The sequence below is a fragment of the Coffea eugenioides genome, chromosome 3 (genome assembly GCF_003713205.1).
Source record: "Coffea eugenioides isolate CCC68of chromosome 3, Ceug_1.0, whole genome shotgun sequence".
Classification (NCBI taxonomy): Eukaryota; Viridiplantae; Streptophyta; class Magnoliopsida; order Gentianales; family Rubiaceae; genus Coffea; species Coffea eugenioides.
Window position 1 is genome coordinate 20,009,431 of NC_040037.1, and position 127,417 is coordinate 20,136,847.

General features: G+C 35.5%; 6 protein-coding genes across 10 annotated transcripts; 2 read left to right on the forward strand and 4 right to left on the reverse strand.

Annotated features, from left to right (window-relative positions):
• Window positions 1-20,035: 20,035 nt before the first annotated feature.
• LOC113766276 (cell division control protein 48 homolog B-like) lies at window positions 20,036-31,324 on the forward strand. Its single transcript, XM_027310485.1, has 8 exons — window positions 20,036-20,107; window positions 26,892-27,005; window positions 27,161-27,445; window positions 27,522-27,691; window positions 28,423-28,551; window positions 29,606-29,693; window positions 29,776-29,853; window positions 30,340-31,324. The coding sequence occupies exons 1-8, from the start codon at window positions 20,036-20,038 to the stop codon at window positions 30,811-30,813; spliced, it is 1,410 nt and encodes a 469-aa protein (XP_027166286.1). The 3' UTR covers window positions 30,814-31,324.
• A 14,028-nt stretch (window positions 31,325-45,352) lies between these two features.
• LOC113766277 (ATP-dependent DNA helicase PIF1-like) lies at window positions 45,353-46,882 on the reverse strand. The gene has a single exon (XM_027310486.1). The coding sequence runs from the start codon at window positions 46,880-46,882 to the stop codon at window positions 45,353-45,355; it is 1,530 nt and encodes a 509-aa protein (XP_027166287.1).
• Window positions 46,883-46,942: 60 nt separating this feature from the next.
• Window positions 46,943-47,836, reverse strand: LOC113766278. The gene has a single exon (XM_027310487.1). It carries the CDS (start codon window positions 47,834-47,836, stop codon window positions 46,943-46,945), a length of 894 nt encoding a protein of 297 aa, XP_027166288.1.
• Window positions 47,837-53,132: 5,296 nt separating this feature from the next.
• LOC113764848 (pre-mRNA-splicing factor ATP-dependent RNA helicase DEAH10-like) lies at window positions 53,133-68,559 on the forward strand. 5 transcript variants are annotated; one of them, XM_027308868.1, is made up of 15 exons: window positions 53,133-53,440; window positions 53,562-53,608; window positions 54,236-54,316; window positions 55,747-55,963; window positions 56,186-56,582; window positions 56,943-57,146; window positions 62,800-62,960; window positions 63,518-63,593; window positions 63,821-64,038; window positions 64,607-64,838; window positions 65,871-66,070; window positions 66,373-66,507; window positions 66,634-66,835; window positions 67,667-67,935; window positions 68,233-68,559. In XM_027308868.1, exons 1-13 carry the CDS (start codon window positions 53,340-53,342, stop codon window positions 66,812-66,814), a joined length of 2,250 nt encoding a protein of 749 aa, XP_027164669.1. In that variant the 5' UTR covers window positions 53,133-53,339; the 3' UTR covers window positions 66,815-66,835; window positions 67,667-67,935; window positions 68,233-68,559. The 5 variants fall into 5 exon arrangements, with proteins under 5 accessions (XP_027164669.1, XP_027164671.1, XP_027164672.1 ...); XM_027308870.1 differs by having other exon boundaries at window positions 66,760-66,835; XM_027308871.1 differs by having other exon boundaries at window positions 66,765-66,835.
• A 2,161-nt stretch (window positions 68,560-70,720) lies between these two features.
• On the reverse strand, window positions 70,721-81,771 carry LOC113765694 (actin-related protein 2/3 complex subunit 4). The gene is made up of 8 exons (XM_027309933.1): window positions 81,672-81,771; window positions 77,692-77,757; window positions 77,249-77,301; window positions 76,294-76,321; window positions 75,249-75,323; window positions 74,145-74,249; window positions 72,184-72,273; window positions 70,721-71,098 (listed from the first exon to the last, which is right to left on the reverse strand). The coding sequence occupies exons 1-8, from the start codon at window positions 81,675-81,677 to the stop codon at window positions 71,009-71,011; spliced, it is 513 nt and encodes a 170-aa protein (XP_027165734.1). The 5' UTR covers window positions 81,678-81,771; the 3' UTR covers window positions 70,721-71,008.
• Window positions 81,772-87,531: 5,760 nt separating this feature from the next.
• Window positions 87,532-89,367, reverse strand: LOC113766279. Its single transcript, XM_027310488.1, has 5 exons — window positions 89,364-89,367; window positions 88,808-88,917; window positions 88,094-88,624; window positions 87,943-87,948; window positions 87,532-87,879 (listed from the first exon to the last, which is right to left on the reverse strand). Exons 1-5 carry the CDS (start codon window positions 89,365-89,367, stop codon window positions 87,532-87,534), a joined length of 999 nt encoding a protein of 332 aa, XP_027166289.1.
• Between the last annotated feature and the right edge of the window lie 38,050 nt (window positions 89,368-127,417).

The following is a 127,417-nucleotide window of genomic DNA, read 5'->3' on the forward strand; positions in this document are numbered from 1 at the left end:
GTACCATTTCACAACGAATAATAATCAATGAAACAAAACTTTGATCCACACTAGGTGGTGTTTTCAACGCAGGAAACTGATTTCTTGATATTGAGAGAAGAAGCCTTTGCCTTTTTATCTCTGAAGAGCCGGGATTACATGCTCTTATACAATGGAAAGAGCAAATTTAATCTGCATGGAAATGAAGCTGCTGAAAAAGATCGGACATATCATACATTGTACTTTCCATTATGCAACAAGAGCGCCCCATGAATCCTTTGACATATGGGACAAAATCGTAGATTATATGGAGCTGGCAAACACACTACACAACATTTGCCGCATTCATGAGCTTAGATTTGAGTATCCTGTTCCATGGCTAGGGAAGCCGCTTAAGTAACATCAGGTAATATACTATTTATGCTAAGGTAGACTACGAAGCCAAGACAATACCGACAGAAATGTTAAACCATCCTTGTCACCTCCGGGCGAATGACAGTTGTTTTGCTCCTGGTCCAGGATAGGCATTCATTTAGACATCCATCCTACGACTTGTGATCTCACCTCTTGCAACTTCTGCACCCATTATCTGATTTCATAGGCCAGAGAATGTGAACAAAATACCGACTTAAATACAAATTCACTTCGTCTTTTGCTTGGTTGAGTAGAATTTGGAATTTGACTAGTGTACCTTGTTAACGTCATCTAGTCCTTGATACACATTTTTCATACAACAGATGTATTGCCATTAATGTTACAACCATGATAATATCAATTAAATGCAAAACCAAATACTATAAGAATAAGAACAGTAAATTGTATAGGTGCTTTTGACAGGAACTGTAGTTTTTACTTGATGTTGGGACAGCATTCGGGTGAAGAAGGAAGAGAAAGTTCTGGTATGTTGTCCTCAGTCTTTGACTCTGCTTCCTAACATAACTTTGCAACTCAAGCTGTAACATCATTCTAAATCCGAGGAGTACGTGATTGAAATGAATTCAAAGAGTGAATTTCTTTGTGTGCTTGTATATGATCTGCTGAATAATTGGTAATCCGAAACCATTTTTGTCTGGAATATAGTGCTTAGATTGGTTGCTTCGAGCATTCAAGAAAGGTTTTGCCCCTGCCAGGTTTCATAATGTATATATGAGTAAGTTCATTAGCTTTGATGTTGCACTACAATGGCTCCACAAGTTCAAGGTCGTCTTCATCTGGGGTCCCCATGAATTTTGTTACAATAGTTGTCATTTCAAGAGGAATTGCTAAGATATATTAGGCGACAGGGAAAGTAAGAAGGTGAATGGGGATAAGTCTCATCAATATTTTGAATGTGGATCTTGTGTACACAGCAATACTAGTAAATCATTATATATGTCTTAATGGTAAGACGTCTCATGCAGGTTCAATATAGATTTTTTTATCTATGATCAACCTTTGTTTAGTCAATTTAAAACAGTTGTAGATTTTGAAGATTCAAAAGCAATGGTCACACTGAAACTTCTTGGAAGAACTTCCATCTGGCATTTATAGTATATATTCGTGGCTACTCAAGGATGGATGGATGCCTGTCGGGGAATTTAAAAAACACTACGGGACTCGCTCCAATCTTGAAGGACTTATTCTGAGGGAAGGAGCTTTTATACTGTTAAGATATAAGCAATGAGTGGCATCTGGCTCAAGTTAGTCAAAAGCACGACATTGCTCTTACTGTTTGCTGCAATAGTTTTTACTGTTAAGATATGCTATTGACTATTGCTGCTACTTTGTCTCTGATATTTTATTTGATTTGACTAATGAAGAATGTCTGGTCCCTGTAATCTTGATGATAAAAAATCTCCTTTAACTGAACTTGATCTTGACTGTTGTTGAATCCTTAGATGCAGCACCTTTAGAGCCATCACATAAGGTCCTGGCTGCTTTGAGGGAGGCTGTTACTCGTACTGAGGAAAGTAGTTTGATCATCTGCCTGTGACAAAATCCAGCCAACGTGATACCACTAGATATTCGTATTAGCATGTATTATTGAAAGGAGCTAGGATATGGCCACCAAGATTGAGTCCCGGGACTAACGTGTTTGAGAGGAATGGGTCTTTCCTTTCGAGTCGCAGGAGATTAGTCGGGCCAAAGGGCCGGATACTCCTGTGTTGAAAAAAAAAATGTATTATTGAAAAGAGCATCATCATATGTTCTAGCCGATTTATTGGTTAACACTTTTATTAGGTAGCAATTTCTGTTAATTTCCTTCAAAATTTTGTACCATGTTGAAATTTGTCATTTACTCACTACTCAATATTGGAAAAGTTTAATACTTGAAACTATAGACTTTTGCCATTCTTTCTCTGTATGGCAAATAAAAAGGAATTTATAAACTTAACTCATACTACTTCCAAACATTTTTTTGTTTGTAATTAATTTTATCAATTTTGTCCCAATAACAATCTTGTAATTTGAATTTCGGAATGTCATAAGACGTTAAGTAAGGTAAAAACAATACAGTGTTAAGACAAAAAAGTTCCATAATTTCCAATTTCCAATAAGTTCTTTCACAATCAGGGTAGAGGACAATAGGTACTGCTATATTTATATAGAGGTATAAACAAGTCTAATCAAATCGAACATTCTAGTGTTCAAATTTGAATTTTAGTCTTGAATCTAGTTTGAACGAGTTTCTTATTGAACTTGAAAGCTATCGAACACAAACACAATAACATGTTTAAGTTTGGTTTAATTAATTAGCGAACCAAGCTCGAAAGTTATCTAATACAAACACAAAAACCTGTTCAAATTTGGTTTTGACTAATTAGCAAAAGTTATTAAGTACAAACCCAAAATCTTGTTCAAGTTTAACTTGGCTAATTAGTGAATCAAACTCGAATGAGCTCTTATCAAGTTGAATCGAGTAGGTTAACCAATGAATTGAATCGAGTGTCGAGCAGGTTAGCTCATCTCTCAACTCTATATCTACATCGAGTAGGTTAGTTGATCTCTCACTCTATATCTATATCGAAAAATGCAGTTGGCCCTATCTCTAACGTTGTCGTTTTACAAGCTAATTTGTGAGTTGAGGATAGAAAAGAAAAGAAGAGAAAGGTTAAGTTATGAGAGAAAAGAAAAGATAAGAAGAGAAGAGAAGAGATTTTAATGTTGTTTGGGAGTTTATGAAAGAAAAGAAGTGATTTTGGATACATAGGTAAATAAATATTTTATTCAATAGCTTTTTAGGGATAGAATGGGCAATTTAAAAAAAATTTGCAGCCTTTCCGCGCTTTCCTTTGCTTTCTGGCCGAATTGGGACGGAAAATTTTTTTAAACTGTAACTGTTTCTTCTTCCTTCCAATTCCTTCGATTTCTTTTCCTTTCATTTTCACTTTAAAACTTCCAAACGTGGGAGATGCAGCCTTTCTCTTCTATTCCTTTTTATTCTGCTCTAATCTCATCTCCCAAACTAGGCATTATTGACTACAATTTGACCAGGACTCTTCAATTTTCTTCTTTAATGTAAACCAGAAACTGTTCCAACAGAAAAAGCGCAAGGAGAGACATGGAAACCAGTAGCGACAGCACCCTCACCAACGGCGACAGCGGCGGCCAGTGGAGAGCGGAGGAAGCGGTCGCTGGTAATTGGGAAGCTCTACGAGCTCTGAGAGAACTGATAACCTACCCTCTCGTCTACTCTCGCGAGTCTCGGAAACTCGGCCTTAAAGTCAAATTGCTGCACTCCAATTTTCCCTTTGATATTTTCTTTCTCATCCTTTTTATCAGTCTTACTGAATTTCTATATCCTTATCCTTCAAAAAATGGAATTTACATTTATTGCTTTAGTGGCCTCGGGGTTTGCTGCTCTACAGCCCTCCAGGCACTGGAAAGGTACTCTCAACTATTTTGTACTTAAATTTCTTCGAAATAAAAGAGAAAAGATTTCTTTTTTATTAAAATTTTTGTCCAAAAAATTTGTTTCTCTTAAGTTATCTAACTACTTGTTGATTGTGTCGGAATGATTGTAGACAAGCTTGGTTCGAGCAGTAGTTCATGAATGTGGTACCCATTTGATAGTTCTTAGTACTCAAGTATCTTGTCTATGGTTTTAAATAGCTTATAGTCTCTCTTTTCTTTTGTGTTTTTGTAGATCAGTATCTTCTTTAAATAGTAAAAAGGATTGTTTTTGTAATATGAAGCTTTAAGTGTGCCGTGTTTAAGGTAAGCTGTTGATGCAGTTACTAAAATTCAGTTGGAGGATTGGGTTGATACGTTGTTTTTGGTTTTATGTTGTATGGTGGTATGAAATATTTTTTGACGTCTCCGGACAGAGTACCGAAAGTTTTAGCCTTTACATGATGGATGGGTCGCATTTCACTTTAATTGCATCAAAGATGATTTCACTATATGGTCTCTTATGCTAAGCAATATAATATTGAACATGCTGGAGACTACAGCCGATTGTGCTTGCTGTTCTCAAGCAACTGCCATTGTTTGGAGTTCGGTGGACCTGACTTTTGTATGAAGACTGTTGAAGAGCTAGAATTTGATTACGAGGCTTAAACCAGGGAGTTGGTATCCATCGTCTCATCTCCTATCCCCAGCTCCCCAGTCTTGTCTTCAGTTTGCAATGATGCACAGTCAATGTTAAGGGCACTTTTGTCAGCAGGAAACCCAAAGGATGCATTTGAAGCGGATTCGTAACATATACCAGAGTTGAAATTATATTACTGCAAATTCTTTTGATCAGACTGATGAATGTTGTAGTTTTCTTTCCTTTAGTTCCCTTCCAAAGATGGTTAGTTTACTCATTATTATTATTATTATTATTATTTGGGTTAAAAACAAAAAAGTTCCATGTGGTATATCTAATATACAGAAAAACTATTTGTGATTTCTGTGAGGACTCGTAAAAACTATTATTTTTGAGCCTAATTAGTGGCTTAATAAATTATTTAATTGGATATTTGCCTCGAGGAATATTTTCTAGTCTTATTAGACCTAAATGCATGGTAATATAACTTCGTTATGTTTTTAAAGTAACTCATTTCACGAATTAATTTCCTGGAGCGCGTTTAGTAAAAATAGTGAATAGTGCTTGGAGATTTTATCCGCTTGAGAGTACAATAAGTTTGGAATATTGGAGACATGTACAATGGACCTAAATTCGGTATTTTAATGTTTAAATACTCAAGTGATAGTTATTAGTACTATCGTTATAAGAATTTCTCGGAAGTTTCGCGTTATCGCGCTTAAATTGGAGATACGCGTTTTCACACGCGCGATTTAAATTCAGGAACTTTAGACCCTTATTTTGGGACGATTGAGAGTGAATAATATTTATATGAATATAAGTGCATTAGAGGTTTAGTGCACCAGTGAAACAAATTCGAGAGGAATCGAACACGAAACGCGCGGGAAAAAGAGTTAACCTTTGAATCAATGAGAGCCACACATTTTAGTTTCACATGGGTGCATCACACCAGATCAAAACCCTCCACTTTATCACCTCAAACAGCCGTGCAACTCTTCTTTTCCTTCTTCATTCCAGCCGTGCAACTCCAAGGAAAAACAAGACCAAGTTCTTCATTTTTCCTTCATCAAATCTTCATCAAACCTCTTCCAATTCACTCCAAATTCGAACTACACTTAACTAAACATTTAGAGATCCCATTGAGCTAAGAAAAGGAGCTGCTATCCATGGTTTTCTTGAGCATCAAAGGGGCCGAAATTTCTGCCTTCATCCTCTAATCAAGTAGGTGTTAATCCAACGCTTAAATCTTGCTTTATGAAGATCATCTTACATGTATAAGGTAGTATTTGCATTTGGGTAGCTTGTTTATGGTGTAAAATGAAATGGGTGGGCTCTATGAACTCCCACCTTTGTCTTGAGGACTGATCTCATGCTTGATGATGGATTTAATGGTGGTTTAGTGCTTAAATTAGTGGATTAATGTTGTATTGTTGGTAGAAAATCATAGGAGGTGCTTGGAGCAAAAGTGACCGTTTTACCCCTGCCTTGTCCGACCATTTTTGTGCACAATTTTGAGGTTCTAATGACTTGATTATATTGTTTACATGTTATTGTGAGTGTGTACAAAATTTCATTGAAAAATAACATGATTTGGTTGGTTAAATGAGTTGATTTCCAAAGTTAGCAAAACTGGAAAATGAATCCCGTATTGCCCAGGCAGTCATCTTGTATCGGCTACTTGCTTACTTGATTATCTGCTTACGTAATCACCAACTTACTTGATCACTTGATTATCATGAATCGCATGTTATATGAAGTTGTCCATCATTGTTAGGCGAGTGTGTACTTTACCTCACTCGACCTACTCAAATGATGAATTTTACCTTTTGCCGAATTACTTGATTACTTGTGCATGTTGTAAGCTCTAAGCTGAATTGGGCCCTGCTCATCGTTACTAACCTACTCGAGCCAGGACTGGGCTTGGTCGGGTAGGTTGGAACCTTGGGACACCGTTTCGGTATACTCGAGTATTACCACTGGAGGGATAAGGTGATGGCCAGTCAAACCGAGGGGATCCGGAAGTCATAAGGTGCAGATGACCGACAGAGTTCCACTGGAACACCGTATCCTACAGTATATGTTTACCTGGTATCATGATGATTGTTTCGTGCTAAAATGCCAACATGAAATCCTGAGCTATGCCTGTAATAAGCTCCAATCACTCGTGAACTATACATGCTAATGTCTCATACCATGATAAATGTCTCAAATTACCCGTACAATGATTATCACCTCATGATAACATGCCATTGTGTAACCTTGAACCATGCATATGATATGCCCAACTTACTTGATTTATTTGAACTGTTAGAGTGTCTTGGAATCTCACTGGGCTGTGTAGCTCATACCACGTTGTGGATTTCTTTTACAGGGTTCGAGACCAAGGGTGCTCGTGAGTAGTACTAGATTGTTTTCTTTTGAAAACTTTAAGTTATATTATAACGGATGGCTATTGTACCCTTTTCCGTTGGGTTGTATTTAAGCTTGAAAGCTACATAATTATAAGTGTGAGATATTTGATGTACTTTAATTATGCATTGAAGTTACTTAAAGTATTTCGAGCTTTTGAATGATGGATTGTAGTGAGTCCTGGCGAGAGCTGGGCAGGCGTTCTGCGGATACCCTTTGGTTCGCCTTAGGGAGAAGTGGGGGCGTCACAATTTCAAAACATATAAAATGATACATTATATTTTAAACTAAATTATAAACTAACAGAATTCGTTAAATTTAATGAAAATGACGGTTTTGGCTGTTAAATTTATCGGATTTCATTAAGTTTATCGGATTTCGTTAAATTTTTCGAATTCCGTTAAGTTTAACGAATTTTGTTATTTTATAATTTAGTTCAAAGCAAAGCATGAGATGTCGTTTTATATGTTTTAAAGCTATATGGGATTTTTCTGTATATTAGGTATATCACATAGGGCTGTTTTTGTTTTTAACCCATATTATTTTGGTGAAAACGGTAACCTGTATTTCTAATGCTGATCAGTACATTAACAATTCTGCGGAGCAAATGCCCATAGATCCATACAACTTATTATTCTTCACAGTGAGATTGAATCTCTCCGTTCTACATCCAGAGATTTATCCAATGCATGTTTTGCAATATTTAGACTGCTATCAATGTTGTTGTCGTTTATCAAGCTCTATCAGTGCATTTCTCTACTCTAATTAGCAATGTATTCATAGGGTGCAAAGGAGAATTGGCGTTTCCTACTGTAGACTTAGCTGTTTTCTTGAGAATTCGAGTGCAGAAAGATGCTAGGAAAAGTATTTTTAACCAATTCTGGAATCAATCACAGCAGGCATGAAATCATTCAGATTCTTACTCAAAAATCAGTTTAAGTTTCAGAATTCAAATAAGACCATGAAATGGTTATATGCATATATGAGAGTGCCCGAACATCCTGCACTTGTCACATTCATCTTTAATTTGGTTCCAACAATCAAAGAAATTTTTTTAATATATGCAAGTATCATGTTTGTGAAATTACCATATATCTTGAATATTACACGGCTATACCTCAATTAGTCGAAATCTCAAAATACATAAAAAAATTATAGAAAAATGAAATTGTAAAATAGCAAACAAACTTCTTTTTTAATGAACAAAACCGTACAAAAAAAAAAGGACTGCAAATTAATTCGAAAATTCCTAAAAGAGAGAAATTGGGAAGTCATTTTTTGCTTTCTTTTAATTTGTTGGGTTGGATGGTAGGGAGAGAGAGATTGTGAATAGAAGTTTTTGGACTCAAAACCTCTCACTTGCCAAAAAAAAAAGAGGGAAATATATATATATATCATTTAATTTGTTTATTATTTAGTATTTTCCTTTTCCTTTTCTTTTTTCATAAAAAAGGGTAAAAATTCAAAAGTACGACGCCGATCAATAATTCCAATCCAATTTTGGCCCAGTTGCCGCATCTTCCACTTCAAAACCCAGAACCCAAAACCCGAAACCCAAAAGCCCTTCAACCTGCTTGAGCTAAAACATCCCTCAAAATCCACCATAGCTCGCCTCCTCCTGTTATTGCCACTGAAAAGGGGTATGATGGTCGGGAGGTTATATCTGCTTTTATTTATCTTGTGACATTCCACTCGAGGGATTTTTTGGTTAATTCTTCAGGATATTTTTTCTTTTCTGGGGAAAAGTTTCCCTTTTTAACCGTGCTACTTGGACGGGGATTGTTTTTTGGCACCAGGGTTTTTTTTATTCATTTGTGGTCAAGAGAGCGTCTTATATTGCTTCAATTCATGAAGGAAGTGCAAATTCCATTTGCTTTCTGATTGAAGGTTTCCTGTTAAAATTGCTTATGGAGTTCTAGTTAACATGCGTGTAACCTTTTAGTGAGATGTCTCAGAATCTTATTAGCTTGGCAGTCAGATTTTCAGGCAGCATTGAATAGTCCAGTGCTTTTAGGGACTTATGATGTCAATTTATTTATATTTGCTTAAAGTGATTATAATCATGAATGCTCATTTGCTTTGATTTTGGAAAATTAGTTCTTGCTGACATACAAATTCTTTCTTATTGGTTTTCTAGTTGAAAAGCTACTTGTGGAGGAGGTCCGGAATAATAACACACTCATTGTTGTTGGTGAAATTGGGAGTGGCAAGACTACACGTAAGCTTGTCATAGATGTAGACACCAAAATTTTAGTGTAATTTCATTTACTATTTATTTTTTTTAGTTTATTTGTCGTGTTAGTTTTATTCACTTTTTAGTTTTTATTTTTAAGTTTTTAGTTTTTATTTTTAAGTTTTTTTAGCATAGAATTTCTCGAAAAGAAAAGAAAAAGCATTCAAAAAATATGCTTTAGTTGTTTTGATTTAAATTCAATGTTTTCTTGGAAAATGGAAAAATGAAGAAAAGAAAAGAAAAATGAAAATCGCAACTTTGTTGTTTATTATTTCTAGCTTGTTTATTTTTATCCGATGTTAATTAAATTGTTGTTTTTATTTAATTTTATTATCAATTTTGTTAAATTACTTTAAAAAAAAAACGCAGAAACAGCGGCACGCAACAAACAAAAATGCAGCTCCATTTTTTCCAGTTGGTTTTCCAGGCATTTTTGGCCCATTTTTCTACTCCATCGGATTGGCAATGCATGGGCATCTGGCCTTCATCCGGAAACTCAAGGACGAGAAAACAAAAAACCATCCACTGGCTTGGAATTGAGCAAAAGAGAAACGCAGCAGGAGAACCATAGATGCTAGGTTTTATGAGACATTTCGGGGGGCTGCATAAAAAAAAGGAGAGAGACTGAGAGAGAAAGAAGAAATGACGGCTGAATGAAGAGAGAACTAGGGAGGAGCGGCGGAAAAGGAAAAAGAAAAGGGAAAGATACAGAAAGACGGGCTGTGAAAATCCAGGGGAGAGGAGAGCTTCGAGAAAAAAAAGGAAAAAAAATCTGAAGAAAGAAGACTTGTTCGACGGGGCAGCAACTTCTGCAGCAAAAGATCCCGATCACATTCCTAGGAGCCTGTACACGTTTCCGGGCAGATCTCAAGGTCGCTCAACCGTGCTAGCATTTCTCAGGTAAAAATGCTTCTTATTGGGTGGATTTCAACATGTTTTTACAGAAAATAAAGCCATCAGATGTAAATCTTTTTGTTTGCTATTGGGTCAAGTTTTCGCTGGTTCCATGATTCTCCCATTTTGCTCATTTACTAAGATTTGATTCAGTGAGAACCTACGAGACGAGTCTGATTAAGAGCATGGGATTTAGGGGTTTCTGTAATGTCACTTGATGAATCCATGAGTTCTTTGTTCGATGTTTCTTGTCAGTCTTTTGTATGCTTGAATAAGCAAGCCCAGAAAAGTGGCGTCAAGTTGTGGTCAAGTTTGTTTTTTTTTTATGTTTCTTTAGTTGCTGCTTCTCCATTTCTTGTTTGTTTGGGTAATGTTTGATATCAGGTTTCAGTGTTAAATAAAGTAAATGGTGATTTTGGTTGTTGGCTTGAAGGTTAATCCATCGGACCCGAACGTTTGACAATAAAAATGGTAGAAAGCCTTTTGAATGCACCTGGTTTGCTGGTAGTTTGGTACTTGGGTTATGTTAACAAGGGTGACTTGGAGATTTATGAGAATTCTAGCTCACAAAACAAGATAAATTTCGTTGTTTCCTTTTCATATAATGTCGGCGTGGGTCAAGCTGCAATGTTGCAGCAGTAAGTTGCGGCAAAAGGAAACTCAAATGTTGCAGATGTTTTTTTTGTTAATTGTACGCCCACATTCTTGTCCTTGTTCTCCTTGCTTGTGATGATTTAATTCTGTCCCTTGTGCCTCAAAGTCTCCTCCTTTGTTGCATGAAACTATGAATCCCTTGTTAGCTGGAGCGTTTCTTTTATTGCTATACTACGGTTTTGCCGCTCATGAAGTTAACAGCTATGCCTCTAAAGCTGTTACATAACAATCCATTCGCATGACAGCTTCCGTTAGCTTTGCATTCGGTGTGATTTTGTATGCATGATGGATTACTTGGAATTATAATTTGGGTAGGAATTTGAGGTTGGGTTAGGTTTGAAACGTTTGTCGACATTTTGAGTGCATGAAAGACTGCTGCAACAGGTCTTAAGTTTTTTTTTTTTTGCTGATTCTATGTTCAACTTCCTTGTTGTTTTCAGTGAAGTAAACAATGGTTTTTGGTTGCTTAATGTAGGATTTTGATTTCTGGTGAAGATGTTTAGATTAAAGTCATGCATTCGGACCATAAATATGCGTTTGTAAAAGAAAAGGCATCAAGCTTTCAATTGCAGAAGCATAAGCTTCGTACCTTTGCATGAGTTTGCATGGAATAACTTCTGAAAATCACACTTTAACCCCTCAAGTTTCCCCTTATGCCTCTATGACCCAGGAAATTGGGAAAACTAATCAATTTGATCCCCTTGGTTTTTGGTTAATGCTACAAAGACTCAATTACATTCCAATCTCTTGCAATTAAGTCCTAAGTTGATTGCAATTTGAACTGTTATTTGGCATTTCCTTTACTTGGGGACCTTTGAGTTCTTCAATGTTTCAATTGGATTCGAATGATTGAGTAATGTTTGCAATTGGGTTCTTAGTCATTTTTCTATTTTAGAAATTTGATCAATGATTCACTTTGCTTGGAAATTATGCATTATTTGATCATTTTTAAGTTGCAATTGAAGAAGGATTCGATGATTTTGTGGATTCAAATTGGCTTATTTACATTTTACCACTAAATTGGTGCATTAATTCTTTGTTTTGATGGTTTTTAGCCCAAGTTATCTCTTTATTTGGTGACTATAGCCCAAGTTTAAGTCTCGTTCACTTTATTATCATCACAAACGGGGAAGGTATAACTTCTTTTATCCCTTTTTGTCTCTCCTATGTGATCCAACGTGCTAAGTGAGAATTGCATGTCTACTTTGCTTTCCTTGCCTTTCCTTAATTCCTTTCATTTATTTCATTTATTTTTGCTTTTATTACCTTATTCTTTATGGGGTATGTGTACACCTCTTGGCTTGTAATAGATAGGGTTTGGAGAGCATTTTTGTCCAATTTTTCGCTTCCCCTTTTTGTTTTAGTTAGCGAATGTAATAGGTTCATTAGCTTGATTGCTTGTCTATGTGCTATATGTTACCGCTTTATTAGGCTCTTGCATTTAGTCAAGCATGCTAAGTGTTATGTGCTACGTGTTTATAGGTGATTGGCATGTCTACTTGCTTTCTATAGTCATAGATGAATGTGATGGATGAATGTACGTCACCACACTAGTCCAACGCTAGTTGTGGCTCATTGTCCGTTTCCACTAGTCCAACGCTAGTAGGAATTCATAGAAAGGGCTAGTCCAATGCTAGACCCAATAGGCCGTCCATTCTCGTTAGTACATACTTGCATGTTTCACTACATTTCATGCATTTTTCTTAGTTTTCTATCATTTGGCATGCCCCTTCAATCCTTTCCCCTTCATTTTAGAATTTTGCATCCTCATGCTAGTTATAGGGTACATTTGCTTGAGAGTCCCCTTTCGATAAGGGAAACGAGCGAGTGTGGCTACAAAATAGCCTTAGCACGCTAGTTCTTCCTTCCAATCCAAGGGAAAATCAAAATCGTGAAGTTAGGAGTCATTCCCGTGCCCGACTTGATGCATTCCTTTAGGGTCATACACTTTCATTTTTATCATATCACCTCCTCACTCTTTTATCCACATTTTCTCACTACTTATACTTTTCTCAATCCACACTTTCTCACCACTTTCTTCCTATCACTTATTTATTTTCTACCTCACAAATTGCACCCAATTGCACTTATATGTATCTACTATCATATTTTCATCCATTTGCACACAAACACCTTTCTTTTCTCAAGTGGCACACTTGCACTTTTCTTACATTCGCACACTTGCACTTTTCTTACATTTGCACACTTACACTCATACTTGAGTCTTCATTTGCATTGTTCATGACCTCTATGAGGGCTTTCCTTATTAGCCATCACAACTCATGTGGTTGGGACCAAAAAGTCTCATAAGAGACATTTTAGATTTAGGATTGCATTTTTCTTTCCTTTTCATATCCATTAGTCACATTCAACATGCAACGCATATTTTGGGTAGAAGAATTAGGAAAAGTGGGGCTAAGTCACGCAACTATCTTTGGCTAGGGTAAGGGAGTGCCTTAGGTCTTGCCTTTGCCTTCTTCCTTATCAAATGTGACCCCCGATCCCTTTCTTTGGTTACGAAGACCTAAAAGTTCTTTAAAAGGGGTTTGTTTACTTTTTCGTTCAAAAACAAAAATTGCTTTTTGGGTGATTTGGTACACCCTAACTCTATACCAAGTGGCGACTCCATGTTTTCAATTTAAAAAACCCTTTTTGAACTTTATTTGGCCAAACCGTCGCATTTCACAATCCCACAGCCTTTTATTTTCACTTTCACACACGTTCACATACATATCTCACACACCACTTTCACACCATTTCAAAAAGTGGGGCGCGACAGCTTGGTGACTCCACTGGGGAATTCCTAAGTGGGTCCAAGCATTTGACTTAGCCATCCTTTTCCTTTTTCTACCCTTTTTATGCATTGCATTTGGCTATTAGGGTTGCATTTTCCCTTTTTAGGACCCTTTGCCTCACTCGCGTCTCAAACTACTCCCTCGCTCACGAATGTATGATTGGTTGATTGGATGTATGTTGTACTTGTTTTATCTCGCGCTTTGCATTGCATTTGGGGGAGGGTGTGTGTCACCTTTAGAGCCTCGCGTTGGTTCTCAACCCCTTCCCTCAAAATAGGGAACACTTCATACGTGCACGTTTACTTAATGTTATCCCATTTTATTTTATTTTCGTGGGCTCTTTCCCACACCGCCTTGTAGGACTAGGAATGGTTTCTCTAGGTATGTGGATGGTGTGCTCTGCGCCCATAGCAATACCTAGGGGATCGCTCGAGCCACCGACCGAGGGTTTTGGGATTGATGACCCATTCCCTTAGGTCTGAAGGTTTGGGGACCTTTTAAACCTTATCGAGTCTAGTTGCATTAGTGAACCCCAGCCTCATGCATCCATGTTAGAATTTTCCTAGGTTAGAGTCAGCCTCACCCTTTTTTAGGCACATTAGGCACGAGGGAAGGGGTTCCACCCCTTTTAGGTGTTTTTATTGTATTTCTTTTCTTAATTGCTCCCAATATGTTATGTGTACTATCAATTGCACTAACCATTCTTTTGTTTTCTTGGCTTGCATTCATGTGCCTTAGCAATAAGAGGCCTCTTTGGCACTCTTTTAGTGACTTGCCCACTAGATAACTCACATGTTTAAATTTCAGTCATTACACTTAATTTTCAATAAGTGCATTTCATTTTTAGACCTTTTTTCCCCGATGCATTATTTATGTCCTTTAAGCCTTTTTTGTCACATATTTACATCGCTTTAATAAATGGCATCATGCATTAAACCCTAAAAAGGGAATGCCATTTAGGGGATCCCGTGTTAGGAATAAGCCACATTGTGTCTCGGATACTTAATCCAAGAAGACTTGCACGTTTACATTTTGTCCATTCAAAGGGGTAGTGCACAAGGTAAGGTAGGATCCGATCATCTTCGTAAGAACGATTTTTGGAATATGAGCATCTAATAATCATTTTTTGGCCATTTTATAAAAAATTGGTAAAAATCCCTTGCGTAAAGGACATTAATTTGAAGAAATTCACAAATAATTCCTTACTATTGAGACAATAAGTGAATTGAGGCCAAAATTTGATTTTAGAAGGTCATAGACTAATGTATCTCAATAATTTTGAAATAACCAATGGCTGGACAATTCAATCGATCCATTTTGCCAATTCATTCACTTTAAGGCAATTCGAGCAATTTTGAATAAATCATCAATTTCATTCAATTCTTTTGACTAATTTGCCTTTTTTTTAGGGCAATCAAGTCATTCTTTTAATAAATCATCGATTTCATTCAAATCATTTGGCCAGCTTACCCTTTTTAGGGTGATCTAGTCAATTTCGAATAAATTATCAAATTTCCATTCAATGTGTTTGACCAGTTTACCCTTTTTTAGGGCGATCCGGTCGATTTTGAATAAAATTCTCAATCTCATTCAATTCATTTGATCAAGTTCCTTTTTTAGGATGATCCGGTCAATTTTGAGTAAGTTATTAAATTTCACTCAATTCATTTGACCCGTTTCCCTTTTTAGGGTAATCCGGTCGATTTTAAATAAATGGTCAATTTCATTCAACCCATTTGACCAATCAGGGTTTCAGTGTCGAATTTCAAATTGAGAAACCTAGTCGATTTTGAGAAAACCATCCATTACATCCAGCCATTTGATCAGTTGGGGTTTTGACCCGTGCTTCACTGAGAAAATTTGGTCAACAAATTCCAATCTCTTCGATAGGAAGTTCGTTGAGGTCAAACCCGTGCGTTTTTGCAAATTCTTGTATCGATCAAAAGTGATCAATCCATTCGGACGTTGACCTCATTTTGACAAGTGTCTCTCGTCACTCCAATTGACCAAATTTTTCAAAAATTATTTTTCACTCAATGAGTTGATCAGATCCATCAGGTATGGCATAGTGCCTACCTCAGAGGATTGCATCCTCATTCTAGGCCTACCCTTGGCACAAAAAGGGCTCCTCCATAGGACATGCATCCGAATTTTTTGGATATTTACTAACTCTTGTCTTTTTCTTTTCCTTTTCTTTATTTTATTGGAATAACTAAGCGAGGGTTAAATCTAAAGGCAATCTTTCAAAAATTCTCAGGCAATATTTAAACATAGATTCTCGTCGAAACCCCATCATAACTCGATCCCGTAGTAAAGCCCAAAGGAATCGTGTAGACATGAGTACTCGGCCAGAATCGTCTGATAAGACCGCTGCAACTACCCAACCGGAAGCCACAAGTCCCGGGGTTCAGTTGACTGAATTACTCACCAAATTTGGGGAAATGGCATCTGAAATGGCCGCCCAAAAGAAGTTGATCGACGAGCTCGTTAGTAGCGGAGTGCAGCCCGAGCTTGCGCCCATCAAACAACCGGAATCCGAACCATTTGTCATTCCTCCAATTCAAACCACTTTTGATGGAGTTTTCAACCCACAGTATACTTATACTCAAAATCCTCCGTTCTATCCTCCCTATAGGCAAGGATTTCAGCCTCAAGGTGGTCTAAACATGCCTCTGAATCCACAAGCTTTTTACCAGACTACTGCAGAGCCTTTCCTACCAGACCACACTGTCCAAGTTAAACCAGAAGTAGGAGAATCTTTTGCTCCCGTTGATATGAAGTTGCTCAAGCGCCTCGATCGTTTTGACGAATTCATAAGGAAAAGTCAGGGTTTAACTAAGTAAGGAGTGCTGGACTATGATGAGCTTTGCCTTTTTCCTGATGTACAGCTACCTGAGGGGTTCAAAACCCCGAAATTCAACAAGTATGATGGGACGGGCAATCCCAAGACACACCTCCGATTGTTCGCCAACAAGTTGGGTAGGCCAACAGATGATGAAAATCTGCCTTTGAGGCTATTCCCAGAAAGTCTGGAGGGGGATGCACTCGACTGGTATTCCAATCTGAAACCCGAAGAAGCAAAGACCTGGCTTGACTTGTCCAACGCTTTTGTAAGGCAGTACGAGTATAATTGCGAGTTAGCTCCAATACGAACCACGTTGGAAGGGACAAAGAGAAAGCCATCTGAAGATCATAAAACCTATGCTAAGAGGTGGAGGAAAATAGCTGCAAAAGTTGAGCCACCGATGACTGAGGATGAAATCATACGCACTTTCATTAAGGCACATGATCCGCCGTAGTTTGAAGAAATTTTCCGCATGACTGGATGCTCGTTTGCCGCTATTGTCAATAAGCTTGAAGAATATGATGATTTCGTGAAGGCTGGAAAGATTGTTAATGTGTCTGCCCTGAAAACTCAAGTGGAAGCTTTGCAAGGCCAAAGTAATAGTGGAAAGAAGCAACAACTTCAAAAGAAAGAGGGGGAAATCGCTTTTGTCTGGGATCGAAACCATATCCCAAGACCCAGACCTCGACAATACCCTACCTACTCAAACCCTTATCCTTACTATTCAAACCCTCATCCTGTTTATCACACCAATACCACTCATCCTCGACCTCGCCCTAATTACACCAACCTGCCTACAGTCCCTTTCCAAATATCTCAACCTAACCTCCAATAAGTTCAACCCCGACCTCCTTACAATCAACAATTTCCTCCACCAAATAGACCCACCTATAATTACCCTCAACCCATTGAACCCTAAAATCGAAATCGTTCTCGCACTTTTACTAACCTTGGCAGGCCTCTGGACCAATTGTATGAACAATTAAAAGCCGCTGGTAGAATCGGCGTAATTCCTCCTCCAGCTTACCCTCATGGCGTTCCTGCCGAATACAATCCACAGTCCACTTGTGCCTATCATTCAGGAACACCTGGCCACCCAACCACCGACTGCAGAGCACTTAAGAACAAAGTTCAAGACATGATTGAGGCAGGGGAAATAGTGTTAAGGGAAAAAGATGAACAAGGACCAAGTATAAGTACAAACCCCTTTCCCAAACACAAGGACACCTTTGAGGCATCCACCTCCAATGACGAAATTTGAAAATCCTGAAGGAGCTCTGCACAATTTGGAAGGCTGACTATCCTCCCTCTCGAAGGGAATTTCGATAAATCTAGGGGTTGTCATTCACTAAAGTTCACGAAAACTTTTTCTTGCATATATGAATAGCTTAATGAAAGCATCTTTTGCAATTGAGTTTTGTCTTGTTTCCGCTTTGATTTGGAGTTTCATGAAATGCACAATTTGTTTTATTTGTTTATTTGATTATTGTCCTGAATTTTTTTAATTCTTTGAGATGGCCAAAGATGAAATTATTTGACCCTTTGAATATCACTGTTCTGGAATTTGATGAATTCTTTCATTAAAAATCCCTTCGTTGAAAATCCCTTCCTTGAGAAAGTTTTCATTGAGAAAGCCATTGAAAACCCCTTCATTAAAAATCCCTTCATTGAGAAATCTCTTCTTTTAGAGACCCTTTCATGAAGAAAGCCTTCCTTGAGAAGTCCTTCATTGAGGAAACCCTCCTTTGTGAAAGCCTTCATTGAGAAAACCCTTCATTGAGAAATTCCTTCATTGAGAAAATCCATTTCCTGCCAGGTTGGAAGCTGATTGGTTAAAGCAGCGTCATCAACGATTGATTCTGATTGATGTAAAGCAGTGGAATGCTATGTGCCATGGCCAATGTTGCCAAAACGCATGGCCTGTGTTCATAACAAAAAGGTCCGCCACCGATCCTTTGAAAAAGGGAACAAAGTGCTAAAGTGATTTTGCTAATGAAAGATGAAGTCAAAGGCGAGTTTGTTTCAAATTGGCAAGGGCCATTCATTGTTCAAAGGTATTGCCTGGCGGAGCACACATTTTGGCAGAGATGGATGGACAGACATTCCCTCAACCTATCAACTCAGACATGTGTAAGAAGTTCTTTATTTGATTATGCAAATTTCTTCTAAAAAATCACGCAAGAGATGAGGCAAGAGTCAGGCCATCTTCCTTTCCAATCAAAACATTTCATCCCTAGTCATCCCCTTTGAGCTATCAGAACAATAATTTTCGTTTGACAGCCCCTGAGAATTGCAAACCCCACACTGGGGCAAATTCATTTTGAAAAGAGATGATCAGAAAGAAAAGAAAAACCCCACACTGGGGCAAATTTATTTTGAAAGAGAGATGAAAAAAAAATAGAAAACCCCACACTGGGGCAATTTTAGTTTTAAAGAAAAATGCAAAAGTGAGAAAAATGCAATGAAAATACAAAGAGAGAAAAATCCAATCGAACTGGGGCAAATTTTCCTCGGTTTCGTTCAAAATTGGAGATAATTTCAAAATGATGCAATTTCAGGTTATTTCACACCTCTCATCAAAATTTGCTTTCAAGCCTCAACTTTTCTTGAAAAACACCCCACCTGACCTCATTACAAAAGCCCAAAGTCCTGACTTTCGTCACTTGCTATATTTCTATTGGGAAGTTTGCTAATCAACTGACAAGGGAATGTCCATGATGCCTTCGCTTAAGTTTATAAGGGAAGCGCATTTTACTGAAATCAGCAATTTTCAACTTACATTTCTAAGGCGATTATGGTTGAGCTCTTCCATTGCTTCCTTAGGTGAAAACCCGAAAGGGCACCTCAAAAGAAAAGGAGAAAAAGAAGAAAAGAAAAAAAACAAAACAAAACAAAACAAAACAAAAAAGAAAAAAAGGGGGTGGGGGCAACCTTGGTGAAAACCCGAAAGGGCGCCAAGGTAGGGTTTTCCAGTGAGCGAGCACGAGGAGGAACAGCTGGTGACTTGGTTCATTTGGATTTCTCCTCATTTTTGTCATACTTCTGCCAATATTGAATTTCGGAACAAAGATGTCCAGGGATTCGAATATGACATCCGTTGGCCAAAACTGTGTCGGTTTGTAAAAAATATTCTTTTGCAAAAATATTCCTATGAAACTCATTTTTCCTCAATTGCTTGTATTCATGGCGTTTTGTAGGATTAAGCACAGCTGTTTGTGTTTTGCATTCTTTTGCATATTCATTCCTGCATGACATGTGAAGTTACCTTGCATACATTATTTTTGGGTCATTGAATTTTGGTAAATGACAATCCCCGTGGTTTATTCGAAGCATACTTGGGTTCAGTCATCTTTTGAAAAGGATTAAGGTTCAGCAAAACCAGTTATGCAGGCTTCACAATATGACAAAATGCATACCCGGTCAGTCTGGGAAAAGCAGAAATGCTTGGAAGTGACAAATCCAACTAAGTCAGATGTCGCAGCAAAAGTTGGCGAAAGCATAAAAAAGACTCATGTTTACACGATTCTCAAAGGAAAACGGATCAAATGGTGGTGGCAATGTCTTTGTTTTTTCTCTTTTTGCAGAAAAATTTCGCGCATGGATGAAAACAATCACACCTCGCACTGGAGCCAGTATCGGAAAGAGTTCTCCAGCGAACGAAAGCGAATCGAAGAATATTGCAAGCAAGTTTGATCAAAAGGGGCAACAATATGGCAATGGCGAATCAACTATTAGCTCAGAGGCAAAAACTTAACCTCTACTGGGGCAAAATTCTGGACTATTTTCAGGTAAGTATACTGGAATTTCCCGTTTTAAATTTCATTTTGCATCGCCACTAGCCGTTGGGTCAGTCCCACTAGTGCGCATTCCTTTTATTCTGCCGCTAGCTGTTGGGTCAGTCCCACTAGTGCGCATTCCTTTTATTTTGCCGCTAGCCGTTGGGTCAGTCCCACTAGCGCGCATTTCATTTACATCACCACTAGCCGTTGGGTCAGTCCCACTAGTGAGTCTTTCATTTACTTTGCCGCTAGCCGTGGGTCAGTCCCACTAGTGAGCATTTCATTTACATCACCACTAGCCGTTGGGTCAGTCCCACTAGTGAGCATTTTGTTTTGCACCGCCACTAGCCGTGGGTCAGTCCCACTAGTGAGCATTTCATTTTACCTTGCCACTAGCCGTGGGTCAGTCCCACTAGTGAGCATTTCATTTTGCGTCGCCACTAGACGTGGGTTAGTCCCACTAGTGAAGCATTTCATCTTTATTGCCACTAGCCGTGGGTCAGTCCCACCAGTGAGTATTTTATTTTCATTACCGCTAAACGTGGATCAGTCCCACTAGCGTGCATTTCATTTCATTTCACTTCATGATTTTAAATTTCTTGTTGGGGTCAGTCCCTTCGGGTCAGTCCCGTTTTAAAATTTCTGTTTAGGGTCAGTCCCTTTTAATTTTCCATTCGGGTCAGTCTCGATTTAAATTCTTGTTGGAAGTCAGTCCCCTTTTAAATTGCTTGTTCAGGTCAGTCCCATTTTAAATTCTTGGTTTGGGTCAGTCCCATTTTACAATTTTGGTTAAAAGAGGTCAGTCCTCATTTCCAAAAACGGCAGTCGTTCGAATTATAGCTGCAGCCGAATAACTCAGGTAAGTATTTGGTATCTATTTTTTTGTCTCAAGTTTTTCCAAAACTCAGACAAAGAAGGGCAAACTGTAGACACCAAAATTTTAGTGTAATTTCATTTACTATTTATTTTTTTTAGTTTATTTGTCGTGTTAGTTTTATTCACTTTTTAGTTTTTAGTTTTTAGTTTTTTTTTTTTATTTTTTTAGTTTAAGTTTTTAGCATAGAATTTCTCGAAAAGAAAAGAAAAAGCATTCAAAAAATATGTTTTAGTTGTTTTGATTTAAATTCAATGTTTTCTTGGAAAAATGGAAAAATGAAGAAAAGAAAAGAAAAATGAAAATCGCAACTTTGTTGTTTATTATTTCTAGCTTGTTTATTTTTATCCGATGTTAATTAAATTGTTGTTTTTATTTAATTTTATTATCAATTTTGTTAAATTACTTAAAAAAAAAAGGAGTCTAAATGCTCGTGTTTACACTTCTCTTGAAAAGGGGTTGATCGAATGGAGGCGGTATTATCTATCATTGTTTCTTTTCTTGCAGGTCTGACAGTTCAATAAGCATAACACTGGGGCAGTTTAGAGGAAGTTGTTTGCTTCCCTCCTCAAATTCTACGAAGGTTTTGTACAAATCGACCAAATGAAGAACTTCGGCAGGCTCGGGTTTTATCCCACTGACCGCTTTTATTCTCGGCAGGCTCGGGTTTTATCCCACTGACCCGCATTTTATTCTCGGCAGGCTCGGATTTTATCCCACTAACCGTTTTTATTTTCGTTGGGCATGGTTTTATCCCTCCGACTCGGCAGGCTCGGGTTTTATCCCACTGACCGCTTTTATTTTCGACAGGCTCGGATTTTATCCCACTGACCGTTTTTATTGGGCATGGGTTTTATCCCTCCTATCTCGACAGGCTCGAGTTTTATCCCACTGACCGTTTTTATTTTCGTTGGGCATGGGTTTTATCCCTCCGACCTCAGCAGGCTCGGGTTTTATCCCACTGGCCATTTTTATTTTCTTTGGGCATGGGTTTTATCCCTCCGACCTCGGCAGGCTCGGGTTTTATCCCACTGACCGCTTTTATTTTCGACGGGCTCGGGTTTTATCCCACTGACCGTTTTTATTGGCATGGGTTTTATCCCTCCGATCTCAGCAGGCTCGGATTTTATCCCACTGACCGTTTTCTTGACCATTTGCTTGATCATTGGATTGATGGTTGTGTTTGTCATTCATTTTGTATTTCATGTTTAGAAGTTCTGAGAGTTTTGACTTCTTCTACTTTGCAAAGATCAAATATAGTCAATGCATTTGTTTCAGTATGGTTCATTTGTATTCGAACTACGTTCGACCTGATTCCCGTGGTGGGATACGTAGGCAACTCGACATGAGTTCGGTCACCTTTTCTGCAATGTTATTACATCATTTTGTCCAATAATTTCAGCCAAGTATTGACTTGTTCAGAAACAGCTAGAAGAGACAGGTAAGTATTTGGTGTCTACGTCTTTGTCTCAAGTTTCTTTGAAACTCAGACAAAGAGGGGCAAACTGTAGACACCAAATTTTTGATTTTTTAAACTTTATTTGTTTAATTAATTTGATCTTAGCTTTATTTGTTTCAATTTTAGGGTTTTTTATTTTTATTTTTATGTTTATTTTATTTTCATTTTTATTATTTATTTTATTTTGGGTCTCTTATTTATTTTTTTATTCAAGATTAAAAGCATTTTTATAAGTTTCAAAAAAAAAAAAAGGAAAAGTAAAAAAAATGAATAACAAATGGAGGGTGCATGCATGGGACAAGTGTCCCTCTTGTATTTTTTACAACAAGGCATTTAAGGGGGTGAGGTGTTAGGGACATTTTGGGGAAATGTAAGGGGGGCCGGAATAAAGAAAAAAAAATGAAAAAAGAGAGGGTGAAAAGGAGAAAGAGGGGAGAGCCGACAGAGAGGGGGTGGAGTAGAAAACAGAAGGGAGAATAACGGCGAGGATTTTTGGGGGAGAGAGCAAGAAACCAGGAGGCTGGTCGGCGACTGAAGGAACTAAGAAAATGAACAGAGAGTTTAGAAAAGGGAGAGGGAAACGAACGGTAAAAAATAGAAGAAAGCTTCGGAAGAGTAGAAAGGTCAAGCTTTTAGGCTGAGAAGGAAGAGATTGGGGCAAGGAATTGAAAGGAAAAGCTGGTGGGGAGCCTCAGGAACGAAGGAGGAAGAAAACGATTTCGGGTAAAAATGAAGCAAACAAGGGTTTCGCAGGGATCCGTTGCATAAGGATTTGGATCTGGTTTTGACTCTTAAAAGGCCAGAGGTAGTTTTTCCATCCTCTATGTTCATAAGTTACGGGGTTTACATCCTAAGTTTCAAAATTTCTGCTGCTACGACCGTTACTGCGTTCTTTCATTTTCTTCCTTCCTTGTACTTGCTATTCGTGCATCTGATAAAAGGGGGAGAGGCTTTGATTCATGTTTGTGCATTAAGTAACGTGTAAAATATAACAATCCGAGGCTTTCCCTCTGTGACGGTTTGTTTTCTTCTTTTCCTGTTTCGTTTTCCCGCACAAGGCTATAGTTTTGTATTTAGTTGCTGAAGTTTTGTGTCAAGAATGGAATCTGTAATCCTATTTAGGCCAAAAGCTATCGATTTTCATGTTTCCTTTCCTCCGTGAAGCTGAATAGGTATGACCCGTAGGTTTGGTCTGGTTTTTTTTTTGGGACGGAAGTTTGGGGATTTTTTCTATAGCTGATGGGTTCGTGAGGGTTCATGGCTATTTCTTTTGGTTGTCCTTATGCACAATCTGGGTTGAAGAGTTCTGGGAAATGCATAATTTATGGCTGGGTTTGATGATAGGACGTATAAAGTCTTATTTTGGTTCGAAGAGATTGCTGTTTTCTTGAATCTTGTTGGCCGCGTATGTCCTAAATGCCATAGTTGGAAGTTACAGTTTTTTTTTTACTTTTACTTCCAAGATTTGCATGTTTTTCTTGAGTCTTTGTGTTGAAAATGAATAGTAAGCCTGGTGTTTCGATATTTTGATTCCAGTCTTTCTTTTGTTTTGGTTGAAATGCTAAGTGGTGCCTGACTGAAAGGAAGATCGCATCTCATAAGATTTCAATGATGCAGAAATGTTTGTAAACTTTGCATGGAGTCACTTGAACTGTTCAGATTTTGCATGCCTGTTGTCCGACCATTGGTGTCTAAATCTGCAAGTTTTCATGATGCGAAGTGAGAGGATTGTATGGTAGTTGTGTTTGGATTTGGTTGTGCTTGAAGGCTGGTTTTGTAAAGTGCCAAACTTCAGAAAGCCTTGCTGCACTTTTCCTTCTTCCTTCTTTTGCTGTTAGTTTTCTCCCCTTAATGGTCAGCTCCAATTTTTGTTTCAATCCTGCAATGAAGTTACATGTTTAATCGATGACGGATAGGTAGAAACCTGCTATTTGATAAACCTGTTGCATGATAAAACGAATAGAGTAGCGGCTGGAAAATTGCCGCAAGCTTGGAAACAAAAAGGCAGCAGGTTTCATTTGTTAGTGGCAGAAGCTAAGTTTTCTACGTAGTTGCATGCATGATCAAGAAGGAAAAATTATACTTTGCTCCCTCTAGTCTCTAGTAATGCTACAAAGGCCCAATTACATTCCAATTTTTTGCAATTAAGTCTTACGTTGATTGCAATTGAAACCGTTATTTGGCTTTTTATTATTTTTGGGACCTTTGAAGTTCTTAAATGTTTCGATTGAATTCGAATGGTTGATTAATGTTTGCAATTGGGTCCTTGGTGGGTCCCTTTCTTGAAACTTATGCATTATTTGATTTCATTTAGGTTGCAACTAGGAGGGATTTTGTGATTTTGTTTATATTTTACCATTAAATTGGTGCATTAATCCTTTGTTTTGATGGTTTTAGCCCAAGTTATCTCTTTCTTTTGGTGACGCTAGCCCAGGTTGAGTCTTGTTTACTTTATTAACATCATAAATGGGGAGGTATAATTTCTTTTATCCCTTTTTGTCTTTCTCCTATGTGATCCAACGTGCTAAGTGAAAATGGCATGTCTACTTTGCTTACCTTGCCTTTCCTTGATTCCTTTCATTTATTTCATTTACTTTTGCTTTTTATTAAATTATTCTTTATGGGGTATGTGTACACCTCTTGGCTTGTAATAGATAGGGCTTGGAGAGCAATTTTGTCCACTTTCCCCCTTTCCCTTTTGTTTTAGTTAGCAAATGTAATAGGTTCATTAGTTTGATTGCTTGTTTTTGTTGCTACGTGTTAATTTGCTTTATTAGGCTCTTGCATTTAGTCGAGCATGCTAAGTGTTATGTGCTACGTGTTTATAGGTGATTGGCATATCTACTTGCTTTCTATAGCCATGGATGAATGTGATGGATGAATGTACGTCACCACACTAGTCCAACGCTAGTTGTGGCTCGTTGTCCGTTTCCACTAGTCCAACGCTAGTAGGAATTCATAGAAAGGGCTAGTCCATTGCTAGACCCAATAGGCCGTCCCCTTTCGTTAGTGCATACTTGCATATTCACTACATTTCATGCATTTCTCTTAGTTTTTATCATTTGGCATGCTCCTCCAATCCTTTCCCCTTCATTCTAGGCTTTTGCATCTTCATGCTAGTTATAGGGTACATTTGTTTGAGAGTCCCCTTTCGATAAGGGAAACGAGCGAGTGTGGTTACAAAATAGCCTTAGCACGCTAGTTCTTCCTTCTAATCCAAGGGAAAATCAAAGTCATGAAATTAGGAGTCATTCCCGTGCCCGACTTGATGCATGCCTCTGGGTTCATACGCTTTCATTTTTATCATATCACCTCCTCACTCTTTTATCCACATTTTCTCACTACTTACACTTTTCTCAATCCACACTTTCTCACCACTTTCTTCCTATCACTTATATGTATCTACTATCATATTTTCATCCACTTGCACACATACACCTTTATTTTTCTCAATTTGCACACATGCACTTTTCTTACATTTGCACACATGCACGTTTCTTACATTTTCACACACGCACTCATATTTGAGTCTTCATTTGCACTACCCGTGACCTCTATGAGGACTTTCCTTATTGGCCACCACAACTCATGTGGTTGGGACCAAAAAGCCTCATAAGAGACATTTTAGATTTGGGATTGCATTTTTCTTTCCTTTTCGCATCCATTAGTCATATCCAACATACTATACATACTTTGGGTAGAATAATTAGGAAAAGTGGGACTAAGTCACGCAACTAGCTCTTGCTAGGGTAAGGGAGTGCCTTAGGCTTTGCCTTTGCCTTCTCCCTTATCAAATGTGACCCCCGATCCCTTTCTTTGGTTACGTAGACCCAAAAGTTTTTTTAAAAGGGGTTTGTTCACTTTTTCGTTCAAAAAACAAAAATCATTTTGGGTGACTTGGTACACCCTAACTCTATACCAAGTGGCGACTCCATTTTCTATTCAAAAACCCTTTTTGAACTTTGTTTGGCCAAACCGTCGCATTTCACAATCCCACGGCCTTTATTTTCACTTTCACACGTTCACATACATATCTCACACACTACATTCACACCATATCAAAAAGTGGGGCGCGACAAATGTTACATAGATCAGAAATGCTATGCTATGCTATGCTATGTGACCTTTTGTCTTACCTTACCCACATTAAGATTATATATGAATCCTTAACAACAAATTTAAAAGGACATAATTGGAATAGCAAAAACTAAGATCAAAATACTGCTTACACTCGCACTCCAAAGTAGACTCATGGTACTATTTATACAGTAATGATAATGATAATGATTGTTTTAGAGTGTGTTAAGGCAGAAAATGAGGATTAATTTTTACTTAAGCGAGAAAGGATTATTCAAAGTTAGTAACTTCAAAGATTTTCTTTATCTCTGGTCTATCTGAGACCTGCCTACTTTCCTTTTTTTTCTGTACTGAGTACAAAACTGTTCCTAAGTATTTGACAGTCCTCTTTATTCAAAGTGGATGCAATTGATCCCGCGCTTAGAAGGTCTGGGCGTTTTGACACAGAGATTGAAGTCATAACACCTAGTGAAGCTGAACGCTTTCAAATTCTCAAGGTCAGCTCAGGATTTTCGTATACTATCTTTTAAATGGCCTTTGTCGGGGCCACTCACATGTGGGAGCGTTGGAATATGGGCTAATAGCTTAGATGTTTACCTTGTGCATCTCTAAAGGATTACACTTCATCTCTCTCTCTCTGTCTCTCTCTCAGCTCTACATAAAGAGGCTTTCTTTGGATCCCGATGTCAACTTGCAATCCTTGGCTGCTGCGTGCAATGGTTATGTTGGAGCAGATTTAGAAGCTTTGTGTCGTGAGGCTGCTCTTTCTGCACTTAGAAAATCTTCAGATGGAGATCTTGGAGGCAAAATATGTAACATAACAGTGGATGATTTTAAACATGCTAGGTCAATTGTTGGGCCGAGTATAACAAGAGGTGTTACAGTTGAAATCCCAAAGGTTTCTTGGGAAGACATTGGGGGTCAATATGAGTTAAAGGTCTGTTGCTGTTGCACTACTTTTCAAGTTTACAACCATAAGTGTAAGTATCTTACAAGTCTACTGCATAAAACAGAAAAAGCTTCAGCAAGCTGTTGAGTGGCCCTTGAAACACTCTTCAACTTTTTCACGGCTCGGGGTGTCCCCTATTCAAGGAATCCTTCTTCATGGACCTCCAGGCTGTTCGAAAACAACACTTGCTAAAGCTGCTGGTCATGCAGCCCAAGCATCTTTCTTTTCATTGAGGTTAGTCCATCATTAATTTTCTATACCACTTCCCGAAAAAAAAATTGAGATCAAATGATAGTTGAGGAAAAGTGTATATTCTTAGATGTACCCAGCTCTTTTTCCACTAGTTTTCTTTATTTCTTTTTTTTGTATATTTTGCTTTAATTTTTTATATTCCAAAGAGGCTGGATGAACTCCTGCTATGATAATGTTACCATTCTGAACTCAGCAGTGCATGTTGCTTTCATGATTTGCAAGTGAAAACTATCTGTTTCATGAAGCATTATTGCATCCGTAAGATCCTGCATTCGTGGGATGAGTAAGCTGGAAGAACTTCTACTTGGTTGTCTACCACTAGATGCATACAGGCGTTAAAACTGACTTCTATTAATATTTCTTCTCACCAATCATGCCACTGTTGTTTGTCTTTTGTGTGTGTGTGTGTGTGTTCACTTCCTTATTTAATCAGAATTTATCAATTATAATCCAAAAGTGAGTAAGTTAGCAATAGTGGTGTTCTAGTAGGCCTTTGGTATGTTGAGAATGGCTCCATTTCATCCTTATTGGAAAAAGAGAAAGGCAGTATATATTGATTTTCAATCTAATAGATACCGCGTCTTAAGTGTACTCATTGTTTAAGCTTAACAACCAATATAGAAGAGTGAGCTTACTATGATCATTCTTGATATCTGAATGTCAGCAACATAATTGCAATTGCACTGGTGTGGAAATTTACATTAGTTTTTCAGTGGTGCAGAACTCTTTTCTATGTATGTTGGTGAAGGCGAAGCTTTGTTGCGTAATACATTTCGGAGGGCTCGTCTTGCAGCTCCTAGTATAATTTTTTTCGACGAGGCTGATGTTGTTGCTGCAAGACGGTAAATATTGTTTTTATTTTCCGCTTTTTCTTTTTGCAACAAACTTTTTTGTATCAGGGACACAGATCACATGTGCTAGCTTATACTCAATTCTTTAGCATTTTATCATACTTCAACCAGGTGTAAGCTGTTACCATATGTTATGGTTTTCTTGAGTTTGAACTAGTGCTTGTTGAAGTTGCATGCCTGAACAGTGTATTCAAACTTGCATGTATAGCAACTGATGCTTCTGATGCCTGCACAGTTTGATCATTGGTCTCTTAAATGGTTTTTTGCACCTTCTGACAAATAACACTTCTCTTGCTTTATGGTTCTTGAAAGAAATCTGTCAATCTCTTTAACACCTTTTTTTATTGTGTTCAAACATATGGTTTTAAGTCAAGAAGGCCAGTAAGTAGTTATTTGAAGCTTGAAGATACCGTGTCCTGATATAAATTAACCCTTCCTCTATCAAGACATAAAAGCATCATTTGGGAGTTCTTCAAGTTCTTTCAGAGTTGGTTTCAAATACAAATGATTTGCTGACCTGGTCCACCATTGAGAAATTTCTTCCAATTTTCATTGCGTAATAGTTAGAAGTGTTTGCTTGTATGCTTTTGGATTTAGTCTGCTTAAGTTTCCTCTTGGAATCCTTTTCTTGTTTGGCATTCTACCTTATACTGTTTAGCTTGTGTAATGACTCAAAATGGGCAACTATATAAATCTAATTGTTTAATGTCCCTTTCCATGCAATGATATTGTGGATTGGCAGTCAGTCAATTGTATGCTAGGCATTTAGGTGATAGATATAGGTCACGTGTATGACATTTAGTATATGGTATGCTACTATATGTAGTTTCACTTGGACATTTAGACAGATGGAGAAAGTTTTTTTAATGTTCTTATTGTTGTAGTTAGCTCTTCCTTTCTGAGACTATAGTTCCTTTTCCTTTTCGGGAGATATCATTAGAGTTGGGGTGAGACACCACTAAAGTTGGAGTCATACACATGCATTCACACTGTTAACTTTTGGAGTCCATTTTGATTTCTGGTACCATTTTTCCTTTAATTACAGAGGAGGAAGTTCAAGTGGCAGCACTACAGTGGGTGAGAGACTTTTATCTACTCTACTAACAGAAATGGATGGTTTAGAGGAGGCAAAAGTGAGCACAACAATTATTACTCTTCAGCTTTAGAGTTGAGGTGTTAATATTTTCTGGCGTGACTGCTAATTTCTTTTCTCAGGGCATTCTTGTTTGGGCTGCTACAAACCGTCCTCATGCAATTGATGCTGCACTTATGCGACCTGGACGCTTTGATCTAGTAAGGTTTCTTAATAGAAATGAGCTATTACTGTGTTTTTATTATCCAAAAGGTGGAAAAACATGCACATTTTCTAAAGCTTTATATTTTGCTTTGGCTGTTGCATATTCTCTATGTTGTTCTTTGTGCCTCTCCTTATCCTTCAGAGAAGAGTAAGATAGCTTTACTTCTAGCTGCTAAAGAGTCTGTTATCATAGCATGAGTTAGGGGTAGAAATTGTCTTTTTCTTTGTGTTACTGAGATAGAATAGGAGGAACCGGGCGTTGTTTGAAAGACTCGTGTCCAAGTGGAAAGTTGCTGTTTTCATTCAGCACGTATCTGTCTTGATTTGTAAATTTTCATAATTACTATGGAGTACTTGTGCTGATGGTGTATAAACATCAGTATGAATGGTCTGATGTTACATAACGCAGGGACTCAAGTAACTTGTTGATAGGAGTAATGCTGATGAGTGGCTAATTTGGATAATTGTTGTAATTGTTGTAGGTGCTTTATGTCCCACCACCTGATCTGGAAGCTCGATATGAAATTCTTCGAGTTCATACACGTGGTATGAAAGTGGATCCTGATGTTGATTTGAGACAGATAGCAGCAGATACGAAGCTCTTCACTGGGGCTGAACTGGAGGGGCTCTGCAAAGAGGCTGGAATTGTAGCTTTGAGGGAAGATATATCGGCCACTCTTGTTTGTAGTCAGCATTTCCAAACAGTCAGGAATTCCCTAAAACTAGCTCTTACAAGAGAGGATATCAATTTTTATTCCTCATTCATGAAAAATCCGTTGTTGAGGTCTTCTGCTCCATCTAAACCCAGGTCCAACCATAGAGTCAAGGAGACCAAGAAACTTTTCATTTTGACGATACCCATTACGCTTGGTGTCATTGGTTTTATGTTGTATGGTGGGATTAAATATTTTTTGACATCTCCAGACAGAGTACCGAAAGTTTTAGCCAGTACATGATGGATGAGTCACATTTCACTATAATTGCATCAAAGATGATTGTACTTGCTGGTCTCTTATGCTGAGCAATATAGTATTGAACACTCTGGAGACTAAAGACGATTGTACTGGCTAGTCTCGAGCACTTGCCATTTTTTGGAGTTGGGGGGGCCTGACTTTTGTATGAAGACTGTTGAAGAACTAGAATCTGATTACCAGGCTTAAACCAAGGAGTTTGTATCCGTTGTCTCATCTCCTGTCCCCAGCTCCCAAGTCTTGTCTTCTGCTTTTAGTTTGCAATGATGCACAGTTAATGTTAAGGGCACTTTGTCAGCAGGAAACGCTTGGGCTGCCAAAGGATGCATTTGAAGCGGATTCGTAACATGTATGAGAGTTGAAATTATATTACAGCAAATTCTTTTAATCAGACTGATGAATGTTGTAGTTTTCTTTCCTTTTAGTTCCCTTCCAAAGATTGTTAGCTTACTCATTATTATTATTACTATTATTTTGGTCAAAACGGCAACCTGTATTTCTAATGATGATCCGTGCATTAACAATTGTGCTGAGCAAATGGCCAGAGATCTGTACAGCTTGTTATTCTTCACAGTGGGATTGAATCTCTCCATTCTCCATCCAGAGTTTTATCCAATGCATGTTTTGTGATATTTAGACTGCTATCAATGTTGTTGTCGTTTATCAATGATGCGGACGAGACCCATGGTGTTCAAGTAGACCCTGTAAAGGTGCCCCAAGGCCCAATGACACGAGCACGATCCAAGAGATTCAAGGAGTCGCTTCAAGCCTTGGTTTATGCCGTCCAAACCCAAGAGAAACCGCCCATTGAAGGGATTGAGTTAGAAGATCCTGGCGAGACTACTAAAGTATTGCTTTCGGTTGAAAATGCAAGTGGTCAAGGTCCGAACAGCGGATTGGGCCGCAGTTAAGTGACTACGCTGAGCTGTACGGGGGTCTCGCTAAGAGTTGTTGGGCCATAGGTTGTTGGGCTAATATTCGGCCAAGTAAAGGATGTGCGCTGGCCGAATTTCTTTTGTATTTTCCAAGCTTTATTAAGGTTGAGTCAAGGCTATAAATAGCCTTAAGACATGTTTTACATTCAGTTTTTGCGATATTATTAATAAATTTCAGAATTTCGTCTTGCATTAAGGCAAATTCCTTTAGCTTGTGAAAGCTAAGTTGAACATCCTAGCGTGGCTCCTAGGTTGTTTATTGACTTATCAATCAAGCGATCACACTTGATTGTGGCGTCCTCCACCGTTGAATTCGTTCTTGAGTGGTCCAAGTTGGGTTCAACTCCGTCTATCCGCAACGTGTACTCTAAGATCCAATCTTTCTTCCGCGTCTCACATCAATCAAGCTCTATTAGTGCATTTTTGTACTCTAATTAGCAATGTATTCATGGGGTGCAAAGGAGAATTGGCGTTTCCTACTGTATATTTGGCTATTTTCTTGAGAATTTGAGTGCAGAAAGATGCTAGGAAAAGTATTTTTAACCAATTCTGGAATCAATCACAGCAGGCATGAAATCATTCAGATTCTTACTCAAAAATCAGTTTAAGTTTCAGAATTCAAATAAGACCATGAAATGGTTATATGCATATATGAGAGTGCCCGAACATCCTGCACTTGTCACATTCATCTTTAATTTGGTTCCAACAGTCAAAGAAATTTTTTAATAAATGCAAGTATCATGTTTGTGAAATTACCATATATCTTGAATATTACACGGCTATACCTCAATTAGTCGAAATCTCAAAATACATAAAAAAAATTATAGAAAAATGAAATTGTAAAATAGCAAACAAACTTCTTTTTTAATGAACAAAACCGTACCAAAAAAAAAGGACTGCAAATTAATTCGAAAATTCCTAAAAGAGAGAAATTGGGAAGTCATTTTTTGCTTTCTTTTAATTTGTTGGGTTGGATGGTAGGGAGAGAGAGATTGTAAATAGAAGTTTTTGGACTCAAAACCTCTCACTTGCCAAAAAAAAAAAAGAGGGAAATATATATATATCGTTTAATTTGTTTATTATTTAGTATTTTCCTTTTCCTTTTCTTTTTTCATAAAAAAAGTATAAAAATTCAAAAGTACGGCGCCGATCAATAATTCCAATCCAATTTTGGCCCAGTTGCCGCATCTTCCACTTCAAAACCCAAAACCCAAAACCCGAAACCCAAAAGCCCTTCAACCTGCTTGAGCTAAAACATTCCTCAAAATCCACCATAGCTCGCCTCCTCCTGTTATTGCCACTGAAAAGGGGTATGATGGTCGGGAGGTTATATCTGCTTTTATTTATCTTGTGACATTCCACTCGAGGGGATTTTTGGTTAATTCTTCAGGATATTTTTTCTTTTCTGGGGAAAAGTTTCCCTTTTTAACCGTGCTACTTGGACGGGGATTGTTTTTTGGCACCAGGGTTTTTTTTATTCATTTGTGGTCAAGAGAGCGTCTTATATTGCTTCAATTCATGAAGGAAGTGCAAATTCCATTTGCTTTCTGATTGAAGGTTTCCTGTTAAAATTGCTTATGGAGTTCTAGTTAACATGCGTGTAACCTTTTAGTGAGATGTCTCAGAATCTTATTAGCTTGGCAGTCAGATTTTCAGGCAGCTTTGAATAGTCCAGTGCTTTTAGGGACTTATGATGGCAATTTATTTATATTTGCTTAAAGTGATTATAATCATGAATGCTCATTTGCTTTGATTTTGGAAAATTAGTTCTTGCTGACATACAAATTCTTTCTTATTGGTTTTCTAGTTGAAAAGCTACTTGTGGAGGAGGTCCGGAATAATAACACACTCATTGTTGTTGGTGAAATTGGGAGTGGCAAGACTACACGTAAGCTTGTCATAGATTTTCTCTTCTGTCGATCTAGGATGTTTAAAATGTGTGACGTTACCTGTTTAGGCATTTGTCATGTAGTCTATTAAATCTACTATATTCAGCTGAAATTCGTGATTTCATCTTTTCGATTTTTTTTTATTAATGCTCAGTAATTCATTGCTAACTTTTGCAACAGTTTTTCTGCTTTGTTACATAGATTCTGTATCTGTGTCTTTGAAGCTCTGTTTGGTGTATGTGAATAGACAAACTTGCATAAATATATTTCTATATAGGCTTCTGTTTTTTGTTACAAGTAATTCTTGACATGTGGTGTGCAACTTCTTTGCCAAGCTTGGCAGTTGCACTTATGATCTTTACATGGAACTCTCCATCAGTGAAAGACGGGTACTCTTTCTGTCCATCATTTGCTGATACAAAGTTGGTTTACTTGCTTGTCTAATTATAATGGAATGATTAAGCTTTTGAAACGCCACTGTTTAGTTTCTGTAATTTAACTTTATAAATTAAACAATTGATTTGGGGTCTGCTTGGATGGTGTGTTTGTTAGGAGTTTGTTTAAAATTTTATTGTGATTTACTGTACTTGTCTTAGGAAGACTTTGTTATTTATGCAAAACGCCCCCTTCACCCACCAACAGCAGCAGCACCTCTGCAACCCAGCACCAGCTGCCACCCCCACCCATCCCCTCTCTTCTCTCCTGCCCTTTCTCCCTCTTCTAACACCGGCACCCCCTCTTCCCCTTGACTTACTGTGCAACCCCTTCCTCTTCTCTCCCACCCACTGCCTTCTCCTCTCTACCCCCTTACCCACGGCCCGCCTCCATCGCCTGCCCAATCTAGAAAGAGGGGGGAGGAAAGGAGAAGGGGGGAAAAGGCAGGAGGAGGGAGAGGAAGGGGGGAGACAACGAGCAGGATGAGGGGGAGGGAGGGAGGAGAAGGGGAAAAACAAGGAGGAGGGAGAGGTGGCAGTGGTAGGTAGGGAGGCAGTGTTGGCGGAATGGTGGTGGGTGTTTTCTAGTGTATTTTTTTTTGTTGGTATTTTTCTTAAACTTGTGGTTGTTTTAGAGGTTACTAAATATGGAGTTGTAGAAAAAAAATTTGCCTTTCTAAAACACCCCTTAAACAGGGATGCCAAACATATTCTTGAATTGGAGGAAAAGTATGAACTAGTTAATTTCTTTTTATCATTCATGTCTAAACAATGTATCCTTGAGATAATATGTTATAGAGATTTTCTGGTCTTCTATTTGTGCTAAAAATTTTGAAACTTTCAAGTATTGCAATTTTAGTACCTGTGACCTTTTTTTTCGTTTTATTGTCAGTGGGAGATCTCGAACTTGTCACTTACACTCTCTTCTTCTATACCATCCAATCCATTCCAGAACTCTGTACAGAGGCCTAATACTTGTGACCTATTTCCTGTTTGGGAAATAAAAAATTAAGGGCTAAACTCGCACCCTCCATCCTAATTCCATCTTATACAAGCTTTAACACTAATGGTCCACGTTAATATGTTTTCAAAATTTATGAGTTATCAATATGTTGGGGGTGTGGTCATGGGATGCATAGAGCGTGGATTTAGTCCGTTCTAGGGGCAAGAAATTATGAAAAATGATGTATTGATTTCTGAGTTTCTTTCTCCTATTAGTATTACTTTTGTCAATTTTGTCAAAATAAAATCTTATAAGTTGGATTTCAAAAATGTCGGATAAAACTTTTCTGAAACCAAATATTCTTTTAAATTCCGAGCTCTGACAAAAATTTCCTTAGGAATCATAAGCACTTTCCTAGCACATCAAGGGTACTCCTGCCCTCTTGCTTGTTACACATTCATAAATCTTCGCATCATTAGCATATGCTACACTGTGAATTCTGTTGCATCAGGCATGGCACTCAAAGGTCCTAATTAGCTGAAGAATCCCACGAAAATGTTGATTTCTTCTTCATATTTCAATGGCAACGTGGGTATATGCAGTTAGAAACTCTGCTATGATCACTGCAGAAAAAGGTGCAAATATGACTGTTAAACAAACCACGTAAAGAAACAGGTTCCTAATGTGATTTTGTCATGGCAACAACTCCTTTTTCTAGCACTAAGGGGTACTTCAGGACCATTTCACAATGAATAATAATCAATGAAACAAAACTTTGATCCACACTAGGTGGTGTTTTCAACGCAGGAAACTGATTTCTTGATATTGAGAGAAGAAGCCTTTGCGTTTTTCTCTGAAGAGCTGGGATTACATGCTGTTGTACAATGGAAAGAGCAAATTTATTGTGCATGGAAATGAAGCTGCTGAAAAAGATTCTGCATATCGTACATTGTACTTTCCATTATGCAACAAGTGTACCCCATGAATCGTTTGACATATGAGACAAAATCGTATATTATATAGAGCTGGCAAACACACTGCACGACATTTGCTGCATTCATGAGGTTAAGATTTGAGTCTCCTGTTCCATGGCTAGGGAAGCCGCTTAAGTAACATCAGGTAATATACTATTTATGCTAAGGTAGACTACGAAGCCAAGACAATACCGACAGAAATGCTAAACCATCCTTGTCTCCTCCAGGCGAATGACAGACAATTGTTTTGCTCCTGGTCCAGGATAGGCATTCATTTGGACATCCATCCTACGACTTGTGATCTCATCTCTTGCAACTTCTGCACTCATTATCTGATTTCATAGGCCAGAGAATGTGAACAAAATACCAACTTAAATACAAATTCACTTCGTCTTTTGCTTGGTTGAGTAAAATTTGGAATTTGACTAGTGTACCTTGTTAACGTCATCGAGCCCTTAATACACATTTTTAATACAATAGATGTATTGCCATTAAAGTTACAACCATGATAATATCAATTAAATGCATAACCAAATACTATAAGAATAAGAGCAGTAAATTATATAGTTGCTTGTGATAGGAACTGTAGTTTTTACTTGATGTTGGGACAACATTCAGGTGAAGAAGGAAGAGAAAGTTTTGGTATGTTGTCCTCAGTTTTTGACTCTACTTCCTAACATAATTTTGCAATTCAAGCTGTAACATCATTCTAAATCCGAGGAGTACGTGATTGAAATGAATTCAAAGAGTGAATTTCTTTGTGTGCTTGTACATGATCGGCTGAGTAATTGGTAATCTGAAACCATTTTTTGTCTGGAATATGGTGCTTAGATTGGTTGCTTTGAGCATTCAAAAAATGTTTTGCCCCAACCAGGTTTCATAATGTATATATGAGTAAGTTCATTAGCTTTGATATTTCACTACAATGGCTCCACAAGTTCTGGGTCGTCTTCATCTAGGGTCCCCGTGGATTTTGTCACAATAGTTGTCATCCCAAGAGGAATTGCTAAGATATATTAGGATGCAGGGAAAGTGAGAAGGTGAATGGGGATAAGTCTTATCCATATTTTGAATGTGGATCTCGTGTACACTGCAATATTAGTCGATCATTATAGAGGTCTTAACGCTAAGACCTCTTATGCAGGTTCGATATAGATTTTTTCATCTATGATCAGCCTTTGTTTAGTCAATTAAAATAGCTGTAGATTTTGAAGATTCAAAAGCAATGGTCACACTGAAACTTCTTGGAAGAACTTCCATCTGGCATTTATAGTATACTAGTGATATCGTACGTGCGTTGCACGTGGTTGGGTGACATGTAGTTTTATCATTTGGTCTTGTTTTTATAATGAGTTGACCTTTGTAATGTAGGGTTGGGAATAGATGCAAGGGTAGGAATTGCATGTTACAAAAGTTTGTAAAGTAAGAAATGCAAAGCAATCTTATTGAATGTAAGATGAAGAAAAAGAGAAGATATTAAGCGTGAAACAGTAATCATTAGTGCTTTAATCTTTCTCGACTTTTATCTTCTTTTTCAATTGAGTTGTGAGTTTGGATGCAGTAGTTCTTGCTCTGTCTTTTTTGGTTTTGAAGGACTGTAGTGGAGCATCATCTTCAATTTCAATCACCTTTGAATTCTTGTCTTTTATGATGCTTTGCCGAGCATGTTGTTTAGATGCAATAGATGGAGTGGCATCTTCTTGTTTGTTTGTATTTGGTAGTTGCTCGAATGCTATTGCCACCATTGATAGATGTCCATGAGAGGAGTGGCCGATTCTATTAAGCTTGATAAGGAACTTGAACTCCTTTTGCTTTGCGGCAATCATTTTGTTATACAACTTTGATTGCTCCATGTCCTGTTAGATTTTCAGTATTTGTAAATCATTTAAATTGAATGCTTAACTACTAAGAGTTGAAGTGTTTATTATTTTAATAATTTTTAAGAACTTACCTTGAAAGATGTAGTGCTATCTATATATTCTTGCACTGGGCATCCAATAAAAGTAGTTGCCAAGTCGTCAAATAATATTATTGTTGCTACATCTTGTCCATCGACGACTTCCATCCTTATATTGTACCTATTTTGGAAATGGTATTAAGTTGTTAACCGTGCTTTTCAAGTTTGCCTTGTTGAAGTCTAGCTTTCATGTCATGTATTTAAGTGAGTGACTTACCTTGGTGTAAAATCTTTTGTTGGATAATTGCATTTGGGGCATTCTGCATCTTCTTCGAAGTTGATAATTTTTGTGCTACATCATTTGCAAGCATTGTAGTATGGTTGGACTTTGTTCTCTATATCATTAACAATTGCATTGAAAGTGTAGAAAGCATGCTGCAAAAGCAGTTATTTGTTATTGTTTCTATGATGTTTGGTTTCCTTTTGAAAGGATTTTCTAAAGTGAAGATTTATGCGGCGATAAATTTACCTCTTTCAATGAATGTTGTTGATGAATAATATGTTTGAGTTGGATGTGCTCGGCCAAGTCCATCTTGTTCTTCAAAATTGCAGCTTCAATATTTTCACTTTTCTTTGTAGTAATCCTATATAAATTTTCAGTAGTGTAATTCAAGGCATTCAATTTGTATTAAAAAAAAGACTGGAAAAAATTGTATTCATACCACTTTTGAAGTTTCAAAGCTCCTTTGCAATTTGGATTGACTTGTAGAGTTGACATGAATGTTGTTGACAGTTGAAACTCTCCTAGAATATTTTAAAATGTTAAGTAATAATTATACTATTATTTTATTTTTACTATTGATATTTTTACCTTGGTATTCAGACATTTGGAACTGCATTGCTGCAATTGCCGGTTTTTGAGATGCAGCTTCTTGTAAAAATTGGCCTTCATTAATTGCCATATCTCCCCATAAGATGATTTTCATAGTGGCAAACCTACAGTGTGGGGATGGGGATATTTTTGATATTTTAATATAAAAATGTGAGGCGTGAAGTAATGATTGCGAAGTTATGAAATAGGGAAAGTGGTATGATATTTTAATATAAAAATGTGAGGCGTGAAGTAATGATTGCAAAGTTATGAAATAGGGAAAGTATTAGGTGGCCAAATTATGAACACTCTACATATAAAGGAGGAAGTGATGCTGGAAGTAGGTTTTTTTTTTTATACTTGGTGCTTCAAACATTTATATCGTAAGATAGCAAGCTAAAAAGTAATCTTACTTTTTGTTTATTATGGTGATTTCTCTCTTTTGAGTGTATCCACCTTGTCTTTTTGGAAGCACCAATATTGGAGCCACACTTGTAACCACACCTATGACATCTGTAGAAAATGAGTGTATTTTGAATGTAAACAAGTGCAACGATTCAACCTAATAGTGTAGAAAATTGTTAGAAGTTTTGCGGAAGGAAGTGGGTTGATTTTGGAAGAAAACATTACCTATTCGTTTGTTGATGAAGTCTGGTTTGTTTGCCTCTTCAAACTCGATAGGTGCATAGATAATGTTTCTTGTTGGCACATGAGAATGGTCTTCGTTGATGTGAGTGTAATTTTGTAGGACCAATTCAATCTCGTTGTTGACATTTGCATACGAAGTGTTTGTTTTATTCACACTTCCATTTGAAAGTAAGTACAACTTATTGTATTGAAAATTGTTTCTAAATCTTGTGATGATATCATCAAACATAATAGCTTGAATTTTTGTTCCCTGTAAATTTATTGAAATGTAAATAAGGAATGGTAATAATTTGCAAAATATAAATAAAAATTAACAGATGAACATGAAAGTATATATTTTCTCACTTCATCGGGGACCAAAATTAAATTTTGCAAAGTTGAAGAAGTGGAAAAAGAAATAAATATAGTGGTGATTTGATTATTGGGCGCCATAGTAAATAGAAAGAATATTAGAGTTTTTTTTGTATTTTTTTTTAAAAAAAAGGAGTAAGGTTTGACATGTTCACTTTATTTAAAAAATTCTTTTGTAGTCAATCATTTAATTTTAAAATTTGAAAAACCTAATACAAAAGCAAAAAAAAGAAATAATAGTAACTTGGTCCGGGAAATGGGAATAAATTACAAAATATGAATATAAATTAAGAGATGAACATAAAAAAAAATATATCTTCTCACCTCATCATCAACAAAAATCAATTTCTGCAAAGTTTCAGATTTCTGTTTTCCAACATAATGCTCGATATTAAATTTTCGTAATAGTAAAACTCGAATTGTCTACATCTTTTCATCTGGCTTCAGGGAGCTGATAAAACGGTTCTCTTGTATTGACATGATACCTAAAAATATGAGGGGGGAAAAACTCAGAATAGGTAGATTAGTAAAATGGAATGTGAAAATACAAGTATAGTAAAGGTTTTAAGTATAAATATAATACGTAAAAGGGTAATTGAGAAAGTAAACTAATGGTAATAAAAAAACAAAAGAAGGAAAAAAAACAAGAATAGCAGGTCGCAGATGTGGCAATATGTTTTCCTAATATCTACACAGAAAATCGGAGAATTTCTGCTTTCCTTTCCACCTCCTCCCTCTCCTACCCAATTCCCCTCTAATAGTCTCTCTCTCTCTCGGTGGGGTTTTTTTTTGGGGCAAATCGTACTATACTATTTGTGTATGCTGATGGATGAATTTATATTGCTTGGTTGTATTGGAGGAAATGTAAAGAGGTTTCACCAAGTTTGAGAGAAGTATCTGTATTGCAGGTACCTATAATACCTCTGTTGCTCTTCTTCTGTTTATTTTCTCTCTTTTCTGTGTCTAAGGGTGTTGGAAATTGGGTGTAGAACTTAGTAAAAATGCGATATTTATACAGATGTAATGTTGTCTTCTATGTCATGTGTATTAAAATTTTCAGTTTTTGTGATTAATTCGTTGTTTGCCTTCCTACGATTTTAAGATTGTATTTTAAGTTTTGGTTGGGGTTTTCGGTTTTGGCTTTGTAGCTGTTAATGATTGGTGTAAATGATTCGTAGTGGTATTTCAGTTGGTGTTAATGATTAATAGTTATTTCAGTTTTAGATTTTGTGTAAGCTGGCCGTTCAGTTGTTAATTTTCATTATGAGTGTAAGGGTTGTATGATTACAAGCCATAATTCTGGAAACTGGAAAGGTTGAGCCCGCATCAGGTTAGGAGCAGTACAAAATAGGAAAATGGGTAGCCCACGACATTTAAGGTAACTCTTCAAGCAATCGCAGCTTTTTCTCTAGGATGATGAAACTTGCACGTGGCCCCCAAACTTGCAAGTGAAAGTAACCGTTATGTTTTTCTTCAATGCGTGGATGTTTTTTCTCATGAAGTAACGGCACAAATCTCATCCTTAATGCTTGAAAACATAGAAGGATCATTTATTGATTCATGACAATAGTAATAACACATCTGAGTGTATAATGACCAAGGCTTCAATAGGATTATATGAATATCAAGATATTGGGTTTTTTACAAGTAATAATCATATTTGGGTAAAATCTGATTGTTACACAGGGATAATTCATATATTACACATCACATAGGCCCAAAATTTTCTGAAAGCAATGGATTTTTTGGTGAGAAATTTACTGATATGAAATAAATATTAGAAATTAGGAGACTGCATAGCTTGAAAACATTTGAATGATTATAGATTGGAATTAATAGTTAAAAGAATTGGACAATGCGAATTATTATTATTTTACGAAAGCATAAATAGTTGCAAAAGGTGAGAAGGAAACCATTAAGTGTTGAGGGCTTCAAGGTCATATTGGTATTTAGGGTATGGATATAGGATGATAGGGTGTATATTGAGTCCTCCCTATCAATTTACTCCAAACTCCTGTTATTCTATTTTTCTCATATTTTGAAACAGCTTTGAAATCCTTTGGATTTGACTAAATTGGCTGCTTTTGCCACGTATATCCTATGTGCGTGTCCTTATTTGAAGCCCACCTTAGTATTAACTGCAAGCTTCACAGAAGCAAATGAGATGTGGAAGTGTAGTCCCTTGAAAATGGTCCTCAATCTGTCTGTTGAATTTTTGGTGTTGCATGGAATTTCAGTTTGAGCTCACAATTTGTAAATTTTGTTGGTTTTTGGCTGGAACTATTCTTGTTTTTTTTATTTGCTTACTTTAAAAGGGGAATTGAAGCTGTAAGGGTACCATGTGATGGTTCACGAAATATACTATTTCGTTTTCTGTTTCCATGGCAATTTCATGTTTAAATTGGAAAAGATCTTGCAGGATATTGTGTTTGGTGTGGGTCAGTTTTCTGCCCAGAGTGCTTGTGACTTGCTTAAGCACGTATGCCATTTTCCCACTTTAATTTAACCAATGGATCCTTCTCTGCTTGCCTCGCCTTGGGGACCTTTCCACCCTCATGTTACCTGTAGTTTCATTTTAATTCCAATACAACCACAACAATAAACACATATGAGTGCATAATATGTCCACAAACATAATCTGAGCAATAAAGCAACTTTAAATAGCCAAAAGGCACCTGACAACCAACCAAGAAATTATAGAAGGGCTACATGTCTAATAAGGATCGAGCTGTTTCAAGCACATGAAGAGCATAGAAACACAAAATTTCTTGTTGGAGGGTCTTAAGCCAACTTTGTCCCTTCTGTTTCCACTAATCCTTTTCTTAATTTGATTTATTAGTTAAGAACAATTACCGAGTAAAACCAAATAAATGTTTATGTTGATTTGATCCGGAGATGCATCGGTAAATTTACTTTGATCTGATTTAAATAAGAGTAAAACCAATGAACTTCTGTCATTCCAAAGTACTTGAAAGAAATAAAAAATAGTTACCAATTGCCATTTGCTTATTGACTTGAAATATACTGCTCCAGTAGGCTTGGGTTTTTTCACAGCCGCAAGCATTATGATTTATTAATAGTGTTAATGCTAAGTTATCTATTACATCTGGTCAAGAAATTTCTTGAATAAAGCAAAAGTAGATTGCGTTGGTTAAATCTCTCTGTACTTTAGTAATACATTAAGAATCTCTGTCCCATCTAAACATAATGACTACATTATTTAACATCACATGGCTGACTTACACTAAGGAAATTAGAGACAAAATTAGTATGCAAAAAGTAACCAGCAGCAGTTGAGGTGATAATGCCCTTATTAACTGTGGCTTAGGCGCTTTATGCTATTGTTGTTGACTGTTTTATCTCCAATATTTCATGATGTTTTCAATCTGATATGGTATGCAGTTACATGCATTATTGGGCTACTTGCCTCTCGATAAGCCTTTCAAAGGTATTTGTTAAGCTGGATGGTTCCTTGGAAGGCATTCAAATGATATTTATTGCCCAGTGCATGAGTTACAGCTCACACTTGCCATATTTAAGCCAATTTTAATCCTTTTAGTTGTTAGATATAAAGATTGTGAATTTGGTACATAGTTATAGCTGGTAACCTAATATTTTTTTGACGTTAATAATGGTTGTTTGATAATTAGGTGTTGCAGATTGACCTGCGAGCATGCTCAGTTTTTTGAATGTTCTTGCGTTCAAAAGTGAGGTGCCAAAATTAAACCCTCCCTTAGATTGACTCTAGACATGGAAACTTGAGTTATGAAGGTGTGGGGAGTTGAGGTAAGCTCAGCTTTATGAAAAGGAAATTTCACTTGACTAATCCTTGGAAGCCTGCAATCGGCAAACATATTATATTTGGGGATTTCGATTCATGAATAAATGCCTGAAGTGATGATCAGACAAGTTTACTTTTATTTGGTTAACTGAAAGCTCAATACTTAGTGATAGAAATTGGGCTGGACTATTGCTTCATTTGTTTATACCTGTAACTGTTTGCATTCTTTTGGCTGCAAAATCTTTTTGTGTTTGTTGTTTGGGAAGATTTGTAATAGGATGGCAGGGCTTTGTTAATTCATAAACAGGCTGTAAGCTTTACTAAATTCGCGACAATGGCAATTAGAAATCATTTTACAGTCACTAATATATTATCCTAAAATATGTTGAATTTGAAACCCCAACAACAACTAATTGGAACTTTCCTTTTTGTTTTAGAATGAGGATTGTGATTGTTGTTTTCATATCACAATTTTATTAGTGTTTAGTACATAACAGGGTTGAGTTATTAACTACAGAATTTGGAATAAAATATTGGGAGACCCTACTTTATGAGATGGGAGCGTCTAATATTGGGGCCCATGAGTTTTTTTTCCCTTCAACCTTGCTTTTCTTTTTTCCTGCAATTGTCTAGGTTGGCTTAATATTAGTGGTATACAATTTTATGTTTATGTGGTTTAGCTTTTCATGCATTATTAAGGCACACAAGTTAAGACTGAACAGAACAGCAAGAAAGTGCAGTGTATGGTTTAAATTTGACCAGTTGCATATCAGCTCCCTTGTTTTCCTAGTTATCAGTACTATTTCGAACATTCCCTTTAAATCCATTAGGCCCCATATTAGATCACGACTCACTCTTATCATGTGTTTTGATGTGACATAAATGGCTTCCAAGATAAATGTGTCTTAAAAAGTCCAAAGTCGAAGATAAGAGCACTTGTACCTTGGGACAGAGTCTCTGAGAGTGCATGCTCTTTGTCTATATATATGTCAAAAGGCTATGATTTTACTGTCAGATAACCAAATATGCAAAGAATCTTGAATAATGTAGTCTGGAGTTTAGGTTTGGAAAAGTTGACTGGGCAAGGAAACCATGATGAAACAGTTTTGTGTATAAAATCAAATTGAAAAATGAATGCCAGTCTGGGTATTTGTTCATTCTTTTAAACGTTGGTGGCTTTCTGATGGATGGATATTGGCCATTGTCTAGTCATTGCTGTTGCAGTTATAGGCTATTAGTGTATCAAATATCATAGGATCTGAAAGCATTCTTTGTAATCCTAAACCAGATGTTGTAGTATTTAGTTAAGAAATCAACACATCTGGTAAAAATGCAATGGACTTCATAAATGAAAGATGTTCGATAAATGGGCAACCGAAATTCTGCCATCTTTTGTACTTTTACTATAGTGATGGATAGTATTTGAGGTGGTTGGTCGTGAGTGTGGAAATACATAAGCTGATTCTGCAAGAAGACTACTTGGTACATCCAGGATTTCGCCTTGTAGAAATGGTAATCCTGCTCAAGTGGAAATCATCATATTAGAAGTGTTGCTGTATAACAACAATTCATTAAGATGTAAGGAATTATATCAGAATGAGAAATATGAATACTAAACATTAGCATTATCAAGTATATTTGAGTATGGAATTATATTCTTGTTCTGCGTACCTGTTCTCTCCTACATTTGTATGCGTCTGCAAAACAAATCATAGGTTTGCATAAAAGTCATAGTTTATTGAGTAGTTCAAAAAGATATGAAGCAAAGGATACGAAAGTCCAAGATAATAGTATATTCATTTTACCTCTGATATTGGAGTACTTCTTTGTAGACAATATTTTTGGTAAAGGTAGCACATGTCTGTGTGGGACAAGCTGGCGTCACCAAAATCTTTGTGTTTGCCATTGACGTTCCTCTTGATAGAGCCACGTACAATTGACCATGTGAAAAAATGGGTTGTGGCAAATAAATGCCGACATGGGGAATGGTCTGGCCTTGTGATTTGTTGATGCTCATTGCAAAGCATAGTCGTATATGATATTGTTTCCTCTTGAACTTGAATGGATAGCCTTCATTCTCTGCTGGAGAAAGAGGTATGCGGGGCAAAAGAACATGAACCCCTTTATGTTGGCCTGCTGTAATCTCTGCATGGATGACATTATGTTGAAAATGTCTGCATATCATTCTTGTCCCGTTGCATAAACCATTTGATGGATCTAGATTTCTTAAGAGCATAATTGGTGCATTTTCCTTCAATTCTAACTTATGTGGTGGCAAACCATTCGGGTTCGAAGAATTGAGAAATTCCTCTTGATAGTAATTTTTGGTATCATCCTCAGCTGCATCAAAACTAAGAAAAGTGTGTTTCGTACCTGGAAACTGATCAATTAACTTGTTATTCAACATGTCTACCGTATCATTCTTTGCTGCCAATATCGCTCTTTCTGCAATGTACTGAACGGAATGTGCATTTTCTTGTAGACATGGAAAGATTTTATTGATCAAGCATTGTTCTGGTATGTCTTCTTTGTCATACTTGAGCAATAATTGACCTGGGATTCGTATCATGTCATCCTTGCTGGTGTGTTCATCTCCATTTCCAACCTGTAGGAGAAAGTCAGAAAAATAAGGATCCCCTTCAGCTCGCATGTTTCTTGTCAGCGTCAATATTTCCATTTTTTTCCACAATTCTGACTTCACAAGGCTGGCTTCTATAGTCTCTTCTTTAGTTGCTTTTGGTACAACTGGTAGGACTTGTTGAAAGTCTCCCCCAAAAACAACCACTTTTCCTCCAAAATCCAGATTGGTTTCCATTACGTCCTGCATTGTTCTGTTTAGAGTTTCTTTTGCAGAACGCTTTGCCATTGGGGCCTCATCCCAAATAATTAAATCTGCTTTACGCAACAACTTTGCTGTACCACTTTGCACTGTTACATTGCAAAAGCTAGCTTCATTTACATTAATTGGAATCTTGAATCGCGAATGTGCAGTCCTTCCTCCAGGCAATAATGCTGCAGCTACGCCTGAGGTTGCTGTTGCTAGTGCAATCATTTTTCTCCCTCTTAAGTGTGCTAATAGAGCACGATAGAGAAATGTCTTCCCTGTTCCTCCAGGGCCATCCACAAAGAACATGCCACTTTCTTTTGAATTTATTTTCTGCAATATTTTTGAAAAAGCTACCTGTTGCTCAGGATTTAGCTTTGACTCTAACATGTGATCCTCAAATGGGGTTTGAATAGACATTTCATCTTCAATTTCTCTTGCACGTACCTTATTCGCAGAATCAGTTGGTAGTGCTGGAAGCTCATATTGTTTAATACTTTTTCCCATGCTCTCTAGGAAACAATTTATACTTGTTAATGTGCTGAAAAGGATGGAATCATTGGAAGTCTAACCATTCCTTCTATAATCTTCAGCCATTGGTTGAAAGTAATTATCCCACAATTTTCTCACATTTGTTGGTTGACAATATACCAAAAGAGTAGCAAACAATCGGCGAAGTGCATGTGGCATCTTAAAAGCAACAGCTTCATTCATGCAATCAAAAATGCTATTGTCTGATTCCAAAATGCCTCTTTTTTGAGCAGATTCTTTAAAAGTTGAACACCGTACTCCATCCACTGTTAGCAGGTCCCCATATGATTGCGGTCCTCTTACATGGTTCAGTAATAACCTTAAGTAGTACCTCTCTCCTTCTGCTGGATTTGCTCCATTTATTCTACCAATGACCTCACCTTTTTTCCTTTTGTTCCAACATCGGTCCTTTTTGTCCCAAACATAATGCTCTGGGAATTCTTTATACAAATAACGCTTGTTTTCTTGGTTCCTTCGATTGAAATTAAAGAATTCAGTGAGCATTGTCTTCGACACGTGGTCCCATTGGAGAAGGTTTTTCAGATTTTGATTCTTCCAATAAGTCACACATTGCTTCCCAGGGAGATGCACTTGCAAATTGATGACTGCTGGGGACATCTCATTAAGATTGAATTCGAAAATTCTCCAGATAGCTTCTTGAGCTGAAACCCATCTTGCATCTTGAAAGAGTTGAATTTCATCTACCATAGCCTCACCATCAGGGTGTGCTATGTACACGGCAACTTTGTAAAGGTATTTAACTGCTTTTATACCAGAACATATTTCCACATTGATATGGCAATTGTACCTTGTCAAAAGATATGGGTTGTAAGGAACCACCCATCTATTATCCAATGTAGCCTTCCGAACATGTACTTTTTGATGGTCAAACCTCCTCCTATAAAGTGGATATCCATCTTCAGCACACATAGTCTTCCCAGTTCCTACAATATGATCTAGGATAGCGATACTTGCATTTTCCATTCACCATACAAGCATTGTTCTTCTTTAAAGCTCCACATGGGCCATGAATCATATGTTGTACCACCAATTCATATAAATGGGGGTATCTGTCTTTGTCAGGCAGTTCTGCACATACAAACTTGTCAAATTGATCAGGGCTAGGGATTTTGTAATCCGGTTTTAATATAATCAACATGTGTGCATGTGGCAATCCTCTCTTTTGGAATTCAATTACGTGAACTTGGGCAGCTGCCTTTCCGAATATCTCTTTCTTGAACAGTTGATCTTTTAGATCTTGCAATTTTGCTCGAAATACTCTAGCAACCAAATCAGGACGATCTTGTGTAGTTTGGCCTTCAAATAAATTTTCCTGGATTTCTTGCCACTCGGGATTGCAAGTCATAGTAATGAAAAGATCCGATTTTCCAAATCTTTCAACTAATGCCATTGCATCTAAATACCTTCGGATCATGTCTCTTGGACCACCAATGAATGATATTGGGAGAACGATTCGTTGGCCAACTTGGTTGCCGCTAGTTTATCCAGCCATGACTGAATCAACTATTCCTTGATACAACTCGGCCCTTATTTCACCTTGTTTTCTTCTATAGAAGTCCAAGCGAGTTGTTTCAAGTTTAATGTACATCTCAACTGCATATTGTTGTAGTAGCCGTCGAGCAAGCAGTAGAATTGATTGTTTAGGCTGTCTGACTTGCAATTTGTAGCAATAGTATTGTCGGCAAGAAACTTTACCAACAGTGTCATCACTAAGTTCTGCATCATAAAACTCTCATTAGTAGCATAGCATTAAAATGTTATATGGTATTGGATAATAAGCGGGAAAAATCAAATTGCAATTCATCTAACCTTCTTGCTCTTGATTGAAAATATCCTCGAGGGAGCTAAAATTTGGATTAATCTCATTTGGGTCAGTATCTTGACGAACAGTTCCCTTGACCACATCATTTGTCTTCTTTATGTTTTGGTGCCAACCTATCTCTCCACCTGGGAAGAGAATAGGGTATTGTAATGGGTCATAGCATCCATAGTAGTGCTTTACACGATATGGAGCACCGGAATGGGCATGGACTATGATGTCTCTTTGAACATTTTCGCTAGGATCATTGCCTTCTATCCATATAGCAGCAACTTGGTCAGCTGTAGGGGAGTTATAAACTCTTTGATGCAAGCTGACATCCTTCTTTATGCATACTTGAAGGTTATCCAAGGAAGGATAGTCTTTTAACTTTCTTAGAAAACGTGCAAATGGATTTCCTTCAAGAATTTTCATCAATTTCTTGACAATTCTTTCATTCAAATTCACATCTTTTAAGATATTGAGTCTGTTGTTCAGCTCGTTCTCTGTGTCATAAAAGTACAATTGTAAGTACCGTGGGGCATTCGCCTCTGGAATCAAGGCAGGCAAATGATGGTAGATTTGTCCTTGAACTCTGAATGTGTAGACCCCTTGCTTAGATGATGCCAACTCTTTGTCCAATCTTGCCCCAAAAGAAGTGAATGAAAAAATACTATTGTATGCACGTATATGCTTGCGAAATTCTTCCGCTGCTTTTGAATTGGATGTGTACAATTCATACAATTCTTCTGGAAGCTCAACATTTCTCAACCTGATTTTCCCCTTTTGGCAACAGAATGAGGGTGGCTCGAATTCAAGCCTCATTGCTCCACAATGCTTGCAAGAAGGTTTAGCCTGTAACACTTGGAGTTCAGAGCAGACTGGAACATAAGATAGCTCCCCTTAAAAGATTAAATAAGTAAACTTGTTAGTTTGTCTATATTTGTGTGTTTTGTATATAGAAAATTTAGTTAGGCAAACATTTCCTCCTACCATTATTTTCTGATGGCTCTTGCAATGCTTTGAGTAGCCAAGGTTTTTTCTGTGCTTTCCTTTCTTGAATGGAACCCTGATTGTATGCATGCTGCCTTTTCTTCTGCAAGGAGCCATACCAGTCCTTTTTTGCTTTTGTTTGTGTACCTTGACTTGCATCTAGGACACATTATCAAACATAACTTTATAAGAAATATGGTATTTTACAAATTACACTATCTTCAACATGTAAAATTGTTACTACCTTGGGATATAGCTTCTTTAATAGCAGTATGGTTTTGAATTCTTTTAGCCCGCCTTGATTTAACACGCCATTGGTTGTGCACTTTCTTTTCTTCTTCGGATAGCGAAGCATACCAACTCCTTTTCTGACCTCCTTCATTAGCTTGGAGCTCTCCTGAAATAGGTTAATCATGTTTAATTCTCCATTTTATGTTTCAGAATTGGGTTTTTTTTTTTGGGTTCTTAGGGGAAAAAGGGAAAGGTAATTTTTGTACTATCTGCAATATGTGAAATTATTAATACCTTCTTTTCTAAACTGCCTTGCCTTAGCACGTCGTTTGTTGAACAATTTTTTTCCTTCTTCGGGCAATGAAGCATACCAACTTCTTTTCCGACCTTCAAAACAGAGGAATAATATTTGGTTCACCATTGTGTGTATTAGAATTTTTTTGGGGAAAAATAAAGAGGAGAAGTTAATACTTATACTATATAATTGGCTGCATAATTTTCCATCAAACAATAGTTGTAGAGAAAAGTTGACAACCTTGTGATTTGGATGTTGTTGCTGGATTCATAGAGGTAGCTTTTCGTGCCTTATTTGTTTGAGCGCATCTTTTGTTGTACTGCTTCCGTTGTTCATCACTCAATGAAGCATACCAATTGCTGCTTTGGCCTCTTTTATCATCATGCAATCTTTGCTCTTCTTTCTTTTCACCAATAAAGGGGTTTTTGTCTCTAAATACAAAGAAAGAGGGGGTTATTATAATGTAGTATTCTTTTGTGTCGGCCCTTCTATTTGAGTTGGCTTTCTAGTTTATTTCAATATCTTGAGTAAGAAGCAAAAGCTGTCAAGTCACAATATTGCTTATGTTTTTTGTTTGAGTCGGCGAACGCGAATTAAAGAAATAATCAAAATTTGGCTACAGAAGTTGTCGCTATCTACTTCTTGATAGATGAAGGCTGACTATGTCTGATGTTGTGCTAAGACTACTTCAAGGCTTGTGAAACAATATTAATATATTCATAGACTTGAATGTGTACATGGACTATTGGCTGTAGAATACAAGTAGATTCTTTTTCTGTTCGAATTGCAACAAAATGCATATTCATACAAAATTTTGCAGGCACCAACAATAATAGTGCATATCTTAGATGCTGAAATAAGCATAATTTGAGTAAAATTAGTTTCTATGCACAAGATAGGATAGGTAGCTAACAAATTAGAGTATTATACATGCTAACCTTTTCTTTTTCTCCTTTTCTTCGCCCATTTGAGGTGGCTTTTGCAGAGCTTGTTGGATAGGCTTGGTTTGCTGACAACAATACAAATGAATCACTACTCTATGGCTGTCCTTAAACCGTGTTGTTCCACTACAGTCTTATGGAATGTTATTATCATCTCCTTGGGTCATTGGCGATTAACTTTATGTGATTTTATGAATATTTTTCAGTTTTCCTTGTTTTGAGTTCTAGTCACTTGTGACCTTTTGTCTTACCTTGGCTGCAATAATTAAACTTTAACCCACAATTAAGATTATGTGGAGCCTTAACAACAAATTTAAAAGGGCATAATTGGAATAACAGAAACTAAGTTCATGGCACTTTTTATGTTTTTAGTTTTGGAGTTCTAGTCACTTGTGACCTTTTGTCTTACCTTACCCACATTAAGATTATATATGAAGCCTTAACAACAAATTTAAAAGGACATAATTGGAATAGCAAAAACTAAGATCAAAATGCTGCTTACACTCGCACTCCAAAGTAGACTCATGGTACTTTTAATTCGTGGGCTATTCAAGGATCGATGGATGCCTTGTCGGGGAATTATTCTGAGGGAAGGTATTTGGTATAAGCAATGAGTGGCATCTGGCTCCAGTTAGTCAAAAGCACAACATTGCACTTACTGTTTGCTGCAATACTTTGTACTGTTAAGATATGCTATTGGCTATTGCTGCTATTTTCTCTCTCTGATAAATGTTTCCTATTTTATTTGACTACTGAAGCATGTCTAGTCCCTGCAATCTTGATGATCAAAAATCTCCTTTTAACTGAACTTGATCTTGACTGTTTGCTGAAAACGGTAACCTGTATTTCTAATGCTGATCAGTACATTAACAATTGTACGGAGCAAATGCCCATAGATCCATACAGCTTGTTATTCTTCACAGTGACATTGAATCTCTCCGTTTTACATCCAGAGATTTATTCAATGCATGTTTTGCAATATTTAGACTGCTATCAATGTTGTTGTCGTTTATCAAGCTCTATCAGTGCATTTCTCTACTCTAATTAGCAATGTATTCATAGGGTGCAAAGGAGAATTGGCGTTTCCTACTGTAGACTTAGCTGTTTTCTTGAGAATTCGAGTGCAGAAAGATGCTAAGAAAAGTATTTTTAACCAATTCTGGAATCAATCACAGCAGGCATGAAATTATTCAGATTCGTACTCAAAAATCAGTTTAAGTTTCAGAATTCAAATAAGACCATGAAATGGTTATATGCATATATGAGAGTGCCCGAGCATCCTGAACTTGTCACATTCATCTTTAATTTGGTTCTAACAGTCAAAGAAATTTTAATCCAAATTCCGAACTTATCATGACTTGAAATTTTTAATATATGCAAGTATCATGTTTGTGAAATTACCATAAATCTTGAATACTACACGGCTATGCCCTTTTTTTTTTTCTTTAATAGCAACAATAACTGTTTATAAAACCTATTTTAGTCTAATCTAAAGAGAGGGAGACTGAGAAGCCATAAATAATGACTGGTGGGAGGTAAGGTTTGAACTCTTGACCTTCTACCTTGACTTAAAAATGTCTTGGTGACTAACAATTTAAGAGGCTGAATCTCAAAATACAGAAAAAAAAGAAACTAGGAAAATTGATTAAAAAAAATGAAATCGTAAAATAGCAAACAAACTTCTTTTTTAATGAACAAAACCATTCCAAAAACAAAACAAAAGGACTGCAAATTAATTCGGAAATTCCTAAAATAGAGAAATTGGGAAGTCATTTTTTGCTTTCTTTTAATTTGTTGGATTGGATGGTAAAGAGAGAGAGATTGTAAATAGAAAGTTTTGGATTAAAAAACTTTCACTTACCAAAAAAAAAAAGGGAGAAAAATATACATATCATTTAATTTGTTTATTATTTAGTATTTTCCTTTTTCTTTTCTTTTTTCAGAAAAAAGGTAAAAATTCAAAAGTACGGCGCCGATCAATAATCCCAATCCACTTTGTTCCCAGTTGCCGCATCTTCCACTTCAAAACCCAGAACCCAAACCCAAAACCCAAAAGCTCTTCAACCTGCTTGAGCTAAAACATCCCTCAAGATCCACCGTAGCTCGCCTCCTCCTGTTATTGCCACGGAAAAGTTGGTCTGCTTTGTGGAAGAGATGCCTTCAATGGCTGCAAATAATCTCCCACGCAAGAATGATACTTGTAATAATAACCATACTCAGAGCATTGAAGCTGCAAAAGGGGACTTCGTTACCAGGTCAGTTCAGCTCAAAACGCCGACCAACACACATTTATTATGTTGTCTTTTCGATACGTATATGCTCGTGTTGAAATATTAACTTTGTGTCTTTTGGGGATTTTGATGAATATATTTGCAGGAGGCAGAGGATTCAACAGCAGAGAAAATCTCTCCCAATAGCTTCAGGCAATTACTTTTTTTAAAAAAAAAATTTTTATTGGGGTGTTAAAGTTTTGATTTTTTTTGGACGATGCTTTAGTATCTAATTTGTAACCCACAAGTTCAATTCACTTTTCTCTCTTTTAATTTTCTCCCTAGTAGTGGTATGATGGTCGGGAGGTTATATCAGCTTTTATTTAGTCTTGTGACATTCCATTCGAGGGACTTTTTTCCGGATATTTTTTCTTTTCTGGGGAAAAGTTTCCCTTTTTTAACCGTGCAACTTGGATGGGGATTGTTTTTTGGCTCCAGGGTTTTATTTTATTCATTTGTAGTCAAGAGAGCGTCTTATATTGCTTCAATGCATGTAGGAAGTGCAAATTCTATTTGCTTTCTGATTGAAGGTTTCCTGTTAAAATTGCTTATGGAGTTCTGGTTCACATGCGTGTAATCTTTTAGTGAGATGCCTCAGAATCTTATTAGCTTGGCAGTCAGATTTTCAGGCAGCTTTGAATAGTCCAGTGCTTTTACGGACTTATGATGTCAATTTACTTATATATGCTGAAAGTTATTATAGTCATGAATGTTCATTTGCTTTGATTTTGGAAAATTAGTTCTTGCTGACATACAAATTCTTTCTTATTGGTTTTCTAGTTGAAAACCTACTTGTGGAGGAGGTCCGGAATAATAACACACTCATTGTTGTTGGTGAAACGGGGAGTGGCAAGACTACACGTAAGTTGTCATAGATTTTCTCTTCTGTAGATCTGGGATGTTGAAAATGTGTGACATTACCTGTTTAGGCATTTGTCATGTAATCTATTAAATCTGCTATATATTCAGCTGAACGTCGTGATTTCATCTTTTCGATGTTTTTTTTAAATGCTTAATGCTCAGTAATTCATTGCTACGAGATGCCACTGTATATAGCTTGAACTTTTGCGACAGTTTCTGCTTTGTTACATGAGATTCTGTATCTCTGCCTTTGAAGCTCTGTTTGATGTATGTGAATAGACAAACTTGCATAAATACATTGTTATACAGGCTTCTGTTTTTTTGTTACAAGTAATTCTTGACATGTGGTGTGCAACTTCTTTGCCAAGCTTGGCAGTTGCACTTATGATCTTTACATGGAACTCTCCATCAGTGAAAGACGGGTACTCTTTCTGTCCATCATTTGCTGATACAAAGTTGGTTTACTAGCTTGTCTAATTATAATGGAATGATTAAGCTTTTGAAACGCCACTGTTTAGTTTCTGTAATTTAACTTTATAAATTAAACAATTGATTTGGGGTCTGCTTGGATGGTGTGCTTTTTAGGAGTTTGTCTAAAATTTTACTGTGGTTTAATGTACTTGTCTTAGGAAAACTTTGTTATTTATGCAGAACACCCCCTTCACCCACCAACAGCAGCAGCACCTCTGCAACCCACCACCAGCAGCCACCCCCACCCATCCCTTCTCTCCTCTCCTGCCCTTTCTCCCTCTTCTAACACCGGCACCCCCTCTTCCCCTCGACTCACTGTGCCACCCCTTCCTCTTCTCTCCCGCCCACTGCCCGCTCCTCCCTTCCCCCTTACCCACGGCCTGGCTTCCATCGCCTGCCCAATCTAGAAAGAGGGTGGAGGAAAGGAGAAGGGGGGAAAAGGCAGGAGGAGGGAAAGGAAGGGAGGAGAAAAGGAGCAGGAGGAAGGGGAAAAACAAGGAGGCGGGAGAGGTGGCAGTGGTAGGCAGGGAGGCAGTGTTGGTGGAATGGTGGTGGGTGTTTTCTAGTGTATTTTTTTTTGTTGGTATTTTTCTTAAACTTGTGGTTGTTTTAGAGGTTACTAAAGATGGAGTTGCAGAAAAAAAAATTGTATTTCTAAAACATCCCTAAAACAGGGATGCCAAACATATTCTTGAATTGGAGGAAAAGTATGAACTAGTTAACTTCTTTTTATCATTCATGTCTAAACAATGTATCCTGGAGATAATATGTTATTCATAGAGATTTTCTGGTCTTCTATTTGCGCTAAAAATTTTGAAACTTTCAAGTATCGCAATTCATTTTCTTTTTCCTCCTTTTCTTCTCCCAGCATTCACCTCTTTTTCTTCATGAAAATATTTGCCAAGTATTCTTCCTAAAATGCTGTTTTTTGGGTGTGACATCATTTATTTTGCAATCAGAGTTGCCTCAGTATCTTTTCTATGGGGGATTTTGCCGTGATGGGGGTGTCATTGGCATAACTCAACCTAGACGAGTTGCGGCTGTATCAGTCGCAAAACGGGTTGCTGAGGAATGTGGTGTGGCTCTGGGCCAAAAGGTTGGATATGCTATTAGGTTTGATGATATGACCTCAGCCTCAACAAGAATCAAGTACATGACTGATGGATTGCTATTGAGGTACATTGTATAGCTGGTAATTTAGTTATATTTTTATATATCTGTGTTTTTGCAGTTTAAGATAGTTCAGGATTTACCTAACCTTTTGGGGATTAAGCCTATTGATAAATATCTAGAAGTTTGGTAATATCTTGATCTAAAAGACACTGTTTGTAGCAAGTAAGAATCAATTTTTACTGCTGATTGCTACTTTCAAAATGTGAATACAATTGTGGATAACAGGGAAGCATTATTGGACCCGTGTCTCTCGAAGTATTCAGTTATTATTGTAGATGAGGCTCATGAGAGAACAGTTCACACTGATGTGTTGCTTGGTCTACTGAAGAGTGTGCAGAAAACAAGGTCCAGTGTCAGTAAAGTAATGAATGGTCATGCCCAGAATGGGTTGCTAATGGGAGCAGAAAATGATAAGAGTTTCTTGATGCCATGCCATGGCAAGAAATTATCACCACTAAAGTTAATTATCATGTCTGCTAGTTTGGATGCACGGGTTTTTTCTGAGTACTTTGGTAGTGCAAGAGCTGTTCATGTCCAGGGCCGACAGTATCCAGTTGATATACTATATACGCATCAGCCTGAGTCAGATTATCTAGATGCAGCATTGATAACCATATTTCAGGTGGTTTGTCGATCTTTCTTTGGTTTCTTTGTATCTATCCACAGTTTTTGTAGATCATCGTGTGATACTTACTGGTTATTTTCTTAGATCCATATTGTTACAATGTTCAGAGGTAGTACACTAGTTTATTTGTGCATTTCCTTTTCTTCTACAAAATATCATTGATACTTGGTTATTTAGCTGCATATTTCTGTTGTACTAGGCCTGAGCAATGAATAATGCATTCTTATTCTTTTCGGCCAAAGTAATATACCGATAACAGCTACTAATTTATTTTTATGTTGACATATGGCCTTCCCTGGAATTTTTGCTGAAGGTTGCATTTTTTCTTCTTTCCTTTCCCCCTTCTCCTCTGCCTAGATACATTTGGAGGAGAGTCATGGTGATATACTTGTCTTCCTGACTGGGCAAGAAGAGATTGAATCTGTTGAGAGGCTTGTCCATGAGCGCCTGCGACAACTACCTGAAGGCAACCAGAAGCTTTTAACTTTTCCAATATTTTCATCTCTTCCCTCAGAGAAACAGATGAAAGTTTTTATGCCTGCACCTCCTGGATTTCGGAAGGTAAGTCTTGATTGTACAGTTTGAGCTGATTAAGTAGGTTGATTGGATGCTTTTGGTTTGTATAGATAGATACAGATGTTTGTACTGTTGGTCGTGTTATAAATAACTGATTTGCTTCATTCCTGTCATCCTTCAAAGGAAGCAAAAATAGTGTATTATCACTTATGCAAATTCCTCAAAATTTACTTTGCATTGAACTGTGTTGAGATCTAGAATATCTTTTTCTATGTATATCCCATGATTTCTGCTATATCCCATGATTTCTGCTCTATTTTAGGATAGAATAATTTACTCCTAATGTATTTTAGGATAGAATAAATTAGCTCCTAATTTTTAGGAAATTACAGATTTCATGGAATTGACAAAAGTCAAATTCCACTTGTATAAATGTTGTACAGAGTCTGGAACAAAAGATATGACAGAACAATTCAGTTCTTCTTTTTGTTCATGGTATCAGAGCTTTTGCTCTTGGGACCTCTTCTTGTCAGCCTTCATTGCTGAGAACTTTCCTTTTTTTTCAAGTCTTATTGCCAAGTGCAATTTCCAGCCTTCATTGCTGATTTTTTCCATTAGGCCTTCATTGCCAATTTTTCTTTGAAACCTCCACCATGTCTGAAACTGAAACATCAGAAATCCACTCCAATACCAAATCAGAGGAGACCTCAAATATTCCACAAACAGGGGATTTGCAGAGTATCCAGGCAGCCTACAGGCTCAACGGGAAAAACTATTTGAAGTGGTCACAATTTGTTCAAACATTTCTCAAAGGAAAGGGCAAAATCAGCCACTTGCTTGGAACTAGACCGAAAAAGGGAGATCCTAAATTCGCTGCTTGGGATGAAGAGGATTCTATGGTCATGTCATGGCTGTGGAATTCCATGTTACCTGAAATAAGCGATACTTGCATGTTCCTACCAACAGCTCAAGATATATGGACTACTATTCGACAGACCTATTCAAAGGCAGGAGATGCTGCCCTAATCTATGAGATCAAAACAAAGATCTCAACCACTAAACAGGGCAACCTTTCTGTTACTCAATATGCCAACCTTCTGCAAAATCTATGGCAGGAACTGGACCAATATCGGTGTGTTCAGATGGTGTGTAGTGAAGATGCAGCCACCTTGAAAAGCTTTATCGAAAAGGATAGAGTTTATGACTTCCTTGCAGGTCTGAATGTGGAATTTGATCAGGTCAGAATCCAGATATTGGGGAAGGAAAGATTATCATCTCTGAATGAGACAATATCATTGATTCGAGCTGAAGAGAACAGGCGAGAAGTCATGTTAGAGCCTAAAACATTAGAAGGCTCTGCAATGATTTCTACAAAGTCAAATAAAGACACAATTTGGTGCACGTACTGCAAAAAATCAAGCCATACGCGAGATGATTGCTTCAAACTCCATGGGAAGGAACAAGTCCTTAGTCGTAAAGGAGGATTCAAAGGGCGAAAAGCCCACTTAACTGCTGGAGAAGACCAAACACAAGAAAAATCCAACCAGGCTGGTATGGGAGAATTCAAGAAAGAAGAAATCGAAAAGCTAAGAAACCTCCTAAATTCCCTTGAAAAGTCCTCTAGTACGTGTTCATTGGCTCAATCAGGTAAGTACCTTAACTCTTATGCTTTAAGTGCCTCAAGCATGTCTTCTCTAGGCTCTTGGGTCATCGACTCAGGAGCTACTGATCATATGACTCACAGCCCAATCAGATTTAGAACATACAACCCATGTCCTGGAAATAGAAAAATTACTGTTGCGGATGGATCTCCTATAACTGTTGCTGGCCAAGGGACAGTAAATCTATCAAATTCTTTGTCCCTAAATAATGTGTTGCATGTCCCAAAATTGTCCTCCAATCTCATATCCATCCATCAAATTACCAAAGATCTGAACTGTAGAGTAATTTTCTATACTACTCACTGTGTTTTTCAGGATTTGGTTACGGGGAGGACGATTGGACTTGCTAAGGTGAATGATGGGCTTTATTACCTTGAGGAGATGAGTGGCAACAAGAAGAACAAAAATCAGTTATCCCTCACCTGCTCCTCAAATAATAAATCTGAAATTTGGCTTCATCATTTCCGTCTTGGTCATCCATCTTTTATTCTACTTAAAAGCATGTTTCCTTCACTTTTCAAGAATGAAGATGTTAGTAGTTTTCATTGTGATACATGTGAAATTGCTAAACATCATAGACTATCATTTCCATTGAGTAATACAAGATCTACGAGACCTTTCTCTTTGATACATACTGATATTTGGGGGCCTTGTAGAATTTCTAGTATTTCTGGAGCAAAATGGTTTGTCACATTCATTGATGATTGTACTAGAACTACTTGGTTATTTCTTATGAAAGAAAAATCAGAAGTAAGCAGTATTTTTCCAATGTTTCATAAAATGATTTGTACACAATTTGGAAGTCTGATTAAAAGAGTAAGATCTGATAATGCAAGAGACTATTTTAATCAAATTCTCTCATCTTTTTTCCAAAAAGAGGGTATAATACATGAGTCATCTTGTGTAGATACACCCCAACAAAATGGGATTGCTGAACGAAAAAATAGACATTTACTCAATGTGACTCGAGCAATTTTGTTTCAACATAAAGTTCCAAAAACTTTTTGGGGGGAGGCTGTTTTAACTGCTGCACATTTGATAAATAGAGTACCTTCAAAAGTACTAAATAATCAAAGTCCCATTGCTGCTCTTTCTGTTTTTTACCCTGATTTTAATGTCTCTTGCACATTGTCACCAAAAGTGTTTGGTTGTATTGCTTTTGTACATGTTCATGCACACCAAAGAGGGAAACTTGATCCAAGAGCTTTAAAATGTATTTTTGTGGGATACTCAAACACAAAGAAAGGATATAAGTGTTATCATCCTCCTTCAAAAAAATTTTTTACCTCCATGGATGTCACATTTGTTGAAAATGAACCTTATTCTCAAAGTAACAATCCTCATCCCCAGGGGGAGAGTTCTTGGGAAGATAAGGAATTTCTCCTTGATCTTCAAAGTCCTACACTAAACTTAAAGTCTTTCAAGCCTGACCATACACCAAATTCTAAAGGAGAACATACTAGCAGTGAACCTGAACCTGAATTTGAAGTTGAACATGCCAGTAAAGAAATTGAACCTGATCTTGCAGCTGAGGGAAAATCTGGTTTAAATCCAACTACACCACTCAAGGTCTACTCAAGGAAGAAAGTTCATATTTCTGAACCTGTGCAAATCCAAGAATCTGAACCACAATCAGGTACTGAAAATTCTGTTCCTTTGTGTGTTCAATCTGACTCTGCTCCTTGTGAATTTATTGATTTAGACCTGCCTATTGCTGTTCGAAAAGGAACACGAGAATGCACTAAGCACCCAATCTCAAATTTCGTGTCTTTCCATAGACTCTCTCCACAACATAAATCTTTCCTTACCACCATCAACTCCATTTCAATCCCACAAACACTACAAGAGGCACTTAGAAATAAGAACTGGTTACATGCTATGAAAGAGGAAATGAATGCCCTAGAGAGAAATAAGACTTGGGAAATTGTAAACCTGCCCAAAGGAAAGAAAACAGTGGGGTGTAAATGGGTGTTTACTTTGAAATATAGAGCTGATGGTTCATTAGAAAGGCATAAAGCTCGGTTGGTTGCAAAAGGATATACACAGACATATGGGATAGATTACCAAGAGACCTTTGCACCCGTTGCAAAAATGAATACTGTGCGTGTTCTTTTGTCTTTAGCCGCTAACTTTGGTTGGTGTTTACAGCAATTTGATGTTAAGAATGCATTCTTACATGGGGATTTAGAAGAAGAGGTGTACATGGAACCCCCACCGGGTTTCAATGAAATGTTTTTTAAAAAGAAAGTGTGCAGGTTAAAGAAAGCATTATATGGATTAAAACAATCGCCAAGGGCTTGGTTCGGAAGATTTACTAAAGTGATGCTAGCAATGCAATACAAACAAAGTCAAGGAGATCATACTTTGTTCATAAAATATTCAAAAGGAGGTGTTACAGCTCTACTTGTATATGTAGATGACATCATCATTACCGGGGATGATCCAATTGAAAGAGAAACACTCAAAAAGTGCTTAGCAAAGGAGTTTGAAATTAAAGAACTAGGGAGGCTGAAGTATTTTTTAGGCATTGAGGTGGCATACTCAAGTAAAGGCATCTTTGTTTCCCAACAAAAGTATGTCTTAGACTTGCTTAAAGAAACAGGCAATCTTGGATGCAAGGCAGCAAGTACACCCATTGAGCCTAACTTGAGATTGAATGAAGAGAAGGATGATAGCACAGTAGATAAGGGAAGATATCAGCGGTTGGTTGGGAAACTGATATACTTGTCCCATACAAGGCCGGACATAGCATTTGCTGTAAGTGTAGTAAGCCAATTTATGCATGATCCAAGAGAGAAACACTTGCAGGCTGTCAATAGAATTCTATCCTACCTCAAAGGGACACCAGGTAGAGGAATTTTGTTCAAGAAAAATGAAGGATTGCTCATAGAGGCATATACTGATGCTGATTATGCAGGTTCTGTTGTAGATCGTAGATCAACTTCAGGATATTGTACATTTCTTGGTGGGAACCTAGTGACATGGCGGAGTAAGAAGCAATCGGTTGTTGCAAGATCAAGTGCGGAAGCAGAGTTTAGAGCTATGGCTCATGGAGTTTGTGAATTGCTATGGCTCAAAATAATACTTGATGATCTTAAAATCAAGTGGGAAGGACCTATGAAACTCTATTGCGACAACAAGTCTGCCATCAACATTGCACACAATCCAGTGCAACATGATCGCACAAAGCACATCGAAGTTGATAGACATTTTATTAAAGAAAAGCTGGACAGTGGCATGATTTGCACTCCATATGTAGCATCAAATAATCAATTGGCAGATGTCTTAACTAAGGGAATGCCAACTTCCAACTTTGAAGACATTACATGCAAGATGGGAATGGAAAATATCTATTCACCATCTTGAGGGGGAGTGTTGAGATCTAGAATATCTTTTTCTATGTATATCCCATGATTTCTGCTATATCCCATGATTTCTGCTCTATTTTAGGATAGAATAATTTACTCCTAATGTATTTTAGGATAGAATAAATTAGCTCCTAATTTTTAGGAAATTACAGATTTCATGGAATTGACAAAAGTCAAATTCCACTTGTATAAATGTTGTACAGAGTCTGGAACAAAAGATATGACAGAACAATTCAGTTCTTCTTTTTGTTCAAACTGTTATTTGCAAATCCTTTCTGGCCATTAGCTTTGCTGGAGATCGATTTTATACTTATCATTGTCCCAATTCTATGACTCAGTAGTTGAAGAGTTGTACAATTGGATTTTCTTTTTTTGCCAGAGTTGCCATTTTTTATCTCTAGTAAAGAATTCCTTGATACTTGATTGCCAATCATGCCTAGATGGTACAGATTCCTAATTATCATACTTGACTTCCAATTGGATATCCTAACTTTCCTGTTACTCAGAATTTGATTTAATTTCCCTGTCAGACAAGTCTACTAATATTTGTGACTGAAATTTGTTTATTTGTGACAAGAATTTGTTTAATTTGTGACAGAAATTTGTTTAATTTCCCTGTCAGACAAGAATTTGTTTATTTGTAACTGAAATCGTTTCTTGGATGTTTAGGTAATATTGGCCACTAATATTGCTGAGACATCGGTGACAATACCTGGGATCAGATATGTTATTGATCCTGGTGTGGTCAAGGCCCGAATCTATGACGCTGATGCAGGAATAGAATCTTTGGATATTGTGAAAACCTCAAAAGCACAGGCTCTTCAAAGGAGGTTGGCTGTTAAAGAATTTATTTGGGCCTATATGGATGTGTATATATATATATGCTTTGCATTTTGAGGGTGTGTGTGTGCATTTTTTTTTTAATTTCTGCCACAAAAGGCATTTCTTGAGGGATGGGGAATTGTTTGAGAACTTCATTTTAGTTTTTCCTTTTGTTAGCTGCCAGCAAAGATCTCTATGTCTCTCTCCAATCTGTTTCTCGAGGTAGGGCATAGGGGGTTAGAAAATGAATGTTAGAAAGACAAATCCATTGTGGATTAGTACAACGGAATATGGTTGTGGCCAAAAATTATGGTTTCATCAACAAGCAAAAGTTGTTATTGGAAGAACACTACAATTGGCAAAGGTAAATGTGCTAAAAATGTTAACTGGATGGGATGCTGAAATAGTAATATAAAGATCTTTTAACTACTATAGTTCCTTATCCTACTGTCATTCAAACTTTCATCCTCTGTTCTTGCAACTGTAGTACTTGATTGAGCAGTCTCAGATTCTCAGAACTTGAGTTCTCCGTTCTTTTTCTCCCACCGTTACTATCTGTTCCCAGGTTCAGTTCCTGCCATCTTTTCTTGCTTTCTCATCAATATTGCAAATGGGCAACAGATTTGTATTTACAGGCCCAGGTGACCTTCCTCCATTTATTGGTGAATTTTTTATTTTTTATTTTTAAAATCAATGCGGTTGGGAGCAGTCCTCCATATTGTTACCCACTGGAGCTCTGGTGAAACTGTTTGGTGTGCTCATCTGATTCTCTTTGAAAGGACTCCAGAGTGATGACCTGTGTTATGCATTGTGATTATCGTCTTTCGTGTGTCAATGATTATAGCTCTATGGTTTTACCGATTAATAGGGGATTTTGACATCTAAGAAGCTATACTGCAGTGGACGTGCAGGCCGTGAAGGACCTGGGAAATGCTACCGTCTCTATCCAGAGTCTGAATTTGATAAATTTGAAGATTCTACGACACCAGAAATCAAAAGATGTGACCTCTCAAATGTTATTTTGCAGCTCAAGGCTTTGGGAATTGATGATATTGCAGGGTTTGACTTCATTGACAAACCAAACAGGTAATTGTCAGATTAAAGGATAATATGGCAGTTTGCTCTAGTAGATAATTGGTTTACAAGGAGCTAGAATGCTACAACGTACTAAAAGTTTCCCTGAGAAGCAGCAATCCTTTATTTTATGCATCTCTGAGTTTTTGAATTATTCATCATTGTAAGTAGGTATCTGTATTGCACTGATTGGATTATTAGCTCCATCATTTTGGCTTCACAAAGATACTGCTTATTAGCAGCATGACATTAATTAGGTCTCTACTGGTCAAGGTATAGCTAGCTAACTAAATGTTTCAAGAACATATCAAAGAAGTCTGTGGCTTTCTTATTTACATTGTTCTTATGCTTGTAGGTGTGTTTGTTCAGCACATGATTTACCAGATTCACTTTGTTTCACATTCTGTCTGAAATTTCTTTGAGGGTTTCTAGTTCTAAAATGTTGATTTGTGGAATGATTATGCTCCGCAATGAGTTTGGTCGGCATGTTATTTGTTTATGAGTAAGAAAGAAAAAAGAAATCTGTATTACGTTTAAGGACTTTTCAATAGATTTCCATGATGATTTTTTTTTTTTACAGGACTGCAATAATTAGATCCCTGGAGTCATTATTCTTATTAGGTGCTTTAACGGAAGAAAGTAAACTCACTGATATAGTTGGACACCAAATGGCGAGGCTGCCGCTAGAACCTGTGTATTCTAAGGCTCTCATTCTTTCAAGTCAGCTCAATTGCTTGGAAGAAATGTTGATTGTTGTTGCAATGCTTTCTGTGGAATCTATATTTTATGCTCCTCGTGAAAAGTTGGAAGAGGTACATTTCTGTTCCTTTACATTTGTGTAATCTAACTGTTGAACCAGCACCCTACGAAAAGGGTATTTTCTAGGTCCAATTTGCTTGGATGTAAAAAACTGACAACAGGCAACAGGATAAAAAGTATTTTTGTCTGGTCTATTTGCATTAGCAAACAGAACAGGTAAGAATTATGCATGCTGTGCAACAAAATAGTTCATAATAATTTGAAATTGCTTAATCAAAATGGTAAGGCAAGGCACCTTTGAGTTTGTAATGGCTTTGTCAAGTACCAGAATATGTAGATGATTTTATCAAAATTTATTTTCGTCTTCTGGGACTAAAGAAAATGATATTTCTTTTTCAAAAGAGATGCACAAAAAATAAAAGGATTTTGGATTCTTTTGATTTCATATATTGGTTAAACTGGCTGTACTAAGGTTTTGTTGACATCTATGTCCCTTTTTGTTCATTGGCCATTATAATTTGCTCATGATCTGTTTATGCTTTGATGAGGATAGCTATATAATTTTCTGCAAAGAATTTGGTGATGCTGTCTTTGTTGCAAAATTTAGAGGAATGTATGTATGGCTTCCGCCACCTTTGTGGCATTTAGATTTCATCTACTCTTCCATAAATATGTAGAGTTCTAGGACTTCACTGATTTACTTAAGTCCCTGCATTATGTTACATTTGATGACAGTTTTAAATTTGTCGTCAGCAAATGTTGCATCATCTTGTAAGACTTGAAATTGACTGAACTACGGAAAAAAATCTACTTTCTCTGTATGGCTTCTGTACTAAATTGTCTATGGTGGCACAAAATCGGAAGCCACCAGTGAACGCCTCAAGGTATCACAGTCAACAGATTGAAGAGTTACATGATTATCCTGCAGCCAAATTAAGGGCTTGCAGTTTGCAGTACTTTTGCTTACAAGCTATTTTCACTTTTAGGTCTTCCTGACGATTGCATCTTCTGCGTATTTCATTGTTCGATTTTGCCTCCATTTGCAAATATAATAACCTGAATTGATCCTTCTTTCTCTTGTGTAGTCACGAGCTGCATTGAGGTGCTTCTCAAGTCCAGAGGGGGATCATTTAACTTTGTTAAATGTCTTTCATGCTTCTAATGAATTCGTGGTAAAGAACAAGTTGACCCACAGTAAAGAAAAAGCTGAGAAGAACCTAAGGAAATGGTGCAAGGATAATTTCATTAACAGCCGGTCCTTGAGGCATGCTCGGGATGTTCACAGGTTAGTACATGTCTCTTTTCCGATGCTGGAAGGAAAATTAAGTACCTTCAATGTACTCCTGGTTCAAATTTACTTATCTTTTGTATTGAAGGAGTTGCTTCAGTAGACTAATTTACCTAGCATAGAAACCTTTGTTGCTTTTCTTCTTGACAAGTAAACAAGCTTTTCATTTTCTTGGTCTACTATTATGTATATTAATATTCTTGCTGCCATCTTCTTGTTTGCTGTTATCTAGATTTATTTGCCACTTTCCGCTTTACATGTAAATATTCTTGCATGTCCTTAATGATTTCCATTTGCAGTCAAATACAGAGAAATGTTGAACAAATGGGGCTTCGCATCACTTCATGTGGAGATGACATGCTTGTATTCCGCAGATGTCTAGCTGCTTCCTTTTTTCTTAATGCAGCTTTAAAGCAGCCAGATGGTATGTACAGGTAGGGGATTAAATATTGGCTCACAGATCAACCAGTAATAAAATCCTAGTATCCTTTTCATGTTTCTGTTGAATATCTAGTCAATCTTTTTCCCTAATGCCTCTCTTATCCTATATTAATGCATAGGATTTTGTCAAGCGGTCTGATGGTCCAAATTCACCCTTCTTCTATCTTATTCCGGAGTAAACCAGAGTGTATCATTTTCGATAAATTAGTGCGAACCAATAATAATTACATTCGCAACATCTGTAGGATAGATTACTTGTGGTTACCTGAGTTGGCTCCACAATGCTATGGCTTGCAGTAATAGAGCTTTTGATACCCTAAGGTAAAATTATATCTTTTATCATACTCTGTTGCTCATACAACTACTGCTTGAGCATTATTACACTTGTTACCATGAAATTGTGAATGCTTATATCTTGGGTTCAATGTTGACACAATGAAGTTGTTTGTTGCTGATAAGTGAGCTGGAAGATTTGGTTCTATGGTTATTTGTGGCTTCATTTTGTGTTCGTTAAGCATAAAGGTTTGTGTTACTGGAAATATTACTACCATCTATTTAATCCTAATGGGATGTTAAATTGTCTCCTGAAATGACTAACGGTTGCACCAAAGAGTGAGGCATGTTGCTTTCTAAACTGTTAATTGAGGGGTGCTGGATCTGGATTTATGTGGTTGTTTAGATAGAGGTCTGCTTTGTGTGAAAGAGGCACTAGAGAGAGAGAGAGAGGTTTTGGTTCAAGACTTTTTGGTTATTCCATATGTTTGACATACACATGCATGTATTTGTACGTGTCTTCATACTTATATCTGTATTGTCCTTTTGCGTGTACTTGTATATAGTCCTTACACATCATCATGTGCACCTCCCTTTGTATAGGGTTGTGTTTTTGGTCTCTTCACCGTCCCTACGCTTCTATATCAGTTATTTTTTCATGTATTACATTATATCTCATCTTATGCATGACCTTTATATTTAATTGTGCATTGATAGACCTACTGCCTATTCTTTCATTTCATACCAAATAGATATCTTGGCACCTATGACGTGTCCTCAACAAAAGTAAAGGGAAAACTACTGGCTAATATGAGGACTTCTCTGTTGGTGTCACTTTAATTACACAACTGATGTACCTTTTTGATCCATTTACTCCAGGATGTTGCATGGGTCTCAACTTTGAATGTAGCCAAACTACCATTTCGTGACCTAAGGGTTCTCTGTCTCTAAAGCAAACTATACGCTCTAGTATAGTCCTCAAGTACAACAAGAACGTAAACGTGTTTCTCTGCAAATCATGCTGCCAGTCTTTGGCAGATCGAGGTCTCCTAGCATGAATCGTCTAGTGTGAAGGTTTGAGATATTTACAAGTTTCTGATGGCCTGGAGCCCTAGACTAGAATTTTGTGGACACTATATTCTCCCATGGTAAGTTCCTACTTACTTGGAAGCTCGAGTTAAAATGATTGAAAATGCCCTAAGCTGTGTAGAAATTCTCTTTTGGGCTTTAATGCTTCCTGCCATCATCAAATTACTTTGATGTATGCAAATTTCGACTCAGATGATCTACTCTTTTTGTAGAATTTTATGGGCAAGGAAATATATTGGTTATAGACATTATCTAGTTTCTCTTTCCTGCATTGTCTGCAGTTCTGCATACTGGAGTCTCGCGCTAATTTCTTATCAGCTATCTGCCTGTTTTATCATTCACATTTCATTTTGTAGGTTCTGGATGGAAGGAGTACAAAAAACTCGAGGCCTCTCCTACCTGCAAGATCTCAAGTGCAGTAACTTTACCAAGACCTGAATGTGGTTTTTTAAATGGACTTGCATACTGCCCCCCTTGGCTTCAGACCTGTCACAGTGGCATCATATTTGTTCACAATTTGTGGAGACAATAATGCTATTAATGTATCATACTCTGAGGAACTACATGAAACCACGAGGTTCTTGAACTTGGCAATTCAGAACTCGTTTGCACCATCTTAACATTTTCCATGTATACTACTCTCTTCTAAACATTAATTGATCATGAATTTCACATTAACTGAACACTAATATTACCTGATCCCATAATCGGATTTGTGCCTATTGTAAATCCTTTTTAAATTCAACCACTTCCCATACTATCTAATTATGCCTGTTGCTAAGTAAGTTATTGAATTAGTTAATTATCATATTAGCATCTGGTATAAAAATAACATTTTTCTTTGACAAAGATGTACAATACTATCTAGTCAATTAATAATGATAGAAGTAATGCGTATACTACATTGTACAACTTCATTGATAGCAGAGTTACAATTTTACTAGGTTGTGAGTACTAGATATATGTTAACAATAGTTAATGCATAGTTGACGTAGAATTAGTGTCCTAAGGCTTACTTCAAATTTCTTAAAAATCTAATTATAACTACGAAATATTAATTGGGTTGGTATTGAGTATTGGTTAGATTAGTGATATTAGGGATCTTATGAGTAAATTGATTATATATACTTCCTCCGTCCCACTTTAATAGTCCTGTTTCTTTTTTCACACAGTTTAAGAAAAAGTACTTAACTTTGTTGGAAAAGTAAATTTAGATTGCTATTTTCCTAAAATACCCTCACATTAAATATGGTACAACTTTATGGGAACTTGAATTGATGGTAAAAAAAGAATCAACTCTCATTAATGGGGTAGGTTTATAGTAATAACTACTTACATTGAATAAGGGTATTTTAGGAAAATTAAAATACAACTACATTCTTCAATTGGAAAGTGGATTACAATTTGGGACAGATGAAAAAGGAATACAGGACTATCAAAGTGGGACGGAGGGAGTAATAATTAAGCACTATTAGTGCTAAAAAGATTAGATATATTGTCGATTTGTGGTAGCAGGCGGACAGTTAGGTGGAAGAACATCATAGATCGCCAAATCAGGCTAGAGAGTCTTTACCAATTTGTGTACTGGAAATTTTATAATGACAACAGCCTTTAAAGTAGTGAAAATGAGATCTAGTGGCAACTCAGAATTATTGGTAAAACGAAAATCTGCAGGCAAGTCTAGCTGATCAAGTAGCACAGGTTCAACACAACACAATGAGAGTACTTGGGCATGATTTGCTTGGATATGGAACTAACTCAAAGTGAAAGTTGTACAATAAAAGTAAATGTAGAATCCTCTTTCTCTAAGTTTCTTAATTAGCTAGCTCTAGGAATGGAGATGTGTGACCCGGAGGATATCAATGGAAACATCACAATCCTTGGAGAACTGAGTACAACTTCTTGTTCTTTGGACATGGATGTTGTCTCCATTCCTTCTTTTTTTGTGTATGTGATGAAATAAGTCTGTTTGGTGTTTCTTTATATAGACAAAAGGCGTGGGTATAATTGGATAGTGGTTTTTATGTAACAACAAATAAGGGCATTAGACTTGTGAATTTTTTGTTAGAAACGACTATCAAACAGTGATTGTACTCTAATATGACTAAGGAAAATATGAAGATGACAAACACTGCAATTCTGTGATTCTAAGAGTTGTAGACACTTTTCAAGTACTAATTTTTTAAGTATATTAGTATTATTTTATCTCTTTATCCCTATTTTTGAGAAATTTACATTACTAATTTGTAGATACATTCCCCATTATTTAAAATCCCAGACCATACACGTAATAATTGGTTCCGTTTGGCAAGTGAGTTTTTTAAATATTTGTTTAAAACTTTATTATAACTTTCTGTAGAAGTTGTAGAAAAAATTTTGTAGTGTGTAAATTTTTGAATATTTTGAAGTATATAGTTTAAAAACTTTGAGAAGTTTTTTGAAATTATTGTAGTTAAAGTTGTTAAAAAACTTGTAACAGACAAATTTGACCAAAGCCTTGCTTGCCAAACAAGGCCATAATGTTGGAAGGAGTTTTATATATGTGGGTAAACTTTCAAAGTTACAGAAGTATATGTGTCTGTCATCTAACTATTATTTTGTACCTAAACTATCTTATTAATCTCCCAACTGAACGTTATTCACATCTGTATCCTTAAACACAATCTCACCCATTACCCGTGTTTTAAGATCTCATGGACTAGAGTTATATGATTTTCTTTTTCAGAATCACATTGTGATGCTATTATAATTATACTTATTTGGATTTGGACATGAAAGTGATAAGAAATGAGAAATGAATTTGGTACATAAGAAATGAAGAATTTGTCACTCTAGCCAATAAAGTTTACAAATTTAACCCAAGTATATCAGATTCACTTTACCAATATTAATCTTGTATAATTGTCCATAGAATTGGGGAGTAGTAAAACAAAAGTCTACAAACTTGAGCTTATAAGTATACTGTGTATCTATGATGAATCTAACTTAGCAAATCTCTTGACTATGTTCACAAAGTGCAATTGACAAATCCCTGTCCATCCCAATGACTTGCATGTCATTTTGCCATATCTACATTTAGAATTGTAGCAGTCTCTACTACACCACAACAAAATAATATATATATTGAAAACTTCAGATAAATTGCTTCAGAAATTCTGTAGCCACAAGCCTTCCTCGTGTGTTCACAGACAATTTCAGTTCACTTATCTCTTTATCAATATCCTGCAGTTCAAGGAAAGTAAAAAGTTTAGACAAGACTTTCTAACTAGCAACTGCATGGTTTTTGTTGAACTGGACATAGGTTGAAAGAACTTCAAGCACAAGCAAAAACTAATAAAAATGAGATCCACATTGCTAAGATAATCATTAGTCATTAATAAAATCTGCACAGGAACAGCATCTCCTTTTCCGAATTTTGTTACGAAATGATCACTTGTTTCATAGTACTCTACAACTCAGAAATAATCCCAGTATTAATAATATCTGGTTCTTTACACAATCAGCACACTTTCTTTCTAATTGGTGCCAAGTACCTAAGAACCAATGACAAACTTTAGCATGCTTAGCCCGTTTATTATTCTCAGCAGCTGCAAAGAAACAAAATGAGCGGCCAAGTGCGCTAGATTCTGAAATTGAAGGAACTAAGTGAAACAAACCCAAAAAGAAAGTTCATATGGAACCATCTATGGATGAACTTGAAAGGGTATGTAAAAGAGTGAACAAATAGTGGCTTGATTAAACCCCCAAAAAAAAAAAAAAATGGTGTGCTAAAGATGCAGATAATTGATTATTTTTGAAGATCCATAAGTGAAGGATCAACACATAATGAATGTCTTTGTTCCCAAGTTGAAACCGTGAGGTCAAGGTAGCATAACAAAATAATACCTAACTACACTACTTTTCATGTTACTGATCTAGCCAGTGACATCAATTGGAACAAGATTTAAAGAAGCAAAAGTGTTCGAACCTCGTGTGTAGTCTCTAACCCCTAGAATTTATTAAGCACCAGAAGCAAGTGTTCTAAGAAACCACATTCCCCTCATAAATGATATATCAAGAATGTTAATTTAACTTGAATACAAATGGTATTCACCAATAGCCTAATCTGACATATTTCTGAGCACTTTTGATGTGTAGCAGAAATTCCTTCTCCAGTAAAGAGGAAGATATTATCAACTTGAAATTGAAATTCTGATTGATATATTTAATTCCTTGGTTGCCAATGAACAGCTACAAGTTTTCTATCTATTTTAACTTTTGTAAAACTACAGGCAGATTATCAACATCTAAACTCAGTAAAATCTTACCTCCATGAACTGAACAATAAAATCTATGAGTCTCTGTTTTTGCATCTCCTCACAGTGATAATTTGTGATGAGGAAACTTATGTCGTAGCCCTGAAATGAGCCATTTGAAAGCTTAAAGCCTCTGAATCAAAAGATATTGCCATGTATATATTGTTAGAAGCAAATTAGGTAGAAACAATATGCAACTTTACAGCAGTAAAGCCGGCTCATTTGTAAAAGGAAACACCAATCTTTTTTACTATTGATTGTGCCAAAATTGAAAAAGAACTAGGAATATGAACTAAAATCTCACATCACCATATTGACTCAAATAATAGAGATGAAAATTGTTAGGATGGCAAAGAATGTCCACCTCTACATTAAACTACTCAGCATAGTATCTTAGATCACCATATTACGGAAAATGAAACAGAATGAACACATACAAGGCCATAGATTGACCTACTAAATGTATCATCATTGTACAAAATTTTCTACTAAATGTGCTTATCATTGTAAAACATTTTTCTAATTCTTGATTACATCTCTCAATACTTACTAAAGAGGAAATGGAAACAAATAAAATTTGACCAGAGAACAATTGCGGATGAAAAATATGATTTGACGAAGTTGAATTAAGATGTTTGAAATTTTGAGAAAGAAAGTAGATAATGGCTTTATCTGTCACTGCAATCCTCTATTTTACAAGGTCAAGTAACAGCATGATTAAAAGATATTGCCCCAGTTTTATTTACCAGAAAAACACAAATGTATTTCAATGTGATGAAAATTTTCCATTCAAGCACTTTTGCACTATGGCCATCCTTGGCAGAAAAGTTAATAGATGTTTCCATGTCACGGAGGCAAACTCAATATTGCCAAGTGGTCGCCAAATTTACCTGGTTCTAATACCTAATTATGTGCATCTTATGTCATGGGACCATAAAGATGCTCATGCTTCCTATTTAGGTGAAAATGTCATATCAGCAAAGATCTACACTGACAAGTCCAACTATATCGTCGTACCACAATATGAGGCTCCAAATGAAAATACAGCATTGCAATTATTTTAGAGGAAGATGTTTCCATGTTTGACTGCCTAAATGCATTTAAAGAAAAAAAAAACATATATTTCACATCAATTTATGGATGATTGTGGAGTAAATCTTCTTTAATTGAAGCCAATGAAATTTAGTTTCAAAGCTTCTTACACTTTCAGAATAAATGTAAAAAGACTTACAATCGCCTTAAATTGATTCTTGGAATAAGAAGGGCAGTTCTGGAGTACCAGGAAACAATACGCATAAAAGCATGCATCAGGAGACTTAAACCCATTCAGTGGAGGCTCCAGAAAGAAAGGCAAACATCAAACGTGATCGAAAAGCATGAGAATAGTTTTTAGATTCAAATCCAAATCATAGAAGCTTCCTTTTGTGGCTAGCCACATTTAATATGCATTTAGATTTTAGAGTTTGGAAAGCACATGAATTATCTTTTAGAGCTCAATCCAACTCAAGAACAATTAGGAAGCAAAAGAAAATACAGAAGTCCTCTTCTGAAGTAACATGAGCACTTAATGCACTTAATATCTATCACATTTTGCTAAAGGCCAATAAGTCTCACTTTTGACAAAAACTTTCAAGTTATCAAAACTGCCATAAGAAAATTTTCACATTATACCACTTTCCTAGGGGCAATCGCATTTACAATCTCATAATTTGGTATTACGATGGATCATTTCTAGAACTACACAACTCACACTACATTATAACATTGTGTTGATATCCATTTCACAAATTTCCAGTCAGAACTTAACAGGTAGTCTTTTGGGACAGGTATGCAGTTAATAGGCCTTATGCCTTTGATGACCTATGGACTTGTAACAAGTTTGGTAACACAGAGAATCAGTCAAACTCCAAAGATAGAACTTATAGGTAAAATCCAGATTAATATCAGCTGATCATATATTTTGCCATACATACCTGCACAGGCTTCCTCCTTAGTACCTGAAATGCCTCTGCTCTCATTGACAAAAATCTAAGGAATTTCTTTGTCAAAATGTTTTCAAGTTCATCTGCTTGCTTCACCTGTGCCCCAAAAATTTAAAAGAACAAAATAAGAAAAGGAAAAGAAATCCCTTTCTCACTCCCTCCATCAAGGTTTGAGCCTAGCATTTTGGGAGCATTTTTTTTTATTATTAAAACTGTGAAGTTGCATAATTTTACTGCATTTTGGACTTGCACCCGGGTAACATAGCCACAAATAATCACACGGAGGGAATTGTTTTCTTGTACCTAAACAAGGTGGGGCCATGGTACTCTCTTAGTTCAGTCAAGATGTTAACCGACAAAGTAGCCTGTTTTTCTCCTATGTATTCCCACATATTAGTTGGGTTCATGCACTCTGTTGGTGCATCAACGTCATTTTTTGTAATAGAAAATTCAATGTGTAAATATATTGGGGGTAGAAGTGGAAATTGAAAGTGAAACTCTCTACCATATTTCGAAGTGGCAACTATTTTCCAACATATCCAAAAGAAAGCATTATAGATTCAATAAAAGAGAGACAGTATCGAGTTTTAGCATAAACAGGTATTTAGTTAACATGTGCTCATTTTCGCGGATGATCACCTAAACAAAGCCATTTCCACTCACTGGGTATTTGAAATGCACTTTTAAAAGTATATTCTGCGGCTGAAATGATTCTCATGCATAACTATATGTAGAAACTGGTAATATAAGTACTTAGCTCCTAATATTTTGATAGCTTAAGCCTTACTGAAATCTTGATGCTTGAAATGGGTACTTGTATGTGTTACTTTACCAATCCCAGAAAAAGACAGTTTACAATTCCTCACCCATCACCAAGAAGAAGGAAAAGAATAGAAAAAGTCCTACAGAACTAGATAAAAGCACAAAGAAAGAGGAAGGCTATCTGTGGTTCAACAAAGAGGAAGGCTGTTGCAAGGGTCAGTGGTTCTTCATGTTCCTAACATTTCAAAATTTTCTGACAGTATGTGCAAATGTGTTATACAACAGCATTACAACAAATGTGATGTCATGCTTATAAATAAGTGAGGAACTTACCTTAAGGCTTATACGTAGAGAATTAATTGATGTTTCTATCAAGCACTTTTCAGCCTCATTTCTACATATTACAACCTGAAAGATGACAATCTGACAGCATTAGGACTGTGGATAAGAAAATCAAAGTGTTCAAAGCCTCCAAAGTTATGGTATTTTGAAGGGAGATTAATAAATAACAAAACACTCTTTGTTACAATAACAAAAGACCTTTTAAGTGTTACAAAAGACCTTTTAAGTGTTTTAGACATCTTTCAAACCAAGTTTTTACATTCTAACGTTTTGGAACAAGATAAGAACAGAACATGCAGTAGCCAATGGAATTCCACTCCGACAAAGCACAGGAAACAAAGACCCTACCAATTTCTTAAGCAACTTTGTCCTAGAAGCACCCAAGACAAGGGGCAATGATAATGGAATGTTAAGATGTAGAGCATAGATAAGATATGGATATAGCATGACATCAACAAATAGACAACATCTTGTTTTTTGGTTTTAAAATAGAATATGGCATGTTCTAACAATATTTTACGCAATGAAACTGATGAATAAAAGAAAGAAAGAAGCAAAGAAAGAGAGCTGTTCATGTTCAGAGAAATTAACACCAATGTACACATCCATATTTCAATCCAAGAGGGCAATTCAGGAATAAAATGCAGCATGAGAACAAGGAATTGCAGACTCCATAGGTCCTTAGCCACTCTATCATGGAGGGATAACAAGAACATTTCTGATATTGAAGTTTAGTCACTTTTGACAATTAAACTACTTGAGGTAGTTGCTGTCCCATTACTTTCATTAGAAAGTGACCCAAAAAGTTCCATCAGATGCCTCAACATGTACAGGCACCACAGCAACAGATCTCATATGAAAATAAATGCTGCTACATTTGGACAAATTTCCAACTCAGCATTTTGAAAGGGAAGGGGAGGGGGAAAGCATGAGTCCACACACAGCACTTTAGACATCGTTAGACATCAAAAATCACTAAAACCACTAACAAGGAGACAAAAAATATTAAGAAAGATGTGAGTGAAACAGTCCTTACAGAATTAAGCAGAAGTTCTGGGCTAGTCCTGAAAATAAATTAAAAAATGTAAAGTTATACAAATCTCATGAATGTAATTAGTCATTTATGCTAGAAAAGTACCAGACAGTAAATTGTCATCACAGAAAAGACACATAGAAGGTCTAAAATAGCCTACATGATAATCATGCGCAAAATATAGCAGAAGAGACCAATGACTTAACCACCTTCAGTCACCAGACACACCCATGCCAAAGCATCAATAAGATCAGCATGCTACTTGGAATAGCTACCATAAAATTCTAAAATAGATGTTGATACAACACTAAAAAACTGGCACAATCAGACGATTCTTACATCTTCCCGCTTGTTCACTACTGAAGGACCTGAAGTGAGGATTATACTACTAATTAAGAATTTCACTAATGGACCAAGCCAGCAAAACTATATGTTTTACATCCCATGCTCCAGCCAGAGTCAGAATAGAATCCAAAGAATATAGTTAATATTTCTATAAGATGCAATTGCAATCCTTGGCACCTAAGAATGGCATCAACATGTTGACTTAACCTCCTACTCAAAGTGCATACTGTTTGTCATATGGGCCACATTTTTTTTTTCAAACTCAGATAAAAGAAAAGCATATCAGAAGCATCTTGAGACCATCAAAAGATTCACAAGAATTTTCAAGTCATATCAACTCTAGGAATTACAAGAGTATACAAACCCAGATATTTTATAAGTTTCAACTCTATCAGAAATATAGCACTTGATTAGAAAAAAAGAGACTGCTGCCAATCCTAACTATGAAGAACATACAAGATCACTACAAACCGGACCAGCATGCAAGAACTTAACCTTTTTGTAATCTAACTCGCATGCTATATTTGTCAATTATCACAAAATTGAAAGTTTAGAATTTAATAAGCATAGCGATTGAAACTAACTAATGTGACAACAGTGAAGAGCAACATACTTCAGTTCAACTTCAGGTTTGTTATGTCTTTCAACTTCTTGACAAGGGAAGTTCTGCAGTCAGTTTTTGCCAGGACAAAGGAAATCATCAGAAGGCACCACTTCTCATCAAAGAAAACATGGCAATATTATAGTGGATAAGATATCATCTTTATGTAAAGTAACAATGCCAAGATTCAGATTCTATCTGTTTCCGATCATATTCTGTGATTTCAATCAGAAAAGTATATTAAATAAAAAATATGAAGTTGTTTTTGAATTGTTAGAGACTCAGAGGCAAAAGTTCAGCCAAACTTGTATCTGACAAAAGTTAGAAGACACAACATTTAACATCATGTTAGCTGGTTCAATGCATTGCTACAATCTGTACTGTGTATTACGGCGTTAGAGAGACAGAGATTTGTCCTGCATAGAACTTCCTTGAAAGCAGCATTTGATACGTACTTGTAGACACATGGCAGCTTCAAGAGTGTTCCTTATGCAAGTCAGATACAACCTTAACATGTTTGCCTGAAGGATTTCCAAAAAAATGTAAAAACCACAGTTCATGCCATACACAAGTGAGGTCCAGATTAGACTTTAACCAAGTAGCATAAGATAACTGCAGAGAAACTTCCAAACACACTTATTATTTCAAGAGATAGTGACAGGGGAAGAAAATTGAGAAGTACCATATTGAGGTTTATGATAAAAATTCTAAAACCATATCCTTAGAATGATGATTCTTCCTTAAAGTTTCATTCGACACACAACATTAGCAACTCTTTTTTTACCTTGATTTACAATTACATGGATGAAGGAAAATATATATATATATATATTATTTTCTCTTCCTTCTTTTTCTTTTTAATTTTTCTTTTTCTTAGAGCAGTGGTTTCAGAATTTCAATTTCAGGGCCTCTACTGTACAGAAAAAACAAATGTAATCAATTTCGCCTCAAAACATTATGATGAGATGAAATAACCAAAAACTGGAGTAGTTTTTTTGTAAAAATCAATGATAAATTAAAGAAAGTACAACCTAATTATCTTCTTTAACCATAAAAGATATTTGTCTATCAGAAGCAATTTCTAGTAGGGGTGAGCATTCGGTGCAAATGCGGTAAATCGGTGCACTGAATTCGGTTTTTCGGTTATTGCACCTATAGAAATCTAAACCGTTTTCAATTACGAATTGGGCATTACCGAATTCATGCGGTACCCGATTTCAAATTCGAAAACGGTAATGAATTCGGTCTAACCGAATTCATCTATTATTTAAAAAAAAACCTGAAGCAAATTAAGAGAATATATAAACCAATCTTTATAGTTCAGCAACTACCAACCCCCGCAAGCCATTAGATGTTTCTCTTTTACACATTGCAGAAAATTCATATCCAGAATCCTAGGTACAACTTCTGGAGCCGTACTTTCACTAGATGTGCACCAGAGATTGAGAATCTCCACGGACAAGGAGGTAAAATTTTCATTTTAGCAAGTTTTTTCCTTTTTAATTTTTCTAACGGGTAAAAGGTGGAATTTTTCCCCAAGGCCTTAACTTTTAAAGGCTGCACAACTGGAGAGAGCTTCTTGTATATAAAATACAAAGCTTATGTTATATAACACCTAACCTAAACTACTACAACAGTTAGAGTTTGCAATTGGAAGCTCAGATTTCGTCCCCTTATCAATTCAGGATAACAAATTTCCTAGTCGATCTTGGCCCATTTTAATGCCAGAGACACAGAGCCAAAAACAGAGGAGCACTTACCCAAGTGAGCCAGAGATAAGCAGTGATGAACCAGCGATGAACTAGTGAGATCTTGGTGCTTCGTCTTCGACACTCGGCAGCGATGAACCAGCACGGCAGGACACAGCCGACAGGAGACGTAGAGCGCGGCGGACTGGCAGAGGCCGGAGAGGCAGAGAGCAGCTTCGATTTGGGAATTGGGACTTGGGACTTGGGAGTGTTAGTGCTGTGAAAGCCCTAGGTGACGGCAGTCACGGCACCATGCAATATTGCAAATTTGCAATGGTTGTTTTCTCATTTCAATTTTCATCAGCTGAAGAATGAAATCCGACTTTTTCCAAATGAAGTGATATTGTAATTTTTAATTTACAAATTGGGGCTCCTAAATTATAATACATTCATTATGCTCCTCAATGATTTAAAAATTATTACTAAATTGATCCCCAAATTTATTTATAATTGAACACATTACTTATGTTCAAATCATTTTGTGGTTTAATTGGCATTTATTTGATCACTTATGCCTAAAATCCTTGGTATATGATTTAAGAAACACATAAAAAGTGATTAATTTAAACTAATTTAGTTAGTAGTTACAATGAATTTATAATTTACAATGATTAATAATAAGTAATATTAGTTATAAACTTACAAATTACAATGAATCAATGATTAGTGATAAGTTACATTAGTTACAAACTTATAATTTATTTCAAATCAAAATAAAACTTATTTACTTGATTTGCAACTCACATGTATTCACTTACACTGGTTAGTTATTTTGTCTATACTTAAAGCCTTAAGATTAGTAAATAGATAATATGAACTTTTAACTTATTTGATCACTTATACCTACAATCCTTAGTCTATGATTTAAGGAACACATAAAAAGTGATTAATTTAAACTAGAATAAACCTTAGACTGTACAATGGTTAGTAATAATTTATGAATTTATAATTTACAATGATTAATAATAAGTAATATTAGTTACAAACTTACAAATTACAATGATTAGTGATAAGTTATGTTAGTTACAAACTTATAATTTATTTCAAATCAAAATTAAACTTATTTATTTACATATGTTATTGTGAAAGTCAATACACTAATACATTGATTTGCAATTCATATACATTCACTTACACTGCTTAGTTGTCTTATCTATACTTAAAGCCTTAAGATTAGTGAATATGTAATATAAATTTAGAGTACACTAATACTTGCAAGTTATAGATTACGCATTCAAATATTCAATAATTCAAACATGAATGATGTATCAAATTACCAATATCTAAATTCTAATTACTAATTATGTTTATTGTTTAATATTTAGTATTATACATATATGTATTAATTATTATCTAATTCTAGTCATGTTACTCATGTATAAAATAATAAGTATTATAGTTATCTTATATTGTAATGTATTACTATGCATTATTGTAGTCATATAACAATTAACAAATACTAAAATAATATAAATATATTGTACATTATTATATATTATTATTATTATAAATACATGATATGATGATAATATCATATACTAATTATTATTAATAGCATTTACCTATATAATATAATAAAGTATTAGTAGTATATACTAATACTAAATAGCATTTATCTATATATTATATAATTTTATATACCAATTTGGTAATTCAAATGCGGTAATGCGGTACCCGATTTCAATTACCGAATTTGAATGTGAAATCGGTTATTACCTAATTCATAATCTCATTACCTATTTCATACCATATTAGAATTCGGTGAATTTGGTACGTACCGAATTTGTACCAAATTACCAAATACCCGATTTCAAATTACCGAATTGAATTTGAAATCGGTTATGAATTCGGTAAGAACCGAATTTGCTCACCCCTAATTTCTAGACACATTGCCAACGTCATTTCTTTAATAACATTTCGGAGCTTGATTGTAGCACTGGAAATGCAAAAAGAAACCTAGAGTTTCACATTAATATCATATTCAACAGCACTAGCAATGATAAATTAAAAACAGTACAACCTAATTATCTTCTTTAACCATAAAAGATATTTGTCTATCAGAAGCAATTTCTAGACACATTGCCAACGTCATTTCTTTAATAACATCCAACAAAAGGACTCATAAAAACATATATTTTTGAATACCTACAGAAACAAAATTAATCACTGATCAGCACTATCTACACTATAAATTTCGGAGCTTGATTGTAGCACTGGAAATGCAAAAAGAAACCTAGAGTTTCACATTAATATCATATTCAACAGCACTAGCTTATGTAAATCACAACATCATACTAAACCAGGTGAAAAGTAATCTACTTCAAATAAGTCGAGAAATAAAATGTTAAATCATGAAAAGTCAAACACTCTTGTCATTTATTAATATAACAAGAAATATGTCAAAAAAACCAGGAGAAAATGGAAAAAAAATCCTCATAGATTTTCCTCTTTGTATTGATCCTCAACACTCGAAGATACAAAAGCCATTTGATTTACTGAGCCCCGAACTTCCCAAAAAATATTTAACTCACATCACATTGGCCAAATCCAAGCTTTAACTCACATAGAATTTAAACAGTCAAATAGTAGAATAGTTCCTAAACATGAAATTGGGAAAAAAAAAAAGAAAAAGAAAAAGCAGCGTTAGTTATAGATCAACTTTGATCAAGAACAATAGCAAAACTCACCGCCATTCTTCTATTATCTCCCCTTACAACAGAGAACTGAATTGGTTTCTGCAAAATCCACAAACAAAAAAATCAGAGCTTTTGCGCTCAAAAAACAAAAAATCAGCTTTTGCAAGTGCGTTTTAAGAGATTTTCATTGCATAAAGAAGAGTTTAGCGAGGAGATAGGAGAGAAAGGAAAATGGCGAATTGCCAATTGGGCCTTCAATTATGGCTGGAACAGATTCAGGACCCAATTTTCTTGTTTTTAGATTTTTAGTCCTTCGCTTGTTTCTAATTGGGCCCTATGAGTGCTTTAAAAAATTTTCATTTTTTAATCTTTAAAAGGGAAAATTATTCAAAACGTCTCTCACATTTTATAAAATAACTTTTTTCGTCCTCCACTTTTAAAAGTATAATTTTACGTCACTTACAAATTCATATTGATCAAATTTGGTCCCTACCTAGGTTTTCGACAAATTTTTAGTCAGAATTCAGCCTTGCATGTAATTATTTTTTAGGTGTAAAATTGTCAAATCAAAATTTACATAATCCATCTATAATCCCTAACCTTTCACAAAATGAATTATTTCGCCCCTTACATTCACAAAATAAATTTTTTCATCCCTCACATTTCACAAAATGAATTATTTCATCTCTCATCGACCATGTATACAAATAGTTTTTTTTTTAAAAATTCATGTATATATATCTATTTGATTTCACTTGAACAATATGAATAGTATGTAATATATCTTTATTTTATTTCACTTAAACAGACTAATTGTAGTTGTGCATATGCTATTCAATAGATATATACATGGGTTTAAATCTAATAATTTTGTTTTAAACTCATATATATTTATATTTAATTTCACCATGTAAATTTATTTAATATTTGTAACCTTTTCTATTTTGGTAATAATTCATTTATTAAGTTGTATAATAAGACCATCTAATTAATCAATGTTAATTCAAATTTTATACTCATGCTAACAAATTGCAATTTAAATCTGAAATTTTTACTTGCTACCTTTAAGACCAACAGTTGAATTTCTTACCTTATGATTATCTTAAAATTTAAAAGTGTCAATCACTTACTTCATTTTGTCATACTTTTCCTTTGTTTATTTTTTTTGTCCAAATTTAATTCGATATAAATGATTGATAATGTTTAGAATTAAATATCTTCTTTGTTTTCAATTTTTTGAGTAAAAGAAATGAACATGAGTAAAAAACTAATATTTTTTTTAAACCCCTATATATATCTATTTTAATTTCACTTGAACAGTACATTCAGGTAAAATCAAATAGAGATATATTACATGCTTTTATATTGTTTAGGTGAAATCAAATAGATATATATTAATTTTAAAAAAATTATTCGTACACATGATCAATGAGGGATGAAAAAAATTATTTTGTAAAATATGAGGAATAAAAAAAAATTATTTTGTGAAATGTGAGTGATGAAATAATTCATTTTGTGAAATGTGTGGGACTATGGATCAGATTATATAAACTTTGATTTGACAATTTTGTCCTTCAAAAATGATTACAAGCAAAGCACACGGTGGATTCCGATCAAAAACTAGTCGGAAACCTAGATAGGGACCAAATTTAACCAATGTGAATTTGTAAGGGACGTAAAAATATACTTTTAAAAGTGAGGGACACAAAAAGTCATTTTGTAAAATGTGAGGGATGTTTTAAACGATTTTCCCTCTTTAAAAATATCAAAGTACAATAATGATACAGATTTTGTAAGAAAATGCTTAAAAATACGGATAAGTACAATGAAATTATGCAAGATATTCCAGACTTATAGAAGTAAAAGTTAGTATATATAATTGTTATTTTGTTTTGCACAATGAAAGTTTAGAAGGCGAGAAAACTTGTCTCATTCCAAGGTCAACATAAGTCATTACGCACAAAGTAACTTGAAGTAGTTTTTGTATTAGCTTACAAACAGTGTTTTTAACTAATTGATGGATTTACTACATTAAAAAAAAGATGTAGAATAATTCTCAATAAGTTTAGTGTTTTCATTACATTGTAGAATTACTAGTCAAATTTTTAAGAACCAAAAAATCAATAATAGACATGGCATCACTTTTAAAAAACCAATTAAACATAACATGGTGTAACTTTTAAGAAAAAGTTCTTAATAGTACCATGTTTAATCAATAATTCACTATTCAACAATAAGTTTAATTAATAATCTTCTATATATTAACGGCGTATACACGATTAGTTTCAGATAAATGACAACTGTACAAAATTTGGATTTGAAATCTTATTTTTGCACGTGTCGTAAATCCAACCGCAATTACGTATACATTGACAGTATATAAAAGATTTACTCATAAATTTACTATTGTCTTTTTTAAGGTTTTTTGGTAAAGGATTTTCTTTGCTATTCCACAATGATATATTAGTCTTACAACAGCTAGTCCTTACGTCATTATTCCTGTGGACTGTGGTGCAACACTACAGAGGCGTATTGTTTTATATTTATCTCTTGCCGCTCTTTCTTAGAATTTCCATTAATTTTTTGCTTCTTTAACCAAAAGACCTCAGAGATATTTCACTACCAGTTTCTCTATTTTTCTTTCTTCACTCTTTCACCTCATTTACCGATGGAATATTCTTGTTCTGCAGTTTTTGCTATCATTCTTTTAACCTTTCTCTATATTTTAAATTCCCTGTTGATTTTTTTCTCTTTTTCTCGCACAATTTCAGTTTAGTTGGGTTGTATAATGGTTTTCGCTTGTGATTTTGATTTGGAGTACTGTTAAGAATTGAATTTCATGGGAAATTATTTTTAGGGTACAATGTGTGATGAATAGATCCTATTCTGTTCGCCTATATACATACAAAATGCACAACTTCAATGCATTTGTATATAGTCTATATTAGTCTTCTAAATGCATTATGTGACATTTTTGGTTTAGCTTTAGTATCCATGTATAAGTACACTAGCATGGACTGGCTGTGTGTGGGCCACCAAAGGTGATGCATTTGTAGTTTTGGAATTGGTTATGCAATGAGTCATGTTCTTAACTTTTAGTTATCTAACTACTATATAAAAACCTAAGAATAACTTCACCAAGAAGTGCCATGTGGACAACTTAAACTGATTTGGCATTCTTTGATTGATTTGTTGTTTTAACACTACCTTCACAAACAATTGTCATCTGCAATTGATCGCTTGACATCTTTGATTGGTTTGTTGTTTTATGGTGGGACATGTGTCTTTGGTATGTATTTAACCATGGAAGGTTGTTTTAGTAATATAAGTATTTGGTTGAAATTAGTGATGTATATGGTACAAATATATACAACTTTCAGTAATTTTCTATTGACATTTTTAACCCTTACATTAATTTACCACTCAATTAAATGAGTTGAGTTTGTGGGTATTGAAATCAAGATTAAATTATGCTCTGATGCTATCTCACTCTTACAACATGAGTGGAAGCTTTAATTGTCTGCATTATTTTGTTTGGGTTTTTTTGATTTCTTCGGTTTCATATTCTTTTGGTGTTCCTTAGTCTTTCATATGTATTAGAATGCTATGTAAAGGATTCATTCCAACGTTCTTCTAGCAAGCATACTTTGTGGTTTCAATTTAAGTTGGTTCCATCTTTAATTTTGCTTTCAAAGATTACAAGGAAATTGGTGATTTTGATTAAATGTTTGCTATTAGAAATTCAGTAGTTTGTTGTATCTTGTTAATGCATCGTTAGTTTAATTCCTTATAGCCAAAATTTTAACTTTTTCTTTCATGGGATATTTGTAAAAATAGTTTTAGAACTTCTTGGAGTAGTGATTCATCAGGAAATTTGATGAGACAGGTATGTCCGACAACTTTGCCTTTTAATTTTTCACTTTTTGTTTTTGTATATGTTTAATTGTATTGGATTTTAGTTTTGACTATAATAATGTTGTTGATTATTGTTTACTCTCTACAAGAGTTTTTCCCACCATACCATGCTGTCTATTGTATCAGATTTCAGTTTTGCCACCAATATTGTTATTGTTCTTTGTGGATTTGCCGTAAGAGTTTTTCCATTCTGACATGTGCTTGTGGTTAAGTATAGTACATTACTTAAGTATATTTTATCCTTTAATTATCCTTGTTTCTTGCTTGATGCGCTTTTACTATAAGAGATGTTGGATCAGCCAACTGAATTCAGTGTATGTGATTTTGCCTTATCTAGATTCGGTGTTTGTAAAATGGCTTTGATTAGAGAGTTCTCACCCGCTCAATATCTACTTAACTAGTGGTAGGAAATCTGATGTTTTGATATAATAATCCACTTCCATGTTATTACACGTAAACTTTGATGAATAGTTTATGACATTTTCTTTATTAATTATCATTCATGTGATAATATATTGATTCGCCTAATGTGCCACACCAATATACTGTTGCCTTAAATTTAATCAATTTTCTAATTTACAAATCTCGATGACATAAAAGAACATTTCCTAGCAGCAAAACTGAAATTCATAATTTATAGTTAATTAATCTTCATAAATAATTACTAATCAATCTATGCACTTGTTACTTTGACCACATGCACTTGAGGGTAGGCAATTGTTTCCCCTCAAATAGTATGAAATTATAGAAAACACTTATCGTATAATTTTGTAGTGTTTTCAACTTTTACACTTTATTTGTCCCTTTTCAATTTCTTAGAAACACTTATCTGCTCCCTTCATATAGATAATTTTGTAAAGTTCTATTACATTAGACCCTGAGCATTTACAAAATTCACATATCTATATACACCTCTTCGTTCAAATTTCTAAAATTCTATCCTAATGTGAAATACTACATACTACAATTTATAAAATATAAAAAAATCAACTTTTATTAGTTTAAACATAAGTATGATGTTAATTATAGCTTTAAAATGACAATTTATATATAAGGGATATGCAACGATCCACATTGAAAATTTAAGGGATATGCAATTGGTATATGTGTTTTTCCTTATTATTTACAGGTTTGTTGTACCATTGTTTTCCTAAATTTGTCTTCATCAGAAAATTTATCTCTTGCCACAGATTTTGAAGATCAACAAATAGTAGCGCCTTCACAAAGGCCTTGATTTGCAAGTTTGTCTTGAACTACTCTTCTTATTATTTATTACTTGTTAGATAAATTGTCTGAGAGACAGTTCCTATTTGATTTATAAAAAAAGAATAAGCCAATAGTATAGATTGTTTAGAATCTTTAAAATACTACTTTTATTGATAGGCTTAATTTGTAGTAGAGGAAAAAATATCAAATGTCGTTATTATTTAGTTGATATAGCTTATTAAGTAGAATGAAGTAAGATGTCATGCTTCGTTTTCCATCAGTGATACTTTAGCTTATATTTATTTCTCTGGTTCTAAATGGTTAGATAGTAGCTATTCTAAAATGAAAAGAAAACGCAAATCACATGGCGAATGTAAAAGATTCATCATCTGCTTATAATGGCAAACATTGCTAGAAAACATTGATTTCTTCATTACTAAACGGCACTATGGAGAAGTTTTGCAATACCAATCAAAGTAGGACTAGCACTCTTAGTACTAATATCAACCAAGGTTGTTTTTGCATGTGAGAATGCAACATGTAGCTGTCCGTGTGAAAATACCGGTTCCTTTAAGTAAGTACCCACAAGGTTAAGTGTTTGTCCTTGAGTTTTTGTTTATGGTGATTGCAAAACATAGGCGGACTGGAAATTGAGTTTGTTTGAATGGAACTAGATATTGCTCATCTGATGATGGCTGTAAATGAATTCTATAAATGAAAGTTGGCTTTCCAGCGAAGTCACCAACAAAAATTACAGCATGAATTACATTTTTTGCAAAGATCTTGCATATTAATCTTGTTCCATTACATAGCCCTCAGTTGGATCAAGATTTCTAAGCAAAATTATAGGTGCATCAAGTTTCAATAACATCCTATACGTTGAAAGACCATTTGGTGTAAGAGTGTTCAAAAAATCTACATACTGGCCTTGATCATTTGGATTGAAAGTTTCATCATAACTCAAATATGCTGTAACTTCTCCAAGAAATTTGATTATTAAAGCATCATTTATTTCATCAACAAAGTAATTTTTAGTCGTTAAAATTGCCTTGTTATTTAAAGAAGCCAAATTGCCTAAGCCATCTTTAAACTCAGGATAAACAACTTTTATGAGTTGTTCAAGTGGATCAGATTTAGTCTATGCTTCACTAAAATTGAAGATGGTAACATTATAATATCATTTGATCAGTCTTTTCAGTACCATCTCCTACACGCAGAAGGAATTCAATAAAAGAAAGATCAAATTTTGCTCGCATATTTTCTTTCAGTTTTAATTTCTATAGTTGTTGCCATATTGGTGAGTTTATGAGGCAAGCATTAATCGTTTCAGATTTTGTACTTTTACGAACTACAGGTAATGTCTGCCTAAAATCTCCATCAAATACAATAACTTTTCCACAAAAAATTACTTTTGTATTCATTAAATCTTTTAACAAATCATCTAAAGCTTCAATTGCTGATCTTTTAAACATTGGAGTTTCATCCCAAATGATTAGTTTTGCTTCTTTAATTAAAATTGCTAAAGAACTCTGTTTCCTCATTTGACATATTGCTCCTTCCAGAATGTCTATTGGTATTTTAAATCTCAAGTGAGCAGTTCTATCACCTGGTAATATAGATGCTGCAATTCCTAATGTTACTGTTGCAAGTGCAATGTGCCTTTTTGATCTCACAACAGCTAATAGTGCTCTATATAAGAATGTTTTACCAGTGTCTCTAGCACCGCTAGAATTTGAATATATCCTCTCTGTAATGATTTTAAATGCTTGCTTTTGTTTTTCATTCAATAAATGTATAGCATTTAAATCAGTTTCTGAAATGACTATATTTCTGTCAGCTGTTAACTCTCTTGTTTGACTTTCTACATTTGCGTAATATAGGCCCTGAGGTATCAAATTATAAAAATTTATAGTTTTTCCCATGGATTGTAGAAAGCCATCTATTTGTTGTAGTGTTTTTTTCTTGATTTCTCCTTGTTTTAGAGTTTGATATCTGAAGAAATTTTCATACATTTCATTTTCAAACTTTTGCCACAACTGCTTCGGATAATTTGGATAGGAATATACCAGCAGTGTAGTGAATAGCTTCCTCATTTCATAAGGCATGTGAAACAAGGATGCCTCTTGTAAACAAAGTTCTTGACTGTTGTCATCTTCCAAAAGGCCTCTTATTAAAGCTGCTTCATGAAAGGTATGTACTCAGACTCCATTGTATGTCCTAAGATCTTCGAATGGACTAGGACAGCGTATTTTAAATAATAAGAGTATGAAATAATACCTTTCTCCTTCACTTGGGTGAGCTGTTATTATTCTATCAACAGAATCGCTTCTTTCTCTGAATTTTCAGAATTTTTGACCTAATTTTCAAACAAAATGGTTTGAAAATTTTGAATACGTCAAAATTTAATTCTTGTGCTCTCTTATTTGTTCTATTTGTGACAAAAAATTATGTGAGCATAGTTTTTCTCAAGTGTGAATTGCTCACAATATTTTGCTTTTTGTCTTTTTTCTTAAAAGTCAGTGGCTGGTGGTTCTCCAAATGGAGTTGCAAGTGAATAACAGTAGGTTTAATCTGACTCATTTGAAAACTATAAATTCTTCAGCATGCCTATAGAGGAGATACCCATCGAGCAGAGACATACTGCTTGATCTCATCAACTTATGAAGTTGAATTGTCTACCACCATATAAAAGCTGGTTCTATCATGGCCTTTGCATAGATATTTATAAATGTATTTAACTACTTTAACTATTGAGCAAATTTCAACATTAATATGGTAGTTAAATTTTGCCAGTAAGTAAGGATTGTAGGGGACCACCCATCTATTGTCTAGTATGACTGACCTTATGCTGATTTTGACACCATTATCCCTTCTACGATAGACAGGATAAGCATCAACAGATTGTGTAGTTTCGTCACAGAATTCTTTAGGATAATTGCTCTTACATGTACCATTTTTTTCATGTAAGATAGTTGTTTAACTACAACATATTTGTTGCCAGTGGCATTAAGTGGGCGTTCATAGCCTCTTATTCGATAACACCAACCATTAGTTAGATGAAAATGCTCAGGTTTACCTACATAACTACAACACCTTGATGACACAAATTTAAAATTCATATTGTTTCACTCCATATGCCATTAGAATGATATTAAAACACTAATTTATTATCTTTATTCCTATTCTAGGAAGAACTCCAACGAGTGGAAGGGAATTATTGAATATAATTCCTAAAACGCCTGATGTTCTGTCAAAGTAAGATGATTGTCCTCATTGTGGTGCTAGAAAATTCTACTCAAAAACAACAAATTTTTGTTGTTTAGGTGGAGATATAGTATTAGCCCACAATAAATATCCAAAAATTCTAAAAGAACTTTTAACATCATCTTCAGAGGAGAGAAGATCATTTAGAACATACATTAGAACTTATAATAATCACTTTGACTTTACTTCTTTTGGTGTCAAATGTGATACGAATTTATTTAGGAGAAATAAAAGTATTTATATTTTTAGAGTTTAAGCACAAGTTTACCATTTTTTGAATTATTGAACTCATTCCAATCTTCAATTATATTTCCATGTTACTGAAGATGAAGTTTCTAACCGCCTAGCAGCCTGTCTAAGATTATCAGAGAGCATAATAAGAAAAATCATTTCAGTTCTTCAACAAAATCCATATGCTAAATTTTTTAAGACTTTAAGAGAAGTGCCTAATTTAGAAGATTATCAGATAGTGCTTAAAACATTCCCCAGTCTTGATCAGAGAGTATATAATAAGCCAACAACTTCCCAAGTTACAACATTATGGTTCGAAGGTGAAGATAATGGAAAAACAAGTCGTCGTGATATAAAAGTTCATACCTATAGTGATCACTCAAGAAACATTGAGTACTATTATGGCTGCTATGATCTGCTTCTATATCCCTTTATCTTGCCCTATGGTGAACTTGGTTGGCATTAAGGAATTCCTGAAAAAGGAATTAAGATTCAGACCAAAAAAGGCAAAAGAAAAAGAAATGCAGCAGAATGTATTTCTCCAACAAATGCTGCAAATATTGATGAACTTTTACAAAACGAAGAAGCTAGTCAGTATGCTATCAATAGTTCATTTTTTTTTTACTCATTTTACTCTAAAAATTGTTGTCTGACTAGCTTTCAAATTACCTTATCACTTTACAGTGATAGCCCAACTTGAAGATGATCCAAACTTGGTTTCTCTCAGAGAGTATTATGAATATAAGTTACAAATAAGAGATAATGATGAATCTTATTTGCTGCACCTTATTAGATTATTATAATAATATGTCGTAGATCAATATGTCAAGATTGAAACATAAAGACTTGACTATTTTAGATCCCAACAAGAAGAAATTCAAAAGGAATGTTAAATTCTCCTCGTGCTTTCTTCCTCAAGCTCCTTTATTTTCTCTATTTTTCTATCCTAATTTCAAGAAATGAACAACGTGGACAAGAGCAAAGTAGAGCATAAATTGGTGGCATACTCAAGAAAGCACAAGAATCAAGAAGCAGTAGCCTGCAAAGACATTTCTGAAGCTGCTACATTATCACTTTCTAAGATTCCCTCTGCTTCAATGTTCCTAGCAAAGATTGTGAGCGAAATGTTGAACTAAAAATTAGAAATAACCATCAAAGATTCAGAAGAAAGTGGTGAATACAAAACTGGCGACTGTATCAGAGACATCTCACCGATTTATCAGGTGTTTGCAGCAACCTACAGCAAGTGGGGCAACCAGGATGATCATTCTCTTGTAGTTCTGAGTCTCAAATTGGCCAACCTTGATGAGATTGAAGAATCAAACATTATAATGATGCACACTAAAGTGGCCAAGAGCTGCAGATATTGTGAACATCTAGTGACGTACGGCCTTCTAGTTGGAATTAGGGAGCCATGCTACTGCGACTCTCTATATTGTATTCCGATTGAACACTGTGAATATGGCAGCATACGCTCAATCGTCAATTCTCACAAAAAATTCCCCAATAAAAGACACTCGGAGAGGTTGTGGCCGCCATACTATGGCAAATTCTTAATTCTCTCTATTACCTTCATCCCAAAAAGAAAGCCCACGGAAGCTTCAATATTGAAAATATTTTTGTGTCGGGCGGTGATCCTGTCACAATAAAATTGGGATATGCGGCATCTTGTTATTTTTAGAATTTTAAACTAGTTTGGCACAAAGATTGGGCCTTGCATTTGGCACCCACATTTTACTATGCGTCACATTTTTCAAAAAATTACTTTTGACTGACCACGGGTTCTTAGTATTATGAACCTAGCATGGATGACTTCTCTTATCAGCGCGTATCCGATGTATTCAACGTCGGAATCACGACCCTTGAATTGATTCTATGACCATTCTGCAGCTATCGAGGAAAAAAAGGCATAATATGGCAAATTTTTGTAATTTCTTAACAGAAATAGGCAATAATGGAAAGGGCCTTCCAAAGTTATTGCACGAGATTTTCATGAAGGATAATCCACGAGCAATACAAATACCAACTGGATCTTTAGCAACTTCAGAAACTTTAGAACCTTGACATGATGATCCGGTGCTTTCCACTTGGTTTGAGAGGATGGTTAAGCGATGCGTCATTGTGAACCCAAAAATGAGACCCACGGCCAAGGAGCCGGTTCAGGATGAATTCTTCAAATATCATGATCTACAAGATTTCGCAGGAGTCATTCGTAGAGATCTATAACTCTTTAAGACTTCTCCTGAATTTTGATGCTGATTTTTGAATCTCCTAGGATTTTTGATCTAATAGTAGTAGTTGCAAGTAGTATCATCCTATTATAATTTCAAACTTTGTCATTTTCTCTTCATCAGAATTTTCAAGATATCTAAACTGCATAAAGCGCGGACTGAGCTATAGTTGATTGTGCTAGTTTCCATGTGATTTTGTAGTTGATTTTATCCTTTTCTATTTTTCAACATTAGATGGAGCCTCTTATATAGATAGATGCCTTTCACCGTTGTTGCTTTTCTTCTCATTTTTTCCTTTTGCTAACTTATTCCAATTGTGCCATTTTATCTCAGTTTATTTGTAATTTTCTTGTCAATTTTATCCTTTTATTTCTTCGTACAACTATAGCTGCTAACTTCAAGTGCTTTCTGTGTGTGCGTTTCTTAGCCATTCATCCTACATATATAATAAAAACGACTTTGAAAAGTTTTTCGTCCGTCTCTTAAAGGGCCTTTTCAGTAAGTACTTTGGCATGCCATGTAAATCATTCATGGAATCTCGAGTACAACCCCTAAAGTGGGGTTTATTAATTTAGTTACTGATTTACCCTTTTCCAACTCATTGCATCTGTTTAGTCTTATGGACTTCAACTTTGGAGTATTTACGTGGGTGTTTGATAGGCTTTTCACCATGGTGGTGGGTCAATATTCCATGATGACATGTACTTTTGTTATTAGGTTTTTGTTTTGGGTTAGGTGTATTATTAACAAATTATGAGAACCATCATTCAACTATAGCAATTGCTACCATATGTGCATGTCCCTATGCTTTCCAAGGTTTATTCTACTACCCTTCATCCTTCAATTGTGGGATCGGGTGATAAAAGATAGAGAGTTTGGTAGAGGAGTCCAAATTTCTAGAGTTCATGTCGGATATCTCAATTTTCTTTTTTGAGTTCAACTATCACGACCATTTATAATCACTTTGGCTATACTTCTTTTGCTACCAAATGTGATACGAATTTATCTAGGAGAAATAAATGTATTTATACTTCTAGAGTTCAAGGACAAGTTTACCATTTTTTGAATGATTTAACTGGTCCCAATCTTCAATTATATTTCCATGATACTGAAGATGAAGTTTCTAAGCGCCTAGCAGCAGCCTGTCCAGGAGTATCAGAGAGCATAATAAGAAAAATCATTTCAATTCTTGAACAAAATCCATATACTAAATTTTTTAAGAGTTTAAGAGAAGTACCTAATCTAAAAGATTATTAGATAGTACTAAAACATTCCTCAATCTTGATCAGAGAGTATATAATAAGCCAACAACTTCCCAAGATACAGCATTATGGTTCAAAAGCGAAGATAATGGAGAAACAAGTCATCGATATATAAAAGTTCATACCCATAGTGGTCACTCAAGAAACATTGAGTACTATTATGGCTGTTATGATCCGCTTCTATATCCCTTAATCTTGCCCTATGGTGAACTTGGTTGGCATTAAGGAATTCCTAAAAAAGAAATTAAGATTCAGACCAAAAAAGGCAAAAGAAAAAGAAATGCAGCAGAATGTATTTCTCCAACAAATGCTGCAAATGTTGATGAACTTTTACAGAGTGAAGAAGCCGATCAGCATGCTGTTAAAAGTTCATTATTTTGACTCATTTTATTCCAAAAATTGTTGTTTGACTAGCTTTCAAATTACCTTCTCACTTTACAGTGATGGCCCAACTTGAAGATGATCTAAACTTTGTTTCTCTCAGAGAGTATTATGCATATAAGTTACAAATAAGAGATAATGATGAATCTTATTTGCTGCACCTTGTTAGATTATTACAGCAATATATCGTGGATCAGTATGTCAAGTTTGAAATGTAAAGATTTGACTATTTTAGATCCCAACAAGAAGAAATTCGAAAGGAATTTATTCGAGGTGTTGTAGATGCCGTTGCAGCAGGTGAAACTGAAGCATCTAATGTAGGCCAGCTGATAATATTACCACTTTCTTTTATTGGAGGGCCAAGGAATATGAGACGAAAATATTTGGATGTAATGACATTGATCCAAAAGTTTGAAAAATCAGATTTTTTTTTTACCATGACATGCAATCCAAACTGGCCAGAGATAAAAGAGCATTTAATTCAGGAAGAAGAAACACAAAGCATGCCAAATTTGTTAGCAAGAGTATTTTATGCCAAATTAGAGCAATTAAAAGATAAACTCTTAAAAAAATATATTTTTGGTGAGGTCACGGCCTACATTTACATAATAGAATATCAAAAACGAGAACTTCCACATGCTCACTTTCTTTTAATTTTGAAGTCTAAGTACAAAAATGTATAGCCCTGAAGAATATGATAAAATTGTGTGCGCTAAAATTTCAGATAAAAACAACTCATCCGTATCTTTATAACATGGTTATTAAGCATATGCTTTATGGTCCTTGTGGCTCTCTTGATCCAACACGTTCTTGCATGAAAAAAATGGTACATGTAAGAGCAATTATCCTAAAAACTTTTGTGATGAAACTACAAAATCTGTTGATGCTTATCCTGTCTATCGCAGACGGGATAATGGTGTCAAGGTCAGCATAGGGTCAGTCATACTAGACAATAGATGCGTAGTCCCCTACAATCCTTACTTACTGGCAAAATTTAACTGCCATATTAATGTTGAAATTTGCTCAACAGTTAAAGCAGTTAAATACGTTTATAAATATATATGCAAAGGCCATGATAGAACCAGCTTTTGTGTAGTGGCAGATAATTCAACTCCACAAATTGATGAGATCAAGCAGTATGTTTCTGCTCGATGGGTATCTCCTCTAGAGGCATGCTGGAGAATTTATAGATTTCAAATGAGTGAGATTAAACCTCCTATTATTCACTTGCAACTCCATTTGGAGAACCACCAGTCACTGACTTTTAAGAAAAAAGACAAGTTGCAAAATATTGTGAGCAATTCACACTTGAGAAAAACTACGCTCACAAAATTTTGTCACAAATAGAACAGATAAGAGAGCACAATAATTACATTTAAATGTATTCAAAATTTTCGGACCATTTTGTTTGGAAATCAGGTCAAAAATTCTGAAATTCAGAGAAAGAGGCGATTCTGTTGATAGAATAATGACAGCTCACCCAAGTGAAGGAGAAATGTATTACTTGATACGCTTATTATCTAAAGTACGCTGTCCAAGTTCATTCGAAGATCTTAGGATATATAATGAAGTCCGAGTACGTACCTTTTGTGAAGCAGCTTTAATAAGAGGCCTTTTGGAAAATGACAACAGTCAAGAACTTTATTTATAAGAGGCATCCTTGCTTCATATGTCTTATGAAATAAGGAGGCTATTCGCTACACTACTGGTATATTCCTATCCAAATGATCCTAAGCAGTTATGATAAAAGTTTGAAAATGAAATGTATGAAGATTTCTTCAGATGTCAAACTTTAACACGAGCAGAAATCAAGGAAAATGCACTACAACAAATAGATGGCTTTCTACAATCCATGAAAAAAACTATAAATTTTTATAATTTGATACCTCGTGGTCTATCTTACACAGATGTAGAAAGCCAAACAAGAGAGTTAACAACTAAGAGAAATATATTCATTTCAAAAACTGATTTAAATGCTATACATTTATTTAATGAAAAACAAAAGCAAGCATTTAAAATCATTACAGAGAGGATATATTCAAATTCTAACAGTGCTTTTTTCATTGATAAAACGTTCTTATATAGAGCACTACTGTCTAATGTGAAATCAAAAGGGCACATTGTACTTGCAACAATAACATCAAGAATAGTAGCATCTATATTACCGGGTGGTAGAACTGCTCACTTGAGATTTAAAATACCAATAGACATTCTGGAAGAAGTAACATGTCGAGTGACGAAACAGAGTTCTTTAGCAACTTTAATTAAAGAAGCAAAACTAATCATTTGGGATGAAATTTCAATGTGTAAAACAACAATTTTTAATTAAAGAAGTAAAACTAATCATTTAGATGATTTGTTAAAAGATCTAATGAATACAGAAGCAATTTTTGGTGGAAAAGTTATTGTATTTTTGGCAGACATTACCTGTAGTTCGTAAAGGTACAAAATCTGAAACGATTAATGCTTGCCTCATAAACTCACCAATATGGCAACAACTACAGAAATTAAAATTGACAGAAAATATGCCAGCAAAATTTGATCTTTTTTTTTATTGAATTCCTTCTACGTTTAGTAGATGGTACTGAAATGGCTGATCAAAATGATATTATAAAGTTACCATATTCAATTTTAGTGAAGCACACGACTAAATCTGATCTACTTGAACAACTCATAGAAGTTGTTTATCCTAAGTTTAAGGGTTAATTCCACTTTGTTCCCCCAAACTTTGGACGATTACCCACTTCAGTCTCTAAACTTCAAAATTGGACACTTAATTCCCTAAAACTTATAAATTGGGACACTTAAGTCCCTAAACTTATAAAATGGGACACTTAAATCTCTAAACTTATAAAATGGGACACTTCGACCACCAACAGCATTCAGTATTCTGTCAACAATTTTTCTTAATTGAGAGGTATTTATAAGTTTAGCGACTTAAGTATCCCATTTTAAAGTTTAGGGACTGAAGTGGATAATTGTCCAAAATTTGGGGGGACAAAGTGGAATTAACCCTGAGTTTAAAGATGGCTCAAGCAATTTGGCTTCTTCAAACAACAAGGCAATTTTAACAACTAAAAATTACTTTGTTGATGAAATAAATGATGCTTTAATAATCAAATTTCTTGGAGAAGTTACAGAATATTTGAGTTATGATGAAACTTTCAATCCAAATGATCAAGGTCAGTATGTAGATTTTTTGAACACTTTTACACCAAATGGTCTTCCACCGTATAAGCTGTTATTGAAACTTGATGCACCTATAATTTTACTTAGAAATCTTGATCCAACTAAGGGGCTATGTAATGGAACAAGATTAATATGTAAGAGCTTCGCAAAAAATGTAATTCATGCTATAATTTCTGTTGGTGACTTCGCTGGAAAGCCAATTTTCATTCATAGAATTCATTTACAGCCATCATCAAATGAGCAACATCCAGTTCCATTCAAATGAACTCAATTTCCAATCCGCCTATGTTTTGCAATGACCATAAACAAAGCTCAAGGACAAACACTTGACTTTGTGGGTATTTACTTAAAGGAATTGGTATTTTCACAGGGACAGCTATATGTTGCACTCTCACGTGCAAAAAAAAAAAAAACCTTAGTTGATATTAGTACGAAGAGTTCTAATTCTACTTTAATTGATATTGCAAAACTTCTCCATAGTGCCGTTTACTAATGGAGAAATCAATGTTTTCTAGCAATGTTTGCCATTATAAGCAGATGATGAATCTTTTACATTCGCATCATGTGATTTGCATTTACTTTTCATTTTAGAATAGCTACTATCTAATCATTTAGAACCAGAGAAATAAATATAAGCTAAAGTATTACTGATGGAAAATGAAGCATGACATCTTACTTCATTCTACTTAATAAGCAATATCAACTAAATAATAATGACATTTGATATTTTTTCCTCTACCACAAATTAAGCCTATCAATGAAAGTAGTATTTTAAAGATTCTAAACAATCTACACTATTGGCTTATTCTTTTTTTTATAAATCAAATAGGAACTGTCTCTCAAACAATTCATCTAACAAGTAGTAAATAATAAGAATAGTACTTCAAGATAAATCTGCAAATCAAAGTCTTTGTGAAGGCGCTACTATTTGTTGATCTTCAAAATCTGTGGCAAGAGATAAATTTTCTGATGAAGACAAATTTAGGAAAACAATGGTACAACAAACCTGCAAATAATAAGGAAAAACACATATACCAATTGCACATTTCTTTAATTTTCAATATGGATCGTTGCATATTCCTTATATATAAATGGTCATTTTAAAGCCATAATTAACATCATACTTATGCTTAAACTAATAAAGATTGATTTTTTTTATATTTTATAAATTGTAGTATGTAGTATTTCACATTATGATAGAATTTTAGAAATTTGAACGAATAGGTGTATATAGATATATGAATTTTGTAAATGCTAAGGGTCTAATGTAATAGAACTTTACAAAATTATCTATATGAAGGGAGTAGATAAGTGTTTTTAAGAAATTAAAAAGGGACAAATAAAGTGTAAAAGTGGAAAACACTACAAAATTATACAATAAGTGTTTTCTATAATTTCATACTATTTGAGGGGGAACAATTGCCTACCTTCAAGTGCATGTGGTCAAAGTAACAAGCGCATAAATTGATTAGCAATTATTTATGAAGATTAATTATTAATTATAAATTATAAATTTCAATTTTGCTGCTAGAAAATATTCTTTTATGTCATTCAGATTTGTAAATTAGAAAATTGATTAAATCTAAGGTAATAGTATATTGGCGTGGCACATTAGGTTGACCAATATATTATCACAAGATGATAATTAATAAAGAAAATGTTATAAACTATTTATCAAAGTTTATATGTAATAACATAGAAGTGGATTAATATATCAAAACATCAGATCTCCTGCCACTACTTAAGTAGACATTGAGCGGGTGGGAACTCTCTAATCAAATCCATTTTACAAACACCGAATCTAGATAGGGCATAATCACATACACTAAATTCAGTTGGCTGGTGCAACATCTCTTATAGTAAAATGGCATCAAGCAAGAAAAATAGATAATCAAAGGATAAAATACACTTAACTACTGCACTATACTTAACCACAAGCACATGTCAGAAGGAAAAAACTCTTACAGTAAATCTACAAAGAACAACAATAATATTGGTGGCAAAACTAAAATCTGATACAGTAGACAGCATGGTAGGGTGAAAAAAACTCTTGTAGAGAGTAAATAATAATCAACAACATTATTATAGTCAAAACTAAAATCCAATACAATTAAACATATATAAAAACAAAAAGTGAAAAATTAAAAAGCAAAACTGTTGAACATACCTGTCTCAGCAAATTTCCTGATGAATCTCTGCTCCAAGAAGCTCTAAAACTATTTTTACAAATATCCCATGAAAGAAAAAGTTAAAATTCTGGCTATAAGCAATTAAACTAACAATGCATTAACAAGATACAACAAACTACTGAATTTCTAATAGCAAACATTTAATCAAAATCACCAATTTCCTTGTAATCTTTGAAAGCAAAATTAAAGATTGAACCAACCTAAATTGAAACCACACAGTATGCTTGCAAGAAGAACGTTGGAATGAATCCTTTACATAGCCTTCTAATACATATGAAAGACTAAGGAACACCAAAAGAATATGAAACCGAAGAAATAAAAAAGATCCAAACAGAATAATGCAAACAATTAAAGCTTCCACTCATGTTGTAAGAGTGAGATTGCATCAGAACATAATTCAATCTTGATTTCAATACCCATAAACTCAACTGATTTAATTGAGTGGTAAATCAATGTAAGAGTTAAATGTGTCAATAGAAAATTACTGAAAGTTGTATGCATTTGTACCATATACATCACTAATTTCAACCAAACACTCATATTACTAAAACAACCTTCCATGGTTAAATACATACCAAAGACACATGTCCTACCATAAAATAACAAACCAGTCAAAGATGTCAAGCGATCAATTGCAGATGACAATTGTTGGTGAAGGTAGCGTTAAAACAACAAATCAATCAAAGAATGCTAAGTATTAGTTGTCCACATGGCACTTCTTGGTGAAGATATTCTTAGGTTTTTATATAGTAGTTAGATAAGATGGAAAATTTGCACATGAGAAAATAGAATATTCTTAATTGCAGGAACTACAGCAATCCAAAATCTATTATATTGGGTAAAAGCGCATCTGGGTGCATACTCTTCCATACTGCTAGCTTGCTGAAGCCACTATATAAATGGTCCAACCTTTGAGTTTTGTAATAGGACTCATAAATATGAAAAATCAATGGGACAAATGTACTAGCCATATAGAGGATTTTTAAGGGACCGTGACAATTCAAGAACTTAAATTGAAAGGCTTAAGGTGAAGAAGCAAAGTTCTTGAGATATCTAGTTAAAACAAGATGTAGAAATTGGTTAGGATGTCAAATTTAGAAGCTCACCAGTATCTTACTCTAGCACTTAAAAGGCCACAGCTTTGCTATCTAGTGTACTGAATTATCAAATGTCCACATGAGAAAATAATAATTGCTGATTAAGTTTTGGAATAAAATTAGAATATTATAGGTATGGCTTATGGTTTATTGTTGGCCTTTTCTCCATATAACTAGTACAAAGCACATTAGTTACTCTTGTGCACCTCATACCCAATTAAATTGAGCAACTATATGCTTCTCCTTCTGATAGAGATAAGTGACAAAATTTCACGAAGGTTTATAGGTGGCGTGGGAAGGATGTGTCGAATATTTAAGCATTGATTTGGCATGCTTTTGATGACAAGAAACCAACTTGGGAATTGGTTTGAATCCTATTGAGATTTTTTTTTATTTTCATCAGCAAGGGTATTTAGTAATTTGGTTAGTTGCAGGAATTTTATGTTTATGGTAATTTTTTGTTTAGTAATTGTTTTTGATAATTAGTATTTTAGTTGTTATGGGATATAAGAAAACTTAGATTTCTAACTTTCTACTAGAATTCTATTCTAGTTAGGAGTCCTAATTAGGATTGAAGTTGGTTTTGTTCTAGTATCTATAAATAACAACTTCTTTACAAAGGTAAGTCAGATTTTATCATTAATAAAATTTTCTAGCGGATTCAACGTCTTGCTCTAGGATTGTGTGATACATCCTAACTTTAGGTATGATGTTTTCCTAGGAGTGATTCTTAGAATTGCTAATCAGATTTTCATCTTGTTAGCATGTTTTTTCATCCTATTTCAAGTTACTATTTTAAACTCGGGTAAAATTCGATATCTAAACTTTTCTACAAAGCCGTTGTGCCTACCAAGTCTTTGTGTTGCGCCACCTTCATACAGTTTTTTACCTGTTAAATTAGTTATTTATCTTTTTCCAACTAACTTTTCTGTTTCTTTTTATATCAAGTTAAAAAGTTGCAACAAATCCAGAGACAGCAATTCACTATTGCTTCAGTCAATTCCATGCAATTGTGTATCCCTTATGTAATGTGAGGCAAAAGACTAGTATTTAAAAATAGCACCCGCTCAATTGGTAGGCAGATTGTCAACTTGATTTCTCCCTTCATACAAAGCTGTTGTACCTACCAAGTCTTTGTGCTACGTCACCTTCATACAGTTTTTTGCTCGTTAAATTAGTTATCTATCTTTTTCCAACTAATCTTTCTGCTTCTTTTTATATCACAGTTAAAAAGTTGCAACAAATCCAGAGACAGCAAATCACTATTGCTTCAGTCAATTCCACGCAAATGTGTATCCCTTATATAGTGTGAGGTAAAGGACTAGTATTTAAAAATGGCACCCATTCAATTGGTAGGCAGATTGGCAACTTGATTCCTCCCTTCATACAAATCTGTTGTACCTACCAAGTCTTTGTGCTACGTCACCTTCATACAGTTTTTTGCATGTTAAATTAGTTATCTATCTTTTTCCAACTAACCTTTCTGCTTCTTGTTATATCACAGTTAAAAAGTTGCAACAAATTCAGAGATAGCAATTCACTATTGCTTCAGTCAATTCCACGCAAATGTGTATCCCTTATGCAGTGTGAGGCAAAGGACTAGTATTTAAAAATGGCACCCATTCAATTGGTAGGCAGATTGTCAACTTGATTTCTCCCTTTATCACCACTAAAAACGGCAGTTTACACCATTGCTTCAGCTAAATTAGCTTTAAAAAATCTGCTTCCGTTCACTTCTTCCTGTAAACTACCACCACCTAAATTCCCCCTCTTTTGTGCTTCACCGCTGCCAAAGCTGTTGGCCCCACCACTAACTTCTCTATAGATGAATGTAATGGTAGTATTGCAAAAGGCACAAGAAAAGAGCGAAAAGCTAAAAAGGCAAAGGTGTTGAAGCAAAAGACGAGTAGCTTTGTGAAGTCACAAGTGAAGAGGTAGACGCATTCGGATAGGACTATTGATGTGGATGGCTTGTTAAGGTACTATGGAAATGATAATAGTTCTCTTAATGTTCCCATCATGCTTGGTGAAATCTTGCATATCTTTGCTTCCGTGCATCTCCACTCTTTCATTGATTGTACGCTCAATGCTGCCAGCCACTCTTCTGCGGTTTGTGTTTCTGCTATATTTGTTGTTATTAATATTTCTTTTTTTCTATCAATTTCTTTCAAATTTGGGGAAATTATTGACATATGCCTGTTGGGAGTTCTAATTCATGAGAAGTAAACGATTTTGGGATTTTTGGTATAATAAAGTAGATATTATAGAAGTCAGAATTAGTACAAATGCCACTTTATTAAATGAGATAATCTTACACAATTTTCCTTTAAATTGCAGGTTATATGTCTATTGGTTGCATTACAATTGCAGCAAATGATAGATAATTGAAAAATAGAATTCCATTTTTAAGATGTGCACTATTCTGAGAAGCAAAAAAGTAGTTGCACAACCATAAAGTCATTGAAGAATTAGGAGTGAGGGATATTGTATCAAGATTATTATTTGGATAGAGTGTGAACGAATGTATATATTCGTATACTATACTTGAAGAATGCTTAATTATCTCATCAAACAATATGTCTCCATATTGAACCAAATTTGCTAACTAATTATCTTTCTATTGATATATGCATTCTTTTTCCTTGTTTCTCTTTTGATTTGCATGAGCATGTAACATATTTGCACAAGGGATCTCACTAAATTGTCTAGCTAACATGGAATTGGTACCACATAATTGAAATCAAGTATGAGAAAAATTGATAGGATTCCTACTAACTGATTTTCATGAGAAATAGAGAGAAAAAGGTGAAATTAAATTTAGTTTTTATCAAAGCAAGAAAAGGGTGAAATTAAATTTAGTTTTGTTATTTATCAAAGCATAATGATATTGATTTCTTGTTATGCCCTTTAATAAAGGAATTCTAGCTCTTATCCTATGCCAAGCAAATAGGGGAACTTGACTAATGGCCCGTTTGGGGTTGCGGTAGTTTATTGAAAAATACTTTTCTAGTAGAGTTTTTAATAAAAGTACTTATCAACTGTTTAAGTGCTTGTAAATATATTGTTTGGAGATATAATTCAATAAATACTTAATGCATTGAATAATGTGTAATTTAAAAATTTTTAAAGTGTTTATCTCTTTATTTGGTTCATAATATTAGGATAAGGTAATAAAATTTGATGTTTTATTTTTTAAATCACAAAATCTACTCTAAAAGCACCAAATTTGAGTTTTTGCTAAAAGTGATTTTCACACCAAAAGTTCTATTCCTAATTTTATGGGATGATATTTATCAAACACTTTAAAAGTATTTTTAGCACCTAAAAGTACTTCTTTTACCAAAAGCACCGCAAGTCCAAACGGGGCCTAAGTTATTTAAGTTGAGGGAATTTCTATTTTCATCCCATTTTCATTTCTAAATAATCAAACCAAACCAGTCTAACTTCAGCTATAATTAGTAAACCCTAAAGAGAGAGAGAGAGATCCAAATTCAGCAAAGCTTGGAAGCCTAACCCCTCTAGATGAAACATAAAAAAAAACAAGTAAATAAGAAAGCTTGGTATTTCCTTTCCTAATTAGTGAAAGAAAGCAATATCAAATTCATATTAACCGTCAAAGTAGAACTCAAAAAATATACATTAGCAGTGAAAAAACAACAATAAAATGATAACCAAAACTAATCAGAAAAGACAACATCTTGGAGGGCATAGAAAACATATCTAGGCCTAGAATAAGCGGGAAATTTATTTCAACATGGGTTACTTTAGAAAGAAAATTACATGAACAAAGAAAATTTCTTATTTAGGAAAACTAAACATGTTAGATTTGAATGGTACCTTAATTTCTTGAAACTTAATGTGGAAAGAGCATATCTTGTTAAAAGGTTGGTCGGATGACTTTTATACTTAACTTTGAGAGGAGTGGCCAAACTACAAGTAATTCTTCATTACTCGATATGGAGAGTGAATCAACGCCTTCCTTTATCCAATAGATTCCAAGAACATAAAACATATCATGAAATATTCTAAAATTGTAAAATAACAAACAAAAAGGCAAATTAACAGGAAAAATTTGGGAAAGGGAGGAGGAAACTCAAAATTTACGAGTACAAATAATAGTACTAGTGCTATCAATCATATTATTTGCTTCTAATGTGCATCCATCTTCTTTACTAGTTAGTGGTGCTATCTTTCCAATATTAGGCTTATGTTACAGTTCCAATTTTCATGGGTGGTGACATAGAGTTTGTTTGGATTGTTCCTTTTTCTCTATAATTTGTTTGTCCACTTTATTGCAAGGTCAAGAAAGCAAATAAACGTTTGGTCAGTAGATATTTATTTCAAATAACTGTTTGGCCAGCTTTATAGCTTATGTAAGCACTTGTGGACTAATGGACCCAGTTAACAAGACAACTAAGTTAAGCTTGCACATGTACATTCATCCAGTACATGCATGTGGCAAGCGAAATACCATGCATAATCATTTAAACGAGCAAACAAATTACTTGTCGCTAAGGAAAAACAATATGCTACTGGCAAATGAAATTCAACATGGTGCAATTTCATTCCACGACACTTTGTGATTGACTAATATTCCTATATTCTAGAAGAAGTTCTTCATAGAATGTGCTACCCCCCCCTTGAAAAACTGTGAATTGCTATGAAACTGAGCAAACTACAAACAAATGTGAAGCAATTGCGATAATTTCCCCTGGTGTATGTTAGCGCATTCTCCTACGTTGTGATCCATACATTTGAGTGGCAATTGCATCTCGTCTTGTTTTCTATGTCGCAACCTCAGCTCAGGAAGCATTTAATGGTTGAATATTTTCCATTGCCACGCCTCTCTCTTCATTTTCAAAATAAGCATTTTTGCTCGTAGAATTCAAAGTGTGAGTCACCCGGTTGGTTCAACCTAAGAAAGTTATGCAGTGCAAAATAAGTTATAACAACACTTACCTGAGTACTCATGTAAAAATTGGGCATGCAAATCTCTTCTTTAAAACTCTAAATGTGCGCTTAATGACATTTCTAAGTTCTGATTGGTGCATATTAAATAGTTTCTTCTTTGACCCCCGAGGCCAACATTCTTGTACGGAGGTAAAAACTCCATCAGATTCTTGTATGCAGCATCAACCATGTATTACTTGCCTAAAAATATTTTATTTGGCATAATTAGTACTACTTATTCCCCCTAACAACTAAGAAAAGTCCTTAAAATTAGCTATGATATGGTACTCTCTCACCTTTGGGCGGCATTGAAAAATTTAGCGGGTGCGATAGAGTATCCTCTAACATTTGTGCATTATGTGCACTTCCCTCTCAACCAACATATATATATATATGTGTGTGTGTGTGTATGTGAACCGCATGTTGAAATCACATACAATGAAAAGATTTTGAAATTAATTTCCATGCCAATTGGTGTATGCTATTTGCTGTCCTAGTGGGGGACATGCAGGGATATGGGTGCCATCCAATGCGTCTATAGTATCTTGCGGTACTTAAGCAGGCAAACAATTTGACTACAAGCCAATGGTTGACTTAAATTGGTCGAACAATTTTTAAAAATTTTATACTATTGCTTTGGGCTTACCTCGAACCGTGGAAAGTATTTTGTTGACTTTCCAATGCATGGATGGACTTGATCATAGTCATATGAGTGAATTATCCTTGATGCAAACATACATAGCCCTCTTAGAACTTTTCTGACATTTTGATTAATTGTTTCAGTTGATTTATTGAATCACTCTACTAAATCGCGCTGGCATGCACTATAACTAACCATTACCAGAGTCATGGTTAGGGTCTCCTCAATTTCCACATGCTTTTGATAGTTCTGTGGTACGTAATTATTTTGCTTGAGTAAGTCACATAGGAGGAGAAAATTATCAATGGTAATGCAACAATTCTCCATTATACGTTTATAGTGACCATTTATCAATTCCTCAACCCATTGGTGGCTTATTAATGCTCCATCATGATGAGAAATTTTTAGTTTTAAACCTCCATATCTTTCCACATCTGGATGGCATAGTATCAGCTCCACTCCAGTGCAACGATCAAGTCATCTTCATCATCTTCAGATTCCCAAGTCCTAGACAAGCTCCCTCTATTAGCACTATAGTTGCTCCAATTTATATCCCTTACACAACACAACGAAACTATTACTAATGATTAGACCATTGGTGTGTTAGATACCACACCTACATTGGTTTCCCTTACTTTAGTAGGCCTTACTTAACCCTTTCCTGAGGGGTGTCGGGGAAAAATGGAGTATTATTTTGTGAAAGGCAGAATGGGTGATGAGTTCATTGAGTCACAAAATCGTGTGGAATTGGAACCACATATATAACACCTAGGTGATGTACTATTTACAACTATTAATTGACTTTAAGCATATATAAAAAAAATCTAACGTGAGTAGATTTTTACTGGCAAATCAATAGTACAACTATGGTCACCGAGTCCATTAGCAATAGATGCATTGCAGCAAATCAATTTTTTTCACGTGCATTGTGAGAGGCAAAGTTGTTAATAAGTGAAACTCTAGGTATGTGAGTTGTTGGTCCCATATAAAGCTGTAATAACTCAGGAAAATTGGAGTTGATATGGATAGTCACTTCGCCTTTAACAAGGCTGCGAAAAACTCAGACAACTATTCGAATCTGTAGTTGAGTGGCCTCTGTGATAGCTTGTCTTCAGTTCCACCACTATCTTCAAGGTCTTAAATTGGATATTAGGATGTTGTGGACACTAGCCGGACTTGTATTGGTAGAACCTTTCTGTTGTATATGAAATTTGTTAGCAATCAAGTCAGAAAAATGAATAAAATAGTGGACCATGACATCAAATTAGATTTGGTCTATGTCGTAGACTTACAGTTCAAGATCTACCACCATTTTGTATGCTTGTGCTATTCTCTTTTGTTAATTATGTTCAATGATTAAACACTATAAACTTGTTCTATTTTTTGAGGTCTTTCTTATTTTCTCTACAAGTCCAACTCATGGCCTAGTCCATGTTTCATCTATTGGCTCTTTCATAAGTGTTGTCAATCGGTTCATCTCATGACCAATTGAATGGTTACAATTAGGCTATTTGTTTTTGGTCCACTACTACTACACGATCAATACATGAAACGTACAAAAACATATTTCATCTTCTTTGAATTAGGACCACTAATTCATAATATGTGCAGCATAACCCAGTTCACATAACTATATCATATACATCACTTCCTGTTAATCTGTCTACTCCATTACCATGCAGTAATACAAGAGTTTCAAACTCCAACAAACATGAAAATTTATCAACCCCCGAAAGCAGCAAATGTCTGACATCAATATCAAACGGCATGAAGGAAAAATAAAACAAGTTGGTCAAGCTTATACAACTCGAGAGGACCTAATTAAGTTCGTGAAACAAATGCGATGTCCCTAAATGACAACTCCAATGCACTCACAGTAGAAGTGGAATGATAACTTGTGTTCAATCACAGAGGTATGTCACAGTGGTGGCACAGCAAGTCCAAATTCTTCCATAATCAATCCAATGTACTTATATCTCTGAGATTCGTCAAACCGGACAAATGCAATTCGTTGCCCTTTTTTTTTTCTCTGGCAAAGTACATTATTGCTTTCAACTTTACAGAGTTTGTCAATTACATACCCTTCACAAGATCTTGCACTACATGAACAACATATTTAGCACTTTCGTTATATCTAGTTTTTTTATAGTCCATGGAATGAGTGGTGAAGCGACTGATCTTACTTATCACATCATCTAGACTTTCCCTATCACTCGAGAATCAGGTTGATTTTGTCCATTTGGAACCTTCATGATGAGTTCCCTGTTTCAAAACTAGAACCTGGACGTTTTCCCGTCACTGCTCTTGGGATTGGAGGGACGTAGTATACGTCCTCATCTTCCCAAGGGCCTGTGGCGACCTCACTTTCCCCTAAGGCGAACCAAAGGTTGGCGGGCCGTCTGCCCAGCTCTCGCCAGGACTCACGCAAGCATTCCAACTCAAAATCCTCCAAAGATCAACCTAAACTACTACAAAATAATTCTTCCGAAATAAATCGATTTCTATCACCACATTAACTTCAAAGATAACAGCATACAACTTAGCCAATCAACGGCTCTTAAACACTTCACGCGTTGTTCGCAAGGGTTAAGACATACTATACCAATACAACCATACATACCAAATATTAGAATTAGGGATTACACTTTTCCAGCTTCAAGTGGCAACCAAAAATAAAAGGTACAGTGCTTAACGTAGAATTCATTACAAACCGAAATTTAAATTCAAGTTGTTCAAGTACATTCATAGGAAATATAAGCTGCTCAAATGCTTTCAAACTTCCCATCTTGTAAGGAAAACAAATAAACGTGGGGTGAGCTAAAGCTCAGTGGTGCCCCAAAACATGCAGTCACGTAAATCAAACAGCGAGAAATAACTTAAACAAATTGAACAGTTAGGAAAGCGTATAACAGCACAAGGTAGGATACAGGGGCTCTCAGGAGCCATTTTCCTCGCTTGATCACCATTCAGCGTAGTTGACCCTCCGTCAACTCTCACTACTTATAGTCCATGTAGATCCACTCATTTTAATCCTAACCCGTCACCATTCATACCCCTGTCCCGGGCCCGAACGTCGACTAAGGACGTAGTATACTCGAGATATACCCGTAGATAATTGGACGCAGTATACTTGCGTATACCCGTAGATAATTGGTCGAGGGATTCACCCAACGACGTTATCGTAGTTAGATTCACGCGTCGAGGGATTCACCCAACGACGTAACTACATTTAGATTCATGGATTCACGAGAAAATGATTCACGCAAGTCACCACTCGAACGGCTAGTGCGATAAAGTACGCATTGCTCACTTCGATGGATCAAAAACTAGTTTTGCCAATTATCACATATTGAGTCAAGGAAGCACTTTAACCAAGTAAGCATAGAACAGGCAGGGACACTCACCAAGAGTGAAGTTCAGATGTCAAATTGGAAATCGAATTCCGCGTCTTCGCAATATCCTAGAATATCAAATGTTGAAACTATGAGTTTTTATTCAGTTTTTAAGCTTATACACATCGAGGTTTATCTAATATATTACTAGTTTACTTTCCCACAGTAAATTCAAAAATCTATTTAGGTTGAAACTTGACAAAAGTAGAAGAAATGTTTCTTATAGTTTTTCTTGAGGTACTTTTCCTTATAGAAGGGTAACTAGTATTATTCTCTAGAAATAAGTCGACGAACCTCTTAACATCAAAGCTAGAGGGATACTTTGAAAATTTCTTTAAAGCTACGGTTCTTGCAAAAATTATCACTAAAAACTATTTTATCTAAAATAAAGTTTCTTGCCGAGCAAGTCCCTACATTTTTAATTAAAGTTATTAAAACTCTTATTTTGGAACTTTTCCTACTGACAACTATCCTAGGGCAAATCTTTAAGAAAGAAAAGGGATTAAAATAAGACTTAGGATTTTCAAAAGCTAGAGAAATTATTTTCAATTAAGGTTGTTTAAAACTTGTACTTTTGAATTTTTCCTATAGTCAACTAGCCAAAAAACAATTCCTAGGGAAAAGAAAGGAAGTAAAACAAAGCCTAGAGTTTTTGAAACTAGTGAAATCATTTTCTAAAAATAATAAGGCTAGTTTAAGCTTAAAGGAAGAAATATCGAGTTGACAAGGTTTAGAAAATCCCTACATGAAATTTTCAATTTTAACATATCGTGCTAAGTTTTATCGCACCATACTAGGGCGAAAATATATTTAAATAGCTTGCTTAACACTTTCTCAAGTTCACCAGACCAAAACGGATTTCTTACGATTCCGATTCACACACACGCAATATTTTAGATTCGTCAATATAGCAAACTCACATTTCAAATAGAAGTCTCACTAGGGCTTCGTCAATCATTAGCCCTAGGTTTCAATAGATTCATTTCAAATCGAGAATAAAATAAATGGCCAAGGCTTCGTCAATCATTAGCACTTGGTTTTTGGCAAGTTCATATCACATCTTAATTTAATCGAAATAAACATATTAGCTCCAAACAAGTCCAGCAGTTCAATTTCACCACACTTAAACACTTATATAAAATTATTCAAATGGCTAAGGCTTCATCAATCATTAGCCTTTGACAACCCTCAATCACATCCAACCACAATTAAATCAGGAATTCAATTCACAAACGAGCTAAGTGTTTGATCCAAGTCAAGATTTCAATTTCATGAAGGACAGGATATTTCAGCAGGACAGCCTACTTTGAGGAGTCACGAACAGCAGTACACATGGAGGAAAAATATGAAATTTCTACAGAACAAAGGCCCATAATTCTAGTTTCAAATGCCACTGACGGCGCCTTAAATGGATTTTCGTACACCAAGATATAAGCATTTTGCCTAGACTGGTCAGTGAAATCCGAAAATCTGGAAACTCTTGTTCACTTGTGAAAAGCTCCTTTTTCTCTTTTAAAACCATAAGACTTTTATTCAAACCATCCATACATCTCTTATAGAATTCTAACACCACATTTTCCAGGCATTTTCAACCATTATGTTTTCAAAGAAAATTTCACAATCAAGCTGGAAATTCTAACTCAAACTTTAGCAACCACAAGGAAAATTTCCAGCATTTGTATACCCACATTTTTGGTTAAATCTTTCGAGATATCAAATGTTTCATTGCTAAACAGCTTTCACAGCTTAACGTGTACATTTTGTCATGCATTTCGGGCTCATAATACCCCAAGGAAAAATTCCAGGAACCAGTTAAAAAAATTCAGTTCAACCTTTCGGTCATTAAAATTTCCAGCACTTCGTTGTTTATAAATTCAAAATTTCCTTGGCTAAGACATGCTATTAAACTCTCAACTTCATCATACAATTACGTGGCTAGACCGTTAGCATTTCCAGCTCAAAAATTAAGTTCGATTAACCACACCAGTCATCAAATTTCCAAGAAAGAATCTTCAGCTAGCCTCGGAATAAACATGCATGCGGCAGGATACATTTTGGTTTTATTTTTCTGGTTCAAACTAACTAATTAACTACATGCATAGCTTAATCATCTTGTAATTTACTAGTTAGTCATGGTTAGAGGCTCAAAACAGCAAAATTATACCACATGAAACTACATTATTCAAGACAACTCTCGGCAGAAATTTTTTCATCAAAACAGAATTTTCCTAAGCTCCTTAGTTCATCATCCAATTTTTTTCTTCAGCTAAAACCTTGTATTTTGCACTTAAGTCTTACATGCACAATTGCTGAGTTAATTAGCTATCATTTCCAGACCGGAAATCAGTTCGGCAACAGCAATATACGTTCATAGCTCCAGAATTTTGTGCAACTACTCTCGGATGAGCTTGCATGTGATGGATTCTGTTTCATTTTTATTTTCTAGCGTAATCCAGGCTAATTAATTTCATGCATGACTTTATCATCTTGTTTTCAGGTGATTAAATACAAATACAAACTTTGATCATCCCACAATTAACGAATTAAGGCTACAAAATCCCAGCTCAAGCTCACGGCAGTACCCTTTTTTCCCAAAACAGATTTTTCTAATGCTTTTGATTCATCATCCGACTGCACAGCTCAACATGCATGTCCATAGATAGTTCAATCTATCACTAATCAACTTATTCTAGCTCAGTAATTACCTCACAAAGAAGATTATACGCACGGCAGAAAGCTGAAGTTTCTCCCCTCTTGGTTCACACGCGATTGAACGTGATGTTCCTGGTTGCAGAGGTCGCTGCTGGGATGGTGTTGGGTTGTGAGGATGTTTTGTAGCTGATTGAGGTTGCAACCAGGGATGAAGCTCACGTAGTCTCCCTCTTTTCTCCCCTTTAGCTTACGGACAGAACAGAGGAAGGTTCAGCTCGCGGTTTCTTTTCTTTCCTTTCGGACGCACGGATGCAGCTCCCTCTCTAGCTCTCTCGTCGATGATAACAAGGCAGAGGATAATGTTGTTGTGGTCTTGAGGTGTGGTGGTGTGGAGAGGAAATGGAAATGAGCTACGGATGAGAGAGTTGAGTGTGCAAGTGGAGAAGTTTTCTCATTGGCCGAATGGAGAGGTGGATTATAAGGTTGTCCGACAATTTGGTTTTGAAATTGCATGGTCATTTTGAGATTGTATGGAGGGCATTTTAGTCCTTTCACGTCTCTTCCTAATCTCCACTCAAAACCTTAGTTCTAACTTAATTCCACAAATTATCCCCAAGTGTGATTTGATTGCCTAATTATACACTAGTCATGCAAAATTTTAATTATCGAAATATTTACGTCCCACGCGTATTTAGTATACTTGTATTATTCTTATCTAAAATTTGTCGGCTTCATATTTTTAACGTGAAAATTTTTAGTAGTATTAACGTTATTCACTGATTAGAATTAATTATTGGACTTTAAATAATTTATTTTAAGGTAGTAAGATTAATCGGCTCAAGTATCGTTGATTTAGCGTAATGGAGACTAAGTGTTCTAACGTTTTATGTTAAGGCGATAAAATTATTCTAATTCCAAATGTATTAATATAATTAAGCAAAACCAAGAAATTTCATAATTTAGAAAAATTATATTAGTTCACACATGAAAAGTGTTTTTTAAGTACTTATCTGCAAACAAGTGAAAGTAATGCTAAAATTTATTAAGGAATTAAAAGAAATGCAAATGAAATATGCACAGGCTTATATATCTTTTTGGGGTTCTCACATCCTCCCCTCCTTAAAATGAATTTTGTCCTCAAAATTCTTACTTTCTCAAGAGATAGGTCGGGGTATATATATATATATATATTTATTCAATTAGGCACTTATTTTAACCATTTATTTGTTATAATACTTCTAATAGCAAAGCAATTAAAATAAAAGATATTCGTAGCGTACATACAACTCGTAGCGTACATATAATTCGTAGCGAAAGATCACAACCTCCAAAAGTGCTATTCTAGTTTAGGGTAACTATAACCTCTATTCCTCGAGTGAGGTCAAACCCTCTTGATTTGTGAAACATTCACTACTAGGACCCCGTTCATGGCCATTAGCACGAATTACTTCCAGTTGGCACTTGGTCGCTCCGTAGCGGACTTAGTTAGCTGCTGAGTTCTTTCTCTTTTTAAATGCTCTAGGCTAATTCGAAATCTTGTACTGGGTACTACCGCACCTCAGACACTTTCTTTGCTTTAACCAACACTCGGCCTCAGTGTGGTTAACCTTACCACAATATCCACAATTTCCATGAAAGGTGGCGGTCTGGCTCTTTCGAGGATTTTCTTTATTTTCCTTCTCCAGTTCTACATTTTGGCGTAACAGCTCAGTTTTTTCTGCATATTCTTGTTTCCATCGTCCTTCCCAGTAGTTAGCCAATTTCCTTTGAAATTCTACCTCGTTTCGGAGGATGTCCATTTCCTTACGCATGTCTTCCAAAGTTGTCATCTTACTAGTTGGATGAAATCAAATAGCTAGCCTGCCAGACAAATCATAGGATCAAAATAAGCAACTATTCATACTGGAAGCTTGAGCCGTAATACTTTTTCATCCTTTTACTAATGGTTACTCCAAAATATAAACCTTAACTACTTTTTACTTAACCCAACGAGTTCTTAAATGTCACCGAGATTACCATCGTTAATCACTATCACGACAGAATAAGGAAATCTTTTCCCAAAGAAAAATTTCATGTCTTAGTGCACTGTTCAATACTTACCTTCAAAGTTGTTTAAAACAACAGTCATAATTCTTATTCTCACTAGGGCCTTATTGTATTCCTTCGTTTCAATCTTACTATTTTGAGGTCAGATTTCCCATGAAACCTAGATGGACGAATTTCAAGAGTCATTCTATTTTCGCAACTCTTTTGGTTCCTAGGTTAGTTGATTGGCCTAGAGCTTTGGTATTCCACCAACCGTTCTAAGATATCAGTCATATGGTCAATAGGGTAGCTACATGGGTGGGTTCCTTCTAAATTCCCGTTGATAGCATCTTTGTCAAAGTCTGACTACCATTGGCCCTTGCAACAATTATAACATCATTATAGGCTCAACTTTAACAATTTTTTTTTTTGACTAAACCAAATGACTCAATTATGTAGTTCAAAACTTGAGTACAAAGATATATTTTCTATAAAAGACTTCACTCACCAAATTGTCGTACTCCAATTGTCCAAAATTATTTACTAGTCCAATTGTCCAATTGTCCAAACTAATAACAGGATATCAAATACACATTTGGAAAAATTGTGGTCTATATATATATATAAATGACTATTTGAATGGAATACAAGAAGAAAGGAAATTGGTTCTGGTCTTGATGGTCAAAATTTCTAAATGCATTCGACTTTTGGTAAGAGGTTTAACATTTGTTATTTGAACGTTTGATCAAGAAAAATCATTTAACCCCACAAATAATTTTTGAGAATAAAATGCTTTTAAGAAAATAAGCAGACATGCAGGTTCGTATTTACTTAAACTTCGGTCCAACGCCTCTACTCTTCACACCTAATCATTGATTCGACTGAAGTAAACAAATAGGGAAGCGATAATACGCGAGTATACCTTAGACTGGTCGAGGGATTCACCCAACGACATTACGTCCAACACTTATAGACTGGTCGAGGGATTCACCCAACGACTTTACGTCCAGCACTTGATTGTTATAGACTGGTCGAGGGGTTCACCCAACGACTTTACGTCCAGCACTTGATTTTTATAGACTGGTCGAGGGGTTCACCCAACGACTTTACGTCCAGCACTTGATTTTTATAGACTGGTCGAGGGATTCACCCTTATGTGAAATTGTATGAAGTTGTATGAAATTGGTGTGCAATGTGACTCATATTGTGTGTATGAAATTTGATGATTACGCGTCTACTTTGTTATAATGTTGGAAAAAAAAAATTCTTGAGGATTTAGAAATATCCTAGAATAGTGCAATATATATATATGTGAATCGAATAAAAATAAGATAGGAATATTGTGATTTGAGCAATTTGAATACATGATATAGTTGAATAAGTTACATGACTAATTAACTCTCCTTTTTCTCAATTCTCATATTGATTTTACTTACAAAAAGAATATTTATATATATGTATACACCTTGAACTCACATAAAAATTGAAAATCAGGCAGAGTTTGGGTTTGGACCTTTTCTTAGAAATAAGAATGAATATTGGTCGTGAATTGGAGAGTAAATAGTTAAGTTTTATGTGGCATAAAAGCTAATTCTCAGATTAGGTGTGAAGAGTAGAGGCGTTGGACCGAAGTTTAAGTAAATACGAACCTGTATGTCTGCTTATTTTCTTAAAAGCATTTTATTCTCAAAAATGATTTGTGGGGTTAAATGATTTTTCTTGATCAAACGTTCAAATAACAAATGTTAAACCTCTTACCAAAAGTCGAATGCATTTAGAAATTTTGACCATCAAGACCAGAACCAATTTCCTTTCTTCTTGTATTCCATTCAAATAGTCATTTATATATATATATAGACCACAATTTTTCCAAATGTGTATTTGATATCCTGTTATTAGTTTGGTTACGAAAGGTACGTGAAAAAGCTTTCCCCGAACGAATAAGATTTTCGGTTGGCCGTTTTGGGACAAAAGAAGCTGGATCATTTCTAAAATTGTTAATTTAAAAAAAAAAATCGAATTCTAGTAAATCATTTTGGACAATTTGAGTACGACAATTTGGTGAGTGAAATCCTTAGAAAATATATCTTCATACTCGCGTTTCGAACTACATGATTGAGTCATTTGATTTAGTCGAAAAAAAAAAGAAGAAGTAAATTTTGAGGACGAAATTTATTCTAAGGAGGGGAGGATGTGAGAACCCTGAAAATGTATATATAAATATCAGTGCATATTTCATTTTGCATTTGTAATTCCTTAATAAATTTTAGCATTAAATCTAATTGTTTTTAAATAAGTGCGTAGAAATAAATTTTGTGTGCAAAATAAAATAAATGTGCTAAACTATTCAATTTCTTAGTTTTGTTATGCTAAAATTAATACTTCGAAGGTAAATTATTTCGTTTATTTAATAATTAATTTCTCCGAATTCCGTTAGCTAAACTTTAATCGTTAATAATGTTCAAGGTTAATAGGAACCTTAGTACTAAGATGCAATCGATAAACTTTAGATAAAATCGATATAAGTATACCAAGTATACTTAGGACGTTAAAATATCGATAGCTTAATTTTTGTGAGACGAGTATACTAGTAGGCATTCAAATTGCATTTGGGGTAAACTTTTGGAGTTAGATTAGAATCGAGGGCTTAAGTGGAATTCGGATGAAAAGTGAAAAGACCAAATTGGCCCTCCATTATCTTGGACTTACCATGCAGCCACGGAAACATTAAACAATCTTCATTCTAAACAATTCCAATTCCTGCCGGTTCCATTTCTCACGTTTCATTCCAGCCCTTTCCATTTGATATTGCCGACCAACTCCACTCACAGCCTCACCTTATATACATTACACTACCACACTCAACCATATCAACCACTAAGCACCCAAACTCCACTACACATTTCAGTTTCTGCTTTGGACCGAGAGCAAGAGGGAGTGAGAGCTGTAGCCTCGGTTCCATCGACGAGAGTGAGCAAGAGGGAGCCGAGCTTCTTGTTTTTTTTTTTTTTCTTTTTGTCCGTAACTTAGAGAGGGAAGAGAGTGACTTGCGATCCATTCTGCCTTCCATCCATGAGCTGGTGAAGAGCTTGAGACCAAATTTCCTTCATCCAGCCGCAAGCCAGAGCAAGGGAGAGAGAGAGAGATAGCGGTCTGCAATTCTGGACAGCCGAAGGTGGAGGATTGTTGCAGCTACTAGCCGTGTGTATTAAGCTTCAAGCTGAGGTAATTTCTGGACTTAGATGAGTTGTTTATAGGTAGATGAAGCTGTTTAGAGGCATGCATGTGAGAGTTGTATGTTTGGATGAAAATTAAGATACCAGAATTTGGGTTCGAAAGAAACTGGAAACTGCCGTGAGTTAATTAGGAAATGCAGTTTTTAATTTGCTCCAATGTGATGATCTGGGCTTGTATTTGTGATTAACCAACTAAAAACTAAGTGTTTAAGCTTTGCATGCAACTTAATGGCTCGGTTAAGCAAGGAAATGGATAATGAAACAGAAATCTGATGCATACAACCTCATCTGGGGCTAGCCGAATAAATTTCTGGAATTATGGATGAAACTTGTTGTTGTCGAACTGATTTCTGGACTGGAATTGATAGCTAATTAGTGCAGTAGTTGTGCATGTGAGATTTGAATACAAGGTTTTAGCTGAAGAAAAAAAAATTGGATCGTGACTAAGCAAATGCTGGAAAAGTTTCTGATTTTGTTTTGCCCAGAACTAACTAGGAATAATGCAGCTTTACTTGGTTTAATCTGGATGATCTGAGCTTATAACTGTGATTAGCTAGTCATTAACAAGATAACTAAGCCCTGCATGCAGTTGATGGGTTAGTTTAAAAACAGAAAATAAAATGAAAACAGAAAATTGTTTCATGCATGATCATCCGAGACTAGTTGATATAATTCCTGGATTTTAGTGATGTTTGCAGTTGGTAACTGAATCCGATTTTGAGCTAGAAATGTTAACCAAGTGGTGAAGTGAATTGCATGTTGAAGTCGAGTACCTAAAACATTTTAGCCGAGTGAAAACTTGATGATTTGAAGAAAAAGAAACTCTGTTTTGATGAATTGTTCCTGCCGAGAGCTTGTCTTGATTTATGCAGCTCCATTTGGTTTAATTTTGTTGCTTTGAGCTTATAACCATAACTAACTAGTTAATAACAAGATAATGGGGCTTTGCATGAAGTTAATCAGTTGAGTAGTACAGAAAATAAAAACAAAATGCAATTCGTGTTCATGCAGCTGCAACCGAGACTAGCCAGAATTTTCTGGAAATTTTGGAGGACTTTTATCGTTAAGCGAACTTAATTTCTGTGCTAGATATGCTAATTAACTAGCTTAGTGATGGCATGTTGAATTTGAGCCCTTAACACTCTGTTTTAGCCAAGGAAAAAGCTGGATTAAGAACATCTTATTGCTGGAAAATTTTGTGAACTGCCGCAAGGTTTGAACCTGGAAATTTTGAAGTTTATGACTGTCATTTGAACTCGATTTTGAACTGGAAATGTTAATTGGTTGGATAAGTTGATGCATGGAAAATTTGAGAACCTAGAACCATGTTTTAACCGAGGAAAAGTTGGATTTATAAACACCTAAGTGCTGGAAAAATTCTGGATAGCCGAGAGGCTTGAGCAGAAATTTTCAGTTTGCTCTTTTTGGAATTTTAATCTGTTTCTGGATTTTCCCTTAGAGTGTCATGGTTTTGAAATGCATCAGAAATATGTGTTTTAAGCTGCATAAGTCGTTTAACTATGAATCATTCGATATGATGGAAGTTTGAACTAAGAATGTGGAAGTGTAGACCTGGAAAATTTCCAACCGAATTGATAGAAGTAGTAAAGGAATTTTCCAGATTTCTTGTGGCGAATTTTAGTCCTAAAAATGCTGCTTTGAGCTGTAAAATATCTTATGTTCATTGATTCCACTTGAAAGGGTCTTACTTGTACATTTCGGAGTGACAATTTGATTTTATTATGACCGTAATACGGTGATGAAGTTATCGATATTGGAATGGATAATTTTGGAATATAACTATGGTGAAATGTTTAATCTGCATTTGATTATGTGTAATGAGATTTTGTTGAGATTTTGGACAAAATATTGTTACCATTCTTGCCTTAGGTTCATATACCTGTTAGTAATTCCAAACATTTGAAATGTTAGCTTTATTGCTATAAGAACTAATTGTTGGATGTTAAGGGCTAATGATTGATGAAGCCCTTGGCCATTTGAATGATTTTATACAAGTGTTAAAGTGTGATGAAATTAATTGCTAGAATTACTTGAAGCCTTTATATTTATTTTGCTTCAACTGTGAGGTGATATGAACTTGCCAAAACCAAGAGCTAATGATTGACGAAGCCTTGGTCATTTATTCCATTTTGATCAGAAGTGAATCTATTGAAAACCCAGGGCTAATGATTGACGAAGTCCTAGGGATTTTCTATTAAAATGTGATTTTGATTTGCTGGCAAATTTGAACCATAATGGGATTTCGAAATGGGATCGAAATTGTGAAAGTCGTTTCGACCCTGTGAACTCGAGCAGTTTTGATCAAGCTTTGTGGGAATATTTTGCCTTAATATCAAGTTATATACATTGAGTATAGTACGTTAATATTAAAATCTAGATATCGGGACTTTTAAAACCTTGCCGATTAGTTAATTCTTTTCTTTATTTAAACTAGTGTTTCACCTTTAATAAATAATTGCATTAACTTCCAAACTTTAAGTTTTTCAAAAAATTACCCTTGACCAATTGTTTTAAAGGAAATTTGTTAAAAACATTAGATTTGAATAATTTCGAATAAAAGACAAAGGGAACTTGTTCGGCAAGAAAACTTGTTTGAATTAATTTGGTTCTAGTTTGCCCTCTAGAAGGGAAATACCTTTAAAGAAACCATACGAAATATTTTATTTCTTTACTAGCCTTAATTCTAAGGGAACTATTGATTTGTTTCGAGAAATTAAATTAGTTTTATACAAGATAACCTTTTAGATATAAAACAAGGGTTTGTTTAGTAAAACTTATAGTTTTAAAACTTGGATTCCTAGGGTGTAGCGAGGACGTGGACTTCGATTCCCAGCTTGACTTTTGAGCTTCACTTTTGGTGAGTGTCCCTGCCTGTTTTATGACTATTTGGTTAAAGTGCTTTATCGACTCGTTGTGTGGTAATTGCCAAAAATGATTGCTGATCCATCGGAGTGAGCAGTGTGAACTTTATCACACTAGCCTTTCGAGTGGTGACTTGCTTGAAGTGTTTTTCGTGAATATCTTGCTTGCGCTTGCTAAGTGCAAAATTATTAGGCAGGGGAATGCACCACACCTTAAGGGTGGGAGGGCCTCTTATCCTGACCTGGTAATCAAGTGCTGGACGTAAAGTCGTTGGGTGAACCCCTCGACCAGTCTATAACAATCAAGTGCTGGACGTAAAGTCGTTGGGTGAATCCCTCGATCAGTCTATAAAATCAGTGCCGGACGTAAAGTCGTTGGGTGAACCCCTCGACCAGTCTATAACAATCAAGTGCTGGACGTAAAGTCGTTGGGTGAACCCCTCGACCAGTCTATAACAATCAAGTGCTGGACGTAAAGTCGTTGGGTGAATCCCTCGACCAGTCTATAAGTGTTGGACGTAATGTCGTTGGGTGAATCCCTCGACCAGTCTAAGGTATACTCGCGTATTATCGCTTCCCTATTTGTTTACTTCAGTCGAATCAATACGTGTTAATTGTTTTAATTGATTGCATGTTTTTGGGGCACCACTGAGCTTTAGCTCACCCCACGTTTATTTGTTTTCCTTACAGGTTCTGGAAATTGAAAGCTTTGAAACTTACTCATGCTTCTCTTTTTGGGGTGTACTTGAATACTATGACTACATTTGTGGGCTGTAATGCGTTATTTTGGATAATGTACTTTTTATGTTGAATTGTCACTTGAAGCTGGAAAATGTGTAAATCTTAATTTGGATACTTGGCTTGATTGTTGTATTTTGTTGTATGAATTTTTACTTAGCCAGGCGGTACGATTCTATTGCGCAGTTAGTAACGCGTGAGATTTTTTTTAGAAGCCGTCGATTGGCTACGTTAAATTACTACTATCTCTGAAGTTAATGTGGTTGTAGTGACGGCTTTCTTTGGGAGAATTGTTTTGTAATAGATTAGGTTATTCTTCGAAAGGATTTGGGTTAGAATGCTTGCGTGAGTTCTGGCGAGAGCTGGGCAGACGGCCCGTCAACCCTCTGGTTCGCCTTAGGGGAAAGTGGGGTCGTCACAGTTGCTGTATGGATAATCCATCAAAGAGGAAGCCACAAACTTTCCCTTGCTACTCTTTTGACTTGTGGGGGCTTGATTGCGCTTGGTGGTTCCATAGGGACTGATTCACCAGCGAACTACACATAGTTAACCGTTTCCATTTTTTCCAACGTAATCGGGGTGTAAATGTTGTATAGAAAGCAACTTCCTGGTAATTTGAAGTCCTTATAATTACCATTTGCCTGTTCATAACAGAATAGGAGAGGGTTAGGGGATGACTAAGGTTAAAATTGTATCAACAGCATATTATCTCAAGTGTTGTATTATGCATATGGTTAGCAGACTAGAACACCACAAGTGGAGCGTAGCTGAGAAATTCTAAATGTAACAGTCCAGATTATGTAAAAACTCTAGTAAAAAAGCCAAAAGATGATGATGTTGTAAGACCAATCAAAAGGATAAGATATTTATCATGTTCATATAGCTTCCAATTGCTGCCAGTGCTTGTCACCGACCGTGAAAGCAATTATTTTCTTCATCCCAACCAAGTCTGGTCTCTAGTGTAGAAGACAACCCTTAAAGGCATGAGTATGAATATCACTTCTTCTTGAATATGTTCATCCGAGTCTGGCACTGTTTACCTGAGACAGACATTTCAAAATTTTTCTCTTAAATGGGCTGCTAGGACATTCCAATTCTGGTCCATGGTCTTATGAGGATCCCATGTTTTGGTTGTAACCCAATCGACATAGGTCGTGATGAAATTGTAGTCCATAGTGGGAGTCCAATTCATTTTCTCAGCCATTTGCTGAGGTAAAAGAGGAAAAGCTTGCTGTGAAGGTGACATATTAATGGGAGACTTTTGTCAAATAAAATTCCAAACAACCCAATTTAAAGCTTAGCAAATAGCAATGGTAGCATACTTGCTTGCGGTAATTTTCAACACAAAGTTGGTAGTCGTTGGAGTCGCTTGATGAGTGTGTAGAGCAATCTGAAGTGCAACTAGTAAGAGAAGCTGCAACATTGAAAAACAAATGAATACAATTGAACACTACTGTAGAGCAATTGAAAAGGGTTTGATATTATACATAGGGAGTCAATTTTGCACTTTCCTCCAGACATGGACAAAATTATCAAGCATGGTTGCCCTTCAAATTCATTTACCAATCACAACTGCATGGGGTCGAAGTGGCAAACCTGCTACACGGATGCACTGAAGAAGTGAGGTCTTGCCAAAACTATAAAGAAAACTTAATGAGAAGTAGTACAGCAATAAACTTCCCTAAGAAGTGAGACATTTACTTTTCACAGACATAGACCTCCAAGTGCTTGCTATTGGTTATTAATTGTACCCAGGATGACTTGTAAAAATAAAATGCTATGTAAATTCGTTACCAATCCGGTGGAAAGCATTTGTCGAATCACAAGTAATACGAAAAAAAAAAACTCTTTGCGAAGGGAAGAGGGGTCTGCCAAAACTATAATAGGGCAGAACACCTATGACTTTTGCTATTCCCCAACTCTAGTAGTTTGAAGTTCGGCTGCTACAGTAATTACAAACTTTATGTAGACTCCAAATACCACAAACCGCATACTTGCCAGAATGCGTTGAGTGGCTATGAACGTTGAGAATTGAAGATAATTAAATAGTGAAGAGGAAAGAGTCACCCAAAACAACAGCAAATGGACGTTGAATGCGGAAAAATGCATTATTTATTACCCCTTCAGTTTGACATATTTAGTTTCGAAATGAAAATAAGCAGTGACAGCAAATGGATGTTTATTTGAGCCATATCATACAATTTGATATGGAAAACAAGATTGGCTAATACCTGCCGTTGCAGTTATCATTGCTGTTGCCGAGCTTGTATGCAACCTCAGACCCTTAATGCTGGAAAAAAGATTCCGATTGAAGTTCTCTAATTTGCACTAATTGTTTTTGTCAGCTACATATACTTTTTCAGGTAATTGAGTTGTTTTTGGCCCAAAGACTCCAATATATGAGACCAAGTTATCGGTAAAGGAGGGAAGGTTTACTTCTCTAGCTTTTTATTCTTTCTGCATGTTCCATACACAATTTCTACTTCTGTTACTGTTGCTTCGTAGTGTTAAAAAAATTAGACTCCAATGTGACAAATATGAGAGTTTAGAGTGTAATAAGTTCAAAATTGAAGTTTAGAATGCCAAAGTAAAAATTGAATACAAATTAGGATTGCAAACTCAGAATCTAATACAAGTTAGGAATGAATACAGGTTAGGATTGCAAAACTGAAGTTAGGAATGCAAAGTGGAACTAGTCCTTTTAAGCACGCGCAGTTGCCCATACTCATATTTTGTACACACTCTTTAATCTCTTTAGCTCACGATTAGGGATGGCAACGGGGGCGGGCGCCCGACCCGCCACCCGTTTGAAAAAAAATATATATGTACATAATTATATATATATATATAATGATATTATCAATTATACTACTAATTACACATGTCTATTAATAAAAATTATCAATTATTTATACTAAATTTATTAATACATTTATGTTAAATTCCTAACTACACTTAATACAATAACACTTTTTTCTAAAGAAACACAATATTAATTTAGTGATTGTATTTGTATCAAAAGTAAAAACTTGATTATTTAAGTTATATTTGTTTTATCATATTAGATTGTATTCAAATAACTTTTGTTTAATTATTTTTATGAGTTTCAATTGTGAAGTTACAATGAATAATAATTTAGTGATATGTTGATATTTTAGTACTTGATTATTTGCTCAAATTTAATTATAATAAAATTATATAATAAAATTTTTTAACCCCACGGGTGCCCCCGCGGGAGAAGCGGGGCGGGGCGGGGGAAGCTGGAGGCGGGGGGAATTAAAATGCAAAGGGGCGAGGGTTGGGGGAGGTGTCCCCCGCCCCATTGCCACCTCTACTCACGATGTTAACGATTGGACTCAAATGGAATGAATTCAAGATTTAGGATGCAATATGTAATATGTGTAATATTTAAAATATATAAAAGGGGGAACGTCCATTTGCTACAGTGCAGCCATGGGTCGGTTTCAATGGTAATTCGGATGACTTCATGGGGTATTTTGGTCTTTCCAATGTGGCATAAAGGTTAAATTTGTGGCTCCTGAATTTTCTGATATTGACTTTGCATTTTCTTTCTCTATAATGCCCTCGGTGGTCAGGTTTTGCCCGTAAATTTGGAGACTTGTGTGTCCGTTTATTAATGTTTGGTTAGTCTTTCTTGTAATTTTGACCATGTTTGTGCCCTTTTATTGTTCTTTTCCTTTACCTTATCGGGATTACCCGATGGGGTTGAGCCCGAGGAGTCAGAAATGCCCATTTTTTCTCTCATTTCTTCATCGTTGTCTCACTCTTCAGCTCATCTTCCCATCAATCATTCTCTTATGGGTTAATTACATTTACCTCCCCTGAGGTTTGACCATATTACCAATCAATTCCTGTAATTAATCGAGGAAATTTAGCTAACTTCACTTTAATCCATAAAATCTTCCATAAAATCACCTAATAAGCTACCATAAGTCACCAATTGATCATTATTAGGAACAAAGAGTGAGTTCCAAGCAAAATACCTTAACTCCTCAAGAAAGGTAGTAGCTTAGAGATTTTTCTTCCAAAACAACTCCACCAAGACCTTCAAACTCCCTTAGCAAGTCTATTTTGTGGACTAATTCAAGGTTTAATCGGTTAGATTTCAAGATTTGTGCAAGAAATGGAAGATATAGTTGAAGCTTTCTTTTCTTTTCTCTCAAGGTGAAGCTCGGCCAAGGAGGTGATGAAATGAAGATGATTTGGGTCAAAATTGGAGTTTTAGTAAAGTTAAAGAAAAGTTAGGCAAGTCAAGTTTGACTAGGTAGTGACACTTGGCACTTTGTTGTTGCTTGAAGTTATTTTCTTGTCTCCCCATGGTTAATCCATCTAGGTAACCTCCAATTATCTCCTAACACTTAGGAATTAAATCCCTTTATGCACAATTTAACCTAATTGGCCGAATTTCTCTCACTTAATGCACTAGCGGGCCCCACGTCCAATATACACTCCAAATTTCTCAAAAACTAACTTATACTAGAAAAATGATTTAAAACCTATTTTTACTGATAAAATATTGATAAAAGTAATATAATAAAGAAAATATAAAAAAAACAGGTGCACAGGAATAAAATAATGCCTAAATTTTTTTTTTCTGGGTTCTCACACAAACTCCATGAAAAGTTTGATATTCACCAATGGATTTAGGAATAGAACATACCAAGATCAACTCAATTTTTCCTTGCTTAACCTGCATAAAAGTAGAAACACTAAACAAAGTAGAGTTAAGATCGTTAGAAACAACGTATTATCTCACATCCTTTCTCACAATCAGCTCACTCTTAGAATTTTTAATCTCTTTCTCATGCTCAATAGCTGACTTTTTCCTCTCATTATTCTCAACCTCTTTCTCCTTTTCAACTCCCTCAAATTTTACCTCATCAATCACAATTCCCTCATCTAGCTCTTTCTTCATACTATAACGCTCATGCTCACTTTTCATATATGCTAGATCATACAAAATTGGTCATAAATAAGTGATACAAGTGCAAAACGACGACTATCGAATAAGAAGGAATACTTATTAGTATGTCCATCATACTTAACTTCTCGCCTTAACATCCACGCTTTACCCAACAATACATGTGTCACTTGAATTGGGACTACATCACACAACACCTCATCCACATACTTGCCAATTTGAATAGGTACAAGTGTGTGCTTAGTAACCCAAACATCACCATGAGCACTCGGCAACTTATACGGTTGAAGATGATCAATGGTTGGAAGATTTAATTTGTTAAACATGATAGCGCTTGTAAGATTGACTTCACAACTCCTTTCAATGGCCAAGCTGCAGGTTTTATCTTTGACACCACAACGAGTATAAAACCAACCATGCAATTGAGATTTGACGATGTCCAACTGCTCATCTACACCACGTAATACCACTTCTTTGACTCCCTTAGGATTAAAGAGGTAGATTGGACATTGGGATGAAGTTGTGTAGAACCCCTATGCTTGACATCCTTATTCACCATTTAGTCAAGGCGTCTATGAAGAGGCTCGAAAGTTTCATCCAAAATCTGCTTGAATTCTCCCCTTATTGCATCTGGAAAAAGTTTAAATTTGAAAGCTTGGGAGCTCGTTCCTCCCTCGTTAGTCATGGTGAAGTATAGGGTATGAATCAAATAATGAAGAGAAGCAAAGTTTACCTCGCACACTCCCTCACGTGTATGCTCTCGCTCTCATGTCTAATCGCTCTAATGATCTCACAATGTGTTTTCAAGGCTCCTCGGTCAACTCCTTGAAGAAGTTAGAACTCCTTTCTAGAGTTGTTCAACTTACCAACCAAGATCACAATATTGTAGCAATTGAAAGGAAAAAATGAAGAGACTGACCAATACACGACTCAAAGCTGAAATTCTAAGGATCCTAGACAAGACTCTATCGAAGGAAAGACTCTTGTTATTGCTGGAAATTTGGTTCGTTGCTTTCTTGTTGTTTCGGGCAGGTTGTTTATGGAGTTTGTGGTATTTGGAATGCCCAAGTGGGGTGGTTTTCCAGCCCTTGAAGGTCAACTAATTCGGTCCACAAAGGTCTTGCAACCGAAGTAGGAAAGCGTACCAAGGGGGGGCGGTTTATGAATCTGGTTGGGTTTTTTTTTGGAAGACAAGGGTTTGGGAAAGTTGTTTGGGTCTGATATGGAAAGGGTGAGGGTGTTTTAGGAAGGTTTGAATTCGGTTTCTTGGGTTTCTTGGCTGACTTCAATCCCAACAGCTTTAGGATTAGAAGTGGATCAAGAATGGGACTTGTTTTCCAAGTAGGAAACTAGAGCCGATGCTTTCTTCTCTTTT

Bases quoted from the DNA above. Each gene is read 5' to 3' on its own strand.
- LOC113766276 (XM_027310485.1), top strand. From the start codon at position 20,036: ATGGCGAATCAACTATTAGCTCAGAGGCAAAAACTTAACCTCTACTGG. The intron at 27,006-27,160 runs GTCAGCTCAGGA...TCTCTCTCTCAG, and splicing joins AACGCTTTCAAATTCTCAAG to CTCTACATAAAGAGGCTTTC. The intron at 29,854-30,339 runs GTAAGGTTTCTT...TAATTGTTGTAG, and splicing joins GACCTGGACGCTTTGATCTA to GTGCTTTATGTCCCACCACC.
- LOC113766277 (XM_027310486.1), bottom strand. From the start codon at position 46,882: ATGGGAAAAAGTATTAAACAATATGAGCTTCCAGCACTACCAACTGAT.
- LOC113766278 (XM_027310487.1), bottom strand. From the start codon at position 47,836: ATGTGTGCTGAAGATGGATATCCACTTTATAGGAGGAGGTTTGACCAT.
- LOC113764848 (XM_027308868.1), top strand. From the start codon at position 53,340: ATGCCTTCAATGGCTGCAAATAATCTCCCACGCAAGAATGATACTTGT. The intron at 54,317-55,746 runs GTAAGTTGTCAT...TTTTGCAATCAG, and splicing joins GGGGAGTGGCAAGACTACAC to AGTTGCCTCAGTATCTTTTC. The intron at 64,839-65,870 runs GTACATTTCTGT...TCTCTTGTGTAG, and splicing joins CTCGTGAAAAGTTGGAAGAG to TCACGAGCTGCATTGAGGTG.
- LOC113765694 (XM_027309933.1), bottom strand. The intron at 76,322-77,248 runs GTATGTTGCTCT...ATTTATTTTCAG, and splicing joins AAACCTGAAGTTGAACTGAA to GACTAGCCCAGAACTTCTGC. The intron at 75,324-76,293 runs GTAAGGACTGTT...GTCATCTTTCAG, and splicing joins CAGAACTTCTGCTTAATTCT to GTTGTAATATGTAGAAATGA.
- LOC113766279 (XM_027310488.1), bottom strand. The intron at 88,625-88,807 runs GTATATTCCTAT...TTGATACCTCAG, and splicing joins AGCTATTCACTACACTGCTG to GGCCTATATTACGCAAATGT.